This window comes from Phyllobates terribilis, unplaced genomic scaffold, assembly GCF_046119375.1.
Source record: "Phyllobates terribilis strain yellow unplaced genomic scaffold, ASM4611937v1 Scaffold_2__4_contigs__length_985480577, whole genome shotgun sequence".
Classification (NCBI taxonomy): Eukaryota; Metazoa; Chordata; class Amphibia; order Anura; family Dendrobatidae; genus Phyllobates; species Phyllobates terribilis.
In genome coordinates this window covers 439,435,006-439,579,184 of record NW_027362762.1, presented here as the reverse complement: position 1 = coordinate 439,579,184, position 144,179 = coordinate 439,435,006, and the positions used below count along the sequence as shown (strand labels likewise).

Genomic DNA, 144,179 nt, shown 5'->3' with positions numbered 1-144,179 from the left:
ATTTTCATAACCAGTAGAGGGAAAGCCGATCGCTCGGAGATGATATTAGTAGCCGGGGAAGGGGCCATCCCATGGCTATTAATAACAGCTCACAGCTGTTTGCTTAGCCTTTACTGGCTAAATTACAGCAGGACCTCAGAAAAAAATTGACGTAGGTTCCCCCTATAAAATCTAACCAGCAAAAGCTAAACAGACAGCTGTGAGCTGCTATTAATAGCCAGGGAAGGGGCCATGGATACTAGCCCCCTCCGAGGCTAATAATATCAGCTTTCAACGGCCCCCGAACTGGCGCCTTCATTAGCCTCCACTCTTCCCACTTGCCTTGGTGCGGTGGCAAGTGGGGTAATAGAGTTGGGGTTCATGTCAGTATTGGCAGCTGACATGAAGCCCAGGTTTGTAATGGAGGGCGTCTAGAAGACGTCCCCATTACTAACCCCGTAGTAAGGTTTTTGACGTTTTTTAAATAAAGACAGGGCCAGAATAAAGTCTTTTATTTTAAATAAAATTCCATATGGTTTTAATATTTTATTAAGAATAAAAAACACCCTATACTTACCTAATGCCCAATCCCCGAAGCCCTCGTCTCCTGTAAGAAAACAAAAATAAAAAACAATAATATCCCTCACCTGTCCGCAGTTATGACATAATCCACAGTGTCCCACAACGATCCGGGTCACTTCTACAGCAGCCACATCAGCAATCACTGATGTGACTGTTGTAGAGGACAACACTGTAAACACTGACAGGACTGTAATCACTCCCGTCAGTGTATAATGCTGTGCTGCAGGAGTGAGGTCACTGGAGTTCAATCAGCTGAAGATCAGCTGAGAGCTCTAGTGCCCTCACTTACTCCATCAGTGTTGCGTGGGAAAATTCTCACGCAGCACCGATGCCGTGAGATCTCCCGAGCTCTCAGCTGATCTTCAACTGATGAACTCCGGTGAACTCAGTCCTGCAACGCAGTGCTATACACTGCCGGGAACGATTGCGCACCTGTCAGTGTATAGAGTGCTACCGGGTGATTGGATCACAGTGGGACATTGGGGTGACGGCGGACAGGTGAGAATAAAGTGTTTTTGATTTTAATATAGATTTAGTTGTACTTTTTTTTTTTAACACAGCACACAGACGGCGGCTGAGGAGACTACTTCTCCCCTCAGCCGTGCCTGCTCTCACTATTATCAATGGGAGTGGCCGTAGGATGAAGGGAGGAGTAGCCTCCCGTGGGCAATTCTTTGTGCTTTTTTGCCGCGTTTTTGACTCATTGACTTGAATTGAGTAAGTCAAATACGCAGCAAACATCTGCAGCAAATTTGCCAATATTATTATACCTGCGATTTTGCTGCTTATTTGACTAACTCAATTCAAGTCTATGGGTGAAAAACGCTGCACAAAAAATTGAAATGCTGCAGATTTAAACGCAATTTTTGGTGAAAAAATTCTGCGAAAACGCATCATAAACGCACAGTGTGCACATAGCCTAAGCCTCCCCTTCCTATCCAGCATCAAAGGAAAGTCAGAGTGTGGATTAGGCATTCTTCTGCACTCCCATGCCACTTTGGTGGTCATCTTGAAAGCAGGAGGAAAAGTACACTGATCTGAGCAGTAGAGGCAGTATGAGGCAAATGAAGGGCACCTGGTTGTGTGACTATAGTCTGAAATATATAGACCTTGTGCATTCAATCTGTTAATCATGTATTGATTTTAATCAGGTGATCTTGATATATTGTGTGTAGACTCCTGCGGTTCTCATTCCAGATTGGGATGTATATAATAAATTATAGAGGAGATCTAAACTTTATCTAACTTGTCACTTAGATATATCCAAAGATGCATATTGTAGTAGGCTGCATACACAAGTCCCAAAAAGATTGTCAATTCAAGAAACCCATGTTCATTTACATTCTCCAAGTTCCCTTCAGTGCATAAAATTTTTCTTCAGAAAGACCCTTCAAAAAGCTGATAATGCACTAATGATACCAGCAGCTCTGTAAGGCCCCCTTCACATGTCCGTATAATATCGCTACCGTAAAAAACAACACCGGTGTCATGTCATGAGTGTTTTGGATCAGTGTGCGCCAACACACGGACATGTGGGCAGCATGTAATGGGTATGTGATGCATCCATGAAGTAAATGGAGACCACGCATACCTGTAACATGGACATGTGAAGGGGGCCTATAGGTTTCTAATGGCAAGTAGAGCCAAAGCCGTTTGCTACTGATTAGAACAGACAATATGTTTCTTAATTCGTTAAAGCGATTGGATAATTTAGGTTCATTTTCCAATTTCATTTTGTTTAATCCAGTCTTGATTATATCACACATTATTATATTTGGTAAATAGCAAACCATTTTTCACCTACAGACTGATTCGCATTTGACATGTTTTGTATTCTATGAAGCTTCCCTGGTGTTTAATCTAATCAGCATCAGACAGACAGATCACTTCCAACTTTACAGGGGAAAAAAACCCTATTAAAATTATTACAAATGCTGCAATCTTCTGTTTTAAATTTTGTGATGTTCACCTCCCTTCTGGCTGCGCTTTATTCAAGCTCCAATTTTGGCTCTATTGCTTAAAGTGGATAATTAGGTGGAAACTGAGCATTTTATAACAATGAATTCCCACTACTGTAAACCTAATACAAAAGGGATCTCCTGGTTTGCTGTCTGAACAAAAGAAGCTCTGGTGATTCTGTAATCATTTCTATAAAGCCCTCACCACCATACATGTTAATGCCTGGCAGGAGCGTGCAGCGTCTCTGTGATCTTGACTAGCAGTGCTGGCTCCTGCTATGCATTACTCTCATCATTTGTGATCTCCTACTGCACAGTAACTAAAGACAAGGCTTCCAATTGTGACTGCGTCCGCATGATGGCTGTGAAGTTTCGTAGGAGAACCAGCTGTTTCCCTGTAAAATTAATTGATTGAGTAAAGAAAATTTAAATATGAACTCACTTAGGGGCCGATTTATTAAGGTGTAACTTTTCAAGAATTTGAGGGGCGTGTTGCCACCCCCCATCTCGCCTATGATATGCCCGTATTGGTGCAGTTTATCAGGACTAACATGAAAATGCAGAAAGACAATATTTTTGCTGAACTATTGAATTGTGCAAAAATATTGCTACCTATTAAGGTGCTTTACTCCAGAATTCTGAATGCATAAATTCTGCACAAAGAATTGACAAGCTGTGGATTTTAAAATGCAGAAATTTCCAGCAGGTTTACATGAAATTTATTTAAAATTCATCTACTTACAAAGCTGGCCCTTTGTAATGCTGCTGATTTCCTGGACACAAATATGCATTGGACGAGTGCTATTAGATTTTTTATCGGATAGAACTCGGACCAATGTTAGTCAATGGGACAGTCCAGATGCCCCATTTTTTTTTGCAGCACGCTGAAATTTCACTCATGGGTACGTAGAAAACATTGGACTGTGCTCGGATGACATTGGTTACCGCAGACACATAGAATGGAGAAGATGGAGAAATTTTATTCTCCATCTTCTTCTTCATATAATACAAGTGTGTGCAATTGGAGTAAAAATGAAAGAGCAGACTGATCAATTTATTTCATTGTGGCTGATCTAGACGACAGTTTTTTCACATGGACCAAGTGTGGAAAAAAAAAATTGGAGCACGCACTATTCTCTTCAGAATCTTGGATGAAACTCACCTATCCTAGTTTATGGGTGCGGAAGAAAAAAATAATTTTTATCCCACACAGAACATCCGTGTGGCATCAAATTTTTACAGATACATTTTTGGTATCAACCTTGGAAACTGTATTTGATCATATACATTTTTAATAGCAACGGACGACAATATGGATGAAAATTGGATGAATTTTCATACTCTCAACTCAGCCTAAGGGTGTGTTCGCATAGGTTTTTTTTGCAGTTTCTGGAATAGAAAATCTCCAACTCTCCAATCAAATCTTTTGTATTTTTGTAATTTTTACTCTAAAAACAACTCAAGACGAACACAAATATATTGCCTGTTTTAACATTGAAAGGTGCTTAAAAAAGCACTCCCATGAAGATTTTTTCTTTACTAAATCTATGTATATATGTATAGGATCAATATCACCCAAAACACATACATACAGTGCCGGCAAAAAAAATCTTTACAAGTTCAATGAAACCACAAAATCTTAATAATCAAGTGGATTCAAGTGTTTTATTGTGGATATTTTATTACAATTAGTATTTTGTCATGTCACCCTTACATTTTATCACCATCTGCAGTCATTTAGGCATGGACTCAGCAAGGCTGGCTAAGTATGTGGAGTCCATGTTTACCCACAGTGTCTTCAGCACCTCCTTTAGATTGTTGATGTTGCTGGGTCGTGTCTCTTGAACCTTGTTTTTCATTAAATTCCAGGCATTTTCTATGGGGTTAAGGTCAGGGGAATTACCTGGCCACTCTAAAATCTTAATGTTATGGTCACTGAGAAACTTTCTCACGGCCTTGGCTTTGTGGACAGGGGCTCCATCATGCATAAAGTAATCACACTGATGTATGACCCAAAAAGTAAGCATGTGTTCTTCCAAAACAGTAATATAATTGCTTGCTTTCATAGTTACAATCTTGGGAAGGAAGTACAAACCTGCCCTGCCCATGCTTCCACTGAATGCACCCCACACCATCACACTGTCAGGGTGTTTAACAGTCTTAACTGTATATTTTGGGTCATAACGTGACACTGTACTCAGACGACGCACAACCTTTGAGCCTCCCTTGACCAGCCTGAAAGTGCTCTCATCACTAAACATCACTTTCTTCCACTCTTCAGATGTCCAATCTTGATATTTCTTACAAAAGGCCAGCCTTTTCTTCTTCATTGCTGCTGTGAGCAGGGGCTTCTTTGCGGCACGGCAACTTGGTAGACCCAGGTCCTTCTGCAGGCGGTGACGAATTGTCCTAGTTGCGATGTTCTGGAGGAGCATAGGGTACTTATTTTTTATTTCAATGGCAGTTATAGAAAGATGTGACATCACTTCACGCTCCAGAAGCTTATCAGTCCTTGGTGAAGTCTTCTTAGGTGCGCCAGAGCCTGACTTCCTCTGCGGTACCATCCCAGGAGGCAATAATGCCGCCGACCGCTTCAGTTGAAAATTGCTTCTCTTGACACTCCCAGATCTCTAGCTACAGCAATCACTGAATGCCCCTTCTCCCCCATTATGTACACTTTTAAAAAGTGAAATTATGATGTGGATTTTATATGTAAAGTTTTTTTTTGCTGCGCAAGTGTAAAGATTTTTTTTGCCGGCACTGTAATTGTCACAATATATCAATACAGCCTATAGCCCTAATTAATGCAGGCTGCAGTGGACATTCCACCAGGACACTCCTCAATGGTTAATTCCCATAAGAGACATGGATTTTAGCAAATCAATATTATTACATGCTCAGGCCATGTTATTTGATTAGCTTATGACTTTCGGCTGCATACCCTCCCTGCAGGGCTGTGGAGTCGGAGCCCATTTTGGTGGAGTCGGAATAAAATGGACCGACTCAGACTCCTAAAATATATAATAAATTGGGTACAGTAATTCAATGCAGTTTGTGGGGAATATTTTTTCATAAGAATTTGGGAAAGTTATGAAATGCCCTATAAATGTCTGTCCTATTCCTGATCTAAGGGTCTAGACTTTTAGCTGAGATGAATCTGTGCTACAGTAAATTTACCACTTAAACATGAGCCATGTATGAGGGAGTCGGAGTCGTGGAGTTGGTGTCATGGAAATTGAGGAGTCGGAGGTTTGGCTTACCGACTCCACAGCCCTGCCTCCCTGCCCTTTATTTATGGTGGATCACTAGCTATAAACACCTGGGTCCTTGCTACCTTATGATTGGTTTTATTTTTTCTGTATATATGTTTTTTTCCCTATGTCTGTCTAAAAGTGTGCATTAATAAACTTTGATATTTGGTTTTTGGACTATGACCCCATGTCTCTTATGGGAATTATGTATATATGTTTGTAGTGTAGTCGGAGTGTGTTGACATATTCATCTACCGACACGTTCTCTGGGATCCAGCTCCGTTCTGCTCTTCTTCTCAGCGACATCACCACACTTCTGACTATATGGTTCACTCTGTAATACACACGCCCGGACTGACTGGCGTGTGCATGTTTATGTAGTGATTCCACTGTGCCATGAACCGGAGAATGCCTGGAGGGGCGTAACTAAGTATCTGCACGACGGCATACGACGCCAGTGCACCAGGGAGGAACCGAGCAGAGGAACCAGGGTCTACTCCAGGTCAGACTCCGGACACAGCTGTTGACCCACACCGGGGAATACAGACAGAGACAGGCAGACTAGAGCGCAGGCTGGGTAGGGTCCAGTACAGACTGGGAGACAGATTCGAAACCGCAGACGCGGTGGACAGGGCCGAGCAAAGCGAAACCGCAGACGCGGTGGACAGGGCCGAGCAAAGCGAAACCGCAGACGCGGTGGACAGAGCCGAGCAAAGCGAAAACCGCAGACACGGTGGACAGAGCAGAGCAAAGCGAAAACCGCAGACGCGGCGGACAGAGCAGAGCAAAGCGAAAACCGCAGACGCGGCGGACAGAGCAGAGCAAAGCGAAAACCGCAGACGCGGCAGACAGAGCTGAGCAAAGCGAAAACCGCAGACGCGGCGGACAGAGCTGAGCAAAGCGAAAACCGCAGACGCGGCGGACAGAGCTGAGCAAAGCGAAAACCGCAGACGCGGCGGACAGAGCTGAGCAAAGCGAAAACCGCAGACGCGGCGGACAGAGCTGGGCAAAGCGAAAACCGCAGACGCGGTGGACAGAGCTGGGCAAAGCGAAAACCACAGACGCGGTGGACAGAGCTGGGCAAAGCGAAAACCGCAGACGCGGTGGACAGAGCTGAGCAAAGCGAAAACCGCAGACGCGGTGGACAGAGCTGAGCAAAGCGAAAACCGCAGACGCGGTGGACAGAGCTGAGCAACGCGAAAACCGCAGACGCGGTGGACAAGGCTCTGTTCACACAGAACAGACTAGAAGAGAAAGGCAGAACCAGATACCCACAGGGTACTTGCAGAGAAGTAGCGTGTGGACCACAAACTCACAAACGGAAGTACAGTGACAATGAGCAGGAGTTAGGTACGAGTACAGACTCTGCAGAAAAAGGAAAGGAACGGACATAGAGAAAAAACAGGTAAAAGATAGGAGAGAGTTCAGACTGGAACTGAGTGTACGGAGGAGACCGACACTGCAGCGGGATACAGGAGCGGGTCTGGGAATACGGCCCCCAGAGAGGCGGGACAAACAGGCAAGGAGCGTGTTCAGACTGGCCTGGAAATACAGCCTCCAGGAAGGCGGAACGAACAGGCAAGGAACGAGTACAGACTGCAGGTTAAGGTACACAGATAGGACACAGTACAGACATGGAAACAGATACTGCAAGACTGGTAACATAGACAGGACCGGGCATGTCAGAGACAAAAGCCAACTGACAGGGCAAGATGCTCAGGCATCAGTTAATTGGGGCAGCTGGTTTAAATACCAGGTGATAGACAGCAATAGGCTGAGGACGCACAAGGGGTGTGCCTGCAGTAGGTACAAAAAGCAGGAAGTGATCGGGCGCCGCCCTTAAGCAGCAGACACAGAAGCAAACAGACAGCATGGGGGGAAGCCAGAGAGACACCCTGGACTGGAGATCAAGTGCGCGCTCTTGCACAGTGGGAGATGGACCACTATGCAAGGACGCCGCCAGGTATGTTACAGTACCCCCCCCCCCCTTACGCCCCCTCTTCTTCAGGCCTGCCAGAATGTTCCGCAGGGAATTCGAGGGCCAATCCTTTACTTCAAGGAGATCACTTCCACTGTCCACTGAAGAAACTGGTCTCATCTGGGTAGCTAGGATGCTACCTCCTATCCAGCCATCCTCAGCAACAGACGAAACGGGTGGAGTACCAGGAACAGCACACAAGGAAGTCTCTCTCCACTTATTATCAGGTAGCACCCCAGAGGGTTCAGGAGACAACTGGAAGTCCTCCGCCGGGTTGGAGCAGTGCAGAGACTCGGGGGTAACCTCTGCTTCGGGGTACATCTTGTCAAACTCACAGGATGAAATGGGCGAGGTATCAGGTACAAGGTGTAGAAAAGTCCCTGTTACCTTGTTATCTGGTGGTACCCAGGAGGATTCAGAAAACAACTTGGGGTCCTCCGCCGGGTCGGAATAGTGCAGAGACTCGGGGGTAACCTCTGCTTCGGAGTACACTAGGTCGGACTCGCTGGATGAAGCGGGCGAGGTATCAGGTACCGAATATAGAAGAGTACCTGTCCATTCGTTATCAGGTAGCACCCCGAAGGGTTCAAGAGACAACTGGAGGTCCTCCGCCTGGTCGGAGGGGTGTAGAGACTCGGGGGTAACCTCTGCTTCAGAGTACACTAGGTCGGACTCGCTGGATGAAGCGGGCGAGGTATCAGGTACTGAGTATAGGAGAGTACCTGTCCATTCGTTATCAGGTAGCACCCCGAAGGGTTCAGGAGACAACTGGAGCTCCTCCGCCTGGTCGGAGGGGTATAGAGACTCGGGGATAACCTCTGCTTCGGAGTACACTAGGTCGGACTCACTGGAAGAAGCGGCCGAGGTATCAGGTACCGAGTATAGGAGAGTCTCTGTCCATTCGCTATCAGGTAGCACCCTGAAGGGTTCAGGAGACAACTGGAGGTCCTCCGCCTGGTCGGAGGGGTGTAGAGACTCGGGGATAACCTCTGCTTCGGAGTACACTAGGTCGGACTCACTGGACGAAGTGGGCGAGGTATCAGGTACAGAGTATAAAGAAGGCTCTGTCCATTCGCTACCAAGCAGCACCCCAAAGGGTTCTGGAGACAACTGGAGGTCCTCCGCCCGATCGGAGAGGTGTAGAGACTCGGGAGTAACCTCTGCTTCGGAGTACACTAGGTTGGACTCACTGGACGAAGCGAACGAGGTATCAGGTACCGAGTATAGGAGAGTCTCTGTCCATTCGATATTAGGTAGCACCCCGAAGGGTTCAGGAGATAACTGGAGGTCCTCCGCCTAGTCGGAGGGGTGTAGAGACTCGGGGATAACCTCTGCTTCGGAGTACACTAGGTCGGACTCACTGGACGAGGTATCAGGTACAGAGTATAGGGAAGGCTCTGTCCATTCGCTACCAGGTAGCACCCCGAAGGGCTCTGGAGACAACTGGAGGTCCTCCGCCTGGTCGGAGGGGTATAGAGACTCGGGATTAACTACCGCTTTGAGGTACCCATTGTCAGGCTCACAGGACGGAGCGGACGAAGTATCGGGTACCGGGTGTAGGGAAGTCTCTCTCCATTTGTCACCAGGTGGTATTGCGGAGGATTCAGGAGGCAACAGGGGGTCCTCCGCCAGGTAGCAGAGATGCACAGACTCGGAGGTAATCACTGCTTCAGAGTACCCTTGGACAGGCTCACCGGTTAAAGTGGGTGAAGCATCAGATACCGGATGCAGGAAGTCCTCCTGTGTTGATTCTGGGTAGGCAGTAGTCTCTTCAGGCAGGAGAACAGGTGCGCTACCCACGCACATTACCCGACGGGGCTGCTCCGGGATATTGGGAAGTGAAGCTTCAGCAGGGGCTTCAGGGTTAGGGTCCTCGAAGACCATACGAAAGGCCACCAGGAAGGCCTGCAGGTCAAGGACGACAGGATCCCATGCTTCCCATAGGGGGGTGACCCATTTCAAGGCATCACCCACTAGGTAGTCAATCATAAAGGCCACTTTAGCCCAATCGGAAGGAAAATAGAGAGGGTAAGCCTTGAAGTGTAGCATGCATTGCTCCACAAAAGCACAACTCTGTCTTGGATCCCCATAGTAACGTGGCGGATGCGCAGGAACGGGAGCTGATAGATCCATCTGGACGGGTGCGTAACTCGCCTGGAACTCAGCTAGAGAAAAAAAAAAAAAATTATTTTTAATGCACGTATTCGCTGGAAAAATGTCTCAGAGAGCGAAGGCCGTGGGGCTCAACGGGAACCATGACCTGAGCATGCTGTAATGCACACGCCCGGACTGGCTGGCGTGTGCATGTTTATGTAGTGATTCCACTGTGCCATGAACCGGAGAGTGCCTGGAGGGGCGTAACTAAGTATCTGCCCGATCCGACCAAGGTCGCACGACGGCATACGACGCCAGTGCACCAGGGAGGAACCGAGCAGAGGAACCAGGGTCTACTCCAGGTCAGACTCTGGACACGGCTGTTGACCCACACCGGGGAATACAGAGACAGGCAGACTAGAGCGCAGGCTGGGTAGGGTCCAGTACAGACTGGGAGACAGATTCGAAACCGCAGACGCGGTGGACAGGGCCGAGCAAAGCGAAACCGCAGACGCGGCGGACAGGGCCGAGCAAAGCGAAAACTGCAGACGCGGCGGACAGAGCTGAGCAAAGCGAAAACCGCAGACGCGGCGGACAGAGCTGAGCAAAGCGAAAACCGCAGACGCGGCGGACAGAGCTGAGCAAAGCGAAAACCGCAGACGCGGCGGACAGAGCTGAGCAAAGCGAAAACCGCAGACGCGGCGGACAGAGCTGAGCAAAGCGAAAACCGCAGACGCGGCGGACAGAGCTGGGCAAAGCGAAAACCGCAGACGCGGCGGACAGAGCTGGGCAAAGCGAAAACCGCAGACGCGGCGGACAGAGCTGAGCAAAGCAAAAACCGCAGACGCGGCGGACAGAGCTGAGCAAAGCGAAAACCGCAGACGCGGCGGACAGAGCTGAGCAAAGCGAAAACCGCAGATGCGGTGGACAGAGCTGGGCAAAGCGAAAACCGCAGACGCGGTGGACAGAGCTGGGCAAAGCGAAAACCGCAGACGTGGTGGACAAGGCTCTGTTCACACAGAACAGACTAGAAGAGAAAGGCAGAACCAGATACCCACAGGGTACTTGCAGAGAAGTAGCGAGTGGACCACAAACTCACAAACGGAAGTACAGTGACAATGAGCAGGAGTTAGGTACGAGTACAGACTCTGCAGAAAAAGGAAAGGAACGGACATAGAGAAAAAACAGGTAAAAGATAGTTCCAGTCTGAACTCTCTCCTGAGTGTACGGAGGAGACCGACACTGCAGCGGGATACAGGAGCGGGTCTGGGAATACGGCCCCCAGAGAGGCGGGACAAACAGGCAAGGAGCGTGTTCAGACTGGCCTGGAAATACAGCTTCCAGGAAGGCGGAACGAACAGGCAAGGAACGAGTACAGACTGCAGGTTAAGGTACACAGATAGGACACAGTACAGACATGGAAACAGATACTGCAAGACTGGTAACATAGACAGGACCTGGCATGTCAGAGACAAAAGCCAACTGACAGGGCAAGATGCTCAGGCATCAGTTAATTGGGGCAGCTGGTTTAAATACCAGGTGATAGACAGCAATAGGCTGAGGACGCACAAGGGGTGTGCCTGCAGCAGGTACAAAAAGCAGGAAGTGATCGGGCGCCGCCCTTAAGCAGCAGACACAGAAGCAAACAGACAGCATGGGGGGAAGCCAGAGAGACACCCTGGACTGGAGATCAAGTGCGCGCTCTTGCACAGTGGGAGATGGACCACTATGCAAGGACGCCGCCAGGTATTTTACACACTCTATGCGTGAGCTGGAAGTCTTTTAGGCCACGGCCCCACTATCAGTATTCGGTCAGTATTTTTTCTCAGGAGTGGGAGACAAAACCAGGAGTGGGTGATAAATGCAGAATCGGTGACTTGTTTCTATTATACCTTTTCTCTGATTGTTCCTCACCTGGTTTTGGCTCCCACTCCTGAGAAAAAATACTGACCAAATACTGATAGTGGGGCCGTGGCCTTATAGTGTAAGGCTATAGAGCCTCGTCCTGTTGCTCCATAGGCTTGCACTGCAAAAAAGACTTCTACACTGTGTGCAGAATTATTAAGCAAGTTGTATTTTAGAGGATTATTTTTATTATTGATCAACAACTATGTTCTCAATCAACCCAAAAGACTCATAAATATCCAAGCTTAATATTTTTGGAAGTTGGAGTGGTTATTTTTCAGATTTGGCTATCTTAGGAGGATATCTCTTTGTGCAAGTAACTATTACTGTGCAGAATTATTAGGCAACTTAATAAAAAACAAATATAATCCCATCTCACTTGTTTATTTTCACCAGGTAAACCAATATCAGTGCACAAAATTTAGAAATAAACATTTCTGACATGCAAAAACAAAAACCCAAAAAATTAGTGATCAATATAGCCACCTTTCTTTATGATGACACTCAACAGCCTTCCATCCATAGATTCTGTCAGTTGTTTGAACTGTTTTCGATCAACATAGCGTGCATCAGCCACCACAGCCTCCCAGACACTGTTCCGAGAGGTGTACTGTTTTCCCTCCCTGTAGATCTCACATTTTATGATGGACAACAGGTTCTCTATGGGGTTCAGAACAGGCGAACAAGGGGGCCAGGTCATTATTTTTTCTTGTTTTAGACCTTTACTGGCCAGCCCCTCTGTGGAGTAGTTGGATGCATGAGATGGAGCATTGTCCTGCATGAAAATCATGTTTTTCTTGAACGATACTGACTTCTTCCTGTACCACTGCTTGAAGAAGTTGTCTTCCAGAAACTGCCAGTAGGTCTGGGAGTTGAGCTTCACTCCATCCTCAACCCGAAAAGGTCCCACAAGTTCATCTTTGAGGATACCAGCCCATACCAGTACCCCACCTCCACCTTGCTGGCATCTGAGTCGGAGTGGAGCTCTCTGCCCTTTACTGATCCAGCCTCTGGCCCATCCATCTGGCCCACCAAGAGTCACTCTCATTTCATCAGTCCATAAAACCTTTGAAAAATCAGTCTTAAGATATTTCTTGGCCCATTCTTGACGTTTTATCTTATGTTTCTTGATCAAAGGCGATAGTTTTTCAGCCTTCATTACCTTGGCCATGTCCCTGAGTATCACACACCTTGTGCTTTTTGATACTCCAGTAATGTTGCAGCTCTGAAATATGGCAAAACTTGTGGTGAATGGCATCTTCACGCTTGATTTTCCTCAATTCATGGGCAGTTATTTTGCGCCTTTTTTGGCCAACACGCTTCTTGCGACCCTGTTGGCTATTTGCCATGAAACGTTTGATTGTTCGGTGATCACGCTTAAAAAAAGGTTGGACGTTTCAAGACTGCTGCATCCCTCTGCAAGACATCTCACAATTGTGGACTTTTCAGAGCCCGTCAAATCTCTCTTCTGACCCATTAGGAAAGGAAGTTGCCTAATAATTAAGCACACCTTATATAGGGTGTTGATGTCATTAGTCAACACCCCTCCTCATTACAGAGATGCACATCACCAGATTTTCTTAATTGGTAGTTGGCTCTCAAGCCTTTGCAGCTTGGAGTAGGACAACATGTATAAAAAATATCATGTGATCAAAATACTCATTTGCCTAATAATTCTGCACACAGTGTAGGTATCACAGAGCACAGCGTAAGGCCACGGCCCCTCTATCAGTATTTGGTCAGTATTCAGTCAGCATTTTTTTCTCAGGAGTGGGAGCCAAAACCAGGTGAGGAACAATCAGAGAAAAGATATAAAAGAAACAAGTCACCAATTCTGCATTTAACACCCACTCCTGGTTTTGTCTCCCACTCCTGAGAAAAAATACTGACCAAATACGGATAGTGGGGCCGGGGCCTAACCTGGAGAGTCAGAAGAGTGGTGACATCACTGAGCAGAACGACACTGAATCCCAGAGAAGGTGGAGGTAGGAGAGTATATTAATATATACACATTACAGTACATGCTCATATACACAGATTGAAAAAAAAAATCATGGGATGGCTTCCTAAATGAACCTGTAGCTACATAATACTGGGCCATAGTATTTTTCATTGCCAAGCACAAAATAATATTGCTCCAAAAATCATTGGATAGCGAATACAATTATTTTTTTCTGACTTGTCTAGCTCTTTAGCTCATCCTCCCTCACAGCTTTTCACTGTGTGATATCATGAATTTTCCCTTCTAGACTAGACAACTGCTTTGCTTTTCAAAATGAACACACCAGTAATGTATATAGAAAAGCATCCTTTAAGTGTATTTAAAGTATATAAACCTGTCATCTATCTTTCACATATGATTTTTTTTTCCCACACGCTTTTGCCATTTACTGTCTAGACTCGTCTTCTGGTCTCCCAGCCTGCAGTGCACGTTTCAGCTAGACAACGTCTGCTCAGGTCCAATTCTGCAAGATGACATTGCATGCAAAGTACATTTGCTGTCACGTAGCACCCAATCCCCTGGTGACCATCTTTATTTTTTCATGTTAAAATGTACTTGTTTTTTCATTTGAATTTAGAGAGAATCACATTGGTCTTATTATTTTTTAAAGCAAATACTCCATTAACCATCATTAGATGTAGTCAAAGACCAGAAGTATCATTTTCCAAACAAATTTATTCAGAAGTCAGAGTGACCAGCAAAAGGAAATGAATGTGTTTCAGTATTTTATTTTTTTTATTACAGAAATTAATGTAACACAGAAAATATATACAACAAAACCCATACAAATTTACAGCAACTAAACAAGCATACATTTCTACTACCGATAAGAAACATTGGACAACCCAAGAATAAACACTGTGCAATCGCTTATTTAGACATCACTTTTTCAATTGCGAATTTAATTCAAGTTTTTCCGGATGGCGCTCATACCTATGATAATCTATGGGGTAGATAAGATGTCCTTTTTTATTCCTCGGAAAGAGTGGTCCGAACTAAAGCATGGAGACTTGTCCGATATTAATCCATGTGTTGGATAAAACTTACTAATGCAAGGCTATTGATGGACAAAAAAAAACAAAACATAGGCAGCACTCAGATGCCATCGGTGTGCAATCAATTTTCCACAGACTGATAGATTAGACAGAAGGATGGAACTGCGCACGCAAAGGCATGTGGAGATGCTTCTAATAAGAATTATTAAGAATATTTAATTTCCACTGATAACACCACAGTAAGTACAGTATTATGTAACGTTTTGGGTATAAAACCACATCAGACATGTAGGCAATGCACACAAGTCAGAGGGATCCAGGTAGCTACCCCAAAAAATAGAAAAACAAGAATCTATCTATTTCAGGCCTGCGGTGTGACCTATATAGATGGGTCCTGGCTGTTTATTTTTGGGGGAAGCCCATCCCATAACCTGGATTCCTCTTGACTTATGTGCAGTGACCATTGCCACATGGATTTTATACCCAGAAACGTAACGTTACATAATACGGTACTTATTGCGGTGTTGTCAGTGGATAAGAAATACACAACCCCTTCATGACCTTGGGGAGTTTCAGCTTTTGTTTTTTGCTCCTCTTCTTCCCAGAGCCATAACTTATTTACTTCTGTCAATATTGCCATGTGAGGGCTTGATTTTTGCGGGACGAGTTGTAGTTTTGAATGACACCATTGATTTTACAATATAGTGTACTAGAAAATGGGAGCAAAAGTTCCAAGTGCGGTGAAATTGCAAAAAAAAAAAGTGCAATTCCACAATTTAACATTTTCATTAAATGCTAAAACTGAGCTGCCATTCTGATTCTCCAGGTCATTACGAGTTCGCAGATACTAAACATGTATAGGTTATTTTTTATTTATTTATGTGGTGAAAAAAAATCCCAAGTTTTTTTTTAAAAAATGGTGCCATTTTCCGAGACCCGTAGCATCTCTATTTTTCGTGGTCTGGGGCTGGATGAGGGCTTATTTTTTGCACGCCGAGCTGAAGTTTCTATTTGTACCATTTTGGGGAAGATACGATGCTTTGATCGCCCGTTATAGCATTTTATTGCAATGTTGCGACAAAAAAAAACGTAATTCTGGCATTTAGATTTTTTTTTTTTTTTTGTTGGTACTCCATTTACCAATCGGATTAACTTAGTTTATATTTTGATAGATCAGACATTTCTGAAAGCAGAGATACCAAATATGTATATGTGATGAAAGCCGGCCGGTGGGTGCAGCTCTCTGGCGCCCCCTTACCTCTCAGGTCAGTCAAGGTACTGCACCTAGAGAAAGTAGTGCCAGGAAGCTGCAACCAGCGCAGGGAACACGGTAGCGTGTTATCCCTTCAACGTCACTAAACCGTAACGTCACTACTCAGCACAACTCGCTAGCGCCCTCTTAGCCTCAGGTCAGTCAAGGAACTGCACCTAGGATAAGCGGTCGCCAGGGAGACTGTCCTGTAACCTACTGGGTATCGGGGCCCTCTGTAGTGAGGGCGGTATATATATCTTCCTTGGCCGCGCCAGGAATATATATATATCTGAACCTCCGACCGTCACTACCAGCCTTCCCCAATCCCCAGTTGGTATGCTGCCACCAGTCCCTATTTTAGATATACGCCCAGTCCGTGAATGGGCCTATATCGGGTCAGGAACCAACCCGGGGTAGCGTTTTTTGGCTTGAGCCGAGCTCACACGGACGTGCGTTCGTTATGCAGAATAAAAGGCAGGCCCACAATTACTTGAGGTAATTGATTATAATAATACACTAGATACACGATATACAACTAAATATACACAGGTATAAGGTCAGGCTAAACTATACAACAATGGAATACAACACACAGAATCACCACAGCATATCAGTTACCGGTTTCTTGATTTTCTTGTGACGCAGGGAGAGGATTCTGCGGTCGCAGGCACGGTCCTTTGTTACAGGCTGAGGCCTACCACCACATGGTCAAACTGCTCCTCCCCTTGGTGGCCTCAGCTGGTGCTCAGATGTTCAGCACCCCACTCTCGGGTCAAGACTGAGGGATCTCTTGTCTGTCCTGCTATCTTACCTGCCCCGTCCCGCCCACTGCTGGTGAGGTCAGCTGGCTCAGTCTCCACCCTCAGGTCTAACTTCGATCAGAAGCCCAAATTCTAAGGAACCCCAATAACTTCTGGGATGGTCTCAGGATACCCCCAGGGGTTCCCATGGATTCGGGCCACCGTAACCGACTTTTTGATATCAATTATGATACCATACTGTCCTCAGGAATGGCTCAGCGCTATATCTTGGCTTACAGAGCACGTACAAACGTCTACCGCGGAGGCTTATGTGCGCAATGGCTCCGGGACGCCGTGATATTTTTTATTGGCCCATCCCACGCAACATGCGTGCACTATTCATGTTTCTATATCTTATGCCTCCATGCTTGTGACAGACAAAGAAACTAGTCCTATGGGACAAATGGTCAGTTACAGATGGACGAAGCACCCCCCCCTGCTGGCTGTGTTTCCTCTCGAAGTCTTTGAAGCTCCTAGCATTCAAGTGTTAAGTAGGCCCTGGGGCTTCTTATCTCACAGGAGCCTGGATGGGGGAAACTATCTAGTTGACGTTTTAACAGAAGGTCCCAAGGGTGGGGGCTGCTGAAGTGTGGCCATCCCTGGATATGATTTATCATTACCAAGATGGCAGCTACGGGTTCATCACAGTATATTTTTTTTATTTTTAATGAGCCAAAAGGCGGGTGATATGAACTTTTATATTTTTTAAAAAACATGTTCTCTACTTCTTACTTGCTTCAATAGTCTTAGGAGACTTGAAGCTGTGATTATCTGATCGCTTGTGCTACACATAGCAGGGCTTCAGCCTGTTATGTGTAGCAAAGATCATTATCTTCTATGAACGCTGCCCATATCCGTGAAGACAATCTGATGGTAAAAAAATGACATTCTGATCAAAAATACTGATGAAACTCGGAACGTATTTTGTATTGTCCACTACTCACACAACCCCTTCTTAGATACTATATGCGCGAGATTTGCATGAGTGGCGATGACGCCACTTGTGCAAATTATGTTATCATGCCCACAAGGCGTGAAAGAGGACTTATTAGTCAGGGGCAAGTAACGCCCCATCGACAAGTCAAAGCCCTCAATAGCAAAGGAAATGGGAGCATTATAAATGCTTTTTTTATACCTTGTTTTCACTCAACGTTACACAGGGCTGGTTAGGCAGGGAATTTAATCATACATAGGTGAATGCTGCTGGGTTGGAGGGCATGGGGGACCTGACAGGGCTTTAAGAAAAGATTGTGCGAGTAGTTAACACCCCTTTAATGTGGCAAGTTTGTTAACATGCATTGCCGCAGTATTAATAGGACATCTATACCAATATGTAAAGGTAACCTATCACCTTGGAAAATGCTGCTGGAAATGTGTCTTTTAGTGATTGGGTCATACACTAAGCAGCTACAGTAACTGAGTGGCGGCTATAAGCATTGCCCCTGCACTTAATAGACAGCTTGCTCAGCACAGATACTCTGCAGAGGTCACTGTATAGTGAGCAGTGATGTGAGCGATTACTGTAGCTTCCCTGGCATGCCCCAATGATGGACAGCGGGCAGCTCCCAGAAGGAAATAAGTTCATTTTCTCCCAGTAGTATGGCAGTCAGGCAGAATTGTAACACCATTTGCCTACCTGCAGATTAAGCACTTTACCTTGCAGGTAAATTGTGTTTTCCAAGGTGACCGGTTTCTTTTTATGTATTCCTGCTTGCAATTCTGATTCAGTAACAAATATCCATGTTTTCCTGTAGTATTGTACCACTTCATGGATAATGGGTTGCAATGCTGGACAAGTTGAGAGTACTTCGTGCTGATCAATATATTGATCATGGAATAGTTCGGCGTATAGTCCAGCATTTGGCAGATTATGTCTCTAATTTTCTTTAGAATAGAAGTACATTGCTATTCCTAAATTCTAAGCGCATTTAATACTTTGAGAAGTGTATTCAAAAGCGATTGCACTAAAATACAGTAATTATTAGAGGGGGGCAAAAGAATTATAGGTCTATGCTATGTTTGCTAACTAATAAAGTAGTACTCTGTAGAGCTATAACAAGCAAACATGAAATATATGACATTTGAATTGCATTACTGCTCTAGAAAATAGGAAAAATTTAGAATACTCAGCGCATAAATTGGTCAATTCATGTGTACCTGGCTCCAAGTATTCTCAATTTTTTCTTATTTTCTAGAGCTGTAATGCAATGCAAATGTCATTTCATGTTTGCATGCTATAGCGCTACAGTGTGCTACTTTATTTGATAGTTATATATGGAGATGGCTACTCTTAGTAAGCGCTTGTACACACCTGTTTTCTGTTTGGAAGGGACGGTTAGTCTTTTGATATTTGTATACAAAGGCTCTCTGAGCACTACACCCTTCAGCCTTTGGCAGTTTTAATTACAGCAGGATCCTACCTTTCCATATAAATGTAGGCTTCAGACTACATTTCCTGAGAGTTTCTGCATCTTCTTGGCAGGAAAAACGCTGCGGAAACACCATTCGGTTTTGCCACGTTTTTGTACATCAATGAATGATTTTTGGAGCTAAATAAAGTTATTTGGTGGGACATTGGTCAAACGCTTGGATTACCATCAGAACTGGGGTGAGTAGATAGGTTCATTTAAATGATTAAAAGAATGTGTCGGGTGTATTTCAAATAAAGTGTTTGGTCTGTGTAACTTTTTACTTTACTTTAATTAGGTTTGGTGATGAAGGGGTCTGATTGACACCTTGTCATCACCAAACAAAAGAGCTAGTTGTCAGCTAATCCCATTCGCCCAATGTCATTAGCATTTCCATTCATGTAATTTCTGGGGCAGCTGTGAGCTGCTATTTTTAGCCTAGGAAGGTGAAATTAACTGGCCATTATTAACAGCTCACAGCTGTTTTGTTAGCTGCTACGTTCCCACGAACAGCACTCAGCAGTGCTTTGGACACAGCGTATTTTTGATGTATTTCTAATGCCGCACTTTTGTTGTCGGTACATGTGAATCCACCATATATGATGACACTTCAATCGGTCAAAAAAAAAAAAAAAACACTACAGAAATTTGACCACTAGAATGTATTGAATGCGGTAAATACGCATGGTTCAGTGAACACATGTGGATTTACCTGCGTTTAATAGAATGCAATGTTTTGGACGCAGCACAAAATATGCGTCCAAAGCGCTGCTACATCCGGATCGCAGGCACACAGCCTAATTAAAAAAAAAAAAAAAAAAATGGCGTGAGCCCCCACGGAATTTTTATAACCAGCAGAGGGAAAGCTGACCGCTGGGGGCTGATATTAGTAGCCGAAGGGGCCATTAAGCAACAATGTTCCCTGGCTATTAATATCAGCCCACAGCTGTTTGTTTAGCCTTTACTGGCTAGATTATAGAGGGACCCCAGAAAAAAAATTGACGTGGGGTCCCCCTATAAAATCTAACCAGAAAAAGATAAACAGACAGCTTCTGGCTGATATTAACCCCTTAAGCCCCGCGGGTGGTTTGCACGTTAATGACCGGGCCAATTTTTACAATTCTGACCACTGTCACTTTATGAGGTAATTACTCTCGAACGCTTCAACGGATCCCCCTGATTCTGAGATTGTTTTTTCGTGACATATTGTACTTCATGATTGTGGAAAAATTTCTTCGATATCACTTGCGTTTATTTGTGAAAAAAACGGAAATTTGGCGAAAATTTTGAAAATTTTGCAATTTTCAAAATTTGAATTTTTAAGCCCTGAAATCAGAGCGATATGTCACACAAAAGAGTTAATAAATAACATTTCCCACATGTCTACTTTACATCAGCACAATTTTGGAACCAAAATTTTTTTTTGTTAGGGAGCTATAAGGGTTAAAAGTTGACCAGCGATTTCTCATTTTTCCAACAAAATTTACAAAACCATTTTTTTAGGGACCACATCACATTTGAAGTCACTTTGAGAGGTCTTTATGACAGAAAATACCCAAAAGTGACACCATTCTAAAAACTGCACCCCTCAAGGTGCTCAAAACCACATTCAAGAACTTTATTAACCCTTCAGGTGCTTCACAGGAATTTTTTGAATGTGGAAGAAAAAAATGAACATTTAACTTTTTTCACAAAAATGTTAATTTAGACCCAATTTTTTTTTATTTTCACAGGGGTAACAAGAAAAAATGGACCCCAAAATTTGTTGTGCAATTTCCCCTGGGCACGCAGATACCCAATATTTGGGGAAAAAATACTGTTTGGGCGCACGGCAGGGCTCGGAAGGGAAGGAGCGCTATTTGACTTTTTGATTGTAAAATTTGCTTGAATAATTAGCGGACGCCATGTTGTGTTTGGAGAGCCCATGTGTGCCCAAACTTTGGAGCTCCCCCACAAGTGACCCCATTTTGGAAACTAGACCCCCCAAGGCACCTTTCTAGATGCATAGTGAGCACTTGGAACCCCCAGGTGCTTCACAAATTGATTCGTAACAATGAAAAAGTGAAAAAAAAAAACACTTTTTCATTTTTATGAATCAATTTGTGAAGCACCTGAGTGTTCCAAGTGCTCACAATGCATCTAGATAGGTGCCTTGGGGGGTCTAGTTTCCAAAATGGGGTCACTTGTGGGGGAGCTCCAATGTTTGGGCACACAGCGGCTCTCCAAACGCAACATGGTGTCGCTAACAATTTGAGACGATTTTCCGTTAAATTTGTTAGAGGACACCATGTTGCATTTAGAGAGTCCCTGTGTGCCCAAACATTGGAGCTCCCCCACAAGTGACCCCATTTTGGAAACTAGACCCCCCAAGGCACCTATCTAGATGCATAGTGAGCACTTGGAACCCCCAGGTGCTTCACAAATTGATTCGTAACAATGAAAAAGTGAAAAAAAAAACACTTTTTCATTTGTATGAATCAATTTGTGAAGCACCTGAGGGTTCCAAGTGCTCACTATGCATCTAGATAGGTGCCTTGGGTGGTCTAGTTTCCAAAATGGGGTCACTTGTGGGGGAGCTCCAATATTTGGGCACACAGCGGCTCTCTAAATGCAACATGGTGTCCGCTAACAAATTTAACGCAAAATTGGCTCAAATTGTTAGCGACACCATGTTGCGTTTGGAGAGCTGCTGTGTGCCCAAACATTGGAGCTCCCCCACAAGTGACCCCATTTTGGAAACTAGACCCCCCAAGGCACCTATCTAGATGCATAGTGAGCACTTGGAACCCCCAGGTGCTTCACAAATTGATTCGTAATAATGAAAAAGTGAAAAAAAAAACACTTTTTCATTTTTACGAATCAATTTGTGAAGCACCTAGGGGTTCCAAGTGCTCACTATGCATCTAGATAGGTGCCTTGGGGGGTCTAGTTTCCAAAATGGGGTCACTTGTGGGGGAGCTCCAATGTTTGGGCACACAGGGACTCTCTAAATGCAACATGGTATCCGCTAACAAATTGAATGGAAAATCGGCTCAAATTGTTAGCGGACGCCACATTGCGTTTGGAGAGCCCCTCTGTGCCCAAACTTTGGAGCTCCCCCACAAGTGACCCCATTTTGGAAACTAGACCCCCCAAGGCACCTTTCTAGATGCATAGTGAGCACTTGGAACCCCCAGGTGCTTCACAAATTGATTCGTAATAATGAAAAAGTGAAAAAAAAAACACTTTTTCATTTTTACGAATTAATTTGTGAAGCACCTAGGGGTTCCAAGTGCTCACTATGCATCTAGATAGGTGCCTTGGGGGGTCTAGTTTCCAAAATGGGGTCACTTGTGGGGGAGCTCCAATGTTTGGGCACAAAGGGACTCTCTAAATGCAACATGGTATCCGCTAACAAATTGAATGGAAAATCGGCTCAAATTGTTAGCGGACGCCACATTGCGTTTGGAGAGCCCCTCTGTGCCCAAACTTTGGAGCTCCCCCACAAGTGACCCCATTTTGGAAACTAGACCCCCCAAGGCACCTTTCTAGATGCATAGTGAGCACTTGGAACCCCCAGGTGCTTCACAAATTGATTCGTAATAATGAAAAAGTGAAAAAAAAAACACTTTTTCATTTTTACGAATTAATTTGTGAAGCACCTAGGGGTTCCAAGTGCTCACTATGCATCTAGATAGGTGCCTTGGGGGGTCTAGTTTCCAAAATGGGGTCACTTGTGGAGGAGCTCCAATGTTTGGGCACACAGGGACTCTCCAAATGCAACATGATATCCGCTAACAATTTGAGCCGACAATTTGTTAGCGGATATCATGTTGCATTTGGAGAGTCCCTGTGTGCCCAAACATTGGAGCTCCCCCACAAGTGACCCCATTTTGGAAACTAGACCCCCCAAGGCACCTATCTAGATTCATAGTGAGCACTTGGAACCCCAGGTGCTTCACAAATTGATTCATAAAAATGAAAAAGTGTTTTTTTTTTCACTTTTTCATTTTTACGAATCAATTTGTGAAGCACCTGGGGGTTCCAAGTGCTCACTATGCATCTAGAAAGGTGCCTTGGGGGGTCTAGTTTCCAAAATGGGGTCACTTGTGGGGGAGCTCCAAAGTTTGGGCACAGAGGGGCTCTCCAAACGCAATGTGGTGTCCGCTAACAATTTGAGCCGATTTTCCATTCAATTTGTTAGCGGATACCATGTTGCATTTAGAGAGTCCCTGTGTGCCCAAACATTGGAGCTCCCCCACAAGTGACCCCATTTTGGAAACTAGACCCCCCAAGGCACCTATCTAGATTCATAGTGAGCACTTGGAACCCCAGGTGCTTCACAAATTGATTCATAAAAATGAAAAAGTGTTTTATTTTCACTTTTTCATTTTTACGAATCAATTTGTGAAGCACCTGGGGGTTCTAAGTGCTCACTATGCATCTAGATAGGTGCCTTGGGGGGTCTAGTTTCCAAAATGGGGTCACTTGTGGGGGAGCTCCAATGTTTGGACACACAGGGGCTCTCCAAACGCAACATGGCGTCCGCTAACAATTTGAGCCGATTTTCCATTCAATTTGTTAGCGGACACCATGTCGCGTTTGGAGAGCCCGTGATGTGCCTAAACAGTGGAGCTCCCCCACAAGTGTCCCCATTTTGGAAACTATACCCCTCAAAGATTTTATTAAGGTGTATAGTGAACATTTTGAACCCAGAGGTACGGCACATTATTTGTTTACATTAGGTCATCATATTGAATAAGTTTTCATTATTCTTGAGCGCAAGTGCTCGCTACTTGAGTTTGCATCGGGTACTCAGGTATGCACCATGTACAGCGTGTGCTCGAGTGACATGCTCGAGTCCCTGCTCCGCATGTTTCACGGTTATTAGACACCCAAAAAAAAACATGCGGGGATCGCTCGTGCATGGCAGGCAATCCCCGTAAAGTTTTTTGGCCGCGAAGCATATGGGGCAGAGACTCGAGCATGTCACTCAAATACCCACGATACTAAATGCATACCAGAGCACCCGATGCAAACTCAAGTAGCGAGCACTTGCTCTCAACACTAGTCGCCATATCGTCATCTTTTTTTCTTACTTTTGAAAAAAATCCCAACCCCAGCCCTAACCCTAGCACAACCCTAGCCCCAGCACAACCCTAGCCCCAGCACAACCCTAGCCCCAGCACAACCCTAGCCCCAGCACAACCCTAGCCCAATCCTAACTCAAGAGTTTATTTTTGACGCCGTTCCTTGTGCGGTATAAGTGATTAGACGACTTTATTCTTCGGGTCGGTGTGATTACAGCAATGCCAGAATCATATGGGGTTTTTATGACTGACAGCTGTCACACACTAAAAGACGCATTTTTTGTAAAATCTAGTTTTTGCATCGCCATATTTTGAGAGCTATAATTTTTCCAAATTTTGGCAGACAGTCATGTGACGGCTCGTTTTTTGCGGGATGACTTGACGTTGTTATTGGTGCCATTTTCAGGCACGTGACATTTTTTGATCGCTTTCTATTCCGATTTTTGGGAGGCAGAATAAACAAAAACCAACAATTCAGGAATTGTTTTTTTTTTTTTTTTTTTATTCTGTTCCGCGTGTGGTAAAATTGATGAGGCAGCTTTACTCTTTGGGTCAGTACGTTTACAGCGGTACCACATTTGTATAATTTTTCTATGTTTTGGCGCTTATACACAATAAAAGCTATTTTATAGAAAAAAATATTTTTTAGTATCGCTTTATTCTGAGAGCTATAACTTTTTTATTTTTCGGCTGATGGAGCTATATGGCAGCTTGTTTTTTGCGGGACGAGATGACGTTTTCAGCGGTATCATTTTTATTTATATGCGTCTTTTTGATCGCGTGTTATTCCACTTTTTGTTTGGCGGTATGGTGATAAAGCATTGTTTTTTGCTTGGTTTTTTTTTTTTTTTTTTTACCGTGTTCACTGAAGGGGTTAACTAGTGGGACAGTTTTATAGGTCAGGTTGTTCCGGACGCGGCGATACCAAATATGTGTACTTTTATTGTTTTTTTTTTATTTTTTTTATAATAATATTTATTGATGGGTACATTATATTTTTATTTTTGGTGTATTATTTTTTTTATTTTTTTATAATATTTTTGCACATTTTTTTTTTTTTCCACTTTCACACAGTTTATACACTTTATTACTTTGTCCCACTCTGGGACTTTCACTTTTTTTTTTCTGATCGCCTGCATGGCACAGGAATGGAGCACCATCCCTATGCCATGAAGGCTGTCAGAAGTGCACAGTGTGAAGATTGCTTGGAGATGCACTGCGCATGTCCAAGCAATCTTCCTGCTCTCTGGTGACCCGGATGTTGTCATGACGACATCGGGTCGTCATGGCAACACCCGGGAAGCCTTTGCAGACTGCGCTGGAAGCCGGAAGAGGAGGTGAGTATCGGCGATCACCTCCCCTTGCCCCCGCAATGCCGCGATCGACTTCGATCGACTTCGATCGCAGCATCGCGGGGGTTAATGTGCTGGGAGCGGTGCGTGACCGCTCCCTGCACATAGTACCGGGTGTCAGCTGTGACAATCAGCTGACACCCGGCGGCGATCGCGCCCGCACAGCCTGTGTGCGCGCGCGATCGCCATGACGTACTAATACGGGTCTGGCTCTTAAGTCCCAGGGCACAGACGCGTATTAGTACGTCAGATGTTATTAAGGGGTTAATAGCCAGGGAAGGGGCCATGAATACTCGCCCACTCCGCGGCTATTAATATCACCCCTCAGCAGTCCAAGAAATGGCGCATCCATAAGATGCTCCAAATTGGCGCTTAGCCTCCGCCTCCGCTCTCCCCACTGGCCTGTAGCAGTGAGGTAATGGGGTTCACATCAGCCTTGTATTGGCGGCTGACGTGAAGCTCAGGTTAGTAATAGAGGGCGTCTATAACCTGCCCCCATTACTAACCGCTTAGTAAAATTATTGCACCTTTTCAATAAAAGACACCGGCAGAATAAAGTATTTTAATGAAATAAACACATGGTTTTAAATTTTTATTTTTTTAATTGAACTCTGTCCACAAGCCCTCAATCTTCTGAAAATAAAAGTAAAATAACAAACAACCATATCCCTCACCTGTCCGCCGTCACGACGCAGTCCACGATTACCGCCAATGAGTGTCCCTCGGCGATCCGTGTCACTGCTACTTCAGTGACATCAGCAACTGATTGACTGCTGTAGAAGACAGCAATGTATACTGACAGAAGTGTAAAATCACTCTCATCAGTGTACATTGCTGCTGCAGGAGTGAGGTCACTGGGGTTCATCAGCTGAAAAACAGCTGATCAGCACCGGTGAGCTCACGACCATGGGAACATGATTGCTCACGTAACCGCCGGCAAGAGAGCATCGCCAGGGACACCACCCAGGTGAGTATAGTGGTTTTTTTTTTTTTACTGCGGGCATGCCGGCTTGGCAGAGCAGACTACTGCTGCCCCCCAGCCAAGCCACTCTTGCTGTTATCAGCGGGAGCGACTGTCTGATGAGGAGTAGTAGTCCGACCTAGGTACCACCGGCAGCAAGTTTTCATCGCGAATTCGCGCCCATTGGCTTTAATTGAAACGCCGCAAATCCGCAGGTATAGGTATTATGGAATGGACATGCTGCGTTTTTTTCCGCAATGGTAATCCTGAGCGGAAATTTCCACATCATGTGCACAGCACATCAGGATTACCATTGCAATAGCTGGCAGACCGATTGGCAAGTGTTTTCGCAGCGTTTCCGAGGTAGTTTTCAAGCAAAAACACTTCGTGTGCACATACCCTAAGAGAGGATTCACATTTTCAGCAGAGAGAATCACCTTAGCATGGCCGCTGGGTACACATGAATTGGCCAATTTATGTGCCAAGTATTTTCTAGAGCAGTAATGCAATTCAAATTTCATGTTTGCATATTATAGCACTACAGAGTGTAACTTTGTTAGTAAGCATCTGTACACACCTGTTTTCTGTTTAGAAGTGATAGTCTTGATAATTGTATGCCATATTTGCTGCTGAAGAATCCCAGAGGTAAATCCCGAAAATATGATGTGTACATGGATCCAGATTCAATGATGTTATCTATTTTAAAATTAACAGTTGGTCAAAGACTACCGTGTGCAGAAAGAGCAGAACACATTTCAGAGCAATCCAATACTGTAGACATAAGGAAGCTGCTTTACTAATCCTCAGGCCTTGGCTGGAATGACTGTCACAACTACCGTTCTTACTCTGGAATAAAGGATGTTGGAGGTTTCCAGCTCCGATCCTTGGAATGAAAAACCAGCTGTGAGGACGATTAACTCATTGGATACTTTAAGTCAATGTTAAGCATGCGAGAAGAGCCTAATTGACCGAGAGCTCATTCCTTATATTTATAACACTGAGCCTGTAGGGAATATGGCAGTATCATCAAAATGTAATTCATGCCATGTTGCAGAATATTTAAGATTAAAAACATTTTTTAAAGCCTTAAGGACAAATTGGCTGTCTAAATGCATACATCAGGCAATAAATAAGTAAAGAAGCACATATTTACTGCTCCAAATAGACCACAATTGCAGGCTGTACCATATACTATTGTAAAAGAAATAAAGCCATGGCACTGGTGATGCAATTATGCAACGTACAACAAAATAGATTATGGAAAATTAACTTATGATTTCATGAGTATTGTAGAAATGGTAAAGTCTATGAGATGACCTCCCCCTCCTCCAAATATTGTCCTACTGTCTATATATAAAAAAAAAAAAAAAAAAAAAAAAAAAAAAAAAAAAAAAATGAATCATTTAACATAGGTTCCTTAGTGACCCTAGATTAATCTAACATACCTAGCTGTCCATGGTCACAGGAACAACTCAAATAGTGACACAGAGAGCAACAACCCATGTTAGAGGCTACTATGGAAGATAACTATCCTCAGACTCAATTAGACACATCAACTGTTCACTTACAATTTGTACATTTTATAGTCTATGGGGCTGTACACACGTCCATTTATTTTTGTAGACATCACAAAAACATGAAAAATTTTGATTCGAGCCAAAGGTCAAAAAACCACACAATGCCGAGTGCGTGAGAAAAGGAGAAGAGTAAATGGACAACACTCAGATGGCTCTCCATGTTTCATTCAGGGCTGTGGAATCCGTAAGCCAAACCTCAAACTCCAACATTTCCATGACACTGACTCCACGACTCCCTCATACATGGATCATGTTTAAGTGATAAATTTACTGTAGCACAGATTCATCTCAGCTAAAAGTCCAGACCCTTAGATCAGGAATAGGACAGACATTTGTAGGACATTTCATAACTTTCCCAAATTCTTATAAAAAAATATTCCCCACAAACTGCATTGAACTACTGTACCCAATTTATTATATATTTTAGGAGTTGGAGTCGGTCCATTTTATACAGACTCAGATTCGACCAAAATGGGCTCCGACTCCAACTCCACAGCCCCGGGTTCATTGATATTTTGATAAGAGGAACGTGAGAAACCTCCATCAGTTTTTTTGCATAGGAGAAAAACTGATGAAAGCTTCTAAAACCTGGTCAAAACTCACCTTTTTCTTATTTTTAATTGCGTCTGAGTAAAATCACTAACGTCTGAATAAACCAAAACCAAAAGGGGGATAAAAAAAAAAAAAAAAAAATTGTGCTAGAAGGTATTGCCTTGGACATGATAATGTGCAAGGAAAGCTCATATGACATGAACACTCATAGGTGAAGTCAATACATGCAAATCACGTGTCGACCAGTTTTGCTCATGCTTCTCTCACTAATCTCAGTTGCCATCAGAATTCATCAACATTAATCTATTTTGCAACAGATGCTGAAATGCTGTAAAAAAAAAAAAAAGAATGTAAATTATTTATTCAGTTAACTGTTGCAATATTTTTGGCATGCATAGTTTATAATAAAACATACCACACAATTTCAGAGAACACAGAATAAATATGTGGACTTGAGCATGGATAAGAATAGTGTTAGTTGAATAAGGTGTCATTTTGGATGCCATAATACAGTGGCATGTAAGTTTGGGCACCCCTGGTCAAAATTACTGTTATTGTGAACAGTTAAGCAAGTTGAAGATTAAATGGTCTCTAAAAGGCTAGAGTCTTTCAGTTCTTGTTTGAGGGATTTTCATCCATTCTTCCTTGGAAAATTCTATCAGTTCTGTGAGATTCCTGGGTAGTCTTGCATGCACTGCTATTTGAGGTCTAGCCACAGATTTTCAATGATGTCCAGATCAGGGGACCATTGTAAAACCTTCAGCTTGCACCTTTTGAGGTAGTCTATTGTGGATTTTGAAGTATTTGCATTATAGCTCCATGTATTGGAAGCAGCAGAGTTCAAGTACTCTTTTTCGCTGAAAAAGGCAATTTGCATATTAAATTTCCCAGAGGAGCATTGAAGGCGAATAAGCATCCTTACCATGACATGCCAGAGCCGGTATATGTCACTCTCCACAAGGAGAAACGTTACCCCTTAGACCTCAGCCCAAAGCCTCTCATCTAGCCAAATCAGTTTTCATACTTTGCACTGATGAGGGCCAACAGCTCGAAACACAGTGTCTGCAAATTGAGATTCTGATTTGGCTTTTATCCTAAGTCATATTGCACGACTTGTCAAAGGGTTGATTGTGACTTGTAGGATTGCTGCTTCCAATAGGTGGCGCTATAGAGTTCAAGTCCTCTTTCTCTGAAGAGGCAATTTGCATATGAAGTATTTGTAGAAACTATCCCTCTTTTCAATTTCAGCTTTGTTTTTTTTACAGTTGGGGTTATGTTTGAATCAAGAATTTGTTCAAATTTCATTGAATCCATTCTTCCCTATACACGTGCAATGTTCCCTGTGCCACTGGCTACAACACAACCTCAAAGCATGATTGATCCATGCTTAATGGTTGGCGAAATGTTCTTTTCCTGAAATTCTGTGCCTTTTTTTTTCTCCACACTTACCTTTGATCATTGTGGCCAAAGAGTTCTACTTTAACCTTATTGGTCCACAGGACTTGTTTCCAAAATCAGGCTTATTTAGATGTTCTTTTGCATACTTCTGATGCTGAATTGTATTGTGAGGATATAGGAGAGGTTTTCTTCTGATGACTCTTCCATGAAGGTCATATTTGTGCAGGTGTTTCTGAACAGAGAAACAATGTACCACAACTCCAGAGACAAAAAAAAAATAATCAGAAGATCTTTTTCAGTCAAGCGGGCGTTCTGATTTGCCTACCACTCCTACGAGCAGCTCTCAATGAAATTTTGCTTGGTCCTCCAGACTTGGTCTTGACTTCTACTGTTCCTATTAACTGCCTTTTTTTAATTACATTTCGAACTGAGGAAAGAGCATCTTGAAAACGCTTTGCCATCTTCTTATAGCCTTCTCCTGTTTTGTAGGCCTCCACCATTTTCAATTTCAGAGTCCTAGGCAGCTGCTTAGAAGAACCCATGACTGCTGTTTTTTGGCACAAGGTTTGAGAGGCTGGGTTCTTATAAAGCTGGGAAATTTACATCACCTAGTCTTTCCTAATAATGATAGGGAACAAATCATAACCCTAACAGGCTAGTTAAGGTCTGAAACCTTGGTAAAAGTTATCTGCACACAAATCTCCAAGGGTGCCCATTTTCCTTTTCGTAATTTTTAAAAAAGACATGAACAAATTTTTTTTTTTGCCTAAAATACAAAGGAAATGTCATCTTTAACGTTAGCCCTTTCAGAGATCAGTTCATCTTCAACTTGCTTAAAGAGGGGGTCCACTACATTGTATAATGCGGCCGTCAATTTACACCTTTTAAATAAGTATTTTTGTAACTACATACTGCTGCCATATGTGCTTGTGAGCGGCGCTATCGCTGCTCGCTCAGTCCACATCACATGAACCCGGCTGCAGCCGCCGCTGCCATCCGCTGAGGTCACGTCAACTTCCGGACTTCCTTAATTCACCCAGGCGTGATCCAGCCGCACGCACCCGCGATTGACGGTGCTTCACCGCATGTCACAGCCTAGTATCCTAGTAGATGAGCAAGCGGGGTGACATGATGGGTTCTGAGCAAGCAGCTATACTGCCGCCATATGTGCCTGTGAGCAGCGCTATGCATTTACAAAAATACTTATTTAAAAGTTGTAAATTGATGGGCACATAATACAATGTAGTGGATCCCCTCTAACTGTTCACAATAAATAGTAATTTTGACCATGGATGCCCAAACTTTTACATGCCACTGTATATGTAACTTGTTCCTGCAAGTGAACTTTTCAGCTGTTTACAGGGGAAGCATATTCACTAGGTAAAAGGTCTATACTTTATTTCCTAAGCTCACCTACCTAACTATATTGCCATCACTAATGTATTCAGCTTTGGGAGGAGGAATTGGTTTCCAGCTCTACTACAGATTTGGATCTGTACTTTCAAAACTAACCCCATCAAACTAGAACGTTTTAGTACAAAAAATGCAATGCATAGACACTCTGCAGCCAGTAAATTAACACGTAAAAAATAGTAAAAAAAAAACATTTAAAAAGAAAAGTTAATAAAACCACCACACTGACAAGGTGTACACAATCAGATAGTCCCAGGCTCTAGTAACTCACTTAGCTACATGCCATCCAGGCCTTAGTTGACTTTTTTTTTTTTCTTTTTTTTTTAAACATGGGTTACTATTCACTTACTTACCGGAGTGTCTACACATTGTACCCTTGTTTTTGGTTTTGTTAATCAAGAACATTTTACTGCAATACTGCCTTACTCTGTCAAACTACAGTACTTGAGAGCTATAGAATCAATCCATTTAATTAAAACCACCCATCTTTGAATTACAATTAAAATGTACCCACAAACTACATTTCAACACAGAGGAAGAAATAAGTGTCTTGTGTATTAACCAGGAAACACCCCTATGTCTTAGTGTCTATTAGGACAGAGGCTCAAAAGCTGTACTTAAATACACCCCATCGGTTTCAAATTACTGTATATTCAGGGGGAAAGAGGGTTCAGGGAAGCGGAATAACCAACCAAGCCCTGAAGAGCCAATAATACTGTTACAATATATAAACAATATATGTGGATAACAGTCCTATCATCGACCTCATTAGCCCTATAGTTATCATGCTTAGTCCCAGAGCTCAGAAATCTAAATATGGTAACAATGGTGCCTCCACTTCAGTGACAGCTACCACTATAGGATTTTCTAATTAACCCCAATTTTCCAGGGTACACTTATTGGAACCATTAAAAATACATTTCACACTGTGCATATCCAGTGATTTACTATAGCATGGGCGTACCCACCGTGGGGCAGCTGCCCCCCCCCCCCTAGAAGCAGGGACGCACGACGCACACAAGGGCCGGCGTCAGCACCCGGGCAAATGCCGGGGCCCTGAGCAGGCGGGGGGGCCCCTCACCGTCTGCCCCCCCCTGCTTGCTCAGGGCCCCGGCACCCGGCACAATACTTACCCCTCCCCGTGCCTCCGCAGCAGCTCCTGCATCATCCGCGGCTGCTGCACTGTGACATCTCAGGTCAGAGGGAGCGGTGACATCTTTACACCGCGCTCTCTCCTGAGCAAAGCGCAGAGCGGGAAGACGCCGGTGACGCTGAGGAGTCCGGAGCAGAGGTAGCAAGTGAGAAGTGAGGTATTTGATTTTTTTTTTATTGTATGGAGGCATGGGGTAGAATAAGGGAGGGGGTGTGTGTGTGACATCCTGCATGGGGCATTATATGGGGGGGGGGGGACGGACGGACATCCTGCATGGGGCATTATAAGGGAGGGGGGGTGTGACATCCTGCATGGGGCATTATAAGGGAGGGGGCGTGTGTGACATCCTGCATGGGGCATTATAAGGGAGGGGGGTGTGTGTGACATCCTGCATGGGGCATTATAAGGGAGGGGGGTGTGACATCCTGCATGGGGCATTATAAGGGAGGGGGGGTGTGACATCCTGCATGGGGCATTATAAGGGAGGGGGGGTGTGACATCCTGCATGGGGCATTATAAGGGAGGGGGCGTGTGTGACATCCTGCATGGGGCGTGTGTGACATCCTGCATGGGGCATTATAAGGGAGGGGGCGTGTGTGACATCCTGCATGGGGCATTATAAGGGAGGGGGGTGTGTGTGACATCCTGCATGGGGCATTATAAGGGAGGGGGGGTGTGACATCCTGCATGGGGCATTATAAGGGAGGGGGCGTGTGTGACATCCTGCATGGGGCGTGTGTGACATCCTGCATGGGGCATTATAAGGGAGGGGGCGTGTGTGACATCCTGCATGGGGCATTATAAGGGAGGGGGGTGTGTGTGACATCCTGCATGGGGCATTATAAGGGAGGGGGGGTGTGACATCCTGCATGGGGCGTGTGTGACATCCTGCATGGGGCATTATAAGGGAGGGGGCGTGTGTGACATCCTGCATGGGGCATTATAAGGGAGGGGGGTGTGTGTGACATCCTGCATGGGGCATTATAAGGGAGGGGGGGTGTGACATCCTGCATGGGGCATTATAAGGGAGGGGGCGTGTGTGACATCCTGCATGGGGCGTGTGTGACATCCTGCATGGGGCATTATAAGGGAGGGGGCGTGTGTGACATCCTGCATGGGGCATTATAAGGGAGGGGGGTGTGTGTGACATCCTGCATGGGGCATTATAAGGGAGGGGGGGTGTGACATCCTGCATGGGGCATTATAAGGGAGGGGGCGTGTGTGACATCCTGCATGGGGCGTGTGTGACATCCTGCATGGGGCATTATAAGGGAGGGGGCGTGTGTGACATCCTGCATGGGGCATTATAAGGGAGGGGGGTGTGTGTGACATCCTGCATGGGGCATTATAAGGGAGGGGGGGTGTGACATCCTGCATGGGGCGTGTGTGACATCCTGCATGGGGCATTATAAGGGAGGGGGCGTGTGTGACATCCTGCATGGGGCATTATAAGGGAGGGGGGTGTGTGTGACATCCTGCATGGGGCATTATAAGGGAGGGGGGGTGTGACATCCTGCATGGGGCATTATAAGGGAGGGGGGGGTGTGACATCCTGCATGGGGCATTATAAGGGAGGGGGGGTGTGACATCCTGCATGGGGCATTATAAGGGAGGGGGTGTGTATGACATCCTGCATGGGGCATTATTTATAAGGGGGGGGGTGACATCCTGCATGGGGCATTATAAGGAGGGGGGGGTGTCATCCTGCATGGGGCATTATATGGGGGGGGGGGGGGAACAGCCTGCGTGGGTCATTATGTGGGGGGGTGGGGGGAGGGAACAGCCTGCATGAGGCATTATGTGGGGGGGAACAGCCTGCATGGAGCGCTATATGGGGGCCACTATTCTGTATGGAGCATTATATGGGGGTCAGTATCCTGTATGGAGCATTATATGGGAGCCAGTATTCTGTATAGAGCGTTATAAAGCGTTACATGGGGGCCAGTATCCTGTATGGAGCATTACATGGGGACCAGTATCCTGTAAGGGGCATTTTATCGGGGCCAGTATACTGTGTGGAGCGATTGGCCGGTTTCTGAGCTATTGTGGAATTTACAATAGATATCGGTCATGTAATGTAAGAAGCAAAGTTTTTTTTTTCTCTTCGGTATCTGACCATGGCTTGCCCCCCACCCCCCCTAGTTTTGATCCTGGGTACGCCCATGTACTATAGGTATAGGATTTCTCATAATGCACTTAAACGAGTTGCGGCATGAAACTCTCCAATTCTGCAATTGAATAATGGCTACACCTGAACGTTGCACAAATCTTTGAATTTAATAGAGTGTCCATCGCTCTAGGGTGTTGGTAAAAGCTGCGTACCAGACTGTCTATAGATACCTTCCAAGTGGCCCCTGGTTACTCCCCTTACTGGTGTCAGGCTACCATTCCCCAGCTGACACGCTTCCTTCCAGAAAGTAGTTCACCTCTGGTACGGATACACTTGTTCTGACATCTACTAAAGTAAATTTAGTGATTGACACATAAGTGGAATGTCAAAATAGTCAATTTTTTTTGTTTTGTTTTTTTGGTCACAATGCACGCTTTTTCAACAGCTTGCTTGGAAGAGACTACACACATTTTAAAGGGGTATTCCAAACAAAAGCATGTCACTTGTACACGAAAAAGGATCATTGCGTGGCCCCGATTGTCCTGGAGAATATAGGTCATTTTATTACTGTAAGTGATAAATGCTTGAACAAATAGAAATCTAGGTCTCCTGGCGTAACCATGCATAAGTTAACACCAATGCATTGTGCATTGGGCCATCAACAAATCCCCCAGCCAAAGTATCCTTGCCTTTCTTCCCACGCTGTACAGATCAAGATCAACAGGCACTAGGTCAACTATCATATTGCTGCATACTACAATTTATGTATACTTTCTGAAGAGAAATCGACATTGCAAATTTGAATAAGGTAAAGTAGATAATGCCAGCATCCGAAGCTGAAGAAAAAAAAAAAACAAAAAAAAAAAACAAAAAACACATTTACTTGATCACTAAAATTCCAAAGACAAAAAAAAAGGGTGCACTTTACTTATGTATTTCAAGCCCATGCAGGGCCCTTAGTCATAGAATTATAACACTGACATCAGAGTGCAGCCCGATTTTCATGGACTTGGAGGGGGAGAGAGAAAAAAAGTTGATCAACCCTCTCCATTCTGTGAGAAAAACTGATGCCACTCTGATTAGAATAATCGGACAGTTTCGCGGATGGAGAGAAAACGGTCATGTGCAACTACCCTTAGGAGCTGTGTTTTGGATGGAACTACTGTTAAAAACATCTCTTGCTAGTAGGTGCTGCCATGTTCAATGTTGGATGATTAAAAATATGGTGGTCAGATCTTTGTGATCTCTTCAGCCTGCACAATTCAGCAGGGCATGCAGTATGTGAAATGATACCACACTACATTCGTGCAGTAAACCAGCATACTCTTTAGACAGTGAAATATTTAGTAAGTCTTTCCCAAAGTGCATGGATGGACAGGCCCTGCTCTAATGCAAGATGTCCCTGGTCTCAGAGAACCAGCTGCTGAAACTCCTTGCTATCAGCTAAGGCATGGAAATGGCATTCATTTAAAAAATGTGAACGACAACTCTAACTTGGCCACGTGAGATCTACTAAAAGGGCTTATTCACACGTCAGGATTACACTTGCGTCTGAATCTATTGGGCTGTTCACGTCAGGTTTTTATCTCTGAGAGTGGTCTGTGCAAAATAGCAGAGACATGTCCGATATTTATGCAAGCGCTTGATCAAAATAGTCAATTCAAGTCTATGATTCAGTGAAAAAAAAATCTTACAGCATTCAGCTGCAGTGTATTGTCTTTTTCACTGACTGCTAGAAGGTGGAAGAACTTCTCATCAGTAAAAAAAAAAAAAAAAAAAAAAAAAAAAAAAAAACTGATGAAACTAACCAAAACTGAAAAAATATGATGAAACAGGGAAAAATTACTGACGAAACGCTCGTTTGTAAGAAAAAAAAAACCCTGGCATGTGAATGAGCCCTTAACATCTCTGGAAGAGGGGTTCAAAGTCAGAATTCTCCTCGAAAATGTCCAAATGCTTTAAACATGGACAGGAGTTTTTCATTAATGAAAAAACAACCTACTCTTACAATTAAGAAAGGAATTCATCTATATTAATTTAAGCTTACTTATATAGCGCCATCATATTCCACAACGCTTTAGAGATATTGTCATCAGTGTTCCCATCATAATAAATAAAAACAAAAGCCCATGAGGAGAAAAAGTAGCAAATGCATTGGACGGAAAAAAAAAAAAAAGTTTACAATATGACACTTGGCTGAATAGTTTTAGGTGTTAAAGGGGTTATCCCCTTTCAGAAAACTTTGGGCTATAAGCTGCAGTAACACACACACACGAAGTATTAATTTTCCCAGTTCCAGCGCTGACTATTCAAAGACATCAATCACTGAGCTCAGGGCTTTGCCTGTGTACACTGTACAAGTCTCAGAGCTCACAGATTGGATGCAGCACTGTCAATGTGACATCAGTGCTGTAGCTAAACACAGACCGGGGCAGTGGACAGCTAGTTTTACCAAGGGAAGATGAGTAAGCTATGAGCTGAAGAGAAAAAAAAATTCTCTGAAAAGGGACAATCCCTTTAATGGAAATTTATGGCATATATACATATACCACTGGAAGGGGATCTTGAAGTGTATACGCCTTCATTTCAATGGAAAACCCACTTTGCTGTTCATACAAGTTTGGGAGTACCTCTCCAGATAAGGTTTTCAAAATCTTGCTGAGGAAAAAACAAAGTGACCTGTACCTTAGAAGTAAATTCCTCTAAGAAACTGCCTCGAACTTGACACAGACAACAGGCTGAAGAACACTATATGGTGATAAAAAAACATCCTCCAACAAAGGAGCATTTCCAGAAGGGATTTCCTGTTTAAACAATTTTTTCCCCCTACAAAAAACTGCATGTGAACAGTCTAAGAGTATGTTACTTTAGGGTAAATTCTGTGTATTGCAAGAGCATCATTATGAATGATGGTTCACATAAAAAAAAAATAATACACCACAATGAAGGCTGCAACAATTAATAGCGAACAATTCTAGAATAGCTGGGTATTCCCATCAGGGCTGTGGAGTCGGGAGTCATGGAGTTGGTTTCCATTTTGGTGGAGTGAGTCGGTATAAAATGGACCAACTCCTAAAATATATAATAAATTGGTACAGTAGTTCAATGCTGGATGCTGTAAGTGTTTTCATGAGAATTTGGGAAAATTGTTAAATGTCCTATGTCTGTTCTATTCCTGGTCTAAGGATTTAGGCTTCAGATGAGATGAATCTGTGCTGCACTTAATGTACAGTTGAAACCAGAAGTTTACATACACTATAAATAGACACATATGCATGTTTTCCTCAGTATCTGACATGAAATCAGAATAAACCTTTCCAGTTTTAGATCAATTTGGATTACCATCATTTTTAATATAGGAAGGAAGGAAGGAAGAAAGAAAGGAGAACATGAATGTTTTAAGGCATTTTTATTACTTACTGCAAAGTCAAAAGTTTCCATACATTTCATTAGTACTTGGTACCATTGCCCTAAATGACTTGGGTCAAACGTTTGGGATATCCTTTCACAAGCTTCTCAATAGTTGGTCGGAATTTGGGCCCATTCCTCCTGACAAAACTGGTGTAACTGATCCAGGTTTGTAGGTCGCCTTGCTCGCACCTGCCTTTTCAGCTTTGCCCATAAATTTTCAATAGGATTAAGATCAGGGCTTTGTGATGGCCACTCCAAAAACATTGACTTTGTTATCCTTAAGCTACTTTGTTACCATTTTGGCAGTATGCTTCGGGTCATTGTCCATTTGAAAGACACATTTCTGCCCAAACTTTAACTTCCTGGCTGATGTCTTGAGATGTTGCTTCAGTATTGCCACAATCTTCTTTTCCCATGAAGCCATCTACTTTGTGAAGTGCACCAGTCCCTCCTGCAGCAAAACAACCCTACAACATGATGCTGCCACCCCTGTGTTTCACAGTTGGGTTGGTGTTCTTAGGCTTCCAAGCTTCTCTCTTTTTCCGCCAAACGTAACGATGGTCATTATGCCCAAAAAGTTCACAGGATAGGTCTCCAAAAATTAAGGTATTTGTCCCTGTGTGCATTTGCAAACATTAATCTGGCTTTTTTTAGGTTTCTTTTGGAGTAATGACTCCTTCCTGGCAGAGTGGCCTTTCAGTCCATGTTAATACAGTACTTGTTTCACTGGATATTGACACAATCTTACCAGCTTCCGCCATTATCTTCACAAGGTATTTGCTTTTGTCCTTGGGTGGATATGCATATGTAGGACCAAAGTACGTTGATCTCTGGGACACAGAACCAGTCTCCTTCCTGAGCGGTATGATGGCTGAACATTCCCATCTTGTTTGTACTTGCGTATCATTGTTTGCACAGATGAACGAGGCACCTTCAGGTATCTTAAAATTGTACCCAAGGATGAGCCAGACTTTTGCAAGTCCACAATTCTCTTCCTGACATCTTGGCTGATTTCTTTAGACTTTCCGATGGTGCTTCACAAAGAAGCAGTGTGTTTCAGTGTGCATTAAAATATATCCACAGATGGGTCTCTAACTCAGTTGCCAAAAACTGTCAGAAGCTTCCAAACACATGACATATGGGTAGTCCAAAATTGTTTAAAGGCATAGTAATCTTAGTGTATGTAAACTTTTGACTTTGCAGTAATAAAAATGCCTTAAAACCTTCTCTCCCTCGCATTTGGCAAATATTAAAAATGATGGTAATCCTAATGGACCTAAAATGGGAAAGGTTTATTCTGATTTCATGTCAGATATTGAGAAAAACATGAATATGTGTCTTTTTATATAGTGTATGTAAACTTCTGGTTTCAATTGTACAAGCTCATTAGTGAGGCAGTGCTTCGGAGTCGGGCATCAGGGAAATTGAGGAGTCTGAGGTTTGGCTTCCCGACTCCTCAGCCCTGTTTTTCATACTGTATTCTAAGAACTGGAACAAGAGTAACCAGAAAGTTATGTGTATACTAAAATGGTATGAATGAAAATTCCCAAGCACACTAGGTGTTCCAACATCTTTCTATCATAGGCAGCATCACCTTTTCAAGCTATTTGTGCTACAGTGGCTCCTCTATGGGATTGGACTAGACTGTCTAACCTTTGATTCCCACATGCTCAATGTGGCTTCCATAGGTCATGATCCTGGTTATCCTTCCCTTGGTAAGCACTAACTACTTCTTCACTGGAAGAAATCACAAGACCTAACATTTTTGGAGCGACTTGTACAGTCATGTAGCCATCACAATTTAGCCCAAAAATGGCACATCAACTAAATGTTATACACAAAGCAAGCCAAGATTCCTTTATAGTCTATGCTCCACTACATAGGCAGAAAATACATTTAACAGACTCCACAGATACAGTACTGCATAAAGTTTAACAAAAAAATGATGGTACTGTTTAAATCCATTTTTTTCATTGTTTAAATGTATCAGTATTTTCCATATTCCAGATCACAATCTATATTTAACCTCTTGACGCTTACATCAGAGTGTGACAGGGACTTTGGAGGGGGCTCAGAAGCAGAGCCTGCTCCAATCAGGGAAGACTGCAGCGATCGGCATGCTGTTCAAAATTACAAACAGTCCATTTGAAATGAAAAAAAATAAAAAATTACAAAAACGAAAATTGGGAAGAGGTAAAAAAAAAAAAGATTTGCAATCATGCAGTTTTCACAAGGGCCACCTGGCATAAAGCTAGACCCATACAGTGAACTTTACAGCAGGTTCATCAGATGGAATTACAATGAAAGGTAACATCTCCATATACAGCAGATAACACAGGATCCAACTATCAAACATGACAGCTCACCTCCTTCCCAAGGACCTTTCACTTGATCTTCGATCTCCTTGATGAAGTTCTAATACCAGTTTTTTTCCTGTTCTGAATCAGAAGATCAAAGAGGAAGGAGCCAAGAAAAAAACAAACACACCACACATCTTTTAAGCAGCACCCACATCAGATTTGTAAGTTTATTTGCTCAATGTGCGACAGTTACATAATGAATCACATTCATGATATTCCATCACTGAGGAAAACTGCTAGAAATGGTCCATGTGCTGAGGAAAAAGAAAAAAATGGGGAAAAATGTTTGAACTGAAACACGGAGTGTTTAAAAACAAAGTGAAAAGGTAAAAATGACAATTCACTTATCAGACCTTAAATAATTCACTGCATTACGATGACAAAGAAGCACAAACAAAGGCTTATTCAAAAACAGTAATATTCCTACACATTAATAATTAGAATTTCACCATGACTAACACCAGACACTGAGGTTAGGCTAAAACTGGTGTTTATGATCCCTCCCACGCCCCAACCATCCAATTTTTATATATTTTTTTCATTTTTCATTTTTTTTTACATTTTTTTCTTTTAAGTTCAAAATTATATATTTGCATGTCACAATAGCAAAGTCCATTACATATCAATATTTAACTATTACAGCTCTGTAGACCATGGTCTACCCTTTAAACACTCCCTTTCCAATGGAGAACATTGTTTTTTGCTTCTTGAAAATAAAGGCAATAAAATTGAAGACGAGTTTGCTTGCCATAGGAATACATAACATCTACTGTATAATTTCATTTCAAGCTACGTTATAGAAATACAACACTAGCATGCACAATATTGTATTGAGATTAATGCAGCGGTAGTAATTTCATTGGAGAAACTGTTATATAGGCAAGTGCAATTTAGAAAATAAAAATAAAATGCTGCTTCGAACCTGTTCATCATTCTTAGCTTCGGAGCCCTCTTAGGATCTTCAAGGTTTTATAGCAGCCAAGAAAATAAAAAAACAACTAAAATAGTTCATGTAATTCCAGTAAATTACTTTGATGCTGGACACAAATTTAACACTGATCACTGGACAGTGGTGGGGGGAAAATATTCCACTTGCTGTCTTAAGAACATAGAATTCTTCTACCAATTTGCCTCCAATTCAGGCTAAGAACATACCAATTTAGCATCGCTATACTAAGCAAGAAACATTCTACAATGACCACAGCTTTGTAATTACCTATGGCTTCTAGAAAAGTCATGAAATCTTAAAAGAAATCTTTCTATACTGTTCCATATATATACTTCCAAACTAGAACGTTTAGAACTTTGGTTGCACTTATCGAACCAGTCAGGAAATTAGGAATTCTCTATTGAAACATATGCCAACAGACTTATGCATGATAAAATGCACCACTTCATAGCGAGGGTAGAGTCACAATTAATTTACTTTTTTTAAAACTATTTCAGTTTCATCATACCCAGAATTCAGATTTGAATCAGAATATCGTGCATTGCTAACAATTTAAAATAAATAATTATATTTCATATGAATTTTTACCATTTCCTTACCTTCAGTTTAATATCTGAACCCAATTGCTCGATATACAACAGGATTGTATTCTGAAGGGAAGTTGTTCAAAGAACATTTGAAACAATACTTAATCTGCGGCAGTTCAAGATTAATTAAAATAGACTTTTACTAGGCGAAAATCCCAAATTATACTAAATTCCATTGTATCTCATGAAATGTTTTCCTTATTTTATGCAATAGCATGATTTCATATGTTAGAATAGGGAATTTATAGACTGACAAATAAGACAGATAAAAAAAATGCTAAAGTACCGGCAATTTTTCCTGTTAAACCGTGGAATACATTAGCATGAATACTGGCAGGCAGTGACTAAAGTATTAGATGTATATCATGTTGTAAGTACGTGCAGTGCACGAAGTTCACAACCCACATTAAATAAATATGCATATACTGCAGCATGAATGGCAAGACGTGCTTACAGCTAAGAATATAAATATAAAATAACTTACTGGAACCACAAAACTATTTAAAAAGGCATTCCATTCAAGTTATTCCTACTCTTAAATCTCTTTCTAAATATGTCTAGCGATAACTTAAAATTAAAAACAGCTCCACTTTTATTAACTACAGAACAGTCCATGTGCCAGTGTTTGGCTGCCATTCCATACTAGCACAGCCAGTCTAACTTTCCACTCGTGGTGTTTTGGCAAAATGTCGAAGAGGCAATCAAAGACAGGTGGTAGGGTCTTTCCCTGGGGAGGTTGTCCCTTCCTTAACCCTCCCCCACCCTCAACCCCCCCACTTGTGGGAAAAAAAATAAAGACTGCGGTAGTAGCATCAGCGTGCGGCTGCCAGTCCAAAAGGTCTTAATTGTTGCCTTCTCCTCCATCGTCATCTTGCTGGTCACTTGTCCAGAGTGTTAGGTTGTCACGTAGGAGTTGCATGATAAGTGTAGAGTCCTTGTAGGAGTCCTCATTCAGGGTATCCAGCTCTGCAATGGCATCATCAAATGCTGTCTTGGCGAGATGGCAAGCCTGTTCTGGTGCATTTTGTATCTCATAGTAGAACACAGAGTAGTTAAGAGCCAAACCAAGCCTAATGGGATGAGTGGGCTGCATGTGTTCCTTGCTGATCTCATGGGCTTCACTGTATGCCTTCTCTGAAGATTCAACAACTGCCGCTCGCTTTTCTCCCGTCGCTACCTCTGCTAGGTATCGATAATAATCTCCCTTCATTTTCAGATAAAACACTTTGCTTTCATACTGTGTTTCACTGCAATTTTTAATAAGGAAATTATCCAAAAGGCTTAGTACATCTTGGCATACCGCTTCCAATTCCTTTTCAATTTTTTCACGATAGGCACGCACCATCTCGATTTTTTTCTCATTGCCATCAGCAGAGGTTTTCTGCTCAATACTACTTATTACCCTCCAGGAAGATCTACGTGCTCCAACAACATTCTTGTACGCAACAGACAATAAGTTTCTTTCTTCATTTGAGAGGGGTTCATTTAATTCCGTTACCTGGTAAACGGAGAAAATAGATAATTTAGAATCTAAACTGAAAACGGTACTAACTGAATTGTTTGTAGCATGAAAAGACATTTTTCTCAAATAAAAACAGTCTGAAAATAGAAAACTGCATAAATATAAGAGCACCAGCTATCCAAGAAACAATTATGTCTGCATGAAAAATTATCAATAATCATTTAATAACTGATTCTAGAAAAGAAATTCTGCACAGGTACTCAGTCCTTCCTGCAGCAGCATATTTACAGGGACCCTGATAAAAAGGGAACTTTGCACACGATAGATGCTGTCCAAACCAATGGCAGCATTAGGTTATTTTTCTCGTTTAACGTTCTGGCGTTTCAGAGAAGATAATTTAAAAAAAAAAAAGAAAAAACAGCAGGGTAATCTAGATACTCGTCCAGTGAGGCCCCTGGCTGTTTTCTCTCCGCACTGCTATAGTTTATAACAAGTATTTCCCGTGTGTGCACACAGGGAGTGACCTGCCAATTACATGGGACAACGCAAAGGGGGTAAGCGGGAAATGGCTGCACCGGATTAGTCTAGTCTCTGACCAGCTTTTCAAACTAGTGAGTCGAATCATTAGGACTGATGTTGTACATTCCAATCTTAATAAAGTGGTGTGGTAGGGTAAAACATTCCAAATTTTTTAAGAGGCGAACGGCAACTAATGAATTTGGCGAATCTCAGTGGTATGCACCCCGCCATAAAGGATATTCCAGTCAGTGTCCAAAGTAACATTTCTAATTAAAGTGGTGTAACTTTTGATGAAATTGTGGTGTGCCATTAGGCTCCGCTTATGCTTCACCCACTTTGGCGGAGCTAATCGAGACTGGTGCGAAAATGCAAAGTGTCACAAATTTTTGGCGCAACTGTGACATTTCAAATGGTTTTACATCAGAAAACCACTGCAACCACCTTGATGAGTAGGCCTTTAAGTTTTCACTGAAACTGAGAATTTCAGATTAAAGGGGTTGTCCGGTCCAAATCGATAAGTCTGCAGACTTATGAATCCCTCCCCTTCCCCAGCGAACCCACTGTGTACTGCGGGAATTTGCCGGTTTAAGACAAGGGACTGGAGGATATGTTATGCATACTCCCGGCCAAAAAGGTAATCCCTTCATGTGTTGTGTGTCTACCGCCGCTAAACATGCAGTCGTTGGAACTTGAACATATTCAAGCATGCCCAAGATACTCAGATAACACGTTATCCGAGAACGTTCGCTCAACATGAATTAGTAACTGTCCTCAGTAATGGGAAAGGAGAAAGTGTCTTCACTGAATACAGATTTTACCCGTAAATTGAGAATTTTGATAATGATCGATCAGTCTGGGGGGAGAGCAGATTTCTCTGATAAAATATATTACAAAGTTACTTATTTTTACATGTACTATGGATTTGTAAAATGAAAATTAAAACGGTTACTCTTTATGTGGGTGGATTTAAGGGAATCTAGAACATAATGTGTTCCCACGGAATTTCCAAGACAGACATAATGCAGGTAGTTCAGGCATCATGAATCATGTGACAGGTTGTATTGTTTTCCTACACTACTCCCAATGGAGACCTTGCTTGTATAAACGCCACCTAATTATGATGATCAAGCATCTTCTCTTTAGTCTACTATGCATATGAAATTCAAATTATGTCAGCCATTGAATCTGGTATAAAACTGGCAGGGTACTAGAAGAGAGAAATTTGCAAAAATTGTGCCAAAAGCATGTCAATAAGGTAAATTCACACGCTGCAAATATTGTTGCAGAAATTTCTGCACCTATCCCATTAAAATGAACAGAATTAAAGAAATCAACATTTTTGCAACAAAATCTACAGCACGTAGATACACTATCTAGGATTGTTCACTCAGTTCTGCTTATTTTCTGTCCCTTTTCTTAGAGAAAAGAAAATTCAGTACATTACATTATCAGTGTGGGTGAGAGTTCATGAAATCTGGAAATTCCTCAGAAAATACATCATGTGTGAACATACCCACAGAAGTAGAATTTGCTAAACAATTATAGTTAAAATGCACCTACAATTATGAAACAGCTTCCCATAAATCAATAGCACAAGGCAAACATGAGAAACATTGCAATATATAATTTTAACGAAAAAGGTCTTCTCTACAGCAATGTTGTGTGCCCACAATGCGGATTTAACGCGTTTCCGCCGCGAAAACGCATGTTAAGTTGTCTGCCATGTTTCCCAATGATAATCCGCATGTGCTATGCACATGCTGCGGAAATTTCAGCTGCGGATTATCATTGCGGAAAAAAATCCGCAGCACAACCATTTCTTGTGCGTAAACGCGGCAAAATTGCCGCCACTGACTTGCATTGAACTGCATAACATCCGCATGTACACATGCAGTTCAATGTGCGGATGGTACCCGGGTCTGGAGAAGAGGAGACTCCTCCAGACCCGGGTACCATTAGTAAAAAAAAAAAAAAAAAAATAAAATAAAAAAAATAAAAAAAACAGGATTAAAACGTGAAAAAAAGTAAAATAATAAAAAAAAAAGATTATACTTAGCTTTCCGGTGGCATCCTCTGTCCTCGGCGTCCTGAAAGGTGATCGTCGCATGACCATCACATGACTAAACGACGTCAGCGCAGGTCCTTTCAGAACACCGCGGGACACCGAGGACGCCTCCAGAGAAGGAGACCGGGGGCCACCGGAGAGGCAAGTATGTTTTTTTTTTGTTTTTTTTTAACCATTGATGCAGCATTTAAAGCAGCATAAGTTGGTCACACAATATAAATCCATGCCAGTTGCATGAATTTATAATGTGTGACCGACTCGTCAATCACTTTTCCAGGTGATGCTCAAAATCACTTGGAAAAGCGCTTGAAAAAACACATGCGGAAATGCATGCAAACACTTAGGCTATGTGCCCACGATGCAGAAATGAAGCAGAAAATTTCTGCAGCATTTCTGCATTTCCCTGGCAGAAAAAACGCATGCAGATTGTGCATGCGTTTTTCCTGCAGAACACATGCGGATTCACATGCGTTTCCGCATGCAGATTGACAAGCGCTTTCCAGGCGATAGCATCACTTGGAAAGTGCTTGACAACTAGGTCACACTATATAAATCCATGCAAACGGCATGGATTTATACAGTGTGAACCGTAAAAATTAAAACAAATAAAGCTATACTCACCCCCGAGGCCCCGGCGTGTGCTGCAGCGCTTGTTCCTGTCTGGTTCCCGGCTGCCGGCATATCGCGAGACAGAGCGGTGACGTCACCGCAGGTCCTCAAGCGATGCCGGCATTCAGAGAAAAGTCTTCGGAAAGGTGAGTATAAACTTTGTTATTTTATTCTTTTTTTACAGGTACAATGGTACCCAGGTCTGGATGAGAGTCTCCTCTCCTCCAGAACTGGGCACCATCCGCACATAGAGACGCATAGAAGCCGCTTGTACAAATGTACAGTTGCGGTTTCTATGCAAGTCAATGGCGGGAGTTCCGCTGCGCTTCCGCAAAATTAAATGACATGCTGCGGATTTTTGTACGCAGCATAAACGCTGCGGAAAAATCCGCAGCATGTGCATAGAACATGCGGAATCCCCTTGGGGACCATGGGGTGCGGATTACCTAGCGTTTCACAAGCGTTTCCGCTGCGGAAATTCCGCAGCATAAACGCTTGAAAAAACGCTACGTGGGCACCCAGCCTTAAACGCTTCTCCCTGGCAGAAAAAAACACATGTAAAATCCGCATTCGTTTTTTCTGCCTATGAGATGCAGAAATGATCAGGAAAATGTCTGCTTCATTTCTGCATCGTGGGCACATAACCCAATGATCAGAGTCCTCTCCTCACCCTTACATTCTTCAATGATTATTCAGTCTAAATTCACTAATATCTGCACAGAAGCCAAAGAGGAGAATGATTGTAGTGACCTGATGCTACTAGAGATGAAAAGGCACTGCTTCAGCTTCTATACAGGTATCCCCTTACTTTTAATAGCTTACCTCTGAATAAAGTCCAATACTATGTGTGCATGCGCAAGGCAGTGTTAGATACTCTAGTACACAGTGCACATTGTAAGGCTTGCATTAGCCCCTGCGCTGTCACAATAGCTGCTGTATAAGATCACCTGATTAGTTAGCAGTTACCACATGAACAGCTGACTGACTAATAAGAAAAAAAAATTACAGAACCCTTAGTAATTTTTGCAGGATACACCAACAATCTGATGCCCAAGAAGAGCATGGTTCAAAGAGCTTGAGGGGTAAAAACAGCATCACAAACTTAGGGGGAACTAAAAATAAAGCTAAAATGTGGTTGCATAAATAGTCAGTACGCAGTTGAAAGGGATTCTGATTAACTGTAAAGGTTTAGCTGTTCTAGTAGAATTTTCCTGACAATTTCTTAGAGCCATGCTCTGGCATCGCCTTACAACAAAGCAAAGAGATCTCATTGTTTCATTGTTGGAAGTTATCAGTTAGGCCAAAGGTGAGGAATAATTTTTTCAGCCAAGGACCATTTGGATATTTATACCATCCTTCGAGGGCCGTACAACCCGCACATGAACTCCGCCCACGAAGTATGTCCTGACACTGGTATCAGGACATACCCTTTAATTGCAAGCGCCTCAGTGTTCAGTAGTCAACACTGCATGTGCACAGAGCGAGAAGAAATTAATGGGCTGTCAGCCGTCAAATTACAGCTGCTGGCCAAGCACTGTGGTCCCGGGGCTGAATAAAAATTCATTGAGTGCTGTAAACGGCCTGCGTGCCTGAGGTTCCCCAGCCCCGAGTTATGAGAAGGGTACAAAAACATTTCCAACATTAGATATACCATGGAATACTGAAGACTGTCATTAAGTGGCTTTAATTTAGCTCAACAGTGCCATTACCTAGAGCTGGACATCCCTCAAAAAATGATTAACAGAAAAAGAAAACTTGACTGAATGATAGACAGCTTAGTGGCCTTAGTGGCCTACTGCAACATTAAAAGGGTTCTCCAGGTTTTTTACAAAAATCTGCAGTCACTGACTGCAGACTTGTGAATTCACAAAGCATACGCTGTGAGTATTCTCCGGTGGCAGCTGCAATATGCATACTCCCAGCCACATTCTGACTAGACATGAATAAAAAATAGAATTTTTTTTCCAGCAGATTCTTGATTAAAATATTGAAAAAAAAAATGTATTCCATATAGTAAAAGCTAGCACTCACAATAAATCCAAACAATGTTCCTATGCATTTCAGACAAAAAAAAAAAAAAAAGTCCTTAGAATCCCCGCAGTGCAATGTGAGAATACAGTGATTACAGGTTTTTGCGATAAACTAGGCAACCCTTTTAAAAGAGCTGCAGGAATTTCTGGCAACTACTGGTTGTACACTTCATGTGACAACAATGTCCCGTATTCTTTATATGTTGGGCCAGTGGGGTAAGGTTAGCAAGATGGAAGCATCCGCATACAGCCATGTCAATATAAAAGAAAAAAAAAAAAAAATTATGGCTCTTGGAAGAGGAGAGGGAAAAAAAAAAAAAAAAAAATTGGCCGCTCCCTTAAGGGCTTTATAATTCACTTTTGCCATTTTCTAAATACAGCACACACAAAAAATTGTACCGTATTTTCTCAACACCAGAGAAGTTTTGGAAAAGAACTCTGTAAATCCTGTCTTAAAATTACATTAAGGCTATGTGCACACGATGCGTATTTCATGCGTATTTTGTGCGGAAAATTCCGCAGCGTAAACGCATGAATTACGCATGTTAGCCTTCTGCCATGGTCCCCTATGGCATTCCGCAATTGTAATGCCCACGATGCGGAATTTTCCGCAGCGTTTTGTTGTGCGGAAAATTCCGCAGCATGTCAATTCTTTGTGCGTTTACGCATGCGGAATTGCCATCTACAATGCAGTAGAAAACGCAAGGCAATTCCGCATGTGCAAAACGCGCGAATTACGCGCGAAAAACGCATGACAAATTCCGCATGCGTTTTCCAGGAAAAAGGACATGCGGAAATGAAGCGGAAATTTCCGCTTCAAATACGCATCATGTGCACTTAGCCTAAAAAATGAATGTTTGTATCAACACATTAGGGGCAAATTAACATGCATTTACAGTGAACACCAATTACCCGATGAACGAGCAAAATCTGCCCGATTATTTTCATTAATTCATAGACTTGCAGTGGCAAATTCTGCGACTCAAATCAAAATTGGATATATGTTTGTTTCCCTGTGCGGATCGCTACTGTATACAGACATGTGGCCAATAGACTGTTAGGCTATGTGCCCACGATGCAGAAATGCTCAGGATTTTTTCCTGAGCGTTTCTGCATCTCCCTCGCAGAAAAAAAACGCATGCGAATTGTACATGCGTTTTCCTGCTAGGGACATGCGGAAATGAAGCGTTATTCACTGACATTTCCGCATGCGGATTGACAAGCGCTTTCCAAGCTATTTTAGCATTACTTGGAAAGTGCTTGTGACAACTAGGTCACACTATATAAATCCATGCAAACTGCATGGATTTATATAGTGTGACCCGAGAGAGTGGTTAAAAATAAAAAAATAAATGTATACTTACCCTCCGAAGGCCCCCGGTGTCCTGCTCACTCCGTTCTCCCTTGCCGGCAGCGGTGGATTGAAGGACCTGCCGACGTCAGCGTCGCGTGACCGGTCACATGACTGACGTCAGCGCAGATCCTCCAATCCACCGCGAAGTGCCGGGAAGCAAGGAGGAGCGCAGCGCGGGCCGCCGGAAGGTAAATATATATTTATCTTTTATTTTATTCTTTTTTTACAGATTTTTTAATGGTACCTGGGTGTGGAGGAGACTCCTCTCCTTTACACCCGGGTACCATCCGCACATTAGAATGCGCCAATTACGCAAGTACAGATGCAGTCTTGCGGAATTGGCGCGTTCTAATGCAAGTCAATGGCAGCGAAAACGCAGCACTTCCGCAAAATAATTGGTAGTGCTGCGTTTTTTTCCGCAATGACAATCCACAGTGGAAATTTCCGCAGCATGTGCACAGCACATGCGGATTATCATTGGGGACCATGGCAGGCCTTCTACCATACGTTTTTTAAGCGTTTCCGCAGCATTTTTGCCGCTGCGGAAACGCTTAAAAAACGCATCGTGGGCACACAGCCTTATAGCTAAGGTTTCCATCTGTGAAAAACATGGATAGAATTCATACGTGAAAAACTGACATCTGAATGAGCCCTTAGTCAGTATGCCATTCTGTTTAACAAATAGAAAAAAAGAGGAGATTCAAACTTTTTGGCTATTCACCACTGAAAACAATGAGAGTGCAAAACGCAACCCTGTGTTTTTGCTGCATTTTTGGTGAATAAAACTAACTTTATTAACCTTTACCCCCGAGGGTGGTTTGCATGTTACTGATCAGGCCAATTTTTACAATTGTGACCACAGTCACTTTATGAGGTAATAACTCTGGAATGCTTTAAAGGATCCCACTGATTCGGGTGTTGTTTTTTGGTGACATATTGTACTTCATGATAGTGGTAAAATTTCTTCAATATGACTCACGTTTATTTGTGGGGAAAAAAAAAAATATCGGAAATTTGGTGAAAATTTCGCAATTTTTAAACTTTGAATTTCCATGCCCTTAAATCAGAGTTCGGTCACAAAATAGTTAACCCCTTCCCGACCGCCCACTGTATATAAACGTCAGCGCTGCCTGGGCTCTGTGCAGCGCCGACGTTTCTAAACGGTCGGTGGTCCCGCAGCGCTCAGGACCCCCAGGGTCCTGCAAGCCCTGCGGTGCAGAGCGACAGCTCTGACAGCGGACATCATCGGGACCTGATTGGATCAGGTCCCAATAATGTTAACCTTTTGCTATCTTCTAGATGTCGCGATCTATAGCGATTGCAGCATTTAAGAGATCGTCGCGATATATAGCGATTGCGGCATTTAAGAGATCGTGAGAGGAAGTCGTCCACTTACCTCTCCGATGGCCCCCCCCCCGATGTCTGAGAGGACCTGGCGTTGTCATGGCAGCAGGGGGTCACATGACCGCCTCCGGGTCTGCCATGTACGGTGTCCTGCTAGGCTCAGCCTGCAGCTGAGTCTAGCAGGAGATAATGACAGTTTTACACTGTCAGCAGAGCTCTCATGCAATGCAATACATGTCTAGAATAATAACGCTGCCTTATCACTTTTACCACACGCAGAATAGCATAAAAAAAAAACAATTCCTGAATTGTTGGTTTTTGCTCATTTTACCTCCCAAAAAACAGAATCGAAAGTGATCAAAAAAGGTCATGTACCCAAAAATGGTACCAATAAAAACGTCAACTCGTCTCACAAAAAACAAGCCCTCACATGACTGTCGGCCGAAATATGGAAAAATTATAGCTCTCAAAATATAGCAATGCAAAAACTAGATTTTGCAAAAAAAAAAAAGCGTCTTTTAGTGTGACAGCTGTCAATCATGAAAACCCGATATAAATCTGGTATCACTGTAATCGCACAGACCCGAAGAATAATGTAATCTAATCACTTATACCACACGAGGAACGGCGTAAAAAATAAAACCAATTCTTCACCTGCTACTGATTTGTTTATTATTTCTCCCAAAGATAGCAGTAAGGCTCTGCTCACATTTATCCTGTGCTCTGCGCTGAGCACTTACACCAGAGTTTCCGTGTAAATCTCTGAAATACGTGATTCAGACGGAACCCATGACGGAAGATTCCCTGTAATGAGTCAGATGGAGGCACTGTGGACGCCTTCTGGCCTGTGATCCCACGGTGTCAGTTTTTTAAGGCGTGCATAAAAGCGCGGTTGGCCACAATTTTTGTGCACTTCTGAGGAAAAAAAAAAAAAAAAAGAAAAAAGGACACCGCTAAACAGAGGCCAGACGGAGTCCAGAGTAACACTGCTGCCTCATTATAGTGAATGGATCCCGCAGGGGTTTCATCTGAATTACATCACTTGGAAATTTAGATGGAAACCCCGATGCAAATGCTCAGCCTAGAGCGCCGGATAAATGTTATGTAAAATGTTCCCAATAAAAGGTTCAACTCAGTCCTCAAAAAAAGGCTAGTCCCCACTCAGGTCCGTTATCTGTTAAAAATATAAGGGACTTCCAAATTACTGGTAGCAGAAAAGCTCTGGAAAAGTGAAATGGCCCTTGCCCCTCAAAAGAAATTCAGAAAATTTTATGCTCCCAAATCCAAATGCCTCCCTCCCTTCAAACTACATTTAGGGTTCACATGTTTGGCATTCCTGTAGCGATGAGAGCTTGCCTAATTTACAGGTGCATGTCTCCAGAAGCACGAGCTGGGCACAACGTACTGGTCACTACAGCGTACTGGTCACTTCAACGGCAGTTTGAAATTTTCACTCAGCAACATCCACTGCTGCTTGTTTCTGGAATAGACCCATGGAGTCAAAATCACCACTACACCTGTAGGTAAATTCCCAAAGGGGTATAATTTCCAAAATGGGGTCACTTGAGGGGGGATTCTGCTCTTCTAGCACCTAGGGGCTGTGTATATGGAGTCTGCAAACTATTCTACAATAATTTGTTCTCCAAGAGTCAAATAGCGCTCCGTCCCTCCCGGCTCTCGCCGTATGGCTAAGCGGTACGGTACAGCCACATATGGGGTATTGCCACGTTTAGAAAAAATTGTGACATTTCGGCACCATTTTTACCCATTGCCCTGTGTGAAAATGTAAAATCTGAGGGTAAAACATTTTTTTTGTGGTAAAAATATAATTATGTTTTCTTCACTGCCCAATGGTATAAATTTAAAAATTAAAAAATACTCACTACTTCCCTAGATGAATTCCTTGAGAGGTGTAGTTTACAAAATGGGGTGACTTGTGAGGGTTTCTGCTGTTTCAGCATATCAGCGACTCTTCAAATGTGACATGGTGTCTGCAACCTATCCCAGTCAGCATAGCGCTCCTTTCTCTTCCGAACCCTGCCGTACACCAAAGCAGTGGTTTTCACCCACATATGGGGTATGGGCGTACTCAGGAGAAATTGCACAACAAATTTCATGGTGCAATTTCTCTGGTTACCCTTATGAGAATGCAAAGTTAGATTATGAAAAACATTTTTGTGGGAAAAAAGTGAAAATTTTATTTTTACGGCTCAGTATTATAAACTTCTGTGAAGCACCTGGGAGTTCAAGGTGCTCACCACACATCTAGATAAGTTCCCTAAGGGGTCTAGTTTCCAAAATGGTGTCACTTGTGGGGGGTTTCCACTGTTTAGGCACATCAGGAGCTCCCCAAATGAGACATGGCGTCTGCTAATTATTCAAACAAAATTTTACATTCAAAAAGTCTAATGGCGCTCCTTCCCTTCCGAACCCTGCACTGCACCCAAACAGTGGTTTTCCCTCACATATGGGGTATCGGCGTGGTTAGGAGAAATTGCACTACAAATTGTGAAGTCCATTTTTTCCTGTTACCCTTGTGAAAATAAAAAAATTGGGTCTGAAGTAACATTTTTGTGAAAAAAAGTTAAATGTTCATTGTTTTCTTCCACATTCCAAAACTTCCCATGAAGCACCTGAAGGGTTAATAAACTTCTTGAATGTGGTTTTGAGCACCTTGAGTGGTGCAGTTTTTAGAATGGTGTAACTTTTGTGTATTTTCTATCATAAAGGCCCCTCAAAGTCACTTCAAATGTGATGTGGTCCCTAAAAAAAAGTTTTTGAAAAATTTGTTGGAAAAATGAGAAATCACTGGTCAACTTTTAACCCTTAGAACTTCCTAACAAAAAAAAAAATGTTGGTTCCAAAATTGTGCTGATGTAAAATAGACATGTGGGAAATGTTATTTATTAACTATTTTGTGTGACATATCGCTCTGATTTAAGGGCATGTAAATTTAAAGTTTGAAAATTGCTAAATTTTCGCCAAATTTCCAATTTTTTCAAAAATAAACGCAAGTGATGGCGAAGAAATTTTACTACTATCATGAAGTACAAGAGGTCACAAAAAAAAAAAAAACAATCTCAGAATCAGGGAAATCCGTTGAAGCGTTCCAGAGCTATTACCTCATAAAGTGACAGTGGTCAGAATTGAAAAAATTGGCCTGGTCACGAAGGCGAAAACAGGCTCTGGCGCGAAAAGGTTAATAAATAACATTTCCCACATGTCTTCTTTACATCAGCATAATTTTGGAACAAACATTTTTTTTTTTATTTTTTTTTATCACAGTTAAAAGTTGACCATCTATTTCTTATTTTTCCAACAAAATTTACAAAAACTTTTTTTTTTTGTTTTTGGGACCACATCACATTTGAAGTGACTTTGAGGGGCCTTTATGACAGAATACCCCAAAGTAACACCATTCTAAAAACTGCACTACCAAGGTGTTCAAAACCAAATTCAAGAAGTTTATTAATCCTTCAGGTGCTTCGCAGGAATTTTTGGAATGTGGAAGAAAAAAAAATTAACATTTAACTTTTTTTTCCTCACAAAAATGTTACTTTAGACCCCAATATTTTTTTTTTTTATTTTCGCAAGGGTATCAGGGAAAAAATGGACCCCAAAATTTGCTGTGAAATTCCTCCTGAGCACGACAATATCCAATATGTGGGGGAAAACCACTGTTTGGGTACATGGCAGGGTTAGGAAGGAGCGCCATTTGACTTTTTAAATGTAAAATTTGCTTGAATAATTAGCGGACGCCATGCTGCATTTGGGGAGCCCCTGATGTGCCTAAAAAGTGGAAAGCCCCAAGTGACCCCATTTTGGAAACTACACCCCTCAAGGAACGTCTCTAGATGTGTGGTGAGCACCCTGAACCTCCAGGTGCTTCACAGAAGTTTATAACAGAGCCGTGAAGTTCAAAAAATAAATAAAAAAAATCAAACTTTTTCCACAAAAATTACTTTAGCCCCAAATTTTTTATTTTCACAAGGGCAAGAGGAGAAAATGGACCGCAAAAAGATCCTAGTTACTTACCGGTAACGGGATTTTACAGAGCCCATGACAGCACCACCTGAGAGAGGGTATCCGCCCACCAAGGACAGGAACCTACTGAATAAAAAGGCGGTACCTCTCCTCCGCATCAGTTTTTTGTTTCAGAGCATGAGAGGGCCTCCGAAGACAGGTTAATACATAACCACCACCTCAACATATGTACTAAACACCTTAAAAAAAGTGCACACCACAGTGATAAAGGGGAGGGAATTAATAGGGTGCTGTCATGGGCTCTGTAAAATCCCGTTACCGGTAAGTAACTAGGATCTTTTCCCCTTCTCCCATGACAGCACCACCTGAGAGATTTATAGAGATTAAATACCAGAGGGAGGGATCACCGCTTGCAACACCCTTCTACCAAAGGACAGATCAGTAGAAGAGGAAAGGTCAAGACGGTAATGTTTGTAAAATGTAGCAGGGGATGACCAAGTTGCCGCCTTACATATAATGTCGATGGGCACATCCGCCTTCTCAGCCCAGGAAGCAGCTACCGCTCTGGTGGAATGGGCCTTCAGGTTCTCAGGAACCGGCAGATTGCTAGAAGAGTAGGCTAAGGTAATAGTATCCCTGACCCATCTAGCTATGGTCCCCCTTGTAACCTTAAGTCCTTTCCTAGCCCCCTGAAAGGATATAAATAAAGCGTCACTCTTTCTCCAGGCTTTTGTCACTTCCAAATACTGGACTAACACCCTCCTAACATCTAAGGTGTGAAGCTTATATTCCTCAGAATCCCTAGGATTAGGATAGAAGGAAGGGAGAGTGATTACTTGCGTCCTATGGAACTTGGAGGCTACCTTTGGAAGATAGGCCGGGTCTGGTCTTAAGATTACTCTATCCATACATACTTGAGTGAATGGATGGTTAATGGATAGTGCGTGCAAGTCACTGACTCTACGAGCTGATGTCAGGGCCACCAATAGCGCAGTCTTTAAAGTTAAGATTTTTTCTGAAACCTTCTCTAAGGGCTCGAAGGGAGGTTTGGTTAATGCTTCCAGAACTAAATTAAGGTCCCAAGGAGGCATTCTTGGAACAGGAATAGGTCTGGATCTATGACAGGCTTTAATAAATCTAATGATCCATCTATTTGCTGCCAAGTCATAATTATACAGTGCCCCCAGAGCAGATACCTGTACCTTAAGAGTACTGGTGGCTAGTCCCATGTTTAACCCCTTCTGGAGGAATTCTAGTATGGCCTCAATAGGAACCCTCCCTTTGGCAGACTGACCCGAGGTAGACAAGAACTTAGCCCAGGTTCTACCATAGATTCTAGTTGTTATCGGCTTTCTACTTGCTAGAAGGGTAGTAACAAGATCTGGAGAAAACCCCCTTTGCGTCAATGGCGACCTCTCAAAATCCAAGCCGTCAAATGCAGGCCCGCTCTTTGGGGATGACAGACTGGGCCCTGCCTGAGGAGATCCGGGATGTCCGGAAGAACCCATGGATCTGCTTGGGACATTCTCTTCATCCAAGTGAACCATGGTCTCTTGGGCCAGAACGGGGCGATCAATATAACCCTCGCCCGTTCCTCTCGGATCTTCCTCAGGATAGTAGGGATCAGTACTAAAGGGGGAAAGGCATAAGCTAGAGTGAAATCCCACTGAATCTGCAGCGCGTCCACCGCAAACGCCCCCTCTTTTGGATTCAGGGAGCAAAAGGTTTCGGTCTTCCGATTGTGTCTGTTTGCAAACAGATCTATCTGGGGCTGTCCCCACCGATCCACAATCTGCTGAAAAACGGCTGGATTCAACTCCCACTCTCCTTGTTTCAAGATGTGACGACTCAAGAAATCGGCCTTTATGTTCTCTTCCCCTTTTATATGCAGTGCCGAGAGCGTAACCAGCCGACTCTCGGCAAACCTGAAGATCTGATCCGCTATTAACATCAGAGGGAGAGACCTGGTACCCCCCTGATGATTGATGTAGGCGACTGTTGATCTGTTGTCTGACATTATCCTGACGTGAGGACCCTGAAGAACAGAACTGAATTCTTTTAGCGCGTTTCTGGCTGCCAACAGCTCTTTCATGTTGGAAGAGAGGCTTGTCTCGCTGTCCGACCAGAGGCCTTGTACAGAACGATCCCTTAGGTGAGCTCCCCAACCTTCCGCACTTGCGTCTGTTGTAATTGTATCCGACACCTGGAAGGTCCAAGGAACCCCCAAAGATAGGTTGACCGGAGATGTCCACCAGTCCAGGGAGTTGATCACAACATCTGGAAGAGATATTTTCCCATTCAGGCGACCTTTGAGCCGCCTGTCCGCTGCCAGAATCTCCTGTTGAAGACATCTGGAATGGTGCTGGGCCCACTGAACCGCCGGAATGCAAGACGTCATTGTACCCAACAGAGACATTGCACTCCTCAGGGTGATGGTCGGATTGCTGACAATCTGAGATGTTAGGGATCTGATCTTCAGTTTCTTTTCCTCTGGCAGAAGACAGGTTTGGTTTTCCGAGTCCAGAATGAGACCCAGGAAAGACTGAACCCTCTTTGGTTCCAGCCTTGACTTCTCCAGATTTAACAGCCAACCTAGGCGTCTTAGACTGGCCATGACGTCCGCCAGGGCTAGAGCACAGAGTTGACTTGATCTGCCCACTACTAAGAAGTCGTCCAGATAAGGGATGACTAAAATATCTCTTTCCCTCAAGTGCGCTGTGACCTCCAGAATGATTTTTGTGAAGACTCTCGGCGCCATGGAAATGCCAAAGGGAAGAGCTGCGAACTGAAAATGCCTTACGTGCCTGCCGAATTGTACAGCTACTCTTAGAAACTGTTGATGATCTGGCAAAATCGGGACGTGGTAGTAGGCGTCCTTCAGATCGAGGACGCACATAAAACAGTCCGGAAATAACATCATTATGGCTGATTTTATTGTTTCCATCTTGAAAGGCCTGTAGATTAAATGGTCGTTCAGTCTCTTTAAGTTCGCAATGGTCCTGAAGGAGCCGTCCGGCTTCTTTATTAGGAAGAGGGTCGAATAGAATCCTCTTCCTTGCTCGGGTGCAGGTGTTTCCACCAGAACTCCTTTCCTGAGCAGAGAGAGAACTTCCTGCTGTAAGGCTATCTGTTCCACTAAACCTCTGGGGGCTGATATTTTGACAGTGTTCTTGGGCCTGCTCTTGAACTCTAGTGTGAGCCCCCTCCTGATTATCCCTAAGATCCAAGAATTGGATGAAATTTTCTTCCAGGCAGGCAGGAAGTGGGACAATCTTCCTCCCACCTGGGGGGAACTGTCACTTAGGGGCTTTCTTATTCTCGGAGGAGGGACCCCCAAACATGAAGCCTCTGCTATACGGCTTTCGGTCTTTCCAGCTACCTTGGTCTCTGGGAGCTTTACTGCGGCTGTATTTTCTCTTCCGAAAGGAACTGTTAAATCGGGAACCAGACACCGTGGGAAATCCATGTTTTTTGTCTGCGGCTTTATCTAGGATGTCATCTAGACCTTTGCCGAACAAGAAGTCCCCCTCACAAGGGATTGAGCACAGTTTAGACTTTGACTGCACATCTCCTGGCCAGCTCTTGAGCCATAGCGCCCTACGGGCTGCATTAGAGAGGTTTGCAGACCGGGCAGCCAGCCTAACTGAATCTGCCAATGCATCTGCCAGGAATGCAGCCGCTCCCTGCACAAGAGGAAGGTCTGATAGAATTTTCTCCCTGGACACATTCCCCCTGATCTGGTCTTCCAATTGTTGAAGCCAGATCATCATAGATCTAGCAGTGCAGGTCGCTGCTACTGCCGGTTTAAGGGCCCCTGCTGACGACTCCCAGGTTTGCTTAAGGAAGGACTCCGCTTTTTTATCCAGCGGGTCTTTTAAGGCTCCTAAATCCTCAAAGGGCAGAGTGGATTTTTTTGAAGATTTTGAAATGGCCACGTCAATCTTAGGGGTTTTGTCCCATTTAGCCGCATCCTCATCCTCAAAGGGGTACCTCCGCTTGGAGGATGACGGCAGCTGACCCTTCCTCTCCGGTTTCTTCCATTCCCTTTCTATCAGAGATTTAATCCTGTCATTGACCGGGAATGAGCGTCTCCTCCTTTGGTCTAAGCCCCCGAACATAACATCCTGGACTGTTCTGGGCACTTTGGTATCGGTAATACCCATAGTCCCTCTGACGGCTTTAACTAGTCTCTCAGTATTATCAACCGAAAAACAAGGTCTGCCCCCCCCCCCATTATCATCCGAAGACTCCGATGACGATGAGGAGTGATTAGAGGAGGAAGGCAGTTCTAACGTAAAACGGGACTCCACTGATTCCTCTGATTCTGAAGAAACTAGTTTTCGCTTCTTCTTTTTGAGTGAGGTTAAGCCTCTTAAAGACTCTCTGACCTCTGTCTGGATTAGATCCTTTAATTCTAAAGAAAACCTGGGGGACTCCTCTGCAATGGTTTTCTGAATACAGTCTGAGCATAGGTTTTTGGCATAGGAGGTGGGAAGACCGATTTTGCATAAAGCACACTCCCTGTTTTTATTTTTAGCACTACACTTCTTCGCCTCCTGCCCCAAGAAATAAAAGGAGAAGAAGGAGGAAAAGAGAGAGAGAGAAGAGCACATTATTCAAGGTGAGACTTTCACGAAGATCACTCACCACACTGCCATTCAGACTAGGGTACCGGAGGCGGTGGTTGCCGTTCACATGAGGGCTCCCATCTGGCGGAGGTGGACTGACGAAGTCTTTTCTGACCAGTCTTGCCGGAACTCGTACGCCCCTCACTGCTATGACTTTGTCGATGGGAAGATTCCCATTCCATTTGTTTGAGCTGCTTGCGCTGCTTTGATGGCTGTGGCTGCTGCTGTACTTCCTGTGGCGGTGACAGCTGCTGCCCAGGTGACTGCGGTTCCTCATTCATCATGGCGGGGATGCAGACACCGCCATCCTGATTGCTCCCCATCCTTAAAAGCAGTAGGGCTCCACCTCCTTTAGGCTCCTCACCTTCCGGCAGTGTGCTCATCTCTCTTTTTCTTTTTTTTTTTTTATTTTAGCCAGCTGGCGCGCTACCCGCAGATCCACCTGCCTCTGCGCGTGCGCAGCCCAGCGGCACCCGGCGCGCTTGCAGCGGGATGACAGCTTCCCACCCGCGCATGCGCAGACCCGGTTTCCGGCGCACTCCGTGATAGGGCGCGTCAGCACCCCGCGCGTGCGCAGCCCGGACTTCCGGCGCGCTCCGTCAGAGGGTGCGACGCGACCCCCACGTGCGCAGCCCGGAAGACCTGCCGGCCGGCGCGCTCAGTTCATCTTTGCGAGGCGCAGACCCGGCCGCAGGCCCCGGCGCACGCGGGGAGGCATCCAAAGGAAAACAGCACCTCCTCCCCACACGCAGACCCGGGCAGCAGCCAGACGGGCTGGGAACAGGGACCATCTGCTGCTTCCACGGCCTCCAGGCCGCACCGTCCATAATCCAGGTACGTGAGGTACCACCTGGTGAGGCTCCCATCAGGGACAGGAACCAAAAAAACTGATGCGGAGGAGAGGTACCGCCTTTTTATTCAGTAGGTTCCTGTCCTTGGTGGGCGGATACCCTCTCTCAGGTGGTGCTGTCATGGGAGAAGGGGAAAACTGTTGTGCAATTTCTCCGATACCCTATATGTGGTGAAAATACACTGGGCACTCGGCAGGGTTCAGAAGGGAAGGAGCACTGTGTGATTTTTTGAACGCAAAATTGGCTGGAATAGAGAGCGGACGTTATGTTGCGTTTGGAGAGCCCCTGATGTGCCTAAACAGTTGAAACCCCCCACAAGTGACCCCATTTTGGAAACTACACCCTTCAAGCATTTTATCAAGGGGTATAGTGAGCATTTTTAACCCAGAGGTACGACAGAATTTGATAACATTAGGTCATCATATTGAATAAGTTCTCAGTCGAGTGCAAGTGCTCGCTACTTGAGTTTGCATCAGGTACTCGGGTATGCACTAAGTATCGCGGGTGCTCGAGTGACATGCTCGAGTCCCCACCCCACATGTTTCACGGTTGTTAGACACCCCCAAAAAAATGCGGGAATCGCTCGTTCATAGCAGGAAATCCCCGCAAGGTTTTTTTTGGCGGTATAAGAGCTGCAGAACATATGGGGCGGAGACTCTAGCATGTCACCCGAGCACCCGATGCAAACTCAAGTAGCGAGCACTTGCGCTCAACACTAGTCGCCATATCGTCGTCTTTTTTTTCCCTTTACTTTTGAAAAAATCCCAACCCTAATACAACCCCAACCTTAGCCCCAACCTCAAGGTTTTATGATTATTCACTTGGTTATGCACCACAATTTATCCGGGAGCTTTTGCACTGAAGGTGAATTAAATTAGACAGAGCAGAGGTGGTGCCGTAATTCTTCTCTTCGTTTGTGAACGAACCTCAAAGTTTATTTTTTACGCCGTTCCTCGTGCGGTATAAGTCATTAGACAACTTTATTCTTCGGTTCGGTGCGATTACAGCGATACCAGATTCATATCTGGCTTTTATGATTGACTGCTGTCACACACTAAAACCCCTTTTTTTTTTTTTTGCAAAGATTAGTTTTTGCATCGCCATATTTTGAGAACTTTAATTTTTTCCATATTTCAGCCGACAGTCAGGCTTGTTTTTTGAGGGACAAGTTGACGTTTTTATTCATACCATTTTTACGGGCACGTGACATCTTTAGATCGCTTACTAGTCTGATTTTTGGGAGGCAGAATAAACAAAAACAATTCAGAAATTGTTTTTTTTGGGTTGAGTTTTTTTTATGCCATTCCAGGTGTTGTAAAATTGATAAGGCAGCGCTATTCTTTAGGTCAGTACGTTTACAGCGGTACCACATTTATATAGTTTATGTTTTGCCACTTTTATGCAAAAATGATTTTATAGAAAAAATATTTATTTTGCATCACTTTATTCTGGCAGCTATAACTTTTACTTTTCAGCTGATGGAGCTGTATGGCAACTTGTTTTTAGCGGGACAAGATGACGTTTTCAGTGGTACCAATTTTATTTACATTAGTCTTTTTGATCGCGTTTTACTCCATTTTTTGTTCAGCGGTATGATAAATCAGTTTTATTTGGGGGGAGGGGGGTTACACCGTGTTCATTAAAGGGGTTAACTAGTGGGACAGTTTTATAGGCCAGTTTGTTATGGACGCGGCGATAACAAATCTCTGTACTATTGTTTTTTTATTATAATATCTATGGGTACAGTATATTTTTATTCATTTGGATTTTTTTAATTTTTTTATATTTCTACAATTTTTTTTTACATTTTTTTTTCTCCACTCAGACTATTTTTTTGTTTGTTTTTAACTTTTACACTTTGTCCCACTATGGGACTTTCATTTTTGCAGTCTGATCGCTTGCACAGCATAAGGATGAAGCATCATCCCCTATGCTGCGCAGGCTGTCAACCCCTGCACACACAAGCTAGGTAGATCGTGCTCCGTGCACAATCTACCTATCTTGCTGATGCCTGGTGACCCGGATGTCGTCATGACGACATTGGGTCACCATGGCAACTATCCGGACCCAGCATACAAAGCACGAGACACCGGAAAGAGGTAAGAGGGGGCGCTCTCACCGCTGCTTGCCCTGGAAATGCTGCCTTCGAGGGTTAATGTGCTGGGAGCGGTGTGGGACCATTCCTAGCACATACTACCGGGTGTCAGCTGTGACGATCAACTGACACCCGGCGGCGATCGTGCAGCACAGCCTCTGGTCCAATATGCTCAGGGCGCAGATACGTATTAATATGCCCCACGTCAGAAAGGGGTTAAACATGTACTGTAGACAAAACACGAAATCTGCAGCAAAAATTGCCACAAAAACCTGCTTTTTGGAAGCAACTTCTTTGCTGCCAAGAGAGCAGGTTTTGCCTGCAGAAAAAAAACCGCAGCAAAAATGCAACATATGAAGATAGTTTTAGTTTGCAGTTTCCCACTTAGTAGGTGGGGGGTCAGACAATCATCTCCTCCACAACCAACTGCTATCACCTGTGGTGGTAGCCATGTGTAAACCATGTACAACGTGAAAATAGGCCAGCTCCTATTCTCTCTCATAGCAGCTGATCAGCAGTACCCACTAAACAGTGTATAGAATGGTCAAGTTCAATCCTTTACATTTGGTTTACATTTGGCCAACACCAAGACGTGATAACAGCTGATCGGTAGTGATGCCCGATGTCAAACGATTTTATATTGATGACCAATCTGAACGATCATTAATATGAAATTAGTGGACAACCTCTCTAGAGGGTGTCTAGGAATGAGATATTGATGGCCTATTTCTTAAGAACAGTTCAGGGTCCAACATTCCCATTGTTTCTAACTCCTGCAATCACCAAACCACCATAACTCCAGGTACTGTGTAGTGGCCATTCTCTGGCACTACAGCTCAGCTCCCACTCAAGTAAATGAAAGCCAGGCTGCAGTACCAGAGAATAGCCACTACTGTGGAGCACTAGTGTGTGGCTCCATACACTATGCAGCGGTTTGTAGCCAGGGCTGTGGAGTCGGTAAGCAAAACCTCAGACTTCTCAATTTCCCCAACTCTGGACTCCACAGCCCTGCCTCACTACTGAGCATGTGCATAAAGTGCAGCACAGATTTAGCTCAACTAAAAGCCTAAATCCTTAGAACAGGAATAGAACCAACATTTATAGGAAATTTCATGACTTTCTCAAATGTAAAACTTTACAGAACATACTGCATTGTACTACTGTACCCAGTTTATTATACATTTTAGGAATTAGTCCATTTTATACAGACACCACCAAAATGGACAGACTCCACAGCCCTGCTTATAGCAGCTGGTGTGTGCCAGATTCCCACTAATCTTGTACTGATAAACTATTAAAAGATCAGCATCTCAGTCCTGAACACCACCCACACACACACACACACACACACACACACACACACACACACACACACACAGAGTACAGACCAAAGGCTTGGACACCTTTTCATTTAAAGAAATTTCTGTATTTTCATGACTATGAAAATTGTGCATTCACACTGACCATCAGTTGTGTTATGCAGAAGTCTGGTGGATACACAGCTGATAGTTCTACTGAATAGACTTAGAATTTGTATTGCGGCAAGAAAAAAGCAGCAACATAGAGAAAAATGAGTTGCCATCATTACTTTAAGAAATGAAGGTCAGTCAGTGCGAAAAATTGGGAAAACTTTGAAAGTGTCCCCAAGTGCAGTTGCAAAAACCATCCAGCGCTACAAAGAAACTGGCTCACATGAAGACCGCCCCAGGAAAGGAAGACCAAGAGCCACCTCTGCTTCTGAGGATAAGTTTATCAGAGTCACCAGCCTCAGAAATCGCAGGTTAACAGCAGCTCAGATTAGAGACCAGGTCAATGCCACACACGAGTTCTAGCAGCAGACACATCTCTTCAACAACTGTTAAGAGGAGACTTTGTGCAGCAGGCCTTCATGGTAAAATAGCTGCTAGAAAACCACTGCTAAGGACAGGCAACAACCAGAAGAGACTTGTTTGGGCTAAAGAACACAAGGAATGGACATTAGACCAGTGGAAATCTGTGCTTTGGTCTGATGAGTCCAAACTTGAGATCTTTGGTTCCAACTACCGTGTCTTTGTGCGACGAAGAAAAGGTGAACGGATGGACTCTACATGCCTGGTTCCCACCGTGAAGCATGGAGGAGGTGTGATGGTGTGGGGGGTGCTTTGCTGGTGACACTGTTGGGGATTTATTCAAAATTGAAGGCATACTGAACCAGCATGGCTACCACAGCATCTTGCAGCGGCATGCTATTCCATCCGGTTTGCGTTTAGTTGGACCATCATTTATTTTTCAACAATGACCCCAAACACACCTCCAGGCTGTGTAAGGGCTATTTGACCAAAAATTATTCCCACTAAAATGTAAGTTTTAACTCCAAATTTTTAATATTCAAAAGAGCTAGTAGGAGAAAACGGACCACATAATTTGTTGCACAACTTCTCCCGAGTACGATACTTAATGTTAACATACACTACTTTTCCACCATAGTGCAATTCTCAGAAGGAACGGAGCACCACATTGGAGTGCACCAGTATTTCCACACTCCTCAGCATAAATAAAATCGGTCCAATGTGGTTCCTGAAAAGTAGGACGAGTGTTATGCGAGTACAATGCGATTTTGCTCACCTACCATCCGTATGCAATATGTTTTTAACATCAGCTTTTACATACAGTAATTCTTTCATTTAAAGCTAATTTTCTAACTAATAAAACAATCTTCTATACAGATAGATGATAGTAAAGAAATGTCTGAGTAAAAAAAAAAAAAATCAGTACTTTGCGTGTGTAGTTCTCTGTACTTGTATTTCTGTTCTGAATTGTTAAAAAAAAAAAAGTAAATAAAAAAATATGGCGTGGGGTCCCCTAATTTTTATTAACCAGCCAAAGGAAAGCAAACAGTTGAGGGCTGATGTTTGTAGTCTGGGAAGGAGGTAATAAACATGGCGCTTCCCATGCTATTAATATCAGCTCACAGTTGTCTACTTCACCTTTATGGGTTAATAACAAGAGGTGACATTGTAAAAAAAAAAAAAAAAAAAACGTACTTTTTATCTACTATATAATCGGCTTATCCCGTCTGTCTGTCCGTCCAGGAAATCCCGCCTCGCTGATTGGTCCGGCGACGCGGGATTTCATAACAAGATGGCGTCCGTTAGCGGCTCCATCTGCCGCACGGAGGTCAGCGGCGATGCAGCTGGGAGATGACCGGCGCTAGCCAAGATAAGGGGGCCATATAAACCAGGATTAGGGGAATGACGGAGCCTTACAAACCACAATTAGGGGATGAGGGAGCCATACATACCAGGATATGGAAATTTAACAGTAGCTGCTGCATTTCCCACCCTAAATTATACTCAAGTGAATACATTTTCCCAGTTTTTTGTTGTAAAATTAGGGGTCTCGGCTTATACTCGGGTCACCGCGCACAGGCAGCATGTGACCCCCAGCTGCAGCTGGCTCTTGCTTCCGCTTATGTCACGACTATTTGCGGCTGCAGCCAAGGGGTCTCCTGTTTCGCGTTCCACGGTGAGTGATGGGCTGTGGACGGGGTTATCCCCCATCCCGTCACACCCGGCATCCACCGCACGCACATTCATTGACAGAGCGCGCGGTGGATGCTGGGTGTGACACGATGGGGGATAACCCCGCCCACAGCCCGTCATTCACTGTGGTACGCGGAACTGGAGACCCCTGGCTACAGCCGCAAATAGTCGTGATGTAAGCAGAAGCAAGAGCTGGCTGCAGCCGGGGGAATTACGTGCTGGTTGTGAGTGGTCAGCGATGTTGTCACAAGCAGTATTGACAACATGACGCAATTACAAAATTCGTTAGGGGCCCTGGGGGGATTCATTGGGGGGTTAATTTAAAGTAGTGCACAACCCATTTAAACACTGCTTCGCTGATTAGTCGCGCCCGGTCGGCCGCATACATATTCTAGAATACCCGATGCGTTTGAATCGGGCCACCATCTAGTTTTTAATACACAGCAAAGGCTAGGCAGACAGTTGCGGGCTGATAATAGCCTAGGCCCCCTACCAGACTAAACATCAGCCCTCAGCCGCCCCAGAAATTGTGCATCTATCAGATGCGCCAATTCTGGCACTTACTGTAGCTTCCGCTATTCCCATTTGCCCTGGTGCGGTGGCAAGTGGGGTAATAGTTGTGGGGTTGGTGTCAGCTGTTTTATGGCCGCTGACATCAAGCCTAGGAGTTAGTAATGGAGAAGCATCTATAAAGACACCCCCCATTACTAACCCCATAGTCAAATGTAATATAAGACACAAAGTCCTTTAATTGAAATAAACACTCCCAACCCTCTTATACCCATTTATTAATGTTAAATTAAAAATAAAACCACAGTATTCCTCACCTGTCTGCTGATAATCCATATATGTCCCGCGACTAGCCCAACTCAGCTTCATCTAGATGTCTTGCTGAGCAGAGGCATCATGCAACCGTTCAGTCTGGCATCCAGGAGACACTAAAGCTCGGGGTTAGCGCGCAGCTTCAGTGCCGAGCGGAGTTCATAGCTGATGAACTCCTGTCACCTCACTGAGAATTTCTCATGCAGTGAGCGGTGACAGTGATGTGACCGGAGCTGTAATTTTCTGTACTTGGCTGATGAATTATCAGGTTTTCTATGACATAGGTGCGTAAAAATTGCATGGCACACGCGTGGTTCGTGTGCTGCGTGATTTTTCTCTCGCACCCATTGATTTACATTGGCGCGTCTCGACCGATATATGCGGCCACTTGCAGTATGCTGCGATTTTTTTTCTCAGTTAGATCTGAACGGAGGAAAAAAAAAAAAAAAACGCAGATGAACAGTGTCAGTCAGTCAGTCATTGACTAACAGTCAGAGTGCAATCATATTTATCGAATTGCACTTGTCTGTTTTAAACGCAGATGAGGAGGCCCTAAATCTCCAAAATGCATGATTAAGACAGAACCCTGACTGATCCATTCATTATAATGAGGCAGCAGAGTACATGATTAAAAAGACAGACACTGCCGGATCAAAGTGACCCCACCTGCCTTATTATAAAGAACTGTATGTCCCGGGTTGTCAGTTTTGTGAGATCCAGACAGAAACCGATGTAAGCGTTCCGCATACAGAGCAGGATAAATGTGAGCCGAGTCTTACTGCGATCTGTGGGAGACAGAATGAACAAATCAACAGTAGATCAAGAATTGGTTTTATTTTTACGCTGTTCTCCAAAAGTTATTTTTGCATCGCCATATTTTGAGAGCTATAATTTTTCTATTTTTGCTCAACAGTCATGTGAGTGCTTGTTTTTTGTGGTATTAGTTGAAAATTTTCTTGGTACCATTTTGGGGTGCATAACATTTTATGATCACTTTCTTTTCTGATTTTTGGGAAACAGAATGATTTATATATATAAAACACACACACATCTCCAACAAAATATACCATTGCTGAATTGCTGTTTTTTTTTTTTTATACTCTTTACCGTGTGCTATAACCGATGAGGCAGCTTTATTTTTTGGGTCAGTACGATTATGGTTTTGTTATGTTTTGCTGCTTTTACATACCAAGAACATAAGTATATAAAAAATAATTTGTTTTTACATCTCAATAGTATGACAGTTATAGCTTTTTAAAGGCTATAAAGGGAAAAAATGTGTGTTGTATTTCAAATAAAGTGTTTGCTCTGTGTCTGTTTATCTATTTAACTCTTTACTTTAATTAGGTCTGGTCATGAAAAGGTCTGATTGACACCTGGTCATAACCAAACAAAAGCTGATCCCATACACAATCTTCATTAGCATTTCCATTCAAGTAAATTTATGCTGCAGATGTGAGCTGCTATTTTTAGCCTAGGAAGGTGCCACTTGCAAACATGGTCCCTGGCTATAATTAACAGCTCACAGCTGTTTCATTAGCCCCTAAGTCCCCCCGATCAGCACTCCGCAGCGCTTTAGACGCAGGATATTTTTGCTGCGTTCAACACGCTGTGTTCTAATGCAGCACTTTTGTAGTCGGTACATGTGAATCCACCGCATATGACACTTCAATCGGTCAAAATCTGCAGAGGAGACTAGCGTGTCCACTACAGAAATTGACATACCCAAACTCATCTGCAGTACGTGGCCACAGTCAGGAGGCGCTGCAGGTTTGATGCTGTGTTTATACAGCGTCAAACCCGCAGAGTCCAGATGTTGCAGCATAGTGGATGGGATCTTTAGAAATCCCATGTCCACTATGCGTGCATCAGAGGCTGCAAATCACCAGTGGACACTGACATGCGGCGCATCTTTCAGGATCGCAGTATGTCAAATTCTCTTGCGGAGTCGCTAGTCTACAGAAATTTGACCACTAGAATGTATTGAATGCAGTAAATCCACATGGTTCAGTGAACACATGTGGATTTACCGGCATTCAATAGAATGCAACGTTTTGGACGCAGCAAAAATAGGCGTCCAAAGCGCTGCTACGTCCGGATGGTGAGCACAGAGCTTAAAAGTAAAACAACAACAAAAAAAAAAGTGTGGGCTCCCGCTACATTTTTATAATCAGCAGAGGGAAACCCAACCGCTGGGGGCTGATATTAATAGCCGGGGAAGGGGCCATTAGCCAACAATGTTCCCTGGATATTAATATTAGTCCGCAGCTGTTTGTTTAGCCTTTGCTAGCTAGATTACAGGGGGACCCCAGAAAAAAAATTGACGTATGGTCCCCTATAAAATCTAACCAGAAAAGGCTAAACCGACAGCTGTGGGCTGATATTAGCAGCCAGGGAAGGGGCCATGAATACTAGCCCCCTCCGCGGCTATTAATATCACCCCTCAGCAGTCCCAGAAATGGCGCATTCATAAGATGCACCAAATCTGGCACTTAGCCTCCGCTCTTCCCACTGCCCTGTAGCAGTGGCGAGTGAAGTAATGGGGTTGGGGTTCATGTCAGCCTTGTATTAGCGGCTGATGTGAAACCCAGGATAGTAATGGAGGGCGTCTAAAAGACGCCCCCATTACTGAGTAGTAAAATGGTCGCCGCTTTTTCAATAAAAGACACGGCCAGAATAAAGTATTTTAATTAAATAAAAAACACACGGTTCTACATTTTTTTTTTTCTATTACCCTCTGTCCACAAGGCTATCGATCTTGTGAAAAAAACGTAAAACAACCAACCACATCCCTCACCTGTCTGCCGTCAAAGACAGTCCACGTACAGCCAACGATTGTCCCCCGGCGATCTGGTTCACTTCTACAGCAGTGACATCAGCAATCACTGATGTCACTGCTGTAGAAGACAGCACTGTATACTGACAGGGGTGTAAAATCACCCCTGTCTGTTATACATTCTGCTGCAGGAGGTCACTGGTGTTCATCATCTGATCAGCCCCGGGGAACTTACCACCATGGGAACGTTCTTTATCAGATGATCGCTGAGGTGGCCGCAGGTTCTGGCAACTCAGTACACTGCTGGGAGCGAGCCCGCTGCTCGCAGTGTACCGCAGGCTGCATCGGATCGCAGCCGGGGACCAGGACGACACTGGACAGGTGAGTTAAGGTTTTTCTTCTTTCTTTTTTAAACCACAGGATGGACAGAGCAGACTACTGCTCCCCCCAGCCACGCCGCTCTCGCTGTTGTCAACGGGAGCGGCGGTCAGATGAGAGTAGTCATCCTCTCCCAACCCGCATCCCAGCAGCTGGATATTTATACTCCTTCATTGTTTTGTGATCACAACTCCACCAGGTTAGCATAACTTATTACATTTTGGGTAAGACCCTATTGCGCGTTTTCTGCTCCCCAGCTACTATATAGCTTTTTGTATTTTTCCCACTGAGAGTGCCAAGTGGGGGCTTGTTTTTTGTAGGACAAGATGACTATTACAGGCATATCATTTCTATCTACACTTTGATCACGTTTAATTCCACTTTTTCACTGGTGGTATGATTAACATAATTTTTGCCACTTTTTTATGGTGTTCACTGTAGAGGTTAAAGCATGACGTTTTTATAGACCAGATTTTTCCAAACACGGCAATACCAAAATGTGTGTGTTTCACTTTAATTTATATATAAAAATGTGCATTTTGTTATTTGTGTGATTTTAATATTTTTCTTTTTTTTGTCACTTGATGGGGCTTCAAACTTTTATTTCACTGATTTCATGCATTGCAATGCACAAGTACTGTAATGCATATGACTGTCAGATTACACAGGCAGATAGCCTGTTATACCCCACTTCTGGCTGGGACCAATAGGCCAACATGGCAGGATGACCCGGAGGTCATTATTTGACCTCTGGCTGCACAAACAAGCCTTGGCTCCAAGTGATCACATCGGGGGAAGGGCAGGGTGCAGGAGGGGTGACAGAGGAAGCCCACTCCCTTTCAAACTTCTAAATACCATTCATTGCGGTATCTAGAAGATAAAGACAGCCAGGGGGATACCCAGGGATAACATCATTGGGACCAGAGCCAATCAGATCCCGATGTAACCGATGTGCAGCGGTTATTAGCACTGTGATCCCGGAACCTACCCCTGCCCGACCGCCCACTGTAAATTTATGGCAGAGCTGCACAAAGCCCAGCAAGAGTCAATGTTTATTTAGAGTCGGCAGTCAGGAAGAGGTTAAGGGACTTTTGTCCCACTGGGTAAATTAACTCTTCGAAGAAATCTTTCTTCTGCCAAGGGCTATTTGGATAGTTATACCATCCTTCGGGGACTGTACAAATTATGCGCCAACTCCGCCCACAAAGTATGTCCTGATGCTGGCACTGGTGTCAGGAAATAATCTATCATTGCACGCGCCTCAGTGTTCAGTAGTGAATACTGTGTGCATGCTTACAGAGCAATAAGAAATTAATAGGCAGGCAACAGTCAAAATACAGCTGCCGGCCCAAGCACTGCGTTTTCCGGGAATCTGCCTAAGGGCTGGATAAAACGTCATCAAAGGCCATAAACGACCCACGGGCCTGAAGTTCCCCACCCCTGCCCTAAACCATTTACATGTGCATGTAGCTCTCTCTCAAAGACAAGTCCAGCAATACCTTTACATAATCAGTCCGTTCCTCCTTTACTGAGAAATCAGTGTTTGAATTAAAATGCAAAAGAATATCTGAAGCCTTGGTCACTCCAACTCGACTAACAGCCAAAAGAGATACATGTACATTAGATTGGGGTGTGAAATCGTGCTGACAGATTCCCTTTAATAAGCAGCAAATTTTTTGCTTTTGTTTTTTTTTCTCCCCATCGACAGTCATAATAGAGCTTGTTTTTCCCTATCAAGCTTTAAATTTTGAATGACACTGTTCATTGTTACATATAATACACTGGAAAATAGGAACAAAAATCTAAATTCCCTGAGTGATGGCTTGTTTTTTTTTGGATTGGGGACCTTACATTTTTATTGCATTCAATTTGGGGCAAAAGTCTTTTTTTTTTACCTCAAAAGCAAAAGTGTGTATTAAGGGATGTATGGTGACAAACCCCACAAAATCTGGCATTTGAAATATTTATCGGTTTGCAGTGTTCAGTGTTTACCATGTGGATTAATTTTACATCTTGATAGATTGGAGTTTTAACAACCACTTCAGCGGGGTTTTTTTTGTTTTTTTTATTAGCACCACTTCAGCACTGCAATTATCTAAGTTCCCTGCCCCCCAGGCATACTTACTTGCAGCTGCTCTGGTCAGTCTCCTGCAGTTTGTGATCTGCTGGAGCAATCCAGAAATCACAAATCAGTGTAAGTCTGAGAGTCAGAATGAGGCTCTCATACTTACATTGAGAGCTTGTAACCGTTACTTCTGATCAGTCAAAATGTGGTTGCAAGATGGTGGCACAGTGCTAGAGCGGAGCCAAGAAGGGCTGAAGATAGCAGCTGGTAAGTATAAGACTAGTTTCAGGGAACATAGATTAGTAGCACCACTCCAGTGTTGAAACAAAAAAAACAAAAACAAGCGCTGGAGTGGTGCTGTAAGAAAACAGCAATACCAAGAACATTTTTTTTAACTTTATTTTTTAATTGGGAAGGAGGTGGATATTTGAATTTTTTTTAGTCCCTTAAGGGACATGTCTGATTGCTTGTCCTATATAATTCCTATATATTGTAGCATATAGGAAAAACCATGGTCGAATTCAGCAGCCTACTGGCCGTTATGGTAACCCATCGGTACCCCGCATGCAAACACCAGCAAGCTGTATTTAAATGCCGCTGTCAGAAACGGACAGTGGCATCTACCGTAAGTGGTTAACTGCTGCAGCCGAAGCTCAGCTGTTAAGACAGTTGCCAGCTGTGTTATATAGCCGGCACCTACCATGTGTAGTGGGAGCTTGGCTCCTGAGCCCCCTCTACAGGATGTTAATAGAGATCCTATTGCATTAAAGGGTTAAAACATGCACTTCATCACCTGATCCTCAAAACTTCTGATTGAAGTGGATTATCCAGTTACTGTTCTAAGCATAAGGGCCATTTCACCCCAAAGTAAAGTTATTTTGCTGCCAACAATCTCCACAACAGTTTTAAGTAACTTTTGTGCTCATATCAAATATGCCCATGAGCTGTCCTGATTCTTTTGCTCTGTAACTTGCCATCCACTATGAGGGCAGCACCTCTTTATCACTATTCTAAAGATGCTGGAACTTTCTTTCCCTCACTTCCATACCTGCCTTGCTCCCAACCACCTGATGTTGTCCAAGAGCTTTTGCCTTCCCAGTAGTGGACAAGCCATTAACTCCTTCCACAAAAGGACGTTGTAGTCACATTCTGAGATGGGGTTTGCAGGTGTGGGAGGAGGGCTAAGGAGCTGAGCTCCCTCCACATGTGGCAGATATCTGCTATATTTTATAGCTGGCATCTGACTAACTGTAGCAGCTGTTGCAGACTTCCGGCCAGAACTTTTAGCCATATAAATACCACTGCCAAACTGACAGTGGCAATTAATTGAAACATCACCTGCTTCATGAGCAAACACATTGGTTTACTATGACAGTTGTGGGTCTGATGAACTTATCTTCAGGGCTGTGGAGTCAGAGCCCGAGCCCATTTTGGTGGAGTCGGTAGAAAATGGACTCCTAAAATATATAATAAATTGGGTACAATAGTTCAATGCAGTTTGTGGTGAATATTTTTTCATAAGAATTTGGGAAAGTTATGAAATGTCCTATAAATGTCTGTCCTATTCCTGATCTAAGGGTCTAGACTTTTAGCTGAGATGAATGGGTGTGACAAGCGGGGTAACCCTGCCCACAGCCCAACATCCACCGTGGAAGGCACCACTGAGTCACGCCCGGCTGCAGCCGGAACTTGATGTGACATCAGCGGATGTCAGAGCAAGCTGCAGCTGGGGGGGGGGGGGGGTGTCACATGATGCCCGTGAGCGGCCAAGGATAGCACCGCTCACAGGCAATAAAGACACAGCAAGGTAATTACAAAAAGTCTTCTAATTAAAGGGTTAATACATAGGGGGACTCAAATAGTGGACAACTCCTTTAAGCAAGAGGCACCGCTAACCAAACGACACCATGAAGACGAAGGAGATCTCCAAACAAGCCAGGGACAAAGTTGTTGAGAAGTACAAGTCAGGGTTGGGTTATGAAAAATATTCCAATCTCTGATGATCTACCGATGCACCATCAAATCCATTATCATCAAATGAAAAGAACATGGTACCACAACAAACCTACCAAGAGGGCTGCATACCAAAACTCTCAGCCTGGGCAAGTAGGGCATTAATTAGAGATGCAGCACAGATACCAAAAGGTAACCATGGAAGAGCAGCAGCTTTCCTAAGTAGAGACTGGAGTATCTGTCCACACAACCACAATAAGTAGTACTCCGTAGATATGCCCTTTATGGAAGAGTGGGCAGAAAAAAGCTTTCATTTACACACACAAGTTGTAAGGATTATTTTGAGTTTGCCAAAAGACATGTGGGAGACTCCACAAATGTATGAAGGAAGATGCTGTGGTCAGAGGAGACCAAAACTTAACTTTTTGGCACCAAGGTAAACGCTATGTATAGTGCCAAACAAATACAGCTCATCACCCCAAGAGCATCATCCCCACAGTGAAACATGGTGGTGGCAGCATGCTGTGGGGATGTTTTTCAGCAGCAGGGACATGGATAATGGTCAGAGTAAAGGGGAAGATGGATGGTGCGATATACAGGGATATTCTTGAGCAAAACCTGTTTCAGTCTGTCAGTGATGAGACTGGAACGGAGGTTCACTTTCCAACAAGACAATGACCCAAAGCATATTGCTAAAGCATCACTAGTGGTTTAAGGGAAAATGTGTAGATGTTTTAGAGTGGCCTAGTCAAAGCTCAGACCTTAATCCAATTGAGAATCTGTGGTCAAACTTGAAGATGGCGGTTCACCAAAAGAAATCATCTAAGTTGAAGGCGTTGGAGCAGTTTTGCCTTGAGGAATGGGCAAAAATCCTAGTGGCAAGATGTGGAAAGCTCAGACTTATCCAAAGCAACTTGAAGCTGTAATTGCCGCAAAAGCAGACTCTACATAGGTACTGACTTTAGGAGGGTGAATACTTATGCACACTGAAGTTTTCAGTTATTTTGTCCTATTCGTTGCTTGAGATAGATATATACACATGGTCAAAATTGTTGGTACCCCTCGTTTAATGAAAGAAAACCCCACAATGTTAACAGAAATAACTTGAATCTGACAAAATAATTTATTTTGGCCCACTCCTCATGAGCAAACTGCTCCAGTTGTCTCGTGTTTGAAGGTTGCCTTTTCCAGACAGCATGTTTCAGCTCTTTCTAAAGATGCTCAATAGGATTTAGGTCAGGGCTCAGAAGGCCACTTCAGAATAGTCCAATGTTTTCCTCTTGGCCATTCTTGGGTGTTTTTAGCTGTGTGTTTTGGGTCATTATTTTGTTGCAAGACCCATGACGTGCAACTGAGACCAAGCTTTCTGACACTGGGCAGCACATTTTTCTCTAGAATCCCTTGATAGTCTTGAGATTTCATTGTACCCTGCACAGATTCAAGACACCCTGTGCCAGATGCAGCAAAGCAGCCCCAGAACAAAACAGGGCCTCCTCCATGTTTCATAGTAGGGACAGTATTCTTTTCTTGATATGCTTCATTTTTCCATCTATGAACATAGAGCTGATGTGCCTTGCCAAAAACTTCCATTTTTGTCTCATCTGTCCATAGGACATTCTCCCAGAAGCTTTGTGGCTTGTCAACATGTAGTTTGGCAAATTCGACTCTGGCTTTTTTATGATTTTTTTTTCCAACAATGGTGTTCTCCTTGGTCATCTCCCATGAAGTCCACTTTGGATCAAAAATGACAGATGGTCAGATCTGACACTGATGTTCCTTGAGCTTGAAGTTCACCTTTAATCTCTTTAGAAGTTATCCTGGGCTCTTTTGTTACCATTTGTAATATCCATCTCTGATTTGTCATCAATTTTCTTCCTGCGGCCACGTCCAGGGAGGTTGGCTACAGTCCCATGGATCTTAAATTTCTGAATAATATGTGCACCTGTATCACAGGAACATCAAGCTGCTTGGAGGTGCTTACAACCTTTACCTTTAACATGCTTGTCTATCATTTTCTTTCTAATCGCCTGAGACAACTCTTTCCTTTGCTTCCTCTGGTCCATGTTGAGTGTGGTACACACCATGTCACCAAACAGCACAGTGAGTATCTGTAGCCCTATATACAGGCCCACTGACTGATTACAAGATTGTAGACACCTGTGATGCTAATTAGTGGACACAACTTGATTTAACATGTCCCTTTTGTCACATTTTCAGGGGTACCATCATTTCTGTCCAGGCCTATTTCATGAGTTTAATTTTTTTTTTTATTCTGTGGAAGCAGGGTTGAAAAGCAATATCTGACTTTCATTTGTTCATTTTCATAGATTTTTAATTTATTATTGCTTTTGTCACATTCTGTGACCATTGTGGGTTTTTCTTCCATTAAACGAGGGGTGCCAACAATTTTGATCACGTGTAATAATATATAAAATATATACATACACATACATACAGCAGAAAGTGTTGGCACCCTTGAAATTGTTCCAAAAAATGAAGTATTTCTCCCAGTAAATTATTTCAATTACACGTTTATTTCTTGTGTGTGTATTGGAATACAAAAAAAAAAAAAACCACAAAGGGAACAAAAAGGCAAATAGAACATAATTTCTCACAAAACCACAAAAATGAGCCAGACAAAATTGTTGGCACCTTTCCAAAAATGTGGGTTAACATTTTTGTTTCAAGCATGTGATGCTCTGCTTGTTCAAACTCACCTGTGGCAAGCAAGTAACAGATGTGGCCAATATGAAAATCACACCTGAAACCAGATAAAAAGGAAGGAAGTTGACTCAATTTTTGCATTGTGTGTCTGTGCATGGAGAACAGAAAGAAGAGAACGGTGAGGACTTGAGAACCAAAATTGCTGAAAAATATGAACAATCTCAAGGTTACAAGTCCATCTCTAGAGATCTCCATGTTACTTAGTCCATGGTACGCAACATAATCAAGAAGCTTACAACCCCAATGGCACTGTAGCTAATCTCAGTTGCCAGCAGAGAAAAATTGATGAAAGGTTGCAACACATGATAGTCTGGATGGTGGATAAGAACCCCAATCAGGTTCCAAAGAAATTCAAGCCATCATGCAGGCTCAGGGTGCATCAGTGTCAGCATAAACTATCAGTCGACATTTGAATGAAACACTGTCACAAAACCCAGGAGTACCCCACCACTGACACAGATAAAAAAAGCTAGACTGCAGTTTGCCAAAATGTATGGAAGCCAAAATCCTTTCAAGAGAGTCTTGTGGACAGTGGAGACCAAGATAGAGCTTTTTGGCAAAGCACATCATTTTAGTGTTTACCGAAAACTGAATGGGGCCTACAAAGAAAAGGAAAGTACTTGCAATCAAATATGGTGGAGGTTCAAAGATGTTTTGGGGTTGTTTTGCAGCCTATGGCACTGGGTGCCTTGACTGTGTACAAGGCATCATGAAATCTGAAGATTACCAAAGGATTTTGGGTCACAATGTATTGTCCAGTGTCAGAAAGCTGGGTTTGCGTCCTAGGTCATGGGTCTTCCAGCAGGAAGACCCATGACATACTTCAAGAAGCACTCAGAAATGGATGGAAACAAAGCGCTGGAGAGTTCTGAAGTGGCCAGCAATGACTCAGGATCTAAATCCCATTGAACAACCGTGGAGAGATCTTAAAATTGCAGTTGGGAGAAGGTACCCTTCAAGTATGAGAGGCCTGGAGCAGTTTGCAAAAGAAGAGTGGTCCAAAATTCCAGTTGAGAGGTGTAAGAAGCTTGTTGATGGTTATAGGAAGCAATTGATTGCAGTTACCTATTCCTAAGGGTGTGCAACCAATATTAAGTGCCAACAATTTTGTCTGGATCATTTTGGGGGATGGGTGTGAAATTATGCCCAATTTGCCTTTTTTTTTTCCTCTTTTTTATGTTGTTCCAATACACACAAAAGAAATAAACATGTGTAATTGTAATAATTTTTCGGAACAATATCAAGGGTGCCAACACTTTCGGCCAAGACATACATACACATTTCAAATCACCCCCTATTTCCCTGTTAAACATAAGGGGAAAAAAAAATAGATTACCTCCATAAAAAATGTAATATGAAATCAAAGCAGTGTGTGTGCACAAAACATGCCCTCACTTATGCCCCATTCCCAATTTTCTACAATATTCAGAATTTTAAATTCCAGAAAAAAAAAAAAAAACACAATAAAAGTCCTCACACGTCTATGTCGACAGAAAAATAAAAAGTTAAGGCTCTTGAAAGACCAGAAAAAAAACAAGCGCAAAAACTAAAACTTATCTGGTCTTTAAGGGACTGTAGTGCCCCAGAATTTAAAAAAAAAAAAAAAAAAAAACAAAGAAAAAAAAACTACCCCTGATTACAGATTACACCTAGACAACAACTAGTAGCTGGCACTTCAGTGATTTTTGGGTGGTTAATAAAGTGCCATTGAAAAACCTTGGAGGCATGCACCTTCCCTGAAACAGTGCAGATGTTTTCCTGTGTTTGTCATTGCAATGCCCATCGGATGAACCTAAAGGCCCATTTACACTTGACAAACACTGTCTTGTATATAGCCGGTCAGCAGCAATCGATGGACCGTTATTGGTCTGTTTAGACTGGCTGACCACGATTCTATGCACACAGAACGACGAATATGACAGTTCCACGCGTCTAGGATATCGTTATCTTCAGCACATCTCCAGTTTACACACGACTATGTAATAATTTTATTACAGGCATAAACAATCACCAGATGAGTGAGAATTTTGATCATTCCTCAATTGGCTGCTGGTATGTCTATACAGATCAGTAATTCATGAACAAGCGTTTTTTTTTCTTTTTATACATTTGTTCCCAATCACCTCGTTTAAAATGGTCAGTCCTTTTAGTAAGTTTTTATCAGTCAAGAAAGTATGCATGCGAATCTGTCACCAGAATTTGCAATACAAACCGCACATATTAATGAATAGACTTCTCAGACCTGATATGGACTGTGTATTTACTTTGACAATATAATCCTTTTTAAAGTTTTTTTTTTTTTTTTTTAAATCAGAAAAAAAGATTTTGATTAGTGTTGAGCAAGTATGTTCTATTAACCCTTTTGGCGAGTATGCTCGGACGAGCTCCGAGTATTTACAGCTGCTCGGTGATATGGTTGAATCCCTCCCGTGTGCATGATTTGCAACTGTTTGACCGTTTTAGTACATGTGAAGAATGTGTAAAATAGACATTCCTCACATGTAATAAAACTGTCAAACAGTTGCAAATCATGCACACGGGAGCGATTTAACCTTCTCACCGAGCAGCTATAAATACTCGGAGCTCGGCCCGAGCATACTCGGACAGAACATACTCGCTCAACCCTAATTTTGATGAGTCCAGTTAGAGCTGGATACTAATTTTATTAGGTAGGGAATCTGAAACCTGTTAAAAGTCTATATTTTAGGCTTGAGAAAGGCCATTTGGCCGAAACGTTGCTCTATATATTGCTCTCCTTACTGCTGTGATGTTTTAAACATTTTGGAATAAAAATTGGATTTTTATAAGGATCTCTATGAGGCCTCAGATATCTTTGGATTTGCTGCTGTTCTTGGGCCTGGTGGGAGGCCACGCAGAGTAGCACATACTCCTCAATGGTGCATGGAAATTCTATACTAAGTTCCAGCAAAGTGGATGGGAGTTATAGAAATCTCAAACCAATTGTGTTTATTTTTTTACACTGTGTAAACGGACCCTGAAACCCGCAACATGTCAGTTTCTCTAGTAGGCATGCTGAGTTTTATGTCCATAGAATTACACTGAGGCTATGTGCCCATGATGCAGAAATGAAGCAGAAAATTTCTCAGGCATTTCTGCATCTCCCTGGCAGAAAAAACGCATGCAGATTGTGCATGCGTTTTTCCTGCAGAATACATGCGGATTCACATGCGTTAACGCATGTGTTTCCGCATGCGAACTGACAAGCACTTTCCAGGCGATAGTAATCAAGCACTTTCTAAGTGATGCTAGTCATCTCAAGTCCTGGAAGGAGAAGCGCTGCAGGGGCCGCCGGACAGGTGAATATAAACGTTATTTTTTATTTTATTGTTTTTTTCACAGGTAGAATGGTACCCAGGTCTGGATGAGAGTCTTCTCTCCTCCAGAACTGGGTACCATCCGCACATTGAAATGCATATTATCCGCGTGTACAAATGTACAGACACGGATTCTACGCGTCTCAATGCAAGTCAATGGCGGCGCTTCCGCAAAATTAATGAACATGCTGCGGATTTATGAGCGCTGCAGAAACGCTGCGGAAAAATCCGCAGCATGTGCATTGACATTGCGGAATGCCATTGGGGACCATGGGGTGTGGATTACCATGCGTTTTTGATGCGTTTTCCGCTGCGGAAATTCCGCAGCATAAACGCATGAACAACGCCTCGTGTACACGCAGCCTAAGAAACAGGAATTCCACTTGCAAAGAACGCATATGCCTTGTCAGCACATTTCCACAGCGTAACAGCATAAAAACACATGTAAATTTAAGACATCCCATTGCCTTGTATAGGCAAGTATAGAGAATCTTTAAAGTGGGAAAGCACCTGAAGAATGGTCAGCTCACTTTTAAGGCCACAGTCACACATTCAGTATTTTGTCAGTATTTTCCATCAGTATTTGTACACCAAAATTAGGAGTTGGTGATAAATACAGAAGTGGTGACGTGTTTCGATTACACTTTTTTAAGTCCAATTGTTCTACTCCTGATTTTGGCTTACAAATACTGATGCAAAACACTGACCAAAGAATAAACCGATACAGCAAGTCTTTTAGATAGAAATCATAGAATCATAGAATGGTAGAGTTGGAAGGGACCTCCTGGGTCATCTGGTCCAACCCCCTGCTCAAAGCAGGATTCACTAGATCATCTCAGACAGATGTCTGTCCAGCCTCTGTTTGAAGACGTCCATTGAAGGGGAACTCACCACCTCTCGTGGCAGCCTGTTCCACTCATTGATCACCCTAACTGTCAAAAAGTTTTTTCTAATATCTAATCTGTGTCTCCTCCCATTTAGTTTCATCCCATTGCTTCTAGTCTTTCCTTGTGCAAATGAGAATAAAGATGATCCTTCTACAATGTGACAGCCCTTGACATATTTGTAGACAGCTATTAAGTCTCCTCTCAGTCTTCTTTTTTGCAAGCTAAACATTCCCAAATCCTGCAACCGTTCCTCATAGGACATGGTTTGCAGACCAGTCACCATTCTGGTCGCTCTTCTCTGAACTTGCTCCAGTTTGTCGATGTCTTTTTTAAAATGTGGTGCCCAAAACTGTACCCAGTATTCCAGATGCATGGCTTCATTCTTTTGAGCATTTTCTGGGCACTTTTCCAAGTGGGTTTTGGAGGAGACCCTCCTCAAAATACTGTTTGCACATACTCTAAGGGTCGGTTCACACAAGCATATATTTAAAAAAAAAATAAAAAATTATTTAGTTTCATACAGAAAAGTGGGACGACGTTTTCTTACTTGTCATTTATGTGCAGTCTGAATGATCATTTTTTCTTCTTTACAACAGCTATTAATCATTTACAAGACCATTTACAGTATCTTATGTTACAGAATTGCAATGTATCTGTAAAAAGAAAAAAAGCGTACCCATAGACTTGAAGGCGTTTAGTAATCCGATTCACAGAATTAACTAGTGCATGCTGCCTTCCACCCCCATCTCCCAATCCCTCCCCCCACGCAGATTTTGTGAGAATCCCAAAGAAAATATACAACAAAAACTTACTTTTGCTGAAGATTTGAACTCTGCAGCTAGTAATTTAAGGCAATGAAAAGAAGGAAAATCACCACAAGACCTCCTTTCCACCACATAAGCCTGCAGTGGAAAGGTCCACTTAGACTGGTATTCCCATCTCCAAGATCCTATCCCAATATGTACTAGGTTAAATATTAGAAATTAGCTCCAATTAGATATGTAGTTTAGTTCTTCTGATTTGCTATGTCGCTTTCACTATGTGCAGGGCATTGCAGTAGCTCAGGTATCCATGGTTATGACCACTCTGTTAGTGGTCGTAACCATGAATAACTAAGCTACTGCAATGCCTGCACATGGAGTAAGCAACATAGCGAATCAGAACTATACTATATTTTTAATTGAAGGTATTTGCTATTATTACACATACTACATATGAGAATAGGCTCTTGGAGATGGGAAAACCTTTTTAAGATAAGGAGTTAATACATGTAAGTTGCCTTAACTTCAACCACTTGGACAACCCCTTCTTTAAGGCTATGTGCCCATGATGCAGAAATGCTCAGGATTTTTTCCTGAGCGTTTCTGCATCTCCCTCGCAGAAAAAAAGCATGCGGATTGTACATGCGTTTTCCTGCCAGGGACAAGCGGAAGTGAAGCGTTCTTCACTTGCATTTCCGCATGCGGGTTGACAAGCGCTTTCCAAGCTATTTTAGCATTACTTGGAAAGTGCTTGACAACTTGGTCACACTATATAAATCCATGCAAACTGCATGGATTTATATAGTGTGACCCGAGAGAATGGTTAAAAATAAAAAAATAAATCTGTACTTACCTTCCGATGGCCCCGGTGTCCTGCTTCACTCCGTTCTCCCTTGCCGGCAGCGGTAACTGAAGGACCTGCCGACGTCAGCGTTGCGTGACCCGTCACATGACTCTGACGTCAGCGCAGGTCCTTCATTCCATCGCGAAGTGCCGGGAAGCAAGGAGGAGCGCAGCGCAGGCCGCCAGAAGGTAAATATACATTTTTTATTTTATTCTTTTTTTACAGCTTTTTTTAATGGTACCTGGGTGTGGATGAGACTCTCCTCTCCACCCAGGTACCATCCGCACATTAGAACGCGCCAATTACGCAAGTACATATGCAGTCTTGCGGAATTGGCACGTTTTAATGCAAGTCCATAGCGGCGAAAACGCAGAACTTCCGCAAAATAATTGTCAGTGCTGCGTTTTTTTCCGCAATGATAATCCGCAGCAGAAATTTCAGCAGCATGTGCACAGCACATGCGGATTATCATTGGGGGACATGGCAGGCCTTCTACCATGCGTTTAAGCGTTTTTTGTCGCTGCTGAAATGCTTAAAAAACGCATTGTGGGCACACAGCCTTATACTATATTCCCCAGTGTAAGAAAAAAAAAAAACACAGGATACTCAACTCCCACACTAACGGGATTCCAGTGATGTCAGCGCCAGGTCTCCCATGATACTTATGCCACATGCGTGTTGCAGCCCATCAGAAGCTACTAATGGGCTTCTTCGCTCACACTTGCTTTGAAGGGAACTGTGAGGTCTAAAGGAAGCGAGAGAACTAGGGCACATAAGGAGGCATTGATAGACTGCAGCGCTCAAGGTATAATATCACAAGAGCCCCAGCTTTGCCTGCACAGCATCAAAGCAGGACATTATTATAGCGCTTTACATGTGAAAGGGGGTATACATAGCAAAAAATAATTACAATAACTTGAACAATACAAGTCAGCGACTGGTACAGGAGGAGAGAGGACCCTGCCCGCGAGGGCTCACAATCTACATGATTATTTTATTTTTATTTTGCATTTAGGAAAATAGTATTTAATCGCTTAACGCTAAAATCTGGTTTTCATCTTCCTGATAGAGTCTTATATTTCAAATCTGACATGTCTGTGTGATAATAACTTTGGAAAGTTTCTGTCAATCCCAGTGATTCAGAGATGGTTTTTGTGACAAATTGCACTTTGTGAAAGTGGTAAACTTAGATAAAATGTAAGTTTATCAAGCTATGAAAATAATGGAATTTTGGTAAAAATGTTGTCATTTTCAAACTTTGAATTTTTATCTCCCATTATCAGATATTTATTAACTTTATGGCATGACTAACATTTCCCATATATGTCTAGTCGACATCAGCATTTTTGAAATGCCCTTTTATTACGTTAGGATGTTAGAAGGGTTGAAAGTTTAGCAGTAATTCTTAACCACTTCGCGCCAGAGCCTGTTTTTGCCTTCGTGACCGGGCCAATTTTTTCAATTCTGACCACTGTCACTTTATGAGGTAATTACTCTGGAACGCTTCAACGGATCCCCCTGATTCTGAGATTGTTTTTTTGTGACATATTGTACTTCATGATAGTGGTAAAATTTCTTTGATATCACTTGCGTTTGATTGTGAAAAAAATCAGAAATTTGGCGAAAATTTTGAAAATTTTGCAATTTTCAAACTTTGAATTTTCATGCCCTTTAATCAGAGAGATATATCACACAAAATAGTTAATAAATAACATTGCCCACATGTCTACTTCACATCAGCACAATTTTGGAACCAAAATTTTTTTTTTGTTAGGAAGCTATAAGGGTTAAAAGTTGACCAGCGATTTCTCATTTTTACAACAAAATTTACAAAAACATTTTTTTTAGGGACCACATCTTATTTGAAGTTACTTTGAGGAGCCTTTATGACAGAAAATACCCAAAAGTGATACCATTCTAAAAACTGCACCCCTCAAGGTGCTCAAAACCACATTCAAGAAGTTTATTAACCCTTCAGGTGCTTCACAGGAATTTTTGGAATGTGGAAGAAAACAATGAACATTTAACTTTTTTTCACAAAACTGCTACTTTAACCTCAAATTTTTAATTTTCACAAGGGCAGCCAGAAAAAATGGACCCCAAAATGTGTTGTGTAATTTCTCCTGAGCACGCTGATACCCCATATGTGGTGCAAAGCCACTGTTTGGGTGCACGGCATGGCTTGGAAGGTAAGGAGCGCCATTTGACTTTTGGAATGGAAATTTGACTGGAATGGATAGCGGACGCCATGTTGCATTTGGAGAGCCCCTGAGGTGCCTAAACAGAGGAAACCCCCAACAAGTGACCCCATTTTGGAAACTAGACCCCTCAAGGAACTTATCTAGATGTGTGGTGAGCACCTTGAACCCCCAGGGGCTTCACAGAATTTTATAATGTTGAAGTGTGAAAATAAAAAAACACATTTTTAACACAAAACTGCTACTTTAGCCTCAAATTTTTAATTTTCACAAGGGCAGCCAGAAAAAATGGACCCCAAAATGTGTTGTGCAATTTCTCCTGAGCACGCTGATACCCCATATGTGGTGCAAAGCCACTGTTTGGGCGCACGGCATGGCTTGGAAGGTAAGGAGCGCCATTTGACTTTTGGAATGGAAATTTGACTGGAATGGATAGTGGACGCCATGTTGCATTTGGAGAGCCCCTGAGGTGCCTAAACAGAGGAAACCCACAACAAGTGACCGAATTTTACAATCTACTCCTCTGTATAAATTAATCTAGTGGTGGGAAAATAAGTAGATAGGTAAATGGTCACTAAACCCATAGATGAATTCCCACAGAGGTGTCATTTCTATAATGGGGTCACTTCAGGGGGGGGAATTATGCTGTTCTGGCACTTTTCAGAGTACCAGAGCTAAAGAATCCCCCCTGAAGTGACCCCATTTTGGAAATGAAACCCCTCTGGGAATTCATCTATGGGTTTAGTGACCATTTTAACTCCATGGATGATTTCCAGAAACAAGCACGCAATGGAAGGTTTAGATTCTGGAGAACCCCCCCTGGAAATTAAGTGAGCTCTACTCGAATGTGTCATTCACTAAATGAACCAAATGTTTGAATGACAAATTGGGATACATTTTTACAGTTTAAAAACGTGGTTCTGTGTGGAAGATTTTAAAGCAGTCAGTGACGCATAAGGCTGGCAATGACGGGCATTGTGGGCAATAGTAGCGGGTATCACGCCTCATTCCTCTCTTAGTACATACACGACATCTTTTCTGGGGGTTCCTTCTTGTTTCCGTTGCTGGAATAAGTGCAATAAAATGTCGCTCAGTGAGTCTTTTCACATCCTCAGATTCTAATGGATGAGCGGGGCTAACACTTTGAAAGACAAGATTTTCAATTACCTTTTCTTGATAATCAAGAAAAGGATCTGAATTTCCTGCTTTTTTGTACAACACAAAAGAATTGTATGTGGCCACCTGAAACAAATAAATAACCAACTTTTTATACTAGGTATAGGACTTTCTTGATACCTGGTATGGCTGTAGAACCTGGTCTGCAAGGTCCACACCCCCCATGTGTTTGTTGTAGTCAATGACTGACACAGGTTTTTGCTTCGGAGTGGTGGATCCTAGTTCTACAGTGGCCCTTGTGGCATCTGTGTGGATCGAGCTGAGGACAAAAATATCCCTCTTATCCCTATATTTCAGGGCAAGCAGCTCTCCGTTGCATACAGCCCCTGACTGCCCCTTTTGAAACTTTTGGTTAACCAATGGTTGTGGAAACCCCTGACGGTTTTTACGGATGGTCCCACAAGCCCCGATGTTGTGTTCAACCAGACTTTTAAATAGGGGTATGCTGGTGTAATAATTGTCCACATATAGATTGTAGCCTTTTTGAAAAAATGGACTTATCAGCTCCCAAACAATTTTTCCAGATGTCCCCAGATAAGTAGGGCATCCTGGTGGGTTTAGTTGGCTATCTTTCCCCTCATACATGCGAAAAGCGGATGTGTATCCGGTTGAACTTTCGCACATTTTATAGAGCTTTATTCCAAATCTTGCCCTTTTAGATGGGATAAATTGCTTGAGGTGCAGTCTTCCTTTGAATTTTACAAGGGACTCGTCTATAGAAATATTTTGTGTTGGGGTGTAGAGGCTTAAGAATTTTTCTGACAAATTTTCAATGATGGGTCTAATTTTATATAACCTGTCATGTTCTGGGGCATTTCTGGGCAGGCATTGACTATTGTCGTTAAAATGCAAAAACCGCATGAGCATTTCATAACGGGTCCTAGGCAGAATGACTGAAAACATAGGGGTGGCTTGAACAGGGTGGTTGGACCAGTAGGATCGAATGCTCGGTTTTTTAACAAGCCCCATGGCAAATGTAAGTCCTAAAAATTTTTTTATTTCCGGGACATTAGTTGGTGTCCATAAATTTGCCCTAGCATAGTAAGATCGGGGATTCTGGCTTATGAATTGGGACGCGTATAAATTTGTTTGCACGACAATATGCTCTAGCAAGCTGTCTGTAAAAAACAAATTAAAAAAATGAATTGGTCCAAAATCTTCCACCTCCACATTTATACCAGGAATGGCGTTGAAATCAGGGCTGAATGGAGCAGCCGAATCTGAAGCCTCCCATCTGGGAAATGCTAGATCATGTGGCAACGCCCCTTGTACACTGGCGTGCGCCAATTCACTAGTAGCAGGGACAGCGCTTGTACTGGGCAGTGTTCCCTGATTTGGAGACGTTTCTCCAGTAGCGCTATTTGCCCCTATTGCTGTACTGGTCCTTGGGCTTGAGGATGGAACAGAATCACTGCTCATTTCTGGGCTCTCAGTGTCGCCGCTACTAAAGCCCTCAAAATCCATATCTCCATCTGAGATTGCGCTGTCATCAGTGTCAGAACACAGCAGGGCATACACCTCCTCTGCGGTATAAGTCTGACGGGCCATTTTATTTTTATATTTTTTGACTGGACTGACTGATCTGACAGACTCACTAACCCTAACTCTTACTTTCTTTTTTATGTTTTTTTTTTTTACTTTCACAGTGGCAAGGCTGACAGCTCTTGTCACACTGTTTCTCCTCTGCTCTCTCACTGAGATCGGAGGAGAAACTGCATTTATCAGGCAGATCGCCCGGGAAAGTTTGTTGCTAAAACAAACTTCCCTGGTGATCTCTCTGATTGGCTGGTGTGACGCTGACATCATCGAGACCTGAGCCAATCAGGTCTCGATGATGTCAGAGGTCACAGCACCGGGATCCCCGCCGCTGACAGGTATGTGGGGGGTCCCGATCGCCGACCACCGGCTGTCCCTATCTTTTAAATGCCGCGATCGCTATGGATAGCGGCATCTAGAAGATAGGAACAGGTTAACATCATGGGGACCTGATCCAATCAGGTCCCCATGATGCCACATGTCAGAGCTATCGCTCTGAACCGGTACATGATGCCACATGTCAGAGCTATCGCTCTGAACCGGTACCGCAGCGCTAGCAGGACCACCCACCGTTTTTAAACGTCGGCGCTGCACAGAGCCCAGGCAGCGCCGACGTTTATGTACAGTGGGCGGTCCTGAACCGGTTAATGGAAGGTGCACTATTGGACCTTTGGAGCATAATTTTGGCTAGAATTGATTGAGGCTGCAATGTTGCATTTTCAGTGCCACCGCACCCCTTCACCCCCAAGAACCCAAAATCTCAAAGTGACCCTATTTTGGAAATTGCACATTTCAATGAATTCATTTAGGGCTATAATGATCTTTTTTGGACCCAATGGTCCTTTTTAAGAGTTTATAAAATTAAGACGTGAAAATGAAAAATTATGGCCCCAATTAATTAAGATTTGGACGCCAGTCTTGATGAGGGGGCGTGGTGGAGTTAGACATCCCTAATTCATTAAGTGGCACACATCTTTTAATTAATCAGGAGTGAGTGACTGACAAGTGGTGTGGACCTCACCACAAATCTTACTCCACTTGGGAACTGGAGAAAGATATCTGGTGTAAGGAATGCCATAGCTTGTGATAAATCAGAAGAGCTGTGGCATCACACCCCTGCCCCGGCTCTGAACACTTTTGGAGGTGGTGGGGGAATCTGGCATGAAAACATAATTCGCAACATTTTCACGCAACTCGACATTGTGCAACAATTTGAAGCTTTTCAAAGCTTATGCAAGATATCTGGCGTAAAAACTGATAAATCTGGCTTATACTTTTTCTCACTAAAGTGATGCTTTAGCCCCAAATCTTTCATATTCACAAGAGGCAATACCAGAAATTGAACATCGTGATTTGTAAAGCAATGTCTCCCAAATGTGGTAATGCCCAATATATGGTCGGAAACTGAGTACACAGCAGGGCTCAAAAGAGAAGAATCACATGAACAGCAGAAAACAACCAAAGTAACACCATTTGGAGAAATGCACCCCTCATGAAATTCATGTAATGGTGTAGGGAGCATTTTTCTCTAATGCTATGTTCCCACAATCAGTATTTGGCGAGTTTTTGACGTTGCAGAATTTTCGCACCATTTCTACACCTATTGCGTAAATTAGGTTACTTGCGTTTTCATCATGTTTTTGACACTACGTTTGTCTGTTTGAAGTGTTATGCTTTAAATAAAGCTGCTTTTTTTTTTTTTTTTTTTAAACTTCCTGGAATTTGTCACTTAGGTGTGGATTACATGCGTTTTTAGTGCATTTCCACTGCGGAAAAAGCACTAAAAACGAATGTGCATTTTTCTTTCCTGCAGATTTTCCGCATCCAATTCAAGTCTATTGGGAAATTCCGCAGAGAAAACTCAGCGTACCAGCAAGAGAGGTCGACATGCTGCGGACTGGATAAATGCGCTGCAGGTGAGTTTACACAGCATAAAAAAAAAAAAAAAAAGAAGCACAGTGGGCTGGAGATTTCTATAAATCCCATCCACTTTGCTGGCACTGTAAAATGCTGCGTATTTGCCACAGTGAAAACATACAGAGTCAAAAAAAAGCGATAAAAGCTCACTTTGAGCACACAGCCCAAGTGTTATTCAGTTTTCTTTATCATTGGGCTGTGTGAAAATGAAAAATTAAAATTTCTTGCTATAATACCGTATATACTCAAGCATAAGCCGACTTTTTCAGCACATTTTTTATGCTGAAAAAGCCCCCCTCGGCTTATACTCTGGTATATACATTGCGGTGGTGGATAGTGGTGGGGGTTGCTACCACGTGTGCCTGCTGCTAAAGGAGAATTAAATATTCACTCTTCTCCACACCCATGGGAGTGGAGAAGAGTGAATATTCATTCTCCTTAATAGCGCGCGAAATATCAGAAGCAGCCGCCGGCTTCCTGCTGCGGATCAGCGATCCTCTGTGCCCGCTATTAGAGAGTATGAATATTCACTCTCCTCCACTCCCATGGGCATCAAGAGTGACTATTCATTCTCTTTAGTAGCGGGCATAGAGGATCACTGAGCCGTAGCAGGATCTGCGGCGCTGCTGACAGTGCACGCTATTAAAGAAAATGGATATTCCCTCCTCTCCAGTCCCGGTGTGGAGAGGAGTGAATATCCCCGCAGCTCACCTCAGCGTCTGAGGGCACATGGCAGTGACGTCATGCGCTGCTCAGATGGGGTGGTAAGCTACTGGCAGAGCAGGATGCAGCGCTGGAGCAGAGGGGAGGAAGGAAGGTGAGTACAAGTGTTAATTTTTTTTCTTGTGTGCAGTGATGGGGGACCATGCATACCAGGATTGGGGATGAGGGGAGCATGCATAGCAGAATTGGGAAATTTACCTATAGCTGCTGCATGTCCCACCTTAGGCTTATACTAGAGTCAATAAGTTTTCCCAGTTTTTTGTGGTTAAATTAGGTGCCTCGGCTTATATTCGGGTCGGCTTATACTCGAGTATATATGGCAAGTTGATTTAGCTCTTTACCAAGACTAGCAAGAAAAATAAATAAAAAGGTCCCTGGAAATTATGCTACTTTTCCAAAGTATGGCAATACATATGGTCAAATACTACTGTTTGGGCACACTGTTGGGCACAGTTTTCTGAAGTAGTTTGTGTGCATTATTTGCGAAGCCTCAAAGCTTGGACAGCAGAAATCCCAAAAAGGTGGCTCTATGCTGTAAATTACACAGGAATTCATATACAGATGTGAACATTGCACATTTGCCATTTTAGTGACAAACACATAGTGCGCAGCTTGTGCTTCTGCAGACATGCACCACAAATTGTTTAATGGGTGTCCAGGACTTAATTGATAAGCTGAAAACTGCTCCGGCAGTGGCTGGAACTGAGTGAGGAACAAGCAGAACATAACAGTACCATATATTATTGGTGGCCACTGCTGCATACATTCACTATACTAGTCTGTGGCTACTAAACAATTTCCATTGAAGTGAATGTACTCCAGTACTCAGCAGTGACCAAGTAATGTAAAGGGCTGTTGTGTTCTGCCAGTACATTACTTTAGACCGATTCCGGAGGAGTTTTCAGCTAATCCGTGGGTGTGCGAGGTATCAGATGCCCACCAATATACTGATGAACTATTCAGTTGACTGGTCAATGATTAGACCTGGAGAACCTCTTTAAAAGCATTTTCCTTTCTGCAGTATTGCCATATGTGTCAACATTAAAATTGATGTTTGGGCATGGGTTAGGGCATGGGTTAGGGCTCAGTGTAGGAGGCCATTTGGCTTTGGGATCAAGGACTTTGTCTAATTGTATTCTATGAGCCATACCACTTTTCCAACACCTTTGAACCACTACTAATGTAGAAAACTTCTATTTTTCCATTGACAGGTCTGCGTAAGGTCTTTTTTTCAGAATAGGTTTAAAGTTTTTATTGGTGGTGTTTGGGTGTACGTAAACTTTCAGATGTTTGATTACTGATCTAATACTATGCAAGGCATTAGACTTGTCGGTCTAAGGGCAGATGACCATTTTCTTTCCATCCGAGAAAATCAGTCCAATTATGCTGATCAGGCTTCCGAGTGGGATCAGATTTTCTCGAAGGTGGAGAGAACAAAAAAAAATTCTCTTCACCTTATGTGTTAGTCCGTAAAAATCAGACCACAGATGCCATGAATGGGTGAGTTCATCCGATTCTCGGAGGCAAATCATGCATGCTGTGATTTTTTTTTGCAGCCCTTACATTGACAGGAGGCATATCTGGTCAACTTCAGGGCCTGAAAAAAAAACAATGCAGCTGGGTGACCCTGAGGCCATTACACGGCCTGGGGCAATCATAGCTACTACCGGCACTGTGCGATAATCGCGGGTGTGCCCATGTAGATAAAAGGGTAGTCTCTTCCTCGAATAAGCAACTAGGTGCCGCTGTCAGAATTGACACCGGCATCTGAGGGGTTAAACAGCTGCAATTGGTGCTAGCACCAATCTCGACCATTACAGCAGGGTATAAGCTATGATTTATAGCTGACAACTGGTGATTTTGCCAGGTTTCTTTGAGTCAGCAAAAAACACCACGCCATTCATGTATGTGGCAATTTGCAGGAATGCATTTCCCACTGTACAGCAGATGTCAGGAAGGTGATAAGAATGGATTGTGTAAGTACTGCGTTTCCATTTTAGAAATGTAAAATAAGTTTCCATTAATGGATGTGTTTGGGGGCTTGCTTTTAGTGCAGTTTATAATGGTATAATTTTGTCGCATACATGTGTTTATCAGTATTACATTTTAGGTGCGGAGTGTGGCGACAAAAAATGCAATTTTGGTATTTCGACATTTTTAATGACATTTACAGCATGGGTTCAATAACTTTATATCTTCACAGATCTGATTTTAAGGATTCAACTATTCCAAATATGCTCTCTTTTTTTCAAATGTGTTTTTACTGCAATATTGTAGTATTTTGGACAAATCAATGTCTCCTAAAAAGCTAAATCCTGTGCACTGCTTAAAGAGTTGCAAGATGGCAGCATCAGCAGCCTTGAGCAGGATCCTCGCTGGAATAGCGACCCTGGAATAGGCACTTTTCAGGCACTCATGCAAGGTGTTCGTATGGACACGCCACAGAGATGGTGTGACTTAAATACCATCAGTGATTGACAGTAGCAGTTAAGGATGCTTTCACACTGCGTTCTGTGTCCCCGTTGAGGTGCATGCCCCAACTCCCCCGCAAAATGGGATTCTGACACATGCACCGACGGGGCCAATAGACTAACGGTGACGGCAGAGTGAACCTGTGCTCTGACATGCATAATTTTTGGGAGTGTACGCCTACTGCAGGCGGACACTCAGACATTGACTGCGTCTGGGTGTCTGCCTCCAGTAGGCGTACACTCCCAAAAATGATACACATCAAGAGCACACACTCGCTCTGCCGTCACCATTACCGTCTATTGGCCCTGTCGGCGCATACGTCAGAACCCCGTTTTACGAGGGATGTCGGCGTATGACCTGACAGGGACAGAACGCAATGTGAAAGCACACTAAAGGTTTAAACAACAGCAATTGTAGCTAGGTCTGAGTAATCCATCCTAAATAATAAAACAATTTAAGAGAAAAGTACAGTTCTCATTCGCCAGCCAATAAGTTTTACAAAGTAGTGAATATTTTTTCCTAATACTATGTAGTACAAAATAGGCTAATTGATCACGAAAAAAAAAAAAAAAAACATTCACATTCCCTAATGGTGTCTAATAGAAAGGGTACACTTCAGGCAGTCCGAAGATGCGCCAAAATCATCATACTAGCATATGCTGTGCAATAAATTTGGACATTTTTCAACAACCTAGACACTTTCCCTGATACCAAATTTTAGTTGGTTCTGGTTAGACCAGTGCCTCATCACACAGACCAAGGTGATGCTTGGACCTCACCACTTGTAATGAGAGTGCATAGTATAAAAAAAAATAAAATAAAAAAAAATCTTGCAACTCACCTTTTAGTCTCTGGAACTCAGTATATTAAATAAAATGAGTCAATTGTATTGGTAAAGCAGAGATTACTGCGGCTATAGAAATAAATTGAGCGCACAAGTCAATAGCTGAAGTCTGCCCATATGTTACACTAATAAATAAGTGTGTTAAACTTGCTCATCACAAAGCGCTCAATGCTTCAGCACCACCCTACATGTCCTCTCTCGCCTCAGTCTACCACCCTACCCGTGCCCTCCGTTCAGCTAATCACCTAAGACATCCTCAATAATTCGAACCTCCCATTTCCATCTCCAAAACTCCTTGAGTGCTGCACCAATTTTTTGGAACACACTACCCAGGACACTTCGATTAATCCCCAACACCCACAGTCTTAAGCGTGCCCTAAAAACGCATTTCTGCCCATACAAAATTTCCTTCCAAATCAGGTCCCTCGTATCATCTGTTCACACACCCCCATGTACTTAATAGCCCTCTGTGTCCGTACTGTACACATAATGGCTGGTGACTGGTTCGTTCAGCATTATGTGAACACCCTATTTATTACATTGATGGTTGACAATACAAGCAATTGTTACCATCCACCTTTCGTTTCTCCCCTATATCCTCATAGATTGTAAGCTTGCGAGCAGGGTCCTCACTCCTGGTATCTGTTAATATATGCGATTATTGTTATTCTGTAATGTCTTATTGTCTGTACAATTCCTCTCTAAAATGTAAAGTGCTGCGTAATATGTTGGCACTATAGAAATAAATAAAAAATTATTCTTATTGCTCATTTCAAACATACATCTTCCTCACCCTCTATTGTATTCACTTTTTAAACAGGGTCTCATAAGAAGCACATCAGTTCTTTCTGACACAAATCAATCATATCAATTGATTTGTGGGGGGGGGGGGGGGGGGGTGCGATTATGCCAGATTTCTAGTGCAAAAACAATAGTAAAGGTGGGTTATTTTCAGATGCAAAAGGGTTATCTCGCCTTGTAAGGAGGAATTATATTTCCAAGACTGGTCTGCAAGTAGGAAAACGCTGCACAAGCACTTGCAGAAGTAGGCAAGTAATGCAAGTCACAAAAACATGGATACATGCATCACCTATACAATAGCCTGTACATGTATGCAACCCATTGGCCACAATTAGTTTTTTTTTTTTTTAATTTCCAGGATTACTTTTCAGGCAACAGCAGAAAAAAGTTCCTCGGGAGTACATAGGAGAGATACATGAGTTGACGATCTTTCTAACCAAAAATGTGAAATGTAATTTCAAAATAAAATTAGAAAGCATTAATTGCCAGTCATTAGCTGGTTATATACAGCTTCATAGATCTGAATCTGATCACTGCAACATCTGCATGGTAGCTGGCTTCCTGCAAAATATATAATCTCTATCTCATTGTTAATCCATATCCTATAAAAGTAAATGTAGATCGCAAGCTCCACTGTACAGAACAGAAAGCGCACATCACTCTAGAAGATGTCTACGTTGTGTCAAAGAAGCAGATAATCATTTAAGATCATGTTACTGCTGGCAGCTGACATGGATTTCATCATTGCAATGTCTTGGATAGCAGCTATACATGCTGTCTGGTACCAACCACCTGGGTGCAATGCAGATTTAGTCTCCAAATGACATCACTGGTTGCTATGGAAATAAGTGAGGTAACAAATTTCACTGCGTGAGGGCAGAGAAGGACATACTTCTGCATGCATGCCATCCCTACAGACAGAACCGGCAGCACGTTACTCAGGTGTATGAGTGACAGCTGCTTCGTTACATGGTATATGTGGCATACATGGCTCCTGATCTGGAAGGAGAATTTCTCAAGTCTTCAGCTGATATGTAAAATACAGAAGCTTTCCATCAGGGGATGAGATGTACGGGATGGTGCCATGTGTGAGGGCAGCAAGTCTGCCCAGTAAACAACATTAGATCCATAAAAAAGTGCACCCCTGCTGAGAATATTGCACCCACAACCGGTCCCTGAAATCCATTTAAACAATTGCCTGTTCCGATTCCCCTCCCTCCTCCAGACGGTCCAGCCTCTCCCCTGCAATATGACAAATGCAGAATCTTCTGGAAAGGCTGACACTGCCTCCCACCACTGCTTTGTCTCTCCCCACTGCTCAAAGGAAGCAAATGGCCCCAGACACAGTGGATGTGATGGGTGAGGACTGGGACCATGAAGGGGGAGTGCCAGGTACGCTGGCGTCTATGGCAGGGCAGGCTACAGCCCCTCTAGCCAGTGTCTGGCTCCCCAGTCACGCCCCACAGCTCCTGAGCCCGGGAGGCCACATGCACCCCGGGGAGGTCGGCAGCTTATGTGCTGCAGCCATGCTGACGTAACCCGCCATACGGTGTCAGCTGCTGCCGGCAGAGCGTCCTGCGCTGAGGAGCCGGCGATACCGCAGTGTGGCGGGAGACAGCAGCGCACGTGTGCCCCATTCACACAGCGCTCCCTCACTTACTGCTTTCATGGCAGCCGCCATATCGTCGTATCTCTCGGCTTGTTCGGCCAGTCGGGCTTTCTGCACCAGCTGCTCGCGGTCCACCATCTTGTCGGTGCGGCGGGTAGGGCTCGGTTGCTGCTTAGCGGTGTATGCGGCGGCGGAGCTGACACACAGGGCGGTGGCGGCGCCGGGAGCTACGCCCTTACTTGTGCTGGCTAGCTATTCTACTGGCACGCTCTGCTGCTCGTCGTGTCCTCTGCTACTGCTGAATAACGGTCTTTCCACTAGCCGGTTACTCCCCGCTGACCGTGCGTGCTCCGGGACCGCCCCGCTTGCTCCTCCTATCGTGTGTGGACCCGCCCGGTGACGTCATGGCCCTCTCTCCCGCCTTCTCTAGCCCACAGCTGATGTCAGCAGCCGAAAAAGGGCAGCCGCTGGCTCCACAGCTTGTGAGAGGCGCTTGTCGGCTTCTGGGCGGCGGCTGAGGAAACGGTAGACGGACAGGTAACGCCGCAATGCGTCCTGGAAGATGTAGTCTCTCTAGACTTGCGGTACAGGCGTCTGTAGAGGGAAACGCCTTTGTAGGAAAACTACAACTCCCGGCGAACACAGCAGTAGTCTGTGTCTATGGCTTCCCTAATTCTATAGCCCCATGTTACCTCACACATTGGAATTATGCATATTATGAAGTCAGTCCTGCAGAAAAAGGCTATAGAAAAAACCTGGGAGTCTGAACTGAAACGTAAATTGATGGGGATGCAAAATGTAAATGCATGTTCACATAAGGCCACTAGACAGAGAAAAACCAAAAACAAGCAAAATACCCAAATAACTGGAAATAAATGGATAAATTGCACAGTGCAAAAATAATGATAAATAGTAAAGGGTATTTAGTTAACATAATTTTGATCAAAATAATGTAAAAGCCATCCCGCTACGTCACGGCAACCCTTATGGGACAGTCCTAACTCTAATATTAAAACCTTACCATTTGTCAAGTGACATACATATGGATAAGAGCAGAGAGACTGAACCCCCAGTAGAAACATAGACCTGTGAGTATGGGCGTACCCAGGATCAAAACTAGGGGGGGGGGGGGCAAAAAAAAATCAAATACCTCACGTCTCACCTGCTGCCTCTGCTCCGGACTCCTCAGCGTCGCCCGCCTCATCCCGCTCTGCACTGTGACTGCTCAGGAGAGAGCGCGGTGTACAGAAGTCACCGAGCCCTCTGACCTGTGAAGAAGCCACGGAGGATGCAGGATCTGCTGCGGAGGCACGGGGAGAGGTAAGTATTGTGCCGGGTGCCGGGGCCCTGAGCAAGCGGGGGCGAGCGGGTTCTGGCGGTGAGGGGTCCCCCCGCCTGCTCGGGGCCCTGACATTTGCCCGGGTGCTGACGCCGTCCTTGGTGTGCGGCCGCTGCCCCCCCGCCCCACGGTGGTTACCCCCATGCCTGTGAGGCAGAATGAACCTTTCAGCTCAGACAAAGGGCGGCGGCCACACCCTTTATATGCACTAAAGCACACTAAACTACAAAGAAAAAACCTGGGAGTCTGAACTGAAACGTAAATTGATGTGCATGCAAAATGTAAATGCATGTTCACATAAGGCCACTAGACAGAGAAAAACCAAAGACAAGAAAAATACCCAAATACCTGGAAGTAAATGGGTAAATCGCACAGTGCAAAAATAATGATAAATAATAAAGGGTATTTAGTTAACATAATTTTGATCAAAATAATGAAAAAGGCTATAGTATGAGCAGATTTATCCACGGCTTGTAGGTCATTTAAAGGAGTGGTCTATTATGGGATGGGATACACCCGCGAGTACTGCAGGAATTAAGTAACGTCATAGATACAGTAGACCATTATTTTTAATCTTTAAAGATTCCATAATATCAGGGTCTGTGCCACAGGACTGGCGTATAGCAAATGTGGTGCCAATATTCAAAAAGGGGACAAAAACCGAACTTGGAAATTATAGGCCAGTAAGCTTAACCTCTACTGTGGGTAAAATCCTGCAGGGTTTCCTAAGAGATGCTATACTAGAGTATCTGAAGAAGAATAACCTCATGACCCAATATCAACATGGGTTTACGAGGGACCGTTCCTGTCAGACTAATCTGATCAGCTTTTATGAGGAGGCAAGTTCCGCACTGGACCAAGGAAATGCAGTGGATGTTGTGTATATGGACTTTTCAAAAGCTTTTGATACTTTTCCACACAAAAGGTTGATACATAAAATGAGAACAATGGGGATAGGGGAAAATATATGTATGTGGGTTAAGAACTGGCTCAATGATAGGAAACAAAGGGTGGTTATTAATGGAACACACTCAGACTGGGTCTCAGTTAACAGTGGGGTACCACAGGGGTCAGTATTGGGCCCGCTTCTTTTTAACATATTTATTAATGACCTTGTAGGGGGCATACAGAGTAGTATTTCAATATTTGCAGATGACACTAAACTCTGCAGGGTAATCAATACAGAGGAGGACAATTTTATATTACAGGAGAATCTATGTAAACTAGAAGCTTGGGCTGATAAATAGCAAATGAGCTTTAATGGGGATAAATGTAAGGTAATGCACTTGGGTAGAGGAAATAAAATGTATAATTATATGCTTAATTGTAAAACACTGGGCAAAACTGTCACTGAAAAAGACCTGGGTGTATTGGTGGACGACAAGGTCACGTTTGGTGGCCAGTGTCAGGCAGCTGCTGCAAAGGTAAATAAAATAATGGGATGCATTAAAAGAGGCATAGATGCTCATGAGGAGAACATAATTTTACCTCTATACAAGTCACTAGTGCGACCACACTTAGAATACTGTGTACAGTTCTGGTCTCCGGTGTATAAGAAAGACATAGCTGTACTAGAGCGGGTGCAGAGAAGAGCGACCAAGGTTATTAGAGGACTGGGAGGTCTGCAGTACCAAGACAGGTTATTACACTTGGGGTTATTTAGTTTGGAAAAACGAAGGCTTAGGGGTGATCTTATTACTATGTACAGGTATATAAGGGGACAATACAAAGACCTTTCTACTGATCTTTTTACTCTGAGACGGGGACAAGGGGGCATCTTCTACGTCTGGAGGAATGAAGGTTTAATCATAATCACAGACCCGGATTCTTTACTGTAAGAGCAGTTAGACTATGGAACTCTCTGTCGCATGTTGTTGTAATGAGTGATTCACTACTAAAATTTAAGAAGGACATGGTCTTATAGACACCCTCCATTACTAACCTGGGCTTCACATCAGCCGCCAATACAAGGCTGAAGTCAACCCCAACCCCACTCGCCACCGCTACAGGGCAGTGGGAAGAGCAAGGCTAAGCACCAGATTTGGGGCATCTTATTGATGCGCCATTTCTGGGACTGCTGACGGGTGATACAAGGCTAGTATCCATGGCCCCTTCCCTGGCTATTAATATCAGCCCGCAGCTGTCTAGTTTAGCCTTTGCTCGTTAGATTTTTATAGGGGGACCCCACATCAATTTTTTCCTATTCCCCACGACAGCACCCAAGGAGAGAGGGATCCACCCCAAGGACAGGAAATCCTACAGGTTTAAAAGTCGGAGCCCATTGTCATGCCTCAGTGGTTTCCTGTCCTTAAGGAGACCCTACAGCTCCTCACGTGCTGCCGGGGGGGTGAAGAAAAGTTACCTGAAGAAAGCGCTGCAGCGGCTCCCCTAAAGGCCTGGGTCCTGGTCCTCTCCGGGTAGGCGGGCGGCGCCCCTCCAGATGCCGGTAGCCAGAGCGGTGAAATCGTGCGCTGAGGATTCACGTGCATGGCATCTCTGGGCGGGCGTGACGTCAGTTCCGGGGGCACGGCCTATTACGGTAAAGTGCTTCCCCGGAATCCCCACCTGCAAACTAGTGGCCGCCTACATTAAACGACTATGCAAGGATTGCATTGAGAGAACCTTGTCGGAAAAGTTCCCCTCGTTGATGGATAATATGCGATCCATGATTAGAAGCGAAATTAAAAAATCGTTTAAATGGTTAAAGGCTGGCACAGCAGCAAGATAAGCTAGCGGGAACTCTAGTTCAGAAAACGACGGGGAGGAAGGCCAGCTAGGAAGTTTTGATACAGGTTCCATATCGTCATCATCCTGATCAGATAGCCACGAGGACCCCTCATGTTTTCCACCTGAGGAAACTAGTAGGCTAGTGAAAGCTGTTAGAGCTACTATGAAAGTGGAAGAGATGATGGAGCCCAGGTCCGTACAGGATCAAATGTTTGGGGGTCTAGAAAGCAAGAAACAAAAGTGTTTTCCAGTTCACAAAACCATTAGCCAGCTAATCAAAACGGAATGGAAAAAAACAGACAAAAAGGCTTACATCCCCAAACTGATTAAGAGAAAATACCCTTTTTTAGCAGAGGACTCAGAAGTTTGGGACAAGGCACCCAAAATAGATGTGACGGTATGCAAAGTATCCAGGAACTCCTCCCTCCCATTTAAATATGCAGGACTCCTGAAGGACCCTCTTGATAGGAAAGTGGAGAGTTTTCTGAAAAGAGCTTGGGAGACAGGGGCCGCAGCATTCAAGCCGAACATAGCAGCAACATGCATGGCGAGATCCTTAAGTGTATGGCTGGCTCAATTACAAGACCAGATCCGGAATAAGTGCCCTAAGGATGAGCTGCTAGCATGTCTACCCAATATAGCCAAAGCAGCAGAGTTTCTCGCTGATGCCTCAGCGGATGCCGTTCGTCTGACAGCCCGAACCTGTGCCCTGTCAAATTCAGCCAGAAGAGCCCTCTGGTTAAAGAACTGGAGAGGTGACTTCAATTCAAAGTCCAGGCTTTGTGGTATTCCCTTCGAGGGAAATTATCTCTTCGGATCCACTCTCGACGAGATCCTGGATAAAGCAGGAGACTCTAAAAAAGGGTTACCACAGTTGAGCACACCAAAATTCAAGAGGCCTTTCTGCCTGTTTAAGAAAGAAGGGGCGAAGCAGAAAGACTCAAAGTGGAAGAAACCAAGGAACAAGGAGAAAACCTCCCAGGGGGATCATTTTTTGTCCGGGTTCCCAAAAATATCAGGGAGACAATGACACCGGTCCCAGGTAGGTGGAAGATTAAAACACTTCCTCCCTGCCTGGGAGAATATTTCCCTAAGCCCCTGGGTTCTAGACACAGTACGGGAAGGGTTGAAGTTAGACTTCCTTTCCCCTCCTCCAAACACCTATATCGTCACCAAAAACCAACCTTCTGGGTTAGTTCAGAATACCTTAGAACAAGAGGTTATGTCTCTAATCCAAAAGGGAACACTAACCTATGTCCCAAAAGGGGAAGAGGGGAAAGGGTTTTACAGCCTACAGCCCCCTATTCCTAAGGAAAGAAACAGATCAATCATACAGAACCATCATAAACCTGAAAAACCTCAACAAGTTTCTGGTACTAAAGCGGTTCAAGATGGAAAACATCGAATCAGTAATAAAACTCCTGTTTCCAAAATGTTTTATGGCCACTATAGATTTCAAAGACGCCTATTATCATGTTCCCATCTTTCAAGGTCATCAAAGATTTCTAAGAGTGGCGGTCAACATCAAGGGGCATTTAACTCATCTGCAATTCCAAGTCCTCCCCTTTGGACTATCCATGGCCCCAAGCGTCTTTACAAAAGTAGTGGCAGAAATGTCAGCACACGTAAGGGAAGCAGACGTAATTTTCATCCCATTCCTGGACGACTTTCTCGTGGTAGGAAAATCGGAGTCCGAATGCAATCTGGCAGTATCACAGGTCTCAAGAATCTTAGCCTCCTTAGGGTGGCTAATAAGCTTAAAAAAGTCCCGACTAGAGCTAAGACAAAAAAAAATCGCCTTGGGAATCTGGTTGGATTCAAAAAAGCAGATGTCTTTTCTTCCGGAAGAAAAAAAGGGGAAAATAAAGAGACTGGCTTTGGAGCTGGTGAACAACCCCGAGACTACGCTGAGACTACCCTAAGAAGGGCTATTTCCATCCTAGGATCCCTGACTGCATGCATCTCGGCAGTGACTTGGGCGAGATTCCACTTCAGATCTCTCTAATGGGATGTCTTGAGAGTAGAGGAAAAAGCAGGAGGAAATTTAAACGTAAAGATAATGACATCAAAGGATACTCAACTATCATTAACATGGTGGACAAACGAGATAAATCTACCTCAAGGGGTTCCATGTGAAATAAAAAATCCCGTGATACTCACCACAGGCGCAAGTCCCTGGGGGTGGGGGGCCCATGCGGACGGAAGCATTCTGCAAGGGAGATGGCCACAAGATCTGATAGATGCGTTTTCCAATAGGAAAGAATTAGCAGCCGTAGGATTGGCCTTACAGGAGATTCTGACGGTTGTCAAAGGTCGACACCTAAGAATACTCTCAGACAACAAAACAGCGGTGGCCTACATAAACAAGCATGGGGGAGCAAGGTCAGGAGGTCTTATGGCAGAGACACATAAAATTATGTGGTTAGCTGAAGGAAATCTAAGTTCCATCTCAGCAGGCTATTTAAAGGGGTCGGAAAACATAAAAGCAAATTTCCTGAGCCATCACAGAGTAGATCAGGACGAATGGTCCTTGAACACAGAAATCTTCCAGAAAATAGTAACTCTCTGGGGGGTTCCAAAATTAGACCTATTTGCAAACAAATTGAACAGGAAAGTTCAAAAATTCTTCTCAATGAATCCAAAAGACCTCCCCTGAGGGGTAGACTCCCTTCTCCATGAATGGCCAGAAGGTCTACTCTTTGCTTTTCCCCCTCTGCAACTGATTCCAGCAGTGCTCAGGAAAGTACGTACAGAGGGGGCCAAGTTAATTCTAATAGCACCCTTCTGGGCCAGAAGGTCGTGGTTCACCTGGCTACGTCACCTAACGGTAGCAACTCCGTGGGTACTTCCAGAAATTCCAAACCTCCTATCCCAGGGTCCCATACATCAGCCCGACATAAAGAAGCTTCATTTAACGGCTTGGCGATTGAGCGGTAGCTATTGAAAGCTAGGCGGTGTTCGGAAAATGTAATATCCACCCTTATTAAATTGAGGAAGAGAACGACATTGATCATATAATACAGGATATGGAGAAAATTCCTGGATTTTTCAGGGACAAATCCTTTAAAAAAACATTTTCCTACAAAAGGGGTGGGAAATGGGGCTAAAAAAGAGCACCCTTAAGGTTCACTCAGCAGCCTTGGGAGCCCTCTTTGGGGGGAACGTCGCGGTCCACCCCTTGAGTCAAATTTTTTAGAGCAGTCAGTCGCTCTGAGTCTGTTCCACAACTGAGAGCGGCTCATTGGGACTTAAACCTGGTCCTTAAGGCTCTTCCTAACCTCCCTTTGAGCCCATATCAGATTGTTCATTAAAAAATTTAACCCTTAAACGGCCTTCCTGGTGGCCCTTACATCAGCCAGACGGGCGTGGGAGATTCAGGCTCTGTCAATAAATCAGCCCTTTACTCGGTTCCTGACAGAGTTATTCTTACCCTGGACCCTGCTTTTCTTCCAAAAGTAGTGCCCACTTTCTATAGATCACAGAATATAGTTTTACCATCATTCTGCGAGATGGTAAAACTATGAAGGGGAAAGGGAGTGCCATACTTTAGATGTCAAGAGATGTCTATTGCAATATTTGGAGTCAACCAAGGAGATTAGGAAATCTACCTCCTTGTTTACTCTCTTCCAGGGTCCCTGGAAAGGCCAGACAGTGTCCAAAGGATCCATAGCAAAATGGGTCAGGACTTGGATTCCTCTGGCATACACTTCAGGGGGGTTTTCCCCTCCTGTTAAGATTAAAGCACACTCCACGAGGGCTGTCTCTACTTCCTGGGCTGAAAGGGCAAATGCTTCTTTGGAGCAGATTTGTAGGGCTGCCACGTGGTCTTCACCCTCTACTTTTTTGAAGCACTACAGGGTGGATCTGGGTGTTGGAGATCTATCTTTCGGAAGGAAAGTCTTAGAAGCTGTGGTCCCTCCATAGGGGATTCGTTTGCAATTTCTCCTTGGGTGCTGTCGTGGGGAATGAGAAAAATGATGATTACTTACCAGTAATCAGATTTTTCAGAACCCATGACAGCACCCTCACTTATTCCCTCCCTTCTCTTTATGGTGGAGGATGCACGTGTGAATCACAGGGTGTCGCATAAAAATTTTTTTAAAAAAAAGGGTCATACATGTGTTATGTATATACAAATATATTTATACCTTCTCTTCTGGGGTCGCCACATTGTGACGAGGCTCCGCACTAAATTCTTAATGTTGGAAATTCCATGTATGTATGTATTGTCTAAACTAACCAAACAGGGTTCTTCTGATGCTCGGCAAACCACTGAGGCATGACAGAGGGCTCCACCTTTTAAACCTGTAGGGTTTACTGTCCTTGGGGCGGATCCCTCTCTCCTTGAGTGCTGTCGTGGGTTCTGGAAAATCCAATTACCGGTAAGTAATCATAATTTTTTTCTGGGGTCCCCCTGTAATCTAGTCAGTAAAGGCTAAACAAACATCTGTGGGCTATTAATAGCCAGGGAACATTGTTGGCTAATGGCCCTCTCCCTGGCTACTAATATCAGCCCCCAGCGTTTGGCTTTCCCTCTGCTGGTTATAAAAATGACGTGAGAGCCCATTTTTTTTTAAATTTTAGGCTCTGTGCCCATCATTCATATTTTTTGCTGCGTCCAAAACGTTGCATTCTATTGAACGCAGATAAATTCACATGTGTTCACTGAACCATGTGGATTTATCGCATTCTATACTTTCTACTGGTCAAATTTCTGTTGTGGAGACTAGAGACTCCGCAAGTCATTCACACATAGTGGACATGAGATTTCAAGAGATCCCATCCACTATGCTGTAACATCTGGATGCTGCGGGTTTGACGCTGTATAAACACGCCGCGTCAAACCTGCAGCGGCTCCTGACCGTGGTCACATACCCAAACTCACACGCAGCATGTCAATTTCTGTAGCGGACACGCAAGTCATTGAAGTGTCATTATATGCGGTGGATTCACATGTACTGACAACAAAAGTGCGGTATTAGAACATTGCGTTTTGGGCGGAACAAAAATATGCTGTGTCCAAAGCGCTGCTGAGTGCTGTTCTTGGGGACGTAGCGGCTAAAAAACAGCTATGAGATGTTAATTATGGCCAGGGAAAATGTTTGCAAATGGCACCTTCCCAGGCTAAAAACAACAGCTCACCGCAGCCGCATACATTACATGAATAGAATTTTTGTTTGATGATGACAAGGTGTCAATCAGACCTTTTCATGACCAAACTTAAAGTAAAGTAAAGAGTTAAATAAACACACAGACACAGAGCAAACACTTTATTTGAAATACAACAAACACATTCAGGCACAATCATTTAAATGAACCAATATGCTCACCCCAGTTCTATGCTAATCCAAGCTTTTAAGCAATGTCCCACCAAATAACTTTATTTAGCACTAAAAAGCATTCTCTGATGTACAAAAACGCTTCAAAAAATGCATGTAAAAATGCGTCAAAAACACTTGTAAAATCCGCATTTGTTTTTTTCTGACAGGGAGAGGCAAAAACGATCAGGAAATTTGTGCTTCAAATCCGCATCGTGCGCACATAGCCTAGAACAAGAAATCATCCCTGTGCCTTCTTCTCCTGGAAATTTTCCCTTTCAAAGTGGAATTATTCCATTTGTGACTGTGAACTCTTAGCCATAAAAATGGGCCTTGAGGAATGGCGACATCTTAATGGAGCTATGTTCCTAGTGACTATCTATCCCAGTGGTGGCGAAACTATGGCTCGCGTGCACTAGCGCCTGCAAGGGGAGCTCTGTGCCGGGGTTGGGTTAGCAGTGCAGTTCGGCGACGCAGCACGCAGTGTTCACCACACACAATTCCCTCTCCAGCCAGGCAAACACGGAGCAGCAGTCGCAGCCTGCAGCCCCCACCATCTCCACACAGGCAGGGCAGAAGAAGGCTACAGGGCAAGCCGCCTGGCTCTCTGGGGTGCACTGTGGGCAACGCAACAGGACCTCCGAGGAGGATGGGGTGCCCATCGAGACCAAGAAGAGCAACAGGTGCCCAGGGAGATATATCCTGTAGCGCGCACAGAGACCACGGTCTGGCAGCAGCCTGACCTGGTCTGCACTGAGGATCCCAAATTTTGCAATTTTCAAACTTTGAATTTTTATGCCCTTAAATCAGAGAGATAAGTCACACAAAATAGTTAATAAATAACATTTCCCACATGTCTACTTTACATCAGTACAATTTTGTAACCAAAATTTTTTATTGTTAGGAAGTTATAAAGGTTAAAAGTAGTGTTGAGCCACCCCCGTAGTGTTCGAGTTCGGTTCGGTTCGTCGAACACCCGTGTGTTCGCCGAACTGTTCGTCGAACTGTTCGTCGAACACCTTCGAACACCGTTAAAACCAATGGCAGGCAAACAAAAACACATAGAAACACATAGAAAACACCTTCAAAGGTGTCCAAAAGCTGACAAACTGCTCAGAAGACATAACTAACACATGGAAAAGTGACAAGTACATATAGTCATGCGAAAATAAAAGAGGTGGAGGAGTAAAAGGAGGGGGAGACACAGATATAGGCATGTCATGCCCTTCTAAAATCCAAAAAGTGAGAAGCCGACACGGCCAGTCCGCTCCTGCCCGTGCCACCTCCGTGTCGCCGGGTTTGTGCCAGAGCCGCGGTGAACCCTGATGGCCAGCCCCCCTCTCCCAATACTGGTGCCTGTCCGCTGGTGGGTCGAGCGAGCCCCCCTGTGGTGGAGGCAGCTCTAAGCTTTTTAATTTAAATTGTCTCTCTAATTTGAATGAATACACTTTAAATCCATTTACAAGGATCTATTGGAGGGCAAGTCTCATGCCAGCAGCCGCGTAATTCCAGCTCCAGTAGCGTCCACTAAAGCTGCTGCAGTTAAAAAGCTTTTATAAGGATCGAGCTCGGCTGTCCACCGCAAGGCATCCTACTGCCAGTCCCAGCCCCTATGCCTTGGGGTGCCTCCTGATGCTCTTCACTGAGTATCCCATGGTCCCGAAGCATTTCCTTTGAAAAAATGAAGTGTCCAAACTACAGGTGGTGTAGCTTGCTTAACAGCCGGGATAATCCGCTGACTAGCAGACCCTGCTACTAGGCACAAAGTATTTCCTGGGCTAGATGCAGTTAAAAATTTGTAATTAGATACTCTCGTTGGATGCGGAGAAAGCATTCCATAGAGTCTCCTGGCACGCCATATATGATTCTCTTAAAAAGCTTGGGGTAGGGGTCTAGGGGACCCTTTTATAGCCAAAATCACGGCCCTGTATCGCAATACGTCACCTAGGCTGAAGATAAATGGAACTGTAGCACCCTGAGGGCTCGGTTGCTACAGAGGTATTGCACCTCACCCAGAGGTGTGATATCTCACTCTCAGGTAAGGATGTAGTGTGGATCAGGACCCGACACCTGCATGCATTACACCACATTGCCGTGGGGCAGGGCGACCAATATGCCCCTGAGATGGGCACGACAGTCCCTGTCCCTGGCTGGAGTGGGGGGAGGGAACACTGAGGAAGGGGAACCCTGTAGTGCAGGAGCAGGGAGGAAGCAGTTCCTGGGTGCATTGAGAAGGGAGTATAAAAGGTGGGCACCATCTTAGTTCAGTGCAGAGAAGTCTGAGCAGAAGTGGCAGGGAGCAGGGGCTCTGCATGAGCTCTGCTCCGGAGGCGGGCCTAGTAACAGAGGCCCAGGCCTGGAAGAGGGAGAAGGAAGGAAGAGGAGCCGAGAAGGCTCCAGGAACGAGGAACGAAGGGATCTCAGGGGTGCGGACGGACGACTCGCCACCGCACGCCAGAATCCACCTGCGTGGAGGGGTCAGGCCAAAGGGGGAGACCGGTCCCCGAAACTAGTGGAGGCAGGAAACGACCCTCAGCTAGAAACAGGAGGCTGTGACATTTTATGTGGCGCAGCCCCTCGCTACACCCGCTAGGAAGGCACCACATAGGGTCAGGGAAACTGGCGCCAAGTTTACCAAGAGGAGGCCCGAGGCAGCCGGACAGAAGGGTTGGTAAGAAAGGCCAGACAAAGGACACACAAAGGGGGTCCTGTGAAGTGCTCCAAAGTTATCTGGGAGTTGTCTGAGCCCCTCACCTGGTGAGCACAGTACGACGTGGGCAGCCTTTACCTGCAGACGTGGTCTGGATAATAAGAACTGTGAGTAAAGGCCCTGGACTGCATCACTGACTCCGTGTCATTACTGCTGCTGCCCTGCACCATCACCCCCATCCTCCGCATACACTGCCCTGAGGCTATACTCCTCCCGTGGGGAGTTATGCTACGCTCTGCTGCACCCACAACACCAGCCTCAGCGGTCTGCCCTGGAGCGGCGGTTCACTCTGACCGCAATCCACGGGTGGCGTAGTCGGACATTTAAACATCAAAACCACATAAATAGTTCCGCCACTGGTTTGACCGCCCTGAGCCACGGAACCGGGTTGCCGCCACGGAGACTACAACCACCAGCATCCACCAAAAAGGGTCCGGCTCCGGGTGTCCCAAGGCCCAGGGGGCGCGTCAGAACATTTTCATCACCTTTCACAATCACCAATGGGACAAGGCAGGGATGTTCTCTGTCCCCTCTCTTATACATCCTAGTGACGGAGCACCTGCTCTCATCAATTCGCCATAACCCCAATATTAGGTGGATTGAGGTGGGAGGCACCGAGTACAAGTGCTCTCTATTTGCTGATGATGTCCTAGTATATATCACTCAATCACATATATCCATCCATGCTGTTATGGCTGAAATAGATCACTTTGTTACATGGTCAAATTTTAAAATCAATGCAGCGAAGTCTGAGGCCCTCGATGTCTCCCTCCCCAAATCCATATAGGATTCCATCCAGTCCAACTTTCCCTTTGCCTGGCCCTCACAGGGTATCAAATACTTAGGAATTCCTATTCATAGAGACCTCTCCCATCTATGTTATCTTAATTTTGGGCCCTTTATTGAACAACTCCATACAGACCACGGTTGGCAAGTTAGAACTGTAAGATTCACTACGTGAACCACTGGTGTTTTGTGGAAAAGCACATGTACACTGTGTTCCAAATTATTATGCAAAAAGAGTTTAGGAGTGATAAGGGAAGAATTTGTTTGTTTGTCAGTTAAACTCATTGATGGTGATGTGTGTCAGGGCTCTTTATATCACTGTAAGCAATTGCAGACACCAGTGCTAATTAGTTTGTCAGGTGTGTCCAATGAAAGGCAAGACTACTTAAGAAGGCTCTCTCACATTATTCAGCAGCCTACATTTTCTGCCAAAATGGGAAAGAAAAAGGATGTGTCGGCTGCTGAGAAGCAACAAATTGTGGAGTGTTTAGGTCAAGGCATGACTACAATCAACATTGTGCGATGATCAGGATGAAGTGTCTTGGCAATCAAGAAGTATGTAGCTGATTCACAGTACACACGTGTGCGTGCTGATAAGGGCAAATTGAGGACTCTTTCCTACAGGCAATTACGTCAGGTTGAAAGAGCAGCGGCAAAAAAGCCTTGTCATAGCAGCAGACAAGTTTTTGAAGCTGCTTGTGCCTCCAACGTCCCCCGAACAACAAGATGCAGGGTCCTTCAGAGGTTTGCAGCTGTGCATACGCCATCCTGTCGACCTCCTCTATCCACTTCACACAAGCAGAAACGGCTCCAGTGGGCCAAACATTACATGAAGACTGATTTCAAAACTGTTTTGTTCACGGATGAGTGCCGTGCAGCGCTCGATGGTCCAGATGGATGGAGTGGAGGATGGCTGGTTGATGGACACCCCACGCAAACACGGCTACAGCGCCAACAAGGAGGAGGTGGAGTAATGTTTTGGGCTGGAATCATGGGGAGAGAGATTGTCGGCCCCTTTAGGATCCCTGAAGGCGCTAAAGATGAACTCCATAATGTATGTGGATTTTCTCAAACAGCACTTCCTGCCATGGTTCAAGAAGAAGAACCGTGTATTTCACAGCAAGATCATTTTTTTGCATGATAATGCACCATCTCATGCTGCACATAAAACATCTGCATCTCTGGCTGATATGGGCATAAAAGGGGACAAACTTATGGTGTGACCCCCATGCTCCCCTGACCTCTACCCCATTCAGAACCTTTGGAGCATCATTAAAAGGAGTGTCTATGATGGCGGGAGGCAGTTCACATCTAAGCAACAGCTCTGGGAGGGTATTCTGTCCTCATGCAAAACAATTGAAGCAGAAACCATCCAAAACCTGACAAATTCAATGGACGAGAGAGTTCAGAAGCTCCTTTCGAACAAGGGGTCCTATGTGAAAATGTAACATCACCTAGAATAAAGTTTTGAGTTGAAAACTGTTTGATTTCAGTTTCTAACAACCTGCTAATGCTTATAATTTCAAAAATGACCATTTTTTTGGTCTTTATTAAAATGAAAAGGTTGATCGAAAAGTTTGGGGGATCTAAGAGTGTGGCAACCCAGTAGTCATGATTACTTCGAATTCTGACAATATGAGGGTCATGCTGCAGGTAGTGCAGCAAGAAGGCACTTATGTGTCTTGCGCATCTCGGAGCCCCAAAATTATTTTCCGGGCTAGATGCAGCTAAAAATTATTTTTAATTTTAAATCTGGTGGAGCTTATTATAGATGGCCTAATAGGATCAGTGCTGCACACTGCTACAAAGCCCAAATTATTTTCCAGTCAAGATACAGATAAACATGATTAGTAATTTGAAAGCTTAAAACGGTTGGTAAGGTGATTTTAAACAATCATCAAGCTTTTACTCTCCCCAGGATGACACAGGGGTAGAAAAGTCGTTTCGGATCCATGATTTGTTCATCTTTATGAACGTGAGTCTGTCTACATTATCAGTGGAGAGCCGCGTGCGCTTATCTGTCAGCACACCACCAGCAGCGCTGAACACACGTTCAGACAGAACGCTGGCTGCGGGGCATGACAAGATCTCCAAGGCGTAAGTGGCTAGCTCCGGCCATTTATCCAGATTGGAAGCCCAAAAAGAGCAAGGGTCCAGTGACACAGTCGTGGCTTCAATGTTTACTTGGAGATACTCCTGTACCATCGTCTCTAGGCGTTGACTATGTGTCAGACTTCTTGTCTCCTGTGGCCTTGCAAAGGATGGGCTAAAAAAGTGGTGAAATGATTCCGCAAAATTGATGTTACCACCAGATACTGTGGTTCTGTTACGGTTTGAGTGCTGAACACTTGACGGTCCCACGGTTGGCAAGTTGGAACTGTGAGATTCACTACGTGCACCACTGGTATTTTGTGGAAAAGCACATGTAAGATTCTGCAACAGTCTCTGCTGATACTCCTGCATGCGTGCATCCCTTTCTATGGCAGGAATAATTTCTGCAAATTTACTTTTGTACCGGGGATCTAACAGTGTGGCAACCCAGTAGTCAGGATTATTTCTAATTCTCACAATTCGAGGGTCATGTTGCAGGTAGTGCAGCAAGAAGGCACTCATGTGTGTTGCGCATCCAGGAGCACCAAGTCCCTGTTGTGTTGGTGGCGAGGTAACAATCATGCTTCCTTCCTCTGTCCTCTCCCCCCAACCTCACACAACAGAAATGTGATCAAGGTCTCCCTCATCTGATGAGTCTTCCATCAGTTCGTCCTCCACTTCTTCCTGGGCTCCTGCACCTTCCTCACTAGTTTGGCTGCTACCATGCGCCCTGGTAAAACCATCTCCCCCACCCTCACATGCCTGCCGCCTTGGTGCTGCCGACCGTTTGGACCTTGCAGATGTTAGCCCTTCCGCATACAACTCCTCCTCCTCTACTTCCTCCACCTCCTCTTGTGCCACCACCTGACTCCGAATTCTGTTTAACATGTGCTCCAGCATGTAAATCACCGGAATAGTCATGCTGATAATGGCATCGTCAGCACTAAACATCTTCGTCGCCATTTCAAAACTGTGCAGAAGGGTGCATAGGTCCCTGATCTGAGACCACTCCTCCAGCGTGATTTGCCCCACCTCTGAATCTCGTTGGCCCAGGCTATACGTCAGAACGTATTGCACCAGGGCTTGTCGGTGCTGCCACAGTCGCTGCAACATGTGCAGAGTTGAATTCCACCGGGTAGGCACATCGCATTTTAGCCGGTGAAGTGGCAGGCCCAACGACTTCTGTAGAGATGTAAGTCGCTGAGCTGCGGGATGCGAACGGCGGAAGTGAGCACACAGCGACCGTGCCCTCTGCAGAAGGCCATCTAGTCTGGGATAGTGGGCTAAAAATTGCTGGACAACCAGGTTCAACACGTGAGCCATACAAGGCACGTGTGTGACATTGCCCCGGCGAAGGGCCGCACCCAGGTTTGCAGCATTGTCGCACACGGCCTTCCCTGGTTTCAGGTCCAGTGGAGACAACCATTCATGAAATTGGTTCTCCAGAGCTGACCACAACTCCTCAGCTGTGTGACTCACATTTCCCAGACATTTCAATGTAAAAACCGCCTGATGACGTTGAGCCCTACTGCCAGCATAGTAAGGAGGTGTGCAGGATCCCTTCTGCGCAGTTAGAAAGCTTGTGGCATGACCAGACAGGCTTTGGGTGCAGGTGGAAGACCGAGAGGAGGTTGAGGAGGCAGAAGCAGTGGAGGAAAAATGACATAAAGAGGATTGACGCACAACTCGTGGGGACGGCAAGACTTGGACAGCAGCCCCTTGTCCTGCTGTCACCATAGTTACCCAGTGCCCAGTCAGCGACATGTAACGCCCCTGTCCATGCCTACTCGTCCAAGTGTCTGTGGTGAAATGCACCCTGTCACACACAGAGTTTCTCAAAGAAGCGGTGATGTTGTGTGCGACATGCTGGTGGAGCGCAGGCACACCTTTCTTTGAGAAGTAGTGCCGTCTGGGCATCTGGTACTGGGGCACTGCGACGGACATAAGGTCTCGAAAATCCTCTGTGTCCACCAGGCGGAAAGGCAGCATTTCTGTAGCCAAGAGCTTGCAGATGGTGAAATTCAACCTCTTAGCTTTCTCATGGCTAGGAGGAAATGGTCTTTTACTTGTCCAAATCTGAGGGACCGAGGGCTGGCTATTGTGCTTAGACGGGGTTGATAAGGGTGTCCCCGGCAAACTGCCGGTCTGTGAGGAAGATGCAGGCGGACATGTTAGGTTGCCTTGATCCAAAGGTGGTGCTATCGATGTCGGACAGCGCTCAACACCAGCTGGTGTTACCACCTCCAAAGAAAATGATGACCTGCCAATCACGCTGGCTGTTGCGGGTAAAGAGGTGGCAGGTCTGCGCCCCAAAACAGGTGTGACTGCTGTCCCCCCAGTCACAGAGGATGAAGAGGCCGCGGATGCACAAGATATGGCAGACGGTGGTTGGCCCGGCCGGCTAGGCCGCATTGTAGCACACTGAGCTTCCCACTGCAACTTATGCTTCATGTCCATGTGCCGGTTCATGCATGAAGTACTCAAACTATGTATTTTTTGGCCTCTACTTAGCTTTTGCTGACAAATGTTACAGATAACACGAGTTGGGTCATCTTTATCGATCTGAAAAAATGCCCAGGCTATGCAAGGCTTAGCACCCATGCGACCTGAAGAGCCACCACGACTTGTGGTGAGAGGCAGAGTTGTGTTTGAGGATGCAGTTGTTGACGTGCTTCCAGTACTACGTCTCTGTCCAGGAAGGCGCAACCTGACCTCGTCGTCACTAGCATCTTCCTCCACCTCCTCTGCTGACCTCATCTCTTGGCTGACTGTGGGTTGACAGTAAGTGGGATCTCCAACCTAATCATCATCACCCTGTGTGTTATCACACCCGTCGTCCTCAGAGCCAACCTGTTCCTGCCCTGACAAAAAACTAAAGTTGTCGCTCCAATCAGGTATTTGAGTCTTATCATCGTCTTCCTCATTGTCTCCACCAACAGGAGTTACAGTTTGGGAATGAGGGTCTACATTATGGTCAGAACCTTCTGCGTCTGGTCCTGGATCCGACTCATAAAGATTCTGGGCATCAGTGCAGATCATTTCCTCGTCTGGATTCACAGAAGCGCTGGAGTCGACCTCTGATTCCCAGGCTATAGTATGAGTAAACAGCTCTGCAGACTCAACCATCTGTTCTACCTCATACTCAGACGGGCAGCTGGAGATTTGGGAGCTGTGAGGAAGCAAGTGCGATTTGGGTGACACCTTTGAGGACTGGAGTATTTGTGATGTTGAAGTTGATGTGGAGGAGAGCCCACTTAAAGGAGCACTTGATATCCGTTGAAGCACCTGCTGTTTTTGTGCCTCATCTGGAATTTGTAGCGATTGGCGTGGCCGTAAGAAAGGGATCTTATCACATTGTCCGCTAAAAGAAGTAGACATTTTAGTTTGGCTGGAAGATGGTCTTTCTTCTGCAGATGTTACTGTTGCTTTAACACCTACCCCACGGACACAACCTTTTTTCCCCTTCCCAACACGCCTATTCCCCTTTCCACCAGCAGCAGGCCTTTTTCCACTCATTTTGGTGGTTAACTAATTCACAACTCTGGAGTTGTTTGCACAAAAAAACAATGGATGGTAACCGAGCAGAGCTGAGTGGCCAAACTGTGGTATTAGGCCAAAACTATTGGCTGGGTTAGATGCAGAAAAAAATATATTCAGTTTGCAACCTGATGGAGGTCAGTATAGATGGACTAATACAAATAGTCCCACACACTGCTAGAAGCCCAAATATTTTTTCAGAGGTACTGTAGATGCAGATAAAAATTATTTTTAATTTGCAACCTGATGGAGGTCAGTATAGATGGACTAATACAACAAGTCCCACACACAGCTAGAAGCCCAAATATTTTTTCAGAGGTACTGTAGATGCAGATAAAAATTATTTTTAATTTGCAACCTGATGGAGGTCAGTATAGATGGAATAATAGAGAAAGTCCGACACACTGCTAGAAGGCCAAATATTTTTTCAGAGCTAGATGCAGAAAAAAATTATATTCAGTTTGCAACCTGATGGAGGTCAGTATAGATGGATTAATAGAACAAGACCCACACACAGCTAGAAGCCCAATATTTTTTCAGAGGTAGATGCAGAAAAAAATATATTCAGTTTGCAACCTGATGGAGGTCAGTATAGATGGACTAATACAACAAGTCCCACACACAGCTAGAAGCCCAAATATTTTTTCAGAGGTACTGTAGATGCAGATAAAAATTATTTTTAATTTGCAACCTGATGGAGGTCAGTATAGATGGACTAATACAACAAGTCCCACACACAGCTAGAAGCCCAAATATTTTTTCAGAGGTAATGTAGATGCAGATACAAATTATTTTTAATTTGCAACCTGATGGAGGTCAGTATAGATGGACTAATACAACAAGTCACACACACAGCTAGAAGCCCAAATATTTTTTCAGAGGTAGATGCAGAAAAAAATATATTCAGTTTGCAACCTGATGGAGGTCAGTATAGATGGACTAATACAACAAGTCCCACACACAGCTAGAAGCCCAAATATTTTTTCAGAGGTACTGTAGATGCAGATAAAAATTATTATTTTTAATTTGCAACCTGATGGAGGTCAGTATAGATGGACTAATACAACAAGTCCCACACACAGCTAGAAGCCCAAATATTTTTTCAGAGGTACTGTAGATGCAGATAAAAATTATTTTTAATTTGCAACCTGATGGAGGTCAGTATAGATGGACTAATAGAGAAAGTCCGACACACTGCTAGAAGGCCAAATATTTTTTCAGAGCTAGATGCAGAAAAAAATTATATTCAGTTTGCAACCTGATGGAGGTCAGTATAGATGGATTAATAGAACAAGACCCACACATAGCTAGAAGCCCAATATTTTTTCAGAGGTAGATGCAGAAAAAAATATATTCAGTTTGCAACCTGATGGAGGTCAGTATAGATGGACTAATACAACAAGTCCCACACACAGCTAGAAGCCCAAATATTTTTTCAGAGGTACTGTAGATGCAGATAAAAATTATTTTTAATTTGCAACCTGATGGAGGTCAGTATAGATGGACTAATACAACAAGTCCCACACACAGCTAGAAGCCCAAATATTTTTTCAGAGGTACTGTAGATGCAGATACAAATTATTTTTAATTTGCAACCTGATGGAGGTCAGTATAGATGGACTAATACAACAAGTCCCACACACAGCTAGAAGCCCAAATATTTTTTCAGAGGTAGATGCAGAAAAAAATATATTCAGTTTGCAACCTGATGGAGGTCAGTATAGATGGACTAATACAACAAGTCCCACACACAGCTAGAAGCCCAATATTTTTTCAGAGGTAGATGCAGAAAAAAATATATTCAGTTTGCAACCTGATGGAGGTCAGTATAGATGGACTAATACAACAAGTCCCACACACAGCTAGAAGCCCAAATATTTTTTCAGAGGTACTGTAGATGCAGATACATATTATTTTTAATTTGCAACCTGATGGAGGTCAGTATAGATGGACTAATACAACAAGTCCCACACACAGCTAGAAGCCCAAATATTTTTTCAGAGGTAGATGCAGAAAAAAATATATTCAGTTTGCAACCTGATGGAGGTCAGTATAGATGGATTAATAGAACAAGACCCACACACAGCTAGAAGCCCAAATATTTTTTCAGAGGTAGATGCAGAAAAAAATATATTCAGTTTGCAACCTGATGGAGGTCAGTATAGATGGACTAATACAACAAGTCCCACACACAGCTAGAAGCCCAAATATTTTTTCAGAGGTACTGTAGATGCAGATAAAAATTAGTTTTAATTTGCAACCTGATGGAGGTCAGTATAGATGGACTAATAGAATGATGCTATGCCCAAAAGATTTTACTTCACTAGGTGCAGTAAAAAAATTGGTATTCTATACACAGGTGGTATATCTTGCAGCACAGATAGGCTACTCCACTGACTAACACACTCTGCAATAGGCCAAAAAGGATTAGCTTTGCTAGATTCAGCCAAATGCTGTGAAAAAAACTTGCACAGCACTGGCACAGACCTGCCTGGCAAAAACTGATAGGAACTGATGTAACCTAGTCCTGAAAAGGACTCCAATTACAATTAGTCTTTACTCCCACAACCTATCTATTTAAGAGCACAGACCTCCCTGATAAAAGTCGTAGGAAAGGCTGTAACCTAGTCCTTAAAAGGACTGCAATCACAACTATTCCCTACTCCCAAGCTATCTGTATATTTGTGCGAAAATTGGCTTGAAATTAACAAGGTATAGCGCACACAGCAACAGCGGTGCCGTCTAACACGCAGCTGCAGCAGTGAGAAAATGGTGGCGACGGGGAAAATGGCTTGGTCTTATAGGGCAAGGACATGTGACATACACTGTCAATGACACATGCCCTTGCTTGTGTGAAAAAAAGCACTTCACTCCGTGTGTGCGCTGCTGATAGGCTGACAGATTGCACCTCCCCACTGCAAATGCGGGAAAGAGAAAAAAAAATGGAGATCTTCATTGTTCCTGCAGAGATCCATCCCCTGCCCCTCCCCCCACCCCGCTGTACACTCAAACTGCGTATTAACATTAATTTTCATCATTACTGAGAAAAAATCCAGTTATGATTTTGGTGCACGAACAGTTATCGAACATAACCTCGAACAGCCGAATTTTTATCAAATTGTTCGTGTTCGCCGAACGGCTCGAACACCGCCCAAAACAGCTCGAATTTGAGATTGGCGAACAGTTCGAGTAGAACAACGCTCATCTCTAGTTAAAAGTTGACCAGCGATTTCTAATTTTTCCAACAAAATTTAAAAAAACATATTTTTTAGGGACCACATCACATTTGAAGTGACTTTAAGGGGGTCTACATGACAGAAAATACCTAAAAGTGACACCATTCTAAAAACTGCACCCCTCAAGGTTCTCAAAACCACATTCCAGAAGTTTATTAACTCTTCAGATGCTTCACAGGAACTGAAGCAACGTGGAAGGAAAAAATGAACATTTTAATTTTTTTCACACAAATTTTACTTGAAAACAAGAGAAAAGAGAAAATGGGCCACAAAAGTTGTTGTGCAACTTCTCCTGAGTATGCCGACACCCCATATGTGGGGGAAAACCACTGTTTGGGCGCACGGCAGGGTTCAGAAGGGAAGAAGCACCATTTGACTTTTTGAATGTAAAATTTGCTTGAATAATTAGCGGACACCATGTAGCATTTGGGGAGCCCCTGATGTGCCTAAACAGTGGAAACCCCCCACAAGTGACCCCATTTTGGAAACTAGACCCCCCCAAGGATTTTATTATGGGGTATAGTGAGCATTTTGAACCCAGAGGTACGACAAAGAATTTGATAACATTAGGTCATCATATTGAATAAGTGGTCATTAGTGTTGAGCACAAGTGCTCGCTACTTGAGTTTGCATCGGTTACTCGGATATGCACCAAGTACCGCGGGTGCTCGAGTGACGTGCTCGAGTCCCCGTCCTGCATGTTTCATGGTTGTTAGACACCCAAAAAAACGGGGATTGCTCTTGTATGGCAGGCAATCCCCGCTTGTTTTTTGGGCTCTATAACAACCGCAAAACATGCGGAGCGAGGACTCGAGCATGTCACTCGAGCACCCGATGCAAACTCAAGTAGCGAGCACTTGCTCTCAAAACTAGTCGCCATATCGTCATCATTTTTTTTATTTACGTTTCAAAAAATCCCAACACTACCCTAACCATAAACCTAACCATAACCCTAACACAACCCTAACCCTAATCGTAACCCTAACACAACCCTAATCCTAACCGTAACCCTAATACTACTCCTACAACCATAATCACAACCCTAACCCTGGAGAAATTTTTTTTTTTTATTTTATAATTTTTATTTACCTAGAGGGGGGACAAAAGGGGGTTTGATTTATTATTTTTTTTTATTTTGATCACTGTGATGGGGCTTATCACAGTGATCAAAATGAACCAATAGGGAAAACTCCCTGTTGTTGCCGGACACCGGCCAGCAGATCTCGGCGGACGCACTGAACATGCTCCCTCCATTTTTTTTCCTGTCACAAGATGCTGGAGGCAGGGGGAAGATCCGGATCCGGGGGGCGATCAGAGGATGGCGGATTTACCGGGTGGGCATCGGGGGGCTTCATTTCTCTCTCCTCTGACATGTATATCATGTCGGAGGAGAAAGAAATTATTGTAAACCGCGGGCACACTTTTTTTTTGTTTTATTCGGTGAATAACGATGATCACGTGACAGGGGACTGTAAAAACCAGCCCTGATCATATTCTCCAGAGTCTCAGCTACCCCCGGAGAATTTCCGACTCTGGGGGGCGCTACAGCCTTATTTCTCAGCGACGCATTTTCATGGCGCTAAGGAATAAGTACCCTTAACTGCCGCCGTGAAAATGCGTTACAGCAGTCGTTAAGGGGTTAAGTCATTATCTCCTATGTTCTTATTAGTAAGAAGATTTTTATGATCAATGTGAGATTTAGCTTTTTTTAAAGACCAATCCGGATAACCCCGTTTCGATAATCTGTCACAAACTTTTGCTGATTCCATATGAAATGTATTTACATCTTAACAATTACGTTTCGTTCTAATGAGTTCACCATAGGGAATATTCTTCTTAAAGGGGTTATTCGGTCAAAAGTGACAAGTCTCCAGTCACTCTATGTGACTGCAGACTTATGAATCCCCCCCAGCACAAACACTGACTGCAGACTTATCACTTTTGACTGGAAAACCCCTTTAATATGCGGCGGATGGCATGATTTTGCCAGTAAAATAGAATTGCTTGTTGTTGGTTTTTTATATAAGATTATTTTCACTGCGTTATTTTTATTGTCAGCTACCAATTCCAAATCAAGAAAATAAATTTTTAATTGCTGAAAACAGCGTGTAAATTTTAATTTGAAATCATTGTGATTAAAGGGGTTGTCCAGTACTATTGATAATGGCCCAATGTATTTTTATGTTGAAAAGAAGTTTATTTGTAATTACCTTGCGCTGCCGTTACTGCCTGTGAGCAGCGCTATAGCTGGCCACTCACAGGCACCACGTGACCCCCGGCTGCAGCCGGAACTTGACGTGACATCAGCAGATGTCAGACCCGGCTGCAGCCAAGTGTTCCACGGTGAGTGATGGGCTGTGGGCGGGGTTACCCCGTTCTTCACACCCAGCATCCATGCTTTCCCTCTCCTCATTCATTGGAAAAGCGTGCGGTGGATGCTAGGTGTGATGCGCGGGGTAACCCTGCCCACAGCCAAGCACCCATGGCAGGGACCACATCACTGATGTCACGCCTCACTTGACGTGACATCAGCGAAAGAAAAAGCCGGCTGCTGCGGAGGTCACGTGATGCTTGTGAGTGACCAGTGATAGCGCCGCTCACAGGCAATAAGTACAGCAGAAGGTAATTAGAAAAATGCTTATGGACACCAGGTTAGTCGATTAGCGCAATCATAAAAAGTAGTGGCCAACTTCTTTAATATATTGCACAAAACTCTCCACCCCCTCTTGTGAACCACCTCAGACCAGAAGGAGGTCGTCAATAAATTGACCATACCATACAATCCTGGAACTATACATGTTGTTTTCACAGTATAAGAATATTTCTTTCCACCTGAACATTACAATATTTGCTAGCGACAGTGAAAATTTGCTGCCCATACTGACTCCTCTTTTTTGGAAAAAATAACCAACTGTAAAAACTAAAATAATTATGATCTAGAAGAAATCGCACTGCCATTATTATAAATTCTTTGATCTCAATAGTATAAGTGCTGAAAGTATCCAGGTGATATGTCAGGCAAGCTAATGCTATGTGATGCGGAATAGAGGGGTAGAGTGCTACCGCATCACATGATAGCCATTTGTAATGATTGTGCTAAGTAAAATTATCAAATATTGTGGCTACAAATTTTGAATCTCTAACATAACTGCGAATGTCATGTTACTAGTAGAAATCCACCCATGCACTAACTCTTTCACCTAACGATCCAATACCCGCTACTATAGGTCTTAAAGGTGGCGGGAATATATTTTTATGTATCTTAGGTAGTGAGTGGTAAATTGGAATAATGGGGTGGTCAACGTATAGATATTCAGTTAGTTTCTTATCTAGTGCTCCTGTATGCAAACCTCCTGCAGCAAGTCATATAATTCCAGATTAAAATCTTTAGTGGGATCCTTTGGCAGTTCCAATTATATAACATTATTTTCCAAATCCATTAGATAAAGTTTTTTTATAAAGACCAGCATTAAGGACAACAATGGTACTGCCCTTATCCGATTGGCGGACCATCAAGTTTGTATTAATCTTTAGACCCTTTAATGCGATTATTTCTGATTGTGTTAAATTATCATCCATGTTTTTATTTTTGTATAGTTTTTTTTTATCCCACTTGTTCTCTTTCAATCATGTCCTGGAACTGGTCCAAATCAAGTAGAAAACTACCGCACTTCCTGTTTAGGTGGTACACAAACAGGGTCTCACGCCTTATAATATGTAGAAAAAAATTTGGCACTCAAAGGATTTTGCAATTCTTGAATAATTTAATGGTGACAAAGACCTCCGTCAGTGTACAAAAACCTCCATCAGTGTCCCCGTAGCTCTAGGCTTGTTGCGAGCAAAGGCATGAGAGCTGTTGTCAGCAATAGATTCGTCAGAAAAGTGATCCGGATAGTGTGGAGTCGGCATCAGGAATGCGGCTTACACCGCTTATTCTGTGGCACACACAAAAGGTTTCTTTTTATTTGTATATTGCATGCTAATGACACTATTTTTTCATTGGATAACAGACATATGGAAAGTAATGCCCCTTACTGACACCTGTCTACATATACAATGCTGGCCAAAAGTATTGGCACCCCTGCAATTCTGTCAGATAATACTCAGTTTCTTCCTGAAAATGATTGCAATCACAAATTCTTTGGTATTATTATCTTCATTTAATTTGTCTTCAATAAAAAAACACAAAAAGAATTGTCCTAAAGCCAAATTGGATATAATTCCACACCAAACCTAAAAAAGGGGGTGGACAAAAGTATTGGCACTGTTTGAAAAATCATGTGATGCTTCTCTAATTCTTGTAATTAACAGCACCTGTAACTTACCTGTGGCGCCTAACAGGTGTTGGCAATAACTAAATCACACTTGCAGCCAGTTAACATGGATTAAAGTTGACTCAACCTCTGTCCTGTGTCCTTGTGTGTACCACATTGAGCATGGAGAAAAGAAAGAAGACCAAAGAACTGTCTGAGGACTTGAGAAGCCAAATTGTGAGGAAGCATGAGCAATCTCAAGGCTACAAGTCCATCTCCAAAGACCTGAATGTTCCTGTGTCTTCCGTGCGCAGTGTCATCAAGAAGTTTAAAGGCCATGGCACTGTGGCTAACCTCTCTAGATGTGGACGGAAAAGAAAAATTGAGAGATTTCAACGCAAGTGTAATGCACACGCCCGGGCTGAGTGGCGTGTGCGTGTGTATGTAGTGATTCCACTGTGCCATGAACCGGAGAGTGCCTGGAGGGGCGTAAATAAGTATCTGCCCGACGGCATACGACGCCAGTGCACCAGGGAGGAACCGAGCAGAGGGACCAGGGTCTACTCCAGGTCAGACTCCGGACATGGCTGTTGACCCACACCGGGGAATACAGGAACAGGCAGACTAGAGCGCAGGCTGGGTAGGGTCCAGTACAGACTGGGAGACAAATTCGAAACCGTAGACGCGGTGGACAGGGCAGAGCAAAGCGAAACCGCAGACGCGGTGGGCAAGGCTGAGCAAAGCGAAACCGCAGACGCGGTGGACAAGGCTGAGCAAAGCGAAACCACAGACGCGGTGGACAGGGCAAAGCGAAACCGCAGACGTGGTGGACAGAGCTGAGCAAAGCGAAACCGCAGACGCGGTGGACAGAGCTGAGCAAAGCGAAACCGCAGACGCGGTGGACAGGGCTGAGCAAAGCAAAACCGCAGACGCGGTGGACAGGGCTGAGCAAAGCGAAACCGCAGACGTGGAGGGGACAGGGCTCTGTTCACACGGAACAGACTGGAAGGGAAAGGCAGAACCAAATACACACAGGATACTTGCAATGAAGTAGAGAGTGGACTCCAAACTCACAAACGGGAGTACAAAGACAACGAGTAGGAGATAGGTACGGGATCAGATTCTGCAAGAAAAGGGAAGGTACTGACCTAGAGAAAAACAGATAACAGGCTAGAAGAGTATACAAACAAGAGGAGGCAAGATACAGGAACGGGTCTAGGTATGGGGCCCCTAGAAGGCGGAAAGAACAGGCTAGGAGCGTGTTCACACTGGCCTGGAAATACAGCCTCCAGGATAGGCAGAAGACAACAGGCTAGAGAGCGTGTACAGACTGCCGGTTAGAGTACACAGGTAGGACACAGTACAGACACGGGAACAAATACCGCAAGACAGGTGACATACACAGGACCTGGCATGTCAGAGACAAAAAGCCAACTGACAGGACAAGATGCTCAGGCATGGGTTAATTGGAGCAGCTGGTTTAAATACCATGTGACAGACAGCAATAGGCTGAGGACGCACAAGGGGTGTGCCTGCAGCAGGTACAAAAAGCAGGAAGTGATCGGGCACCGCCCTTAAGCAGCTGAAACAGAGACAAATAAACAGCATGGAGGGAAGCCAGAGAGACATTCTGAATTGGAGATCAAGTGCGCTCTCTTGCACAGTGGGAGATGGACCACTATGCAAGGACGCCGCCAGGTATGTTACAGCAAGATTGTGCGGATGGTGGATAAAGAACCTCGACTAACATCCAAACAAGTTCAAGCTGCCCTGCAGTCCGAGGGTACAACAGTGTCAACCCATACTATCTGTCGGCGTCTGAATGAAAAGGGACTGTATGGTAGGATACCCAGGAAGACCCCACTTCTTACCCCGAGACATAAAAAAGCCAGGGTGGATTTTGCCAAAACTTACCTGAGAGCCTAAAACGTTTTGGAAGAATGTTCTCTGGTCAGATGAGACAAAAGTAGAGCTTTTTGGGAAAAAGCATCAGCATAGAGTGTACAAGAAAAAAAAAAAGAGGCATTCAAAGAAAAGAACATGGTCCCTACAGTCAAACATGGCGGAGGTTCCCTGATGTTTTGGGGTTGCTTTGCTGCCTCTGGCACTGGACTGCTTGACAGTGTGCATGGCATAATGAAGTCTGAAGACTACCAACAAATTTTGCAGCATAATGTAGGGCCCAGTGTGCGAAAGCTGGGTCTTCCTCAGAGGTCATGGGTCTTCCAGCAGGACAATGACCCAAAACACACTTCCAAAAGCACTATAAAATGGTTTCAGAGAAAGCACTGGAGACTTCTAAGGTGGCCAGCAATGAGTCCAGATCTGAATCCCATAGAACACCTGTGCAGAGATCTCAAAATGGCAGTTTGGAGAAGGCACCCTTCAAATATCAGGGACCTGGAGCAGTTTGCCAAAGAAGAATGGTCTACAATTCCAGCAGAGCATTGTAAGAAACTCATTGATGGTTACCGGAAGCGGTTGTTCGCAGTTATTTTGGCTAAAGGTTGTGCAACCAAGTATTAGGCTGAGGGTGCCAATACTTTTGTCTGGCCCATTTTTGGAGTTTTGTGTGAAATGATCAATGATTTGATTTTTGCTTCATTCTCTTTTGTGTTTTTTCCTTGCAAGCAAATTAAATGAAGATAATAATACCAAAGAATTTGTGATTGCAATCATTTTCAGGAAGAAACTGAGTATTATCTGACAGAATTGCAGGGGTACCAATACTTTTGGCCACCACTGTATGATCTGTTACCATTTGAATAGTCAGACCATGAGTAACTTATGTCGAAATATGTAGGTCCTAATTTTTAATTTTTAAATTGCACTTCTGCCAAAATGTTTTGTGGAGCATTATGGCTAATTAAAAGCTAAATTTAATTTGAGCACCAAAGCCTTTTTTTCCATGTGGAAAAAAAACATAAATTAAAAGCAATATATGGGGGCCTTGTCATTTCCCTATTCAGTCTCTCTGTTAGGTTTCGGTCTGTTGCCGGATTCGAAATGGATTCAGAACCTTCTGTGGTCTCCCATTTCGGTCTGGCTGGGGCTGATGCTGCTCAGCATCGTCATCGGTCCCAACGCCTAGCTGGTCCACTAGATGTACAGATTGTCTCCCAGGTTTTTGTGCCTAGCAATGTTAAGCATAGGTTGCGGAGGGAGACAGGGCTTTTGGAGTCTAAATCCAGGATTCGCCGAACTGAGCATGCCCGTGACCTGGCGGATCGTGATTGGTGGTTTGGTACCCACCTGACCCGGTGACCTGGCACCGCCTGATTGGTCCACGGGTGGCGTCACCAATGGCGCGTCGGTGAGCAGGGCTTAGTCTTTAAAAGGCCCGCCCACAAACATGGCGGCGCGCTCTGATCATTGAGCAAGTGTTGCTGTGTGTGGGCGACTGTGCTCCACGTAGTGAAAGTAGGCAGGCAGCTTCGTCTAGCAGTCTGGCTCTGCCAAAGGGGTCGCCTAACACCCCGAGCAGCCTGCAGACGTCCTATTCACGGCTATCGCCTGTCTGCCACGTGGAGTAGTACCCTTCAATCCGGTAGCACGCCGGCTGGAGGCACGTGTACCCGTCGGCGTAGTCACACACGCATCCTGTGCAGTAACAGGGCTACAGATAGTTTCCCGGTCGCACATTTCCCGTGCTGTTAACGGAGATAGAGCGAACCGCTATACCCGTTCCTGTGTGCAGAAACACGGAAGGGTTTAACATTTAAGTTTGTTGCTTTCCTTTCCACCCGGAAAGTGTTCGGTAGCAGTCCACCAGGCTGCATCGCGGACCCCGGGGTCTTTTGCGTTCCATTATATTAAAGTTGTTTGCAACTGCCCTCCTAACAGTATCAGAGCGCCAGGGTCTTGCCGAACATGGCCGACAAACAGCAACTGCAGCGTTACATACAGCAACTGGAGACCAGACTTAGGTCTCTGGAACAAGCTCCAGCCGCTGATATCACTGCAGTAGCTACCCAGGTGGCTTCGCTAGCAGCCAATCTGGTTAACTCGGCTGCGATAAATGCTGCAACTGCCCCATTACCCCGTTTTGCTCTCCCGGAAAAATTTTCTGGAGACACTAAATCCTGCAGGGGTTTTATTAATTTATGCTCCATTCAGTTAGAGATGATGGAGGCACGGTTCCCCTCCGAAAGAGCCAAAGTGGGTTATGTCATCTCATTACTCTCCCTCAGGAATGATCCGGTTGTAGCAAATGCGGGTCTTTTCCTTAAGACCCTAAAAAGTGTATTCCTAGGTCCTCAGGTCACGCATGATACGGCCCTTAAGCTTCTTGCGTTGATCCAGGGTTCGGCCACCGCCAGCCACTATGCCATCCAGTTTAGAACCCTAGCGGCTGAACTGGATTGGTCTGAGCGGTCGCTTATCCCGGTGTTCTGGAAGGGTCTGGCTGGGCATATTAAAAATGCTCTGTCTACCAGAGAAATTCCAACCTCCCTGGAGGAGTTAATCTCTCTTGCTAACCGAATTGATTTGCGTCATGCTGAACACAAATTAGAACTGGAGGTCACCAGACCCCAGTGTCGGTTGGCACCGTCCTTCTCTATACCCGTTTCCAAACCCGCGACTCCTGACCCGGAGCCTGAGGCTATGGATATATCCCGGACGGAGTCTAGTCCCTCTCGTTCCCGACCTGCACATCTCTTGGAGTACCCCGTTAATAAGGGTACCAAGCAGTCGGGAAAACGAGTAGGTCTTACCACCGTTGGAGGAGGTGTGTAAGATTCGGGGGCTTCTTCCTCCAGATTATCGTATGAGGTGACATTATCCTTTGGTACATCTGCAGTTACTGCCAAGGCGTGGGTGGACTCTGGTGCTGATGGCAATTTTTTGTCATCTACGTTTGCCCAGAGGCACGCCATTCCTATGGAGTTACTGCCAAAACCCATGAATATTAGAGTAGTCAATGGTTCACTCCTGGACACGCAAATCACCCACCAGTCGATTCCCCTCTCCATGTCATTTCCTCAGGGCAACCGGGAGATCATCTCCTTTCTTATTATTCCCGGTGGATTAGATGAGGTGTTATTGAGTCTCCCCTGGTTACGTTGTTATACTCCATACATTGACTGGAATACGGGGAGAATTTCTTCCTGGAGTGAGAATTGTGTGTCTCAGTGTATGGTTACTGTCACCCAGAGGGTAGTTTCTGATCCCTCTACCGTCGTGGCTTCCGGTACAGATTCTTTGTCTGTCCCCAAGACCCGGGTCTTGTCAGACTATGTCAAAAAGAACTCTCAGGTAGAGAGGGTGGCTCCAGTGACATCTAACCAGGTTCCGTCGGGGAGGACGTTTGTTTCCCCTTATCTACAGAAGATGGTGCTCTCCTGGGCTCATGCCCCTAAGCTCGGAGCTCATCTGGGGGTCAAACATACCACTAAGTCCCTTCAACGGTCCTATTGGTGGTCCTGATGGCGCCAGGACGTCAAGGACTTTGTTCTCACGTGTCTCGTCTGTGCGAGAGATAAATCTTTCCGCCAAAGTCCGGCTGGTCTTCCCCATCTGTTACCCATGACGGATTCCACACATAGAGAGTCGGTTGTCACTTCTCGTCGTCCTGCTCCCGTATCCTATCTGGGCGGCAAAGTGTGGCTCACGGCTCACAATACTAAAGTACGCGGGGAGTCTACTAAGTTTGCGCCCCGCTTTAAAAAAGGGGTCACGGATCTGAGGATCTTCCCTGTGAACCACATTCATGTCCCCCTGCTTATGGAGGAAAATGAGCGTTAAGTGGAGGGGGATAATGTTAGGTCTGTTGCCGGATTCGAAATGGGTTCAGAACCTTCTGTGGTTTCCCATTTCGGTCCGGCCAGGGCTGATGCTGCTCAGCATCGTCATCGGTCCCAACGCCTAGCTGGTCCACTAGATGTACAGATTGTCTCCCAGGTTTTTGTGCCTAGCAATGTTAAGCATAGGTTGCGGAGGGAGACAGGGCTTTTGGAGTCTAAATCCAGGATTCGCCGCACTGAGCATGCCCGTGACCTGGCGGATCGTGATTGGTGGTTTGGTACTCCCAAACTTACTCCTTCCTGACCAGTGGAAGTTGACAACCTATTCCATATATCCTTACGAGCTATATGAAAGCTTATCAAAATGTTGTCCTGACATCTGACTAGCTAAGTATTAAGGCTATGTGCCCACGTTGCGGACCTGAAGCATATTTTTTACGCTTCTCCCTGGCGGGAAAATCGCATGCGGATATTACATGCGGTTTTCCCGCCAGGTAGAAGCGTTTGTGAGGCGTCTTTGCATGCATTTCTGCATGCGGGTTATCAAGCACTTCTCCAAGCATCACTTGGAAAAGTGCTTGACAACTTGTTCAGAATGGTAAAAAATAAAAAAATAAACTTTATACTCACCTTCCGATGCATTCTCTGCCCCGTCCGAAGGCTTGAGCGGCTCACGCTGTTGTGTGCAGGACCTGCGGTGACGTCATTGAGTCATGTGGTGGGTCACATGACTCAATGACGTGGCAGGTCCTTCAGACAACAGCGCGACGGAGGGAAAACATCATAAGATAAGTATAAACTTTATTTTATTCTTTTTTTTACAGGTTCTTTGGTACCCAGGTCTGGAGGAGAGTCTCCTCTCCTCCAGACTTGGGTACCATCCGCACATTGATTCCCCTGCGCTTCCGCAAAATTAATGAACATGCTGCGGATTTTTGACTGCAGCATATATGCTGCGGAAAAATCCGCAGCATGGGCATTGACATTGCGGAATGCCATTGGGGACCATGGGGTGCGGATCTACATGCGTTTTTCAAGCGTTTACGCTGCGGAAATTCCGCAGCATATACGCTTGAAAAACGCTACGTGGGCACACAGCCTAAAAATCCTTTTCATTCATCTCTCCTGATGAACCTTGTTTAGAAGAAGAAACACGTCGAGTTTTGTAAGGATATATGGCAAAGAGCACTTTATCTGTTTTTTGAGATACACATGACAAAAAGCATTATATCTGAGATTTAAAATAGATATGGCAAAGTGCGCTTTATTTATAAATCATGAATTCGACATGCACATGAAATAGTTCTGTTTATTGGTGGATGCTATAACTATTGATAGCTTTGAGCATTGAATATAGAACATTTTTGGTTATGAACTTTTTTCATGTGGTAAGAGCTCTATGATCTTTTTTTTTTCTAGTTCATGGGGTTAGAGCTCTATATGAACAGGATGAAGTATGACTGCTTGCCTATAATAGAATGAGCTTTTATTCGATCTACACATTCTCCAGCTAGTATACACAAGTATTTTAAGATTATGAGAATTGACCCTAGGCAATAAGAAGGATCTGTACCTGATTCATAGTATGTTTCATAATCATATAATGGCTATAAATGATTATGTGCTGTATCTCTGTATCTACCTTAAGACTAATAGTCACATTTTTCCTCTACAGCTATAGTCTGTTAGAGAAAAATCTTTTTTCCTACTGATCCTTTTTGTTTTACCCTTTCCTCTTCCCCCCCCCCCCCCCTCCCTTAATTTAGAGCCCTATAGGGAAAGCAGGGAGAGATATTGCGGAGTGGGGGCGCCACTGTGCAGAAATCGGATACCAACCTCCATTGGTCAAGAAGGAGTAAGTTTGAGAGACTGAATAGGGAAATGACAAGGCCCCCTATATATTGTTTTTAATTGATGTTTTTTCCACATGGTTGTTTATGTCTTTAATAATACTTAGTAAAAGTTAAGTTTTAATTATCTCTACATAAGTACTCTATCTTACGGTGAGCTTGTTTTGATTTCAGCAGTATGTTGATTACCCTATTGGCTGTCATAAAGTATTCACCCCTTTGACATTTTTCATGTTTTGCTACCTCACAACCTGGAATTTCACTGTTTTTTTAAAGTTTGCATCAGTTCATGTAAAGAACATGCCTACAACTGTGAACATTTGGTTTTATTTTTATTGTGAAGCAAACAACAAATTGGACAAAATAACTTGAGTATGCATAACTATTCACCCCCCTAAAGTCAGTACTTTGTAGAGCCTCCTTTTGCAGCAATTACAGCTGCAAGTTGCTTTGGATAAGTCTCTATGAGCTTTCCACATCTTGCCACTGGGCTTTTTGCCCATTCCTCAGGGTAAAACTGCTCCAGCTCCTTCAAGCTAGATGGTTTCCTCTGGTGAGCAGCAATATTAAAGTCTGACCACAGATACTCAATTGGATTAAGGTCTGGGCTTTGACTAGGCCACTACAAAACATTTAGACGTTTCCCCTTAAAGCACTCAAGTGTTGCTGTAGTAGTATGTTTTGGGTCATTTTCTTGTTGGAAGGTGAACCTCCATCCCAGTCTCAAATCACTGACAGACTGAAACAGGTTTTGCTCAAGAATATCCCTGTATTTCACACAATCCATCTTCCCATTGCCTCAAACCATTTTCCCTGTCCCTGCTGCCGAAAAATATCCCCACAGCGGAATGCTGCCACCACCATGTTTCACTGTTGGATGGTGTTCTTGTGATGTTGAGCTGTGTTGGTTTGGTGCCAGACATAGGTTTTACCTTGCTGGACAAAAGGTTCAATTTTGGTCTCATCTGACCACAGCACCATCCTCCATACATTTGTGGAGTCTCCCACATGTTTTCGGCAAACTCAAAATTAGCCTTACAATTTTTGTGTGTAAATGAAGGCGTTTTTCTGTCCACTCTTCCATAAAGGCCACCTCTATGGAGTGTACGGCTTATTGTGGTCGTATGGACAGATACTCCAGTCTCTGCTTGGGAACTCTGCAACTCTAAACTCTGTCTCCTAACCAAATAAGCTCTTTTAGAAGATTGATACAAGAGTCTCATATTTTTTCTTGTCAGGCTAACTTAGACTTCAGTCTAAAATTCCACAACTAGTTATTTGAATCAGTGTCACGTAGTGACTGGGGACTATGGGCACCTACTCAATCCCCCGAACTAGGGGCACCCTAGTCTATCCCTGTACCCCGGAATACTCCTGAAGGTACAGACGCCTCGCCTGGGTCACGTACCTTGCTATGCTCCTATCGTAACCCCTAACCCAGGAAGGTGTTTGGCCAAAGTGTATAGGATAACACTAACCAGACAGGGATAAATAAAAACTACAATCATACAAAATAAACTCACCAAACAGTGGAACACCGAAGGTATAGTAATGTGAAACCAAATAGGAGAGGATGAGGATGAACACACAAACAAACTCCACCCAGAAATCTCCAGAACAATTCTCCAACCGCCACCTCCAAACACTGAACTTCACCTCCAACTCCTAACCAGGCGGTAAGAACTATCACTGGCAATTCCCAAGTGCCAGTGCCGAGCATATATACCAGAGGGGAGTTGCCAACACTGAACAGCTGAGACAATCCAGGATGGAGAGCTCCAGGAGATTAACTGAACTGATTAACTCTTGCACTGCCAGCAAGGAAAAACCTGCACTGTTTAATAAGATGGTGAAGCAGTTCTAATCAGTGAAGGAGTTTGTGAAACCAGACGCCGCGATCTTCTGGCTTCTCTCTGTTGCGGTATCCCCGTGACAGTACCCCCTCCAAAGAGGTTCTTAGGAACCTCAGAAACCAGTTTATGTGGATGTGAAATGTGATAAGACCGGTCCAACCTGATCGCATGTATATCACTGGTACCCACATTCTCTCCTCAGGACCACAACCCTTTCAATGTATCAAATATTGAAGAGACCGGCATACAAAATGAGAATCGATAATTGTCGCTATCTGGAATTTCAGATTTCCATCAACAATGACTGGGAAGGTGGTGGTGACAATGGTTCAGAGGAATCAATATGTCTTGAGAAGTGATCTGGGAAACACATTTTGAATTTTGAAGATAGGTGGTAAAGCAAGGCAAAATGCTACTGGATTAACGACGGCAACTATTTTATAGGGACCAATGAACCTGGGTCCCAGTTTCCAGGAAGGAACGTTCAACTTAATGTTCTTTGAGGAAAACCGCACCAAATCGCCAACACTCAGGTCCGAACCAACCAAGCGTTTCCGATCAGCCATACTCTTATATTTGGACCCCATCCTCCCTAACCCCTTTATGATGTGGTCAGTAATAGTACGTCCATGTGCCCTGGGCCAATTTGACCAGGAACGTACTATTACTGACCCGCGATCGGGCCTGCACACAGGCTGTGCAGGTGCGATCGCTGCCGGGTGTTAGCTAATACTGACAGCTGACACCCGGCACTCGTGCCACGAGCGGTCCAGCATCGCTCCCAGCACATTAACCCCCGAACTGCTGCGATCAAAGTCGATTGCAGCATTTGGCGTGCAGGGAGAGGAAAAACTGCCCCTCTTACCTTGAACCGGAGAATCCGCGCTGCCAGAGCAAGGTCCCGATCGTTGCCATGGTGACCCGATGTCATCATGAAGTGACTTTGATCATGCGCAGTGCACTATCAAAGTAACTTGTGTCTGCGGGGCTGACAGGTCATAATGCATAATAAATATTATGAAAAAAAAAACAAAACAATAAAAGTACACATATTTGATATCGCCGGTTCCGGAACGATCTGACCTATAAAACTGTCCCACTAGTTAACCCTCCCACTAGTTAACCCCTTTAGTTAACATGGTAAAAAATAAAAAACAAAGCAAAAAACGGTGCATTTTCATCATACCGGCAAACAAAAAGTGAAATAAAACGCGATCAATAAGACGAATATAAACAAAAATTGTACCGCTGAAAACTTCATCTTGTCCCGCAAAAAACAAGCCACCATACAGCTCCATCAGCCGAAAAATAAAAGTTATAGCTCTCAGAATAAAGCGATGCAAAAAAATTATTTTTTCTATAAAATAGTTTTTGTGTAAAAGCGCCAAAACATAAAAAAAACTATATAAATTTGGTACCCATGTAAATGTACTGACCGAAGAATAAAGCTGCCTTATCAATTTTACCACACGCGGAAAGGCATAAAAAAAACAAAAAAACTCCTGAATTGTTGGTTTTTGTTTATTCTACTTCCCAAAAATCGGAATAGAAAACGATCAAAAAATGTTACGTGCCCAAAAATGGTACCAAGAAAAACGTCAACTTATCCTGCAAAAAACAAACCTTTCCGTGACTGTCGGCCGAAATATGGAAAAATTTTAGCTCTCAAAATATGGCAATACGAAAATTAGTCTTGGCAAAAAAAATGTTTTCTTAGTGTGTGACAGCTGTCAATCATAAAAACCCGATATGAATCTGGTATCGCTGTAATCGCACCGACTCGAAGAATAAAGTCATCTAATCACTTATACTGCAGGAGGAACAGCGTAAAAAATAAGCCCTAGGGTTAGGGTTGTGCTAGGGTTTGGGTTGTGCTAGGGTTTGGGTTGTGCTAGGGTTTGGGTTGTGCTAGGGTTGTATTAGGGTTGGGGTTAGGGTTGTGTTAGGGTTGTGTTGGGGTTGTGTTGGGGTTGGGATTTTTTCAAAAGTACTAAAAAAAAATGATGACAATATGGTGACTAGTGTTGAGCACAAGTGCTCGCTACTTGAGTTTGCATTGGGTACTCGGGTATGCGCCAAGTATCGCGGGTGCTCGAGTGACATGCTCGACTCTCCGCCCCATATGGTTTGTGGCTGTTATACAGGCAAAAAAAGCACGCAGGGATTGCCTGCCATGCATGGGCAATCCCCACATGTTTTATTTTGGGTGTTTAACAATTGTGAAAAATGTAAGCGGGGACTTGAGCATGTCACTCGAGCACCCACGATACTTGGTGCATATCCGAGTAACCGATGCAATCTCAAGTAGCAAGCACTTGCGCTCAAGACTAGTGACAACTTATTTGATATGACAACCTAATGTTATCAAATTCTGTGTCGTACCTCTGGGTTAAAATGTTCACTCTACCCATTGATAAAATCCTTGAGGGGTCTAGTTTCCAAAATGGGGTCACTTGTGGGGGGTTTCCAATGTTTAGGCTCCCCAAGCGCGACATGGCGTCCGCTAATTATTCAAGAAATTTTACATTCAAAAAGTCAAATGTCGCTCCTTCCCTTCCCAACCCTGCTGTGTGCCCAAACAGTGGTTCCCCCCCCCACATATGGGGTATTGGCGTGCTCAGGAGAAATTGCACAACAAATTTTGGGGTCCATTTTTTCCTGTTACCTTTGCGAAAATAAAAACATTTGGGTCTAAAGTAAAATTTTTGTGAAAAAGTTAAATGTTCATTTTTTTCTTTCACATTCCAAAAATTCCTGTGAAGCACCTGAAGGGTTAATAAATTTCTTGAATGTGGTTTTGAGCACCTTGAGGGGTGCAGTTTTTAGAATGGTGTCACTTTTGGGTATTTTCTGTCATGAAGTCACTTCAAAGTCACTTCAAATGTGATGTGGTCCCTAAAAAATTTTTATTGGAAAAATGAGAAATCGCTGGTCAACTTTTAACCCTTATAACTTCCTAACAACAAAAAAATTTGGTTCTGAAATTGTGCTGATGTAAAGTAGACATGTGGGAAATGTTATTTATTAACTATTTTGTGTGATATATCTCTCTGATTTAAGGGCATGAAAATTGCGAAATTTTCAAAATTTTCTCCAAATTTCACATTTTTTCCCAAAAAACGCAAGTTATATCGAATACACTTAACCACTATTATGAAGTACAATATGTCACGAAAAAACACTCTCAGAATCAGTGGGATCTGTTGAAGCGTTCCAGAGTTATTACCCCATAAAATGACAGTGGTCAGAATTGTAAAAATTGACCTGGTCATTAACGTGCAAACCACCTTCGGGGGTAAAGGGGTTAAAGTAGCAAATGCCTCACTGGCCGGACTGGACCATTTAGCAAAGTCTGTCCCTTTCCTTGTGATATCAGTCAGTGGTTTGGCAATTACTGAAAAGTTCTTGATAAACTTGCGGTAATAATTGGCGAACCCTAAAAATCTTTGTAAAGCTTTTAAGTCTTCAGGACGATCCTAATCCAGTACCTCCCGGACTTTCTCCAGATCCATGCGAAAACCAGTTGAAACCAGAATTTTACATACGCTATATAAAAAAACACATATGCATGTTTTTCTCAATATCTGACATGACATCAGATTAAACCATTCCCGTTTTAGATCAATTAGGATTACCTTAATTTTTAATATTTGCCAAATGGCAGCATAATGAGAGAGAGAGAGAGAGAGAGAGAGAGAGAGAGAGAGAATGTTTTAATGTATTTTTATTATTTACTGCTGTAGCAGGAGGCAGGGACGCCGTTCCCCTCACCTTTCCGCTCCGTGCCCGGCGTCTTCCTCCCGCTCTGCTGGCAGCGCGCGCTGCTTCCCGGCCCCTGTGCTTAGGGCGCGCGCTTCCACTCTCTTAAAGGGGCCGCGCGCGCCGTCCTAAGGAGTCCCCGGCCAATGGCCGGAGGACCTCACCATATATAAGGCTCCTCCTCCAAAATGGAGGTGCCCGAGCAATGTTGTTGCAAAGCCTTTCAACTCTGCTTCAGCCCTCAGGTCCCGTTACCAGTTGCCTGCCAGTCACCTGCCAGATTCCTGCTTGATACCTGCCTGATATCTGCTTACCTGCTTGCTATCCTGTGGTCCGACAGTCTGCTTACCAGCTCCTGCCAGTCTGTCTATGGATCAGTCCGCCTGCGGACCAGGAAGTACCTGCCAGATACCTGCCCGCTCACCTGGGAGCGCTCACCTGCTACCTGCCTGCTAGCCTACCTGGAGGCTCTGCCGTCACTTGCTGTGACCACCTGCATGTCCAGACACTCTTGCCCGCTCACCTGGGAGCGCTCACCTGCTACCTGCCTGCTAGCTCCGTCTAGAGACTCTTACTCTGCTGTCACTTGCCGTGACTTCCTGCCCTTCTACCCAGAGACTGTCCCCGTCACTTGCCGTGACTTCCTGCCCTTCTACCCAGAGACTGTCCCTGTCACTTGCCGTGACTACCTGCCCGCCTTCCCTGGGAGCCACCCGCTTCCTTACAAGGACTGCCTCTTTGTATAGTTGCTCAGAGGTTCCACCTCCCTGACCCGTTACAACTGCAAAGTCAAAAGTTTACATACACTAAGATTACTATGCCTTTAAACAATTCTGGATTGTCCATATCATGATGTCATGTGTTTGGAAGCTTCTGATAGATGTTGCAAAAAAAAAACTGAGTTAATTAAAGACACACCAGTGGATGTATTTTAATGCACACCTTAAACACACTGCTTCTTTGTGTAGCATCATGGGAAAGTCTAAAGAAATCAGCCAAGATATCAGGAAGAGAATTGTGGACTTGAACAAGTCTGGCTCATCCTTGGGTACAATTTCAGGATACCTGAAGGTGCCTCGTTCATCTGTACAAACAATTATACGTAAGTACAAACAAGATGGATTCATATCATCACTACTCCTGTAGATAGATTCCAAAATGGGTATAATTTCCAAATTGGGGTCACTTGAGCAGGGGTATTCTGCTCTTCAAGCACTTAGGGGTTCTGTATATGAAGTCTGCAAACTATTCTAGGAAAATCTTGAAGCATTCCAGAATTATTACCTCATAAAATGACACTGGTCAGAATTTAAAAAAATTGGCCTGGTCAGGAAGGTGAAAAGGTAAAGCCTCAGACTGTTTCACATCTTTTCAGGGCAATTCAATTAAGCTGTTGATTTTGAAAGTGAAATCATTTAATTATCTAGAATTCGCCCTTCCAAGTCTTCAAATTTTGTGCATCCCTGTCACCAAGTCATAGGTGTGAATTCCACAATTGCAGTTAATTTAAAGCAATTTTTTGTCTTGTCTGTTTTTTTATGCGGGCAGATTTTGCTCCAATACAACAAAATGAGAACACATTGAGCATTTGATCAATTGGAGCAAATTGAAAGATGCTTGTTTTTTTTTCCCTCTTCTGCTGTTTTGCATTTCTTTAGAGTATAAAGTCACATCACACATTTAGGCTATGTGCCCACGATGCAGAAATGAAGCAGAAAATTTCTGCAGCATTTCTGCATCTCCCTGGCAGAAAAAAGAACGCATGCAGATTGTGCATGCGGATTTGAAGCGTTATTCACATGCGTTTCCGCATGCGGATAGACAAGCGCTTTCCAGGCGATTTTAGCATCACTTGGAAAGTGCTTGACAACTAGGTCACACTATATAAATGCATGCAAACAGCATGGATATATATAGTGTGACCGTAAAAGAATGTTTAAAAATAAAAAAATAAACCTATACTTACCTTCCGATAGCCTGGCGTGTCTTGCTGCGCTCGTTCCTGGCTGCCAGCTGATCGCGGGACACTGCACTGAAGGGCCTGCAGTCACATGACTGTGACATCACCGCAGGTCCTTCAGTTCTGCCAGCAAGCACAGGGAAGGAGACCGGGGGCCGTCGGAAGGTGAATATAATCTTTATTTTTTATTTTATTCTTTTTTTTTTACAGGTACAATGGTACCCAGGTCTGGATGAGAGTCTCCTCTCCTCCAGACTTGGGTACCATCCGCACATTGAAACGCATATAATCCGTTAGTACAAATGTACTGACATGGATTATATGCGTCTCAATGCAAGTCAATGGCAGCGATTACGCCGCGCTTCCGCAAAATTAATGGACATGCTGCTTATTTTTGAGCGCATCATAAACGCTGTAGAAAAATCCGCAGCATGGGCATTGACAGTGCGGCTTGTCATTGGGGACCATGGGGGGCGGATTACCATGCGTTTTTCAAGCGTTTACGCTGTGGAAATTCCGCAGCATAAACGCTTGAAAAACGCATCGTGGGCACACAGCCTTAATAAGCATTAAAATGTTGCATATTAGTGTTTTACTGCAAAAGAAAAATTAGGCAAATTCATAAAGACTGTTTTTTTTGTATACCATTATGAATGACAAATCTGCTAGAATAAGAAGCAACAAGTTCATTAAAAGGCTAGTGGCGTAAATCACTCCCCCCAGATACTCTCCCCCCAGAGCTCCCTTTACCGGGCCGCCAAGTGACCATCCCCCTAACTGGGTGTCAGCACTCTGGGGATGGTCGCAATGGATACAAGTTCGGTTTTCATTGGGCACTTGCGGAGTTTCCCAGGACAAACCGGGGATCAGGGGGGGCATACGGAGGACCCCGCGGAAAGGACAGACCCCCGATCCAGCGAACTAAATACGGAGTCCTTGTCTCAGGGCTTCCCCCATCGGGAAGTTGGCAGGATCTGAAAGACTATATGAGAGAAGCTGGAGATATCTATTACACTGACGTACAGTACAGACCAAAAGTTTGGACACACCTTCTCATTTAAAGATTTTTCTGTATTTTCATCAGTTTGAAAATTGTACATTCACATTGAAGGCATCAAAACTATGAATTAACACATGTGGAATTATATACTTAACAAAAAAGTGTGCAACAACTGAAAATATGTCTTATATTCTAGGTTCTTCAAAGTAGCCACCTTTTGCTTTGATGACTGCTTTGCACACTCTTAGCATTCTCTTGATGAGCTTCAAGAGGTAGTCACCGGAAATGTTTTTCACTTCACAGGTGTGTCCTGTCAGGTTTAATAAGTGGAATTTCTTGGCTTATAAATGGGGTTGGGACCATCAGCTGTGTTGTGCAGAAGTCAGGTGGATACACGGCTGATAGTCCTACTGAATAGACTGTTAGAATTTGTATTATGGCAAGAAAAAAGCAGCTAAGTAAAGAAAAACGAGTGGCCATCATTACTTTAAGAAATGAAGGTCAGTCAGTCCGAAAAATTGGGCAAACTTTGAAAGTGTCCCCAAGTGCAGTTGCAAAAACCATCAAGCGCCACAAAGAAACTGGCTCACATGAGGACCGCCCCAGGAAAGGAAGACCAAGAGTCACCTCTGCTTCTGAGGATAAGTTTATCCGAGTCACCAGCCTCAGAAATCGCAGGTTAACAGCAGCTCAGATTAGAGACCAGGTCAATGCCGCACAGAGTTCTAGCAGCAGACACATCTCTACAACAACTGTTAAGAGGAGACTTTGTGCAGCAGGCCTTCATGGTAAAATAGCTGCTATGAAACCACTGCTAAGGACAGGCAACAAGCAGAAGAGACTTGTTTGGGCTAAAGAACACAAGGAATAGACATTAGACCAGTGGAAATCTGTGCTTTGGTCTGAGGAGTCCAAATTTGAGATCTTTGGTTCCAACCACCGTGTCTTTGTGCAACGCAGAAAAGGTAAACGGATGGACTCTACATGCCTGGTTCCCACCGTGAAGCATGGAGGAGGAGGTGTGATGGTGTGCTTTGCTGGTGACACTGTTGGGGATTTATTCAAAATTGAAGGAATGGCTACCACAGCATCTTGCAGCGGCATGCTATTCCATCCAGTTTGCGTTTAGTTGGACCATTTATTTTTCAACAGGACAATGACCCCAAACACACCTCCAGGCTGTGTAAGGGCTATTTGACCAAGAAGGAGAGTGATGGGGTGCTACGCCAGATGACCTGGCCTCCACAGTCACCAGACCTGAACCCAATCGAGATGGTTTGGGGTGAGCTGGATCGCAGAGTGAAGGCAAAAGGGCCAACAAGTGCTAAGCATCTCTGGGAACTCCTTCAAGATTGTTGGAAGACCATTTCCGGTGACTACCTCTTGAAGCTCATCAAGAGAATGCCAAGAGTGTGCAAAGCAGTCATCAAAGCAAAAGGTGGCTACTTTGAAGTACCTAGAATATAAGACATATTTTCAGTTGTTTCACACTTTTTTGTTAAGTATATAATTCCACATGTGTTAATTCATAGTTTTGATGCCTTCAGTGTGAATGTACAATTCTCATAGAAAAAAGAGAGGGGTCGCTCACTGGTCTATTCGGGTGCTCTGAAGAAAAAAGTAATCTCAATTGCAAAAAGAACTTTGGCACTCCATACATGAATATATAAGAAATATTGTATCTAGACTAATGTCACTTTGAAAAATGAAGGTTTTTTGCGCATAATTTGGCCAATTTATGTGTGCCCATCAACCACGACAAGGTCACCTTCGTATGATGGGAAACTACGCTACGCTACCACTGGATATGCCACTCTTGGGCTGTAAGCCTGTATGAACAATATGTCTCTGCTTGGGCTTTTAACCTACAGTGTATGGGCTGGTAGAGCTAGTTAAAACCACCTGTGACTGAATGGGAGGGACACATGGTCAGAAAAAAAGCTGTCAAACTTCTAAAAGCGTAGTTTCCCATCATACGAAGGTGACCTTGTCGTGGTTGATGGGCACACATAAATTGGCCAAATTATGCGCAAAAAACCTTCATTTTTCAAAGTGACATTAGTCTAGATACAATATTTCTTATATATTCATGTATGGAGTGCCGAAGTTCTTTTTGCAATTGAGATTACTTTTTTCTTCAGAGCACCCGAATAGACCAGTGAGCGACCCCTCTCTTTTTTCTATTAATCATTTTTGGGATCCCGCTCCTGGAACATTGCAGCAGGTACGTGTTCACACTATTAGAAGTTTGACAGCTTTTTTTTCTGACCATGTGTCCCTCCCATTCAGTCACAGGTGGTTTTAACTAGCTCTTCCAGCCCATACATTGTAGGTTAAAAGCCCAAGCAGAGACATATTGTTCATACAGGCTTACAGCCCAAGAGTGGCATATCCAGTGGTAGCGTAGCGTAGTTTCCCATCATACGAAGGTGACCTTGTCATGGTTGATGGGCACACATAAATTGGCCAAATTATGCGCAAAAAACCTTCATTTTTCAAAGTGACATTAGTCTAGATACAATATTTCTTATATATTCATGTATGGAGTGCCGAAGTTCTTTGAACAATTCTCATAGTCATGAAAATACAGAAAAATCTTTAAATGAGAAGGTGTGTCCAATCTTTTGGTCTGTTCTGTATACCAGTGTGGAATGGGGACTGGAATATATTCGCAAGGACGACATGGAATATGCTTTAAGGAAACTGGATGATACAAAGTTTCGTTCTCATAAAGGCGAGACCTCTTATATTCGTGTCCGTGCTGAAAAAGTGGGGGAGGTATGTGAGGAGCTGCCCACTTACTAAAGACTATGATACTTTTCCAGCAACAGACCACCATTTTTGTCAATATTATTATTGTGTTTTATTAGTGATTTACTTGTTATGTTTTATATAGTTCTGCTAACTTGTCAGTATGTGCACTAGATTCACTTGTAAAATGTCCAGCATTCCACTAATCTGTACCTCAGGATATCTGTATCTCAGGAGTATCTAACCATTGTTCCAACAGCCAATAATCTCATTATGTGTGTGTGTAGATTGTAGACACAGTGGAGCCATCACCACAGGGGGTCTTACATGCAGTCTCAGATGAAGGCTTCTAGAATATTGTTTTTAGCTAACAGTAAATGCTTAAGGGGAGGGTGAGCACTTCTGACCTGGGAGGGGACTGATCCCAGTGAAAGAAAGGACAGACATGTTTTAGTCAGAGTTGTGTGGAAGGATTGAATGAAGAGGATGGAGACCGTGGACTTGGAAGGATAAACATGTTACCATTATGGATTATGTCGTTTGGATTTAAACTTTTTTAAAAGGACTGCTGCTACTGGATACCTGTGCTTTCATCGTTTTATCTGCCGTCTCGAGGATCATGGACTGTGGCTACAGACTATACTGGCTGGAGATATACAAAATCTGTGGGGCAACCAAAAGTTGGGAGACAGTGAGTATGGCCTTATACAAAGCCAGTGGAACTACTGAACCCAGATTGGGAATTTGAGGACTGAGAGAATTGTATTTTGGCCATTTACCTGGAATTGCTTTATTACCATGGCTGTGATCAATAAAATATTGTTGCATCGTTAACCTGCCTAGGTGATTACTTATAACCCACAACCTCAGATCTCTACAAGTGGTGGCAAGCTGTGGGATCACCTATCTCTGGACAGCATACCAGGGAAAGTTACTGAGAGGTGACTTGGCAGAAGAAATGGCAGACTCCATCTACAAGAAGCTCAAGAAGGAGGAGCTGAGAGCCCTTTGCTCCTAGAGAGAACTTGAGTGGTTGCTGGAGGACAATCGGGCGACCCTAATGCAACGCTTGGACGATTGGGACCAGGAACAACCACATGAGAAGGTCAGTTCAGACGTGGATGAGGGACAACAGCCCAGGGCTGTCATCCAGATGGTGGAGGATTGACCGACTGAGTTGAGGCGGATGCTGGACGCGCTAGGAGATCGGGCTACGGAGATAGAGCGGGCGGCAGTGTTAAGCAAATATTTGGGTGTGCATGTAGCAGTACCCCAACCTGCCCCATTGCAGAGGACAGTGGATAACAGGAGAGAGGGGCCCGCATCTTAAGGTACCGGTATATACCATAGTTCAATGAGGACACCTCGGATATTGATGAACATCTTCGGTTATTTGAGAACCTCTGTATGCTGCATGAGGTATCAGTCAGTGACTGGCCCAGATTTTTGAGTGTTGGCCTGACCGGAAAAGCAAGAGAAGCTTTTAATAACTTGTCTTCTGGGGATCAGAGATGTTACTATACCATTCGCAGCGCATTACTAGAGAGGTATGCGGTCATGCCGGAAACCTACCGGAGGAAGTTTCGGGAGACTGACAAGCCCGCTGCACACACACATTGGGAGTTTGTCAACACACTACGTATGGCATGCACTCGGTGGATAGAAGGACTGAGGGCTCGGGAAGCAGAACATGTAATGGATGTAGTCATGCTGGAACAATTTATGTCAAAGCTCCCAGGTAATTTAAAAGAATGAGTGGCAGAGAGAAAACCACTCAGCCTGGATGAGGCTGCAAGATTGGCTGATGATTGGTCTGCTAATCGACCAGGGCAACATGGAAGTACGGCCCCAGTGAGTCGGGAACAGGAGCTTACAGGGAGGCCATTAAAACCCATGGACTGGCCAGAGGAGGAACGGCAGGGAGTTCGGACTTCACAAAGAGGGGGAGGTTGCCCAAGCCCCCAAGTACGGCCCATGTTGGGGCGAGGAAGGCTTAACTGCCATAACTGTGGACGCATGGGACACTTTGCCAGGGAATGCTGGCAACGTTCTAGTCCACATCATCCGCATCCCCAACCTGTGAACACTGTGCTGCAATGGGGCTGGAATGCTGAGGGAGAGAGGATCCCATTACCCCGACCGGAAGAAGAAGAGGCATATGTGATACAAGGAGAAGTGTCCCGGACTAGATGGGACACCTCAGAGTCTATTAACCAGCATCTGCCGCCGGTCTGGGTAGAGGGCGTGGAGGCTGTGGGGCTCCATGACTCCGGAGCCTCAGTCACATTGATAAAAGACCATTTAGTACCGGACCAATGTATTGTCCCCGGCAGTCGTATGTTAGTCAGTATAGCCGGAGGAGAAACTTGGAACATTCGGAGGGCCCCACTACATTTAAACTGGGGACACAGTCAAGGAATGGTGGATGTAGGAGTAGTGCGGCACCTACCAATAGATGTGTTGCTGGGAAACAATCTGGGAGCAGGATTGGTGTGCCACTGGGCCAATGTCGTAACCGGAAGCCAAGGACCAGTTCACACTGCATCAGCCGATAGGGAAAGGAGCAATATCAACATGTCAGCCGTGAGTGATACATAAAATGAAATAACTGTCACAATGAAGGAATGTAATCTGGGGGAGGTAAATTACATCAGGGAGGAGGCCCAGGGACTTCGGGACACTGGATCTACCATCACCCTGGTCATCCCAGATGCTGTCCCCCCAGAGCACCCTTTACCTGGCCGCCAAGTGACCATGCCCCTAACTGGGTGTCAGCACTCTGGGGTTAGTCGCAATGGATACAAGTTTGGTTCTCATTGGGCACTTGGGGAGTTTCCCAGGACAAACCGGGGATCAGGGGGGGATATGGAGGACCCCGCAGAAAGG

General features: G+C 44.0%; 1 protein-coding gene across 1 annotated transcript; it reads right to left on the bottom strand.

Annotated features, from left to right (window-relative positions):
- Window positions 1-40,695: 40,695 nt before the first annotated feature.
- Window positions 40,696-96,792, bottom strand: YWHAG (tyrosine 3-monooxygenase/tryptophan 5-monooxygenase activation protein gamma). Its single transcript, XM_073665423.1, has 2 exons — window positions 96,431-96,792; window positions 40,696-43,594 (listed from the first exon to the last, which is right to left on the bottom strand). The coding sequence occupies exons 1-2, from the start codon at window positions 96,515-96,517 to the stop codon at window positions 42,938-42,940; spliced, it is 744 nt and encodes a 247-aa protein (XP_073521524.1). The 5' UTR covers window positions 96,518-96,792; the 3' UTR covers window positions 40,696-42,937.
- Between the last annotated feature and the right edge of the window lie 47,387 nt (window positions 96,793-144,179).

Bases quoted from the DNA above. Each gene is read 5' to 3' on its own strand.
- YWHAG (XM_073665423.1), bottom strand. From the start codon at position 96,517: ATGGTGGACCGCGAGCAGCTGGTGCAGAAAGCCCGACTGGCCGAACAA. The intron at 43,595-96,430 runs GTAAGTGAGGGA...TCCGTTTACCAG, and splicing joins TGGCGGCTGCCATGAAAGCA to GTAACGGAATTAAATGAACC.